Source organism: Nuphar pumila, chromosome 3 (assembly GCF_984573655.1).
Source record: "Nuphar pumila chromosome 3, dmNupPumi1.hap1.1, whole genome shotgun sequence".
In the NCBI taxonomy this organism is placed as follows: domain Eukaryota; kingdom Viridiplantae; phylum Streptophyta; class Magnoliopsida; order Nymphaeales; family Nymphaeaceae; genus Nuphar; species Nuphar pumila.
In genome coordinates, this window is record NC_143251.1 from 10987876 (window position 1) to 11104962 (window position 117087).

Consider the following 117087-nt stretch of genomic DNA (forward strand, 5'->3'; position numbering starts at 1 on the left):
TCCGACCCAAGACGGTTACTCCAGTTCAACAGTCTAGCCACCTTGTCCTTTCCAGATGACTATCTCAGTTTAGCCGTCTAGCCAATCCAACATTTGGTTTATCCTTTCCAGTGGACAACCAAACCTGTTTAGCCGTCCATCTCAAGATGGACAAACCAGTTTAGTCATCCAATCAATTCGAACAAATGAAGCACATTTGCTTAATCTCCAACCATTTTTACATAATTATAAGAGAATATTCTCTCTAGATTAAACCTAATCTCTTATCCGATATGAGCACAGATCCATTTGAACCAGATTCGAACCTCAAAAGTTCCATGATCCGGATATATTTTGAACACCTACAAAAAGAGACTCACCCCTAAGGTTGGAGGATGCAAACTTCAAACGTTCGAGCATTGACATGATAGAGAACGAACACGAGCTTTGCCATTCTCTCTACTCTCTAAATATCCTACTTGCACAAATATGCGGTCGGAACCATCGTGAGAAGCCATCACATCCTAGCGGAGGTACCATCAGACAAAAGAGAAAGAATTTAAAGCTAAACATGCTTTCGAGTTCAAAAAAGTTACTTCCTAGTTTGGTTCATTTACATCTTTTTATTTATTCAATAATTAGTAGCTTAGAATAGATACACATATTGTTTTATTTTATTTGCGTAACTCGATCATGTGATTCATGTTACAAGTTCAAAAAACCTGTATTGGCTTTACCTTTCCTCTAGAGAAGAAGGGTAGAGTCTTGAATAGTGTTCCCACATCTTTTAAAAAGGAATTTTTGTGATTTAAAAGGTAAGTCTCAATTTTTTTTATCAATAGTACCTTACTCGAAATTAGATATCACTTTGTATAAATTATAAAAAAATAGAAAATCAAATTTAAATTATTTTAAAGTTTGGGGTTGTATTACTTATGTTAGATTGAATTAACCTAAATGAAATTACAATCTAAAATGAGCACATGCATTTTTATTTGTTATTCTCAAAACATCAAAGCATATAGATTTATGAACTTAGAAACTAAAGTGATTTGCCAATCTATACAAACTGGATTTAGAGATGATCTAACTTTTAAAGATTTGCAAAATCTTTCTTCTCTTAATGTTTTTTGTGAATCTGTATTTAGAAAATGATTTTTGAAACATAAAAATCTAGAAATTAGAAAAAAAAAGAGAGTTAGAAAACCAAAAGATTTCAAAACAAATTTTTACCTTTGCACGATTGATAGAGATCTATTAACATCTTCTGAAGATATGTCTTCACATGATGTTGTATCTTGGAAAGATGCAATTCAAAGAAAATTTGATTCTATACTTGAAAATAAAATATGGGTTTTAGTTGAATTACCACCTGGTTTTAAACTATTTGGTTGTAAATGAATTTTCAAAAAAAAAAAAGAGTTGATAAACCAATTGATAAATTTAAAGTGAGATTAGTAACAAAAGATTTTAAACAAAATTCTAAGCTTGATTATTTTGACACGTATGCTCAAGTCTCTAGAATCACTTCAATTAGAGTTCTTATAGCCTTAACTTCAATTTTTAAGCATGAAATTCATCAAATGGATGTTAAAACTCATTTTTTAAATGACACTTTAGAAGAAGATATTTATATGAAACAACTTGAAGTTATTGAAGTTTCTTGTCAAGAAAACAAAGTTTGCAAATTACTTAAGTCCTTATACAAATTCAAATAAGCTCCAAAACAATGACATAAAAATTTTGACCAAGTGATTTTTAGTTATGATTTAATATTCTTGAATTTGAAAAATGCATTTATACTGAAGTTGATCATGAAAACATTTTCATAATTTGCTTATATGTAGATGACATGTTACTACTTAGCAATATCATAAAATATATAAATCACATTAAGAATTTTTTGTCATTTAATTTTGATATGAAATATATGGGGCTTGCTGATGTGATTCTTGGAATCAAACTTGTTAGAGATGAACATAGATATGGTTTAACTCAATTATATTATATTAAAAAATTGCTTAAAAAAAGAATTATTTTGATTACAACTCTGTTTAATCCCATTAATAAATTATCTAAATGTATTGGAAGAGATATTTCTCAATTTGAGTATACTAGTATTATTGGAAGTCTTATGTATGTTATGAATGAAACTAGACCAAATATAGCATTTTGCATGAGAAAACTAAGTAGGCATACTAGCAATTCAGGACCTAAACATTGTGATGCAATCTTAAGAGTTCTAAAGTACCTTAAAGGGACATTGAATTATGGGTTATTCTATATGAGAGAACGCACTAATCTTAAGGGATATAGCGATGCAAATTAGAATTTGGATAAATATGATTTCATATCCATAAGCGGATGAGTCTTTATCCTTGGATATACGATAATATCATGGGCATCTATGAATCCAAGCATCATAACCCAATCCACTATGGAGGCTAAGCTTATAACACTAACATCTACTACTATGAAAGTTGAATGTTTGAGAAATTTCTTGATTGAGATTTCATTGGGTAGCAAACCCTTGCCTCATGTAGCAATTCATTGTGATAGCTAATCTGCTATATATAAAGTAGGGAGCAATATATATAATGAGAAATCTAGACATGTCACTTTAAAGCACAATATTATAAATAATTTACTCAAGCAGGAAATAATTTTAATAGAATATCACCACAACAAAGCAGTAGATTAGTGACGACCACATTCCGTCACTATTCCGTCGCTAACAGGCGTAGCGACGGATTAGCGACGACGAGGCGACGGTATGCTTACGTCACAAATTTTTTGACGCTAACTGGCGACAGAATAAATTTGTCGCCAGATTCGTCGCTAATTGCAACGGACTAACGAGCGCTTTATTCCGTCGCCAATCCGTCGGTACTAAACGGCGACCTCGGCTTGGCGATGGATTTACGTTCGTCGCTAAGACGTCACTATATTTATATACATACCGACGGATGTTTCCATCGCTAATCCGTCGCAAAAACGAAAAAAAATAAAAATAAAATTATTTGGAAATTAAATACCGAGAATGGTACAATTTATATTTCCTGTACAATTTATATTTCCTGTAAATAAAAAATAAACTACACTAAAAAATTTCATATAAAAGGAATCTACAACAATTAATCGTTTCACCTTAAAATTAACAAGTTTAATTATTTACAATTCAACAATTACAATTAGGAAACATAAAAAAATAGAACTTCTTCAACACAGTTCTCTAATCATCGCCAAGATTTTGTGCGTCTTCTTGTTCATTGCCTTTATTTGTCCCTTCAGCTCCGCTACGCTGATTATCGCTAGCAGCCTACACAAGAAAAGAACAGTCAGTATTGATAAACAAAATATAATGAAATAATATACACACTATATGTGATTCTATCATGTGCTCATGTGTGTTCTAAGGCAATAAAAAAACTTTATATGTGATTCTATCATGCTCATATGTGCTCTAAGGCGGGCAAAAAGTTATATATGTGATTCTATCATGCTCATATGTGTGCTAAGGCAGTCAAAAAATTGAATATGTGATTATAGCATGTTCATATGTGTTCTAAGGCAGCTAGAAAAACTCTATATGTGATTCTACCATGCTCAAATGTGCTTTAAGGCAGGCAAAAAACTATGTATGTGATTCGATCATGCTCGTATGTGTGCTAAGGCAGTCAAAAAATTGAATATGTGATTATAGCATGTTCATATGTGCTTTAAGGCAGGCAAAGCAAAAAAATTTATATGTGATTCTATCATAAATGATATATGTTCTAAGGCAGTAAAAAAACTCTATATGTGATTTTGGCATGCTCATATGTGTTTTAAGGTAGTCAAAAAACTGAATATGTGATTATAACATGCTCATATGTGTTCTTAGGCAGTCAAAAAACTGAATATGTGATTATAGCATGCTCATATGTGTTCTAAGACAGTCAAAAAAACTTTATATGTGATTCTATCATGCTCATATGTGTTCTTAGGCAGTCAAAAAACAGAATATGTGATTATAGCATGCTCATATGTGCTCTGAGGCAGGAAAAAAACTTTATATGTGATTATAGCATGCTCATATGTGCTCTAAGGCAATAAAAAAACTCTATATGTGATTATAGCATGCTCATAATGGCTCTAAGGCAATAAAAAAACTCTATATGTGATTCTATCATGCTCATATATGCTCTAAGGCAGGCAAAAAGTTATATATGTGATTCTATCATGCTCATATGTGTGCTAAGACAATAAAAAAACTGAATATGTGATTATATCTGAGAGGGACCTGCAATCGAAGATCCTCTATTCAGCACAATACTGGTGATCTCATTTCGGAGAAAGGGGGCGACAATGTCATGGAAGTAGTCATTCATTGTGTCCTTAATGATCTGGCGTACATCATCACCGAAAAGAATAGGCTGCTGCTTGGAGCTTATGTCGGCGAAAGTAGCCTGTGAGCCGTAACTGGAAGAAGCAATAACTGGTGAAGTGTTCAGATTACTCCCAAACTCAAACACGCGACCTTTTTTCGGTTCACCTGCTGCAGTCACCCATGCTGCAGGATCAAATGATGGATGCTGAGTAGCGTCATCGTCATATCGCTCTACCATCTGTTGCTCATATGCCTCCTACAAAATAATGTTTAAAGTATGCATTAATAATTAATGATAACATTATGATAACTTGCATATTGCAATGATTATTAATAGAATAAATACATACCGTTGTCGTTCTCGCCTTCTCTGATATGAAGACTCCCGTGGTCTTCCGTTTATGTGTTTCAACAAACACATCCTTATATGGTATAATGCCTCCTTTTTCTGCTTCTTGCGAAGTTAAAGGACAAAAGATTTAGTACACAAGTTTGCAACAATACTTATAAAATTAATATTATATATTGATGAGTTACCATTTTCTTCAGGTGGCTCCCAAATGTCTTAGATCCACCTGTGTGTAGATGGGCTTCGGGCATTTTCGCTCGATTTTGTGCAGCCTTCGCAGAGCGATTTCTAAATGCATCTAACGCCCACTTATCGCACATTTCATTCCAGTAATCTCTCCTGATAGTAATAGGGCCATGGCTCTTCCACTGTAGTGGATCATCTACTACGCCAGATGTTTTTTTTGCTGCAGTCTTCATAGTGTGCAACATGTCTGCAAATCGATTGGGAGCCACCTTCTGTCACACCTTCCTTGCATCATTTTCTTCTACCGTAGTTGCGAAGTGATTTGAAGCCTATAAATATTTTCAGAAAGTTAGTAGACATTACTTAAAAAATTTAAATATGAAATACATTAACTATGAGGAACAACTGTATATCGTGAATGAGGACCACAATCTGTCTAACACCTCCTTTGAGTATTCTTTCCATTGAGCAACCGGTCTTGGTAGATGTTGAAGAAGTGAATTCCTAATCTCCCGTACTACTTCTTGTGGCTCAAATCTCGTGCTGCACATAAATTGTTACACAGTAAATATCAATATAAAATATTTATAAGATATGCAATAATTGAAAACGAAATACTTACGGTCGATTATCGATATACACTATTCGAATGAGTCTTCTTGTGCTAGACTAAGAAGACCCTGCTTCCTGTGTTGGCTCCTGACTTGTGTGATCAACTGGTGTAGGTGGGTTGTGTATAGGCGAAACATCATTTGTAAAAAAATACGTTAGAAGTTCTCAGAATGCGCATTTGAACTAATCAAGCATCTAATTAGTTAATAATATACCTATCACAGGAGCCCATGAAGATGAAGGTTGGGCATGGCTACTACTGGATGAGCGATCACTGTAACCTCCATGAACCATATTCTAACAAATAACATATGTCATACAATACATTAAAATAATTCACATCAAGTATTACAATACATTCAAGTCATTCACATCAAGTATTACAATAATTCAAATCATTCATATCAGGTACTGCAATGCATTCAAGTCATTCACATCAAGCATTGCAATGCATTCAAATCATCCGCATTAAGTATTACAATGCATTCAAATAATTCAAATCATTCACATCAAGTATTGCAATAATTCAAATCATTCGTTGCATAAATTACAATACATTCAAATAATTTAAATCATTCACATCAAGTATTGCAATGCATTCGAATCATTTGTATCAAGTATTACAATACATTCAAATAATTCAAATCATTCACATCAAGTATTGCAATGCATTCGAATCATTCGTATCAAGTATTACAATACATTCAAATAATTCAAATCATTCACATCAAGTATTACAATGCATTCAAATATAATTCAAATCATTCAAATCATTCACATCTAGTATTGCAATGCATTTGAATTATTCGTATCAAGTATTACAATACATTCAAATAAAATTTTTAATCATTCACACCAAGTATTGCAATACAACTCATTCATTCGCATCAAGTATTACAATACATTCAAATAATTCAAATCATTCACATCAAGTACTACAATGCATTTAAATAGAGGTTTGTAGTACAAGATTTTGTTCACTAGCTTGAGAATTCTTCCTCGTCACTAGTTTGACTTTCTTCTTCTTCTTCTTCATTGTTTGCCCATCCACTTGGTGCATCATTTGGATCATATTCCTGTATGAATGTTTCATCGGCCAATGGAGATATGACATGCATATCATGCGCAACATCGTGACCATAAGCGAAGTCATAGACATCATTTGATTGATACTAATCACTGTCTTCAGCTAACTCATCTTCCTGTAACTGATCATACTCGGGGTATAGTTTGGACTTCACCTTGCAAATTGCCCACCATTCATTTCTATCTGACTTTTTTTATACTCGGATATGAAGTATAATAAACTTGTTGAGCTTGCGAGGCTAATATGAATGGTTCATATGTTCCAAACCTGGATTTATGATTCACCTCCACAATGCTTGAAGCTTTGTCGAGTCTTGTTGCAGTTGGATCAAACCAATGACACTTGAATAAAGTTACCCTGTTATTTATGCCTAAGTAAGTCAACTCCATTATTTCCTCTATAACACCGTAGTAATCATGTTCATTTTCACCGTAGCTGCTACCCTTGACACACACGCCACTATTTATCGTTGATTTGTTTATACCGTAATCTTTTTTATGGAATCGATAACCATTTACGATGTACCCGTTGTAGCATTGCACAACTTTGGTCAGACCATTTTCTAAATCACATATTCCTTGATCTTTAACATCACCATGGCAGACCTACGCACAAACATAAACAATGATTGTGATCACGATCAATTAAGTAACTTAGTGTTGTTTATAAGTACAAAATTTATGTTAGCTTCTTTACCAACTGTTTCAACCACTCCACAAACTTAGTTTCACGTTCTTTTTGTACTTCTGCATCAGTGAGATGTGAAACTTCTCTTTGCAACTCTAGATCAAATCGTTTGCAAACCATAAATACTTATATTACCGAGCCATGTATCCACATATAGAACATAAACGGATTTATAATTGTGTTGCATCTACATATACTTACTCGATGTATTGGTCGATCGCTGAGCAATTAAAAAGAATATAGATGTGTGTTGCATCTTGCTCTCGATCTGTCAATAGCCTTGATCGATAACTACCAAATGCATGCCCAAGTGGTTGAAATACCGATAGCTTGTCAGCTACAGTTACTTGTTCTCCATCATCGTTATGGGGCGGACATGTGTAACGTGTTGGAATATGAGGTTCGAAGTACATAGATGAGAAATTTGAAATCTCTTTTAAAGTGTACGCCTCACAAATAAAGCCTTCTACTCTTGCTTTATTACGAACCTTTTTTTTAGGTCGAACATGCATCTGACAAGAATATACATTTCAAATTTTAAATATCTGTCATTAAAGAGACAAATATAAAAAAACATATACCTTTCAAATGGGTACATCCATCGATATTGCACAGGGCCACCAACTCTTAGTTCATATGGCAGATGTATGATCAAATGTTCCATAACATCGAAAAATGCTGGTGGAAATATCTTTTGTAGCAGACAAACAGTGGTGATGACAGAGTCCTCGAGATTCTTTACATCTGATACTACGACCTCCAATGCGCACAATGTTCTGAAAAATCCGCTCAACTCAGACAATACCCCCCATATAGGTTTGTCTAACATATCATGGAATGCTAGGGGTATCAATCGTTGCATAAAGATATGGCAATCATGGTTTTTCAACCTATATAACTGTTCATCGTCAATCTTCACAGCCAGAGCAATGTTAGAGACATATCCATCTGAAAATCTCAGTTGTCTCAACCATTGACATACATGTTTTATTTGATCAGGTCCGAGCACGTATTTTGCCTTTGGTTTCAGTACTTTGCCATTATACTCTTTGAGTTCCAATTCTAGTATTTTACATATTAATTTTAAATTCATACGGACCTTCGGATTATCCTTCATTTTTCCTTTAACATTCATTACTGTATTGAACACATTATCAAACACATTTTTCTCCACATGCATCACAACCAAATTATATCGTATCAATAGGGTCGGCCAATACGGTAGTTCCCAAAAAATAGATTTCTTCGTCCAATTGTGATCCTTCCCAAATCCACGGAAGGGTGTAGGACATCGGGCATCTGTTAATACATCTGGAAAATATCGCAATCTTCTTAGAATCTCTATGCCAGACAATATTGAGGATGGACCTTCCGTTTCAGTTGCACCCGCTTTAAAGGCATTCTTTTGTCGTCGGAATGGATGGTCGCTGGGTAGAAATCGACGATGGCACTCAAACCAGCAAGGCTTCCTTCCATGTCTTAATCTAAAAGCTTTGGAATCCTTCATGCAGTACGGACAAGCCAACCTCCCATGTGTGCTCCAACCAGATAACATAGCATATGCAGGGAAGTCACTGATTGTCCATAGAACAACGGCCTTCATGTTGAAATTTTATTTTTTGTGGGCATCATACGTGGTAACACTGTCATCCCACAATTCTTTTAGTTCATCAATCAATGGCCTTAGATATATATCAAGATTTTGGCCAGGTGAGGTCGGACCAGGGATCAATAGAGACAAGAAAAGATTTGGACGTTTCATAAACAAGCTTGGTGGAAGGTTGTATGAAGTTACAAATACTGGCCAGCATGAGTATGGAGTTGATCTACCCCCAAATGGATTAAATCCATCTGTACATAGACCGAGTCTAACATTTCACACTTCCATTGCGAAGTTCTGATGAGTACGATCAAAGTGCTTCCAAACTTCAGCGTCAACAGGATGCGTGATCTTGTTTTCATCGTGTCGAACTTTATTTGCATGTCATCTCATGTGTTTAGCTGCCCTTGAAGGCATATACAATCACTGCAATCTAGGAGTGATAGGAAAGTAGCGGAGTGACTTGTATGAAACTTCCTTTGATCTCGTGCTACCATTGCCTCTTGTCTTTGGCTTGAACCGAAAATGCCCACATGACCGGCATGATATGTTGTTTTTCTGCTCTTTGAAACACAACATGCAGTGATTTGGACACACATCAATCTTTTTGTAACCCATACCTAGAGCGTTGACCATAACTTTCGCACGATAGAAATTTTGTGGCAATTTCTCATCTTTGGGCAACATACTCTTCACAATCATGCACAAACGGTCAAAACATGATTGACTCAAACTATACTCGGACTTCAAATTCATTAGTTAAAGAACTGCAGACAAGATAGTGTGACTCTCACAACCGTCCCAAAGTGGCTCATCAGCATCTCTAAGTAAATCATAAAATCTACTAGCTGCATCGTTTGGTGATTCTTCATCTATGGTAGTTCTTACATCACTAAAACTCATAGCAGAACCCAGTTCTGTTCCTGCGGCATCAAATATCAAATCCATATATGAATTATTGTGCACCATATTCACCCGTGCATCAAAATTGTTTTTAAATTCTTCTTCATGAAACATCTAGTTCTGATAATCACTCACAAAACCCTTCCTGTATAGGTGATGTCTAACGCCATGAGGTTCTACAAATCGATTATTCTTACAAATCTTGCAGGGACACCTAATCCGACCTGTGGGATCCACTGTACTGACACTTGTCGTTGCAAATTCAATAAAACTTTCAACAACATCCATATATTCATGTGATAACTCATTGTCCACTATCCTACGGTACATTCATTCACGGTTTGCAGTCATTTTCTTATGATGTTACGAATAATAACCTAACGAATTAAAAGAGCACAATCAGAATGCTATGATGAAAAAAATATCAAATTTATCATGCAATATATGATGTCATACAATAACAAGAATGTTGATGCATGCATTGATAACTTAATATTTTCATATGCAAACTATTAATGACACAATACAATCAATTGAAGCATGCTTTCATTATACAATTTCACATGGAAGCCATAATCAAATTGAAAGTAACTACATGCAAGCATGGATACAATTACATCAAACATTGCAATACATCATAATCATTCATATCAAATAAATGGCAAACATGTACTTGCAGCAAACACACTTCAATATTTTACTAAATACTATCATGTCTAGCATGAACTCCATACTCCAAAAATAAGAACACTTCCATATTCATACATTAAAATCATGCTCAGCATGATCTCCGAACTCCAACAGAACAACCCTAAATATCAACAACTAAGTGAGTGTGTGAACAATAAAGTTTTACATCTAATAAATTAAATAACATGTGATACGCTTGCATCACTTACTCACCACAGGTATTTACCCGATTTGCATTGTTTTTGACACTTACTTACCACAGGTGGTTGAGCACGAGCTGGTTCTGTTGAAAAATCTGCACAAAAAAACATTGTTTTAAAATGAAGTCACCACGAAAAAAAACTGTTCTGGCAAGAAGTCGACTCCTCTGCTGTTCCGGCAGGGGGTCGACCCCTTTACGGAACATAGGGGGTTAACCCCCTTACGGAAAGTTAACTGACCCCCTATTCGGGCAAGGGGTCGACCCCCAGCCTTTCCGCCAGTGAGTCGACCCCCAGCCTTTCCGCCAGTGAGTCGACCCCCTGCCGGAACAGCAGGGGGTCGCCCCTCTGCCTGAGCAGGAAAGGCTTGATCCCCTGCCTGTTACGGCAGGTGGTTAAACCCCCTGCCGGAAATGGGAGGGGGTTAACCCCCTGTCGGGGTCGACCCCCTGCCCGAGTCGACCCCCTGCCCGGGTCAACCCCCTGCCGGGGTCGACCCCCTGCCCGGGTCAACCCCCTGCCGGGGTCGACCCCCTGCCGAAAACGGCAGGGGGTTAACCCCCGCGTTTTCACGCAGAGGGTTACCCCCCCCCCCCCTGCGTTTTTCGGTAGGGGGTTAACCCCTTGAGTGAAATCGTGCGACCGTACCGGCGGACGGTGGGAGTGAGACCGGCGAACAGCGAGAGCGGCGAACGACGGGAGCAACGAAAGAAGAAAAGGAAAAGCTGTCTGGATTAGGGTTATTCGAAATTTAGCGACGGCTTAGCGACGAATTTAATCCATCGTGAAGCCCACATAAATCAAATTTACGAAACCCGCGACGGACGATACGCCGTCGCTACTTAGCGACGGACTAACGTTTGTCGCAAGAGTCGTCGGTAAATCGTGCGACCGTAACTACAAAATAGTATGTCGCAAAATCCGTCGCTAAATAGCGACGGACTGGGCGATGGACTATATTTCGTCGCTAGTTTCGTATGTTTCATGGAGTATAGCGACAAATGTGTTTCGCTCGTTAATCCATCACTAACTAGCGACGGAAATATTCTGTCGCTACCGTCCGTCGCTAATGTGTTTTCTTGTAGTGTATGTGAAATCTTGCAAAAAATTGAATGATCCACTTATGAAAGGTCTTTTACAAAAAATCATTAAAAATACATATGAGGGAATGAGATTAAAACCTACTAAAGAAATTACTCGTGATGTAAACTCAACCAAGTGATTCTTGTCGGTTGAGTTCTTGGTTTAATGAAAAAAATAAGTTATTAGAGTAATTGGGTGAACACTAAATAATATATAAAGATAGAGAGTATCTTCAAGTCTCATTCGAAAATATATGATAAGAGGATGAGTCTCATGACTCTTAATGAGATCTATAGAGCTAATTGGTTAAATGGGTTTAAACATATTTTCACTTTTAACACTCACCTATATGAGTGTGAAGGTGTGGGTCACCTTCTATAAGAAAGATGTTGTCTTTTGAGGACTCATGAAGTATGATATTGCATAGAACCATAAATATATGCAGCATTTATATATTTATGACACTCATATGGTTATCTAAAAGGAATATTTGTGCACACACGTGTGTAGGGCATTTGGGTGCATGAGCGCTTGAGGCATAATGTGATGCTTTGATTTCATACTTTGCACTTCTCACACTCGTAGAGGTCCTTAGGTCCATTTTTTTATTGAGCCTACTTTGACCTTTGGACAGATCCAACTTTGACTTTTGTTTGTCGCATTGATTTGGCCTGTCTGAGAGCATTTAAAGAGCAAACAATCGTGTTCCAACATTTTCTTGTTCAATTATAGTTAGTTTTGTCAACAATCTCTACGGAGGGTTCAACCCCTTCTGGTTAGTGTGAGAACAACTTCGGCGGGCAAGAACCGGTGAACATGGAATTTGGTGAGAAGAACATCAACATTGGCGTTCACAACCTGCACTTAACCCCAACAAGGATGCAACGCGTGGTGTCATCAAAGAAGGCCAACACTCGCCTGCGGCTCTTCTATGATGATTTGGTGGGTCAAGGGCAAAAGGACTGGACAGGGAAATATTAAGGCAAACTTGGGAAAACAAGTTGTGACAAATAGTGCAAAGATCATAGGTGGCATGACCACTGCGACAGATTCTTTCTCACTAGTAGAAGGGGTTGAGGAGGATGATGCAAAAATCTTAGCTAGGATGACAGCTGAGACCAACCCCACCACCTCAAATCCTATTACAAACAATCATATTGATTTGGGTGAAACAGACATCCTTAGTGTAAGTTAAGAACTAAGAAGATCTAACATGTTAATCGGCAAACATTGATATAATGTTTGCATTTGTAGCTTGCACTATGTGTACATGAGCACCTATTGCGAATAAAATGATTTTGTAATTTGTTGATGCATTCTCAAAATCAAGCAAGCTAATGTGGTGCTGCAATGTGCAAATGCAAAAGAAATTATGCCAAAATTGTCTTTTTTTTTTAAATCATTGATCCAGAAAATACACCCTATATGCAACATCCCCAATGGTGGCTTAATTTTTAGGTCAAATTGGGCTGCCATTGTCATAGCTTAAAGTCATGTGAAGCCACCAAGCCAAATGAATTCCTGATGGGTTCCTAGGCCTATGTTAGAAATTTTTGGGCAGTGGGTAGGCTCAATTAGTTTAGGGTTTAGGTCGAAAAGAGAAACTCAGGTAAACATGGTCTAGTTTCTGACAAGATTCGGTAGAACAATCAGTGCTTCCAAACGACAACACAAAAAAATCTTGAAATTTAAGGGATGATTTTAGACACCTTAGACTAGTACAATTGAAATTTTAGGGGCAGCCAACAGAGAGACAGGGAGATCTAACTTCAACAAGTGGCGAGACATACACAATACGATAGGGACAGACCGGGTTTGGGGACATATAGGCCAACTTGTAAAATCAAGATCTTCGTACAAGGAGCTCAATAAATCTTGATTTTTAGAGGGTAGAAAATAGATAACCTAAGGTAGGTTGAGACAAAATGTCACACTAAAAAAATCTATAATATAATATAATTCTTGTTTGAATTTATTTGCTTGAATTTTCCTCATTTTTTAAAACACTGAAGAAGGCTTTTTACTTTGAAAAGTTTTTTTTTTCAAAGTGTCGGTCCCAGAAAATGACTATGAAACAAGACTTTTGTTCAATTTGGCAAAACCATAATTTCATTTAGAATTGATGATTTGTTTAGACAAAAATTTGATTCTATAACATCCTCTGTGTCCTTTCACCTACCATTGAGCTCCTAAAAAAATATTCAAATAAAGAAGTGAGACAACACAAGTCTCTGTATGGTTCCACCCCTCAACACGATCACTTAGCTAGTGTCGCATAGCAAAAATGATTGAAAAGACCATTTGGCAATATTCCAAGTTTTAAAACAAGAAGAGTCAATCCTTAGCTATAGGCATCAACCTTAAGGTGTACTCAACACACTAGCCTGAACATCGAGGAGTCAACCCTAGCTCAACGGTGCCTAGGTAAACCAAACACACAACTCATTGCAATGAATGTCTAAATGCATTAATATTTTAATTAATCTTTTCATTTAGTGAATTTTATATTACGCCTCATGCTCACACATATCATTAAGTTCTGATCCTGATTACCGTAATGGGGGCACCACTTTCTGGCAACTTGGGCACCCTCGACCCACTTAGGGGGTGTTCATTCAACCATTTTATTCTTCATTTTAACCCCTAAAGGATAGGGAGACACTTGCACTAGAGTTTAGGATCCTTCATCAATGCATCACTCTCCTTGGGACCTAGAGTCTTGGACCTTGTCCCTCTCCATGTGGTCACATAGTGCACTACTAAGGCATATGATCGAAGCGCCTCAAGTATAAGAGTCCATTGTCCCCTAAGCATTGAGGTGGGGGACGGGTCTACAATTGACCCTATGATGAGACTGCACAAGGCTTATCTCTGCCATAAACAAAACCTAACTACCTCCCACGAGATTGGTGCAACTAGTTCCCATTTGACGAGTAACATCATCTCATCTTTCAGAGCATGACAACATCGGTGTAACTGGTTATTAATTTATTTATGTCATTCATATGCATAATGTCACAATTCATATAAACCCAAAGTATGTAGGGTCAACACCCTCAAATCCCTCAACCAGTCACATTCTCACCATGCGAGCTCATTTCTTCTCGCAAGAAAAATTCAGTCTTTCATACCCTTATAACACATGTAATGCCATACATATTTTCTTGAATCCACCCACATGCTAGTCAAAAGTTTCAAGTTTTCATCACAAGAAAAACTGTGAACCACAACATCAAAATTGGCCAATTTATCCATTGTATATATTTATCTATATTTGTTTCAAAAGCCACATTAGTCATGCTTTAGAAGGCACTTAAACAACCAATATAAATACATAATTTTTTTTGTAAAAGGATCTAAATTCAATTATGCTTAATAAGACACTTAAACAACATTATGATTGCAGCGATTTCCTGCACACTTTGATTAAAACCAATCTGCTTGTAAGACACTTAAAACATAGCTAAATTACTTGCAAATTTTTTTTGCACAAGGACACTAACACAACATCCTTACAAGACACTTAGAAACAACAATATTAACTTGAAGAAATTTCTGCTAAAGATATTTAAAAACATCATGCTTAAATGTCACACAAAAACAACCACTGAAGTGCAACAAATCTCTGCACATAGGAGTTTAAAACAGGCAAGCGCATAGGCACCCTATAACAACCAATGAAGTACAACATTTTTCTATACATACAGGTTAAAAACAATGTCAGTAAATGCTTAAAGATCAACACTTGAATTGCAGAAAGTAAACTGGAACAATAGGCTTAATACACACTTAAAGTCAGCAAAAGGAGTTGCAAAAAATTTTCTGCTCACATGAGGTTAAAACAATATACTTATGAACATTCAAAAACAAAAATTGAGATGCAGACAATTTTTGCACATACTTAGCTATAACAACATGCTTAAAACACATGTAAAGACAGATTGAGATGCAAAAAATTTATGCACATACATAGATATAACAACATGCTTCAAATACATTCAAAGATAGAGATTAAGATGCAAAAAATTTATGCACATACATAGCTATAACAACATGCTTAAAACACATTTAAATATAGAAACCGAGATGAAGAAAATTTCTGTACATACATAGCTATAACAATATGCTTAAAATACATTTAAAGATAGAAATTGAGATGCAAAAAATTTCTGAACATACATAGCTATAACAACATGCTTAAAATACAGTCAAAGCCAAAAATTGAGATGCAGGAAATTTTAGTACATAGCTATAACAATATGCTTAAAACACATTCAAAGATAAAAAATTGAGATGCAATTTTTTTTTGCGCATACATAGCTATAACAACATGCTTAAAATACATTTAAAGACATAAATTGAGATGCAAATTTTTTTTACACATACATAGCTATAACAACATGTTTAAAAATATTCAAAAATAGAGATTGAAACATGATTATGTTGTCCACTATCTAAGCATTAATGGAGGGAGGAACCATACGTAAAAGCGCAAAACCCCAAAACAAAATGCTGAAAAATGTTGGAAAAATTGCCTATAAATTATTGAAAAACGTCAACCTTCGAGCTCCACCACTGACCTAAAAAAAATCGAGAGAGAGATAAAGGGAAATGCGGTTGCGAGAGAGAGATGAGGGTGAGACGTTAAGGGAGGGGAGTGGAGAGTGAGGAAGGGGAGTGAAGAGAGAAAGAAGGAATAAGTTATGCATGAAAGGGGGTGGAGAAATAAACCTAAAAACAAAAAATAAAACCATCATAAAAAGAAAAAGGGGGTGGGGTAGACGTGTATGCAAAGGGACAGAGGTGGGGGCTACTTGTTCCTCACCCAAGTCAAATGTCAATGCAAATGAACACTTTCGCCCTTCTAGCCCAATAAAATCTCCAAACTACCACTTTTATACCCAAATTACCTCTTACTGAACCCAAAACATCAACCATGCCATTCTAATAAAATTCAGATCTATTTTCACAATGCCACACACGTCCCTTGCCCAAAATGGGGAAACCTAAAAATGATGACTATTCCCTCGACTCGCAACGGGTCCAACCCAAACCCAAATTCGATCGGATTAAGACCTAAAACCCAAGATGAACCGATAAATCTTCAATCTCATGAAAAAATCTTATATTTATAAAATAAATGCAAAATTACAAGATTTGAAAATCAGGGGTGTTATACAAAATCTCATACCCAGAGGGGCTCTACGGTTTGGGCTGGGCAATTTTATGAAGTAAAGCTAATTTTAAGGGTTGATAGGTTTTATGTTAGACAGATTTGTGTCTAGTGAGTTCTAAGTTGAGTTTGGGTTAATGGAAAGGGGTTGGTTGGACTTACTTGACTTAGGTTGAGTCATCTAGTGTCTGCTTGGGAAGGTTCGGGCTTCACTAAATTGGGTTGGAAACACTTAGATAACTATGAGGTTGATGCAGTTTGCCGGATGCAAGTCATTTTAGACAGCCACCTGGGTCTCTTAGTATGATAGACCACAAGGGTCAACACACTTCGGTAAATTAGGTTAGGGATAAGCACGAGAGAGAGAGAGAGAGAGAGAGAGAGAGAGAGAGAGAGAGAGAGAGAGAGAGGAGGCCATGCCTTTTGGAAAGAATGTGGGAAGGAAACTGATTCAATTCATTTCATGATTCATTTCAAATACAATATTAAGCCTGTATAAAGGCCAAAGCTGGCTTCTTAAAGGCTACACACTTAACCAAGACAATATTAAATAAATAAACCTATTGTTAGATAAAACCTAAAGCTAATTTTAGATAACACCTAGGCCTACCCCTAGATAAAACCTAAAGCTAATTTTAGATAATACTTGGGCTCTCTTAATGGAGAGTCCTTATCATGAAATTAGGTTAGCACTTGGACTTCCCTTAGGCTACAATTAAGGAGGGTTGGACGAGTTTTATGGGGGTGCCTTTAAGAGGCCTACGCGTCTAAGGCTAGTGGGGCTCACTTGCATCAATGGCTAGGAGAAACGTATTCAAGTGCTGAGATGAGGTGGCATCCCAAGAGTGGGTCTCATTTGTCCTACTTAGTTGATCTGATGAGGTGGCGTGGACCTTAAAGCTTGGACCCGGATCAACATCAATTGGATCCTCTTCAAGTATTGGGTGCAATGAAATTGGATTTGGGTTTGCCACACTCAGATCCATATCCAGTTCTTGAGGTAATGGATCCGGTTCTAGGTCTTCAATAATTAGAACCACATAAATTCCAACACTTCCAAGGCAAAGTTCATGAAATTGGTAGATTTGTTTGGTCATAATTATTTAATAACTTTAGTAATTAACTGACCCTAGCTAACTCGATGGGGGCAGATCTTGGTCAGAGCCTGATCCAATTCCTGCTGTTGGGTAAGTCCAAAAACTCTATAGTTTAGGGTCAAGAACTCACTCATAATTTACTTTGTTAAGGAATTCAAAGACCAAGTCCTGGTCCAACTTTAAGATCCAACCAGCGCAATTCTTCTACTCGTATTAGCTTGGCCCTACAAATCATGATTTGGTGGATCCAGTATGATGCAGCAAGAAGGCCAATTGGATAACTTAGCAGTAGGGGTGTTAATGGGTCAGGTTTGACCTGGACCCGACCGTACCAGACCTGAATTTAAAAAATCGGCATATGGTTGGGACATGGTACCAGTTATAATATGTGCAATTGTTCTGTTCTGACTACGATGGACAACATTGAACCAAGCTGGACGAATTCTGATCGGGTGGAAAAAAGCAAGGCCCAAGACAAGCCTCTTCGGCAGCAACCCTATGGGTTGTTTGATACGCAGATGCAAGGGTCAGGGCACACTTGCGTTCCATTTTTGGCAAGACGAAAGATGTCATTCGCTTGATCCAGGACGTGGAGGTGGAGCTGTCATTACAGGGCAGCACAATTGTCTTGGCCGACCCTGTACCAGCTTAACAAACAGCCTCATATGGTTCAGACAAAGCCTTCAAGATAGTTTGACACCCATTTGATTGCTCAGACAAAAATGCGTAGAACAGTCCTGTCTGAACACTACTGGCCGAGCACAGAGGTGTTTTGGACAAGTCAAGTTTTTTGTCCTAGGTGTTCCATTTTTTTTTTTAAATTTTTATTATTTGTTATTTTTTGTCCCAAGTGTTCCAGATACCAAAGCTTCAGGGGAAGGGGTGAAACACCTAGACAATATTTTATTATTTTTTTTATAATATTTTGCTTTTAATAATATTTCAATAGCCAATGTACTTTTATATATTATACAAAGATTATAAAAAAAAATCAATCAATTAAATCATAAAAAATCATGCCCTCGTATCATATTTACCAAACAAAAATTTCAAATCATATCTCCAACTCGTATCAAGTCGCGTTTCGTGTCCGGTGTCTTTGTGACAAATGCGTGCAAGCTTGCACAAAAATTGGTCCCAGTTGACTTGGCCTTAGAAATTAGAAGACCCGACTCACAACATCGCGTTAACGGATATGCTGAGCCTGAGGACGGTGTGCTGCTCCTCCTCTCCCTTGAAGCGCCCCAACCGCCCCCTCCCGATGCGCCGCTCCGTCCGAATCGCCGTCGTCGGAGACGTTGTGAGTCGCTAATCCCCTCCCCTTCTCCACAAACTAAGCGCTCCTTTGTTATTTTCGTTGCTCTCTTTACGTGCTTTTGTTACTTCTCTGCTGGCCTCTGTCACAGTTGGAATCTTGCATAGCGTTTTTTTGTGTGCCTTTATCTTTTATTCTCAGAAATCAATTTTGTTTATTTCACCAAAGATTGGTCATCTTTGCCCTATGTCAAATATCAATGTATGGTTGGACTTGAGAGTTTTAGGGGGTATAGATAAGTTTAGTCGGTGGGTGGAAGGAGAAGAACTAGCCGGTGTTTTTGGACGCACCTACTAATTTTTCGGAAAATTAGGATGAGTCGGGAAATTGGGTTGTTGAGTGCCAAGTCCTGGTTTTTCTTACTTTTCTGGGATCGAAAAGTCGGATTCTTGAACTTGGGGATCAAGTGGATGTGTTGGGGTTGTTTCACAGATCATGGGATTTTGACCTGCCACGGTTTTGCGTCGGAGTTTGGTGCATGGAATCTGGCCATTTCTGGCAATTTGGTTTTCCGGCAAATTCCAGATAGTGACCATCAATCCTAACGCGGTTGGCTGGAAATTTGGTCGGGAATCTGAAGTTCAGAAAATCCAATAAGCTTCGCTGCCATCTTTTTCTTCCCTAGAACATATGATGTATCATGAAAATGATTGTTCATATTCCTTAAGGATCTAACAGAGGTGCCACCGTAAATTGGTGCAAATTCTCTCGAAATTATCTTAATTCACCCAACCTGCCAAGCTTGATCGGTAACGACCAAATCTCTTGCAAGCGACCTAAAGTGTGTTGCCTCCTTAACTGCACAGAATGCATTATGACAACTGTAGATTTTCATGAGGTGTTTGAGAGACAATGCAAAAGCTAATTCGTCGGTGATGATTGTTGATGCTTGCTCACAATATCCTAAAAACATCATTGAGAAAAGTGGGATAATGTTTGAAATGTCACGACATCTTTTCGTTGTCCATTATTTCCTATTTAAAAGATTTGCCTATTTTTTTAATCTGTTGTAATTTAAGAAACATGTAATATTAAAAGTACATCAATATAGTTATTTTTGCGTTTTCACAATGTATCTAATTTTTCACTTGCTCAAACTCCCCAGAAAAATGACTAATTAAAATTCTTCCAAGAGAATGTTTGCGTAAAAAACTCTCCAAACGCTGTTGGTGAGTATGATCAAATGTTAGAGTTCATTTTTGGAAGTGTTAGAGATAGATGTTTTGTTGAGGTTCTGTCTTTTGTAATATAAGACCATATTGTACTTCTTTTTACTTATCAGGGGTATTTTTGCAAAACAAAATTATTCACAGCATCATAGATCTTCTTCCTGGTTGGTTGATCTCGTTATTTGTTCTCCTTCTTTTCTTTAACCCTAATCCTATATTCTTTCTTTCCTTAAATGTTATTTTGATTTTATATCCCTGTTCTTTTTTTTCTTTGTTCTATTCCTTCTTCTTCTTCTAAAACTTTTCAGATCCGATATTTTTCATGTCAATCATGTTCCTGGTATATCATTCTTGTTTCTCGTCTACCTCTTTTTCTTGTTTTTTTTTCATATTATCAATATATTATCTTATTGCTTGTGTTGGGTCATCCCTTATTTTGTTTTATCATCTTTCTATAGTTTTGCTGATTTAAAAAAAAAGGAGAATCGTCTGCCCTATTTCAGAAAAAAAGGAAGAAAAGGAAAGGTCTAAAAAAAGGCCTCTTTTTATTAAAAAAAAGGAAAAGGAGGAAGGAAAGGTCCTCGATTTTGTGAGAACATATAAACATCCTCACTTTGAGAAAAAAATTAATGGAGATTTTGAGAAAAAATACAATGGAGGAGGAAGAAAGATCATTTGTCATTTTGTAATGAACTACCATGTAAAACCAGAATGCCCAAAACTCAAAAGAAAGGTGGCCACGGTGAGTGAAGAGTCACTCAAACGAGAAGAATCAAGCAAAAGAAGTGACCTCAAAGACTTGACGATCGCTCAACTAACGGAGGCCATTTCACAATACCTAAAAGCCACCCATCTACATCCGGTGCCACCATGTCTACCTCTTTCCCTCTAGGTAATGTTAAAAATGTAAATGTATACATATGTATATATTGTCATATGTAATATAATTAAGAATAGTAACTAGGACTAGTCTCTTTAAGTTTTTTCATTTTTTTGGTTGTATTTGAACTAGTCAACACATGTTGACTAGTCAACCTAAGGAAATGTTGGAGTCCCAACAACTCTCTATGGCTTCATTCACTTGTGTATATATATGGGGCAAAGCCCCACTACAATGTAATTTATCTTGCATATGTTAGATAAATAAAATCATTATTTTTTATCTCTTGTTTTTATTTCCCTTTAGTGGGAGTTTACGAGTGAACCCATTTGTGGTTCTTTGAGTATTCATTTTGATATTGGTGAAACTCTCTTTGAGTGTCCACTCTTGGTGATTGAGTGAACATCTATGAAGGAACTCATTTCCTTATGGTATCAGAGCTTGGTGATCAAGCTGAAATTATTTTTGGTACATTGGAAAGCATATCACTTCAAATTTGAATGTGTTGAAGCTATCTTGCAATTCTTATTCAAGTGCTAGTAAGATCGTGAATGTTTTTCAAGTAATAGATTGGTGGTGTTTACGTGAAAAAGGAGTGTTCGTGCTCTTGATCGGCTTGGTGGTGGAGTTCTCGTGATTTTCCACCCTTGCTCTTGTTCTCTCTATACTTTCCCTCATTCTTTCTAGTTTTTTTTCTTTACCTTTACCCTTGTAAAATAGATGACAATGAAAATGTCACCATAAAACCCATCAAGCTCACTGATTCAAACTATATAACATGGGCTTCAATTATTAAGCATCTCATATGGGGAAAAGGGTTATGGGGATTAGTGGATAGGACCGATCCGAAACCCAAACTAATTCTTACCAAAGTAGAAGGTGAAAATAGGCACCACTTACTAAGGTTGAGAAAAATAAGACAATGACCACTTATGAGAAGAAGTAGAAGGAATGGAGAATGGGACATGCCAAGATTATGTCTTGACTCATTAGTAGCATTGACATTAAGAAGTGTTCAAGTCTTGCTAAATTCGAACATGCAAACAATACATGAGATTATCTTAAGAGAATGTATTCTCTTAAAGATATTGCGCATGTGTGAAACATGTAAGATAAGATACAAAATACGGTTCATGGAGACAAAAGCATTAGAGAATACTATAATAGTTTGTCTGAACTATGAGAAAAATTTTCACTTCTTGAACCAAAGTAGCATTGTCCGGAAGACATAGAACTCTGTCAAAATCAAATAAACGCAAAACATTTTTACCAATTTATTAATGGGTTGAGATCAGAGTTTGAATCCATAAAATCCACTCTTCTTCGTCAAGGAAAAGTCCCTTCGATAGAAGACACTATAGAAGAATTAAGTATGGAGGAGAATAAGCTTAAAAGATGAATCTCTAAGAGTGATGATGACTCAATTCTAGCCGTATCTAGACCCAAAAACTACGTTCGCCACTACACTATAGAAGGCCAAATGATGAGAAGCAAGGCAATGAGAATGAAATAAAGAAAGTTATTTGCTACTATTGTCGTGAAACGGGACATATGAAAAGATATTGTCCTAAATTGAAGAAACCCTATGAGAAGAAGGTTACCTCTGTTGGACCTCCACAAGAGTCAAGTGATGTAAAAATCTCACAAGATTCATCTATTGGAAACATGCCCTTGACACAATTAGTGGAGGCTCTTGAACCTTTACTTAAAGGAGTATCTCATCCACTGGAGCCGTCTCTTCCTTTAGCTTCTCCGATCTCGGTAAATCTCTTTGGATTCTTAACTCATGTGTCTCTTTTCATATGATACGAAATGGTGATATGTTATCTGAATGTTATAACTCAAGTGAGTCAAATGTTTTCACTGTCGATGGAACATCTCTTGAGATAAAAGGAATATAAAATTTTGAAAACATTTTTCAAAATTCAAAAAGATTTTTTATTCAAAAAATTAGATATATTCCTAAATTAAACTTAAATATTTTATTTGTTTCTCAATTATCTGACCATGAATGTAATGTTTCCTTCTCTCGTGGTTCTCGAGTGCAAGATTGCTAGTTAGGGAAGTTGATTGGGGAAGGCCACGGAGGAGGCTTGTACTTAGATTTTTTGGAAATACCCAAGAATACATTTTGTTGCAATGTTCAGAAATTGGATTTGGATCTATGACATAAGAGATTTGGTTATCTTAGTATATCCAAGATTCAGTTTTTTCTAAAGATGATTTTTTTTTTTGTAATTTTGAAAATTTTATATGTGAAAATTGTATTCTTAGCAAAATGAAGAGATTACCATTTCAAGAAAGAACCTTTGTTTCTTTCCGACCACTTGAGTTAATACATTTGGATGTGTGGGACCTAACACCTGTTATATCAAAGAGTGATTTTATGTATTATGTAATTTTTGTAGATGATTTTACGAAACACAATTGAATTTATTTCTTTAAATACAAGTATGAAGTTTTCTTACATTTTCAAATATTTCACAATTTGGTCAAAAAACAATTCAAGAATGATATTTCCATCTTTCACACTGATTCAGGAGGAGAGTTTTTATCAAAAGAATTTAAAGATTACCTAGACCTATACAGTATCACAGATAAAAAATCTTGTCTTTGTACCCCTCAACAAAATGATTTAACTGAAAGGAAACATAGGCATATTATAGAAACAACAAGAACTTTACTCATTACAAACCAAGTACCTAAAGATTTTTAGGCTGAAGCCATATTAATTACAGTTTATCTTATTAATAGATGCCATCTTCTTTGAAAAACTCATCTCTTGTTGAAAAACTCATCTCCTGTTGAAAAACTTTTCAAACAAGTCCCAGATTTAGATTGAGAGTTTTTTGATGTAAGTGTTTTATTTTTATAGACAAAATTGACAAACTCTCTCTTCGTGTTATTCCTTGTATCTTTTTAGGATATGCAAATAATAAAAAAAGCTATAGATGTTTTGACTTTAAAATTAAAAGGTTATATGTTTTAAGAAATGTATCCTTTTTAGAAAAGAAAGTTTTTTTGAAATAGAGAAAACTAAAAAAATAAATGATTTTTCTTTTCTGTTGGATTTAATTCCAAAGATTGGTGATTGTGATATTGATGACGATCAGGAAGTTAAAAGTGATATGATAAGTGAAGAACAATCTTATAAGGATCAAGATTGCATCTAATATTTCAGGCGTGGTAATTCTGAACATCCATATGCTCTTGAAAAGTATAGCAATGATAAAAACTGGGTAGAAATACAAACCAGAACGTCATTTAGAGTATAAAAAATCCCTGAAAAATTTGTGTCCTATGAGTCATTTTCGCCTAAGTATTCTATGTAGAACCTTCCAACTATGATGAAGCAAATAAACATCCTGAGTGGGTAGAAGCTATGAGAGTGAAATTAGATTGCTTAAAAAAGGCGAATATTGTCCAAGACATTCCCCCAAGAAAGAAACTTATAGGTTGTCGATGGGTATATATGGTTAAAACCAAGAGTGATGAAACTCTTAAACAATATAAAGTCACATTAGCTGCCAAAGGATATTCCCAAGAGTATATAATAGATTATGAGGAAACCTTTGCTTAAGTTGCTAAAATGACCACAATTAAGACCTTAACAGCCCTTGCTTTTGTGAAGAGATGGCATATATATCAAATGGATGTTAAAAATGTTTTCCTTAATGAAAACTTGGTTTAAGAAGTTTATATGGAAAGACCGCCTGACATAGTTATCCCTAAAGGAAAAGCTTTTTGCTTTGACAAGGCCTTGCATGGTCTTAAACAAGTAACAAAGGCTTGGTATGACAGATTTAGTCAAGTTATGCTTGATGTTGGATTTCAATCTTGTTTGACTGACACAATTTTGTTTGTTAAGATTTCTGATGTAGGTATTATTATACTTCTCCTCTACGTAGACGATATGGTAGTGATAAACAAGGAGTTGAATACATTAAAAAGCCTCTCAAAACCATGGTTGCCAGTTGAGGAAGCAGGAGCGGGAAGCGATACGAGAAGCGGGAGCGGGAAGCGAGGCACTTTCAAAATTTTAGGAAGCGGGGAAGCGTGGGACCACTTAGGACCGATTCGGGAAGTGTCTCGGAAGCGACCTAGGAAGCGTCTCGGAAGCGAGGGGGAAGCGAAAAAAATAAAAATAAAAAATACAAAAAATTGAAAAAAACAAGGGAAGCGTGGGGGAAGTGAGGGGGAAGCGTGATGGGAAGCGCGCTTCCCATTAAAGGGAAGCGCGTCCCCCATTAAAGGGAAACACGTCCCCCATTAAAGGGAAGCGCGCTTCCCAAAAAAGGGGGACGCTTTCCCCCACGCTTCGGAAGCGCGCTTCCCCTTTTAGCTAGGCGCTTCCGGTAACCCTGCTCAAAACACATTTTGAAATGACTGGTTTGAGTTTTTAAAATTTTTTCTTGGAATAAAAGTTGTTTATTCTTCTAGAGATTATTTGCTAACTCAATCCAAGTTTGCTTTAGATATTGTTGTCAGGTTTGGTATCTCAGCTAAGAAGGTTGACACTCCCAAAATTGTCAGTGAAAATAAAGATTGATGATGGGGAACCACTTGAAAATCCAACACTATGTATACAACTTATCGGGGCACTATCATATCTCTCAATTACGAGACTTGATATTATGTACGCAATTCAGCATGCTCCTACCACAATTCATATGAGAACAATTTTGCGTATTATTTGATATATCAAAACTTTCATTTTTCAGGGACTTTTCTTGTCTGCTTCTCTATCCTTATATTTAATTGCTTATACTGATGCTGACTGGGGAGGTGATCCAAATAACCGACACTCAACCACTGTTTTTTGTGTATTTTTAGGTGAATAATTGATTTCTTGAAGGTGCAAGAAACAACAAAAAGTTTCTCTTTCTTCAACTGAAGCAGAATACCGAGCCATGACTACAACCACTATGGAGGTGGTCTGACTAAGGAGATTGTTGACTGACATAGGTGTTCAGAGTAAAGGAGCATCACAACTATGCAGTGACAGCAAAAGTTCCATCTACATTGTCAACAACTAGACCTTTCACGAACAAACCAAACATATTGAGATGAACTGTCGCTATGTACGAGAGGAATTCCTACACGACACTAGTGATCTTCCTTATGTTACTTTAGAATATCAATTGGTGGATTTCTTTACCAAAGCTCTGCTGCTCCTAGATTTTACTTCCTCTTAGACAAACTTTTGGTTATCCAACCGTAAGTTTGATAGAGAGTGTTAAAAATATAAATGTATATATATATATATATTGTCGTATATAATGTAACTAGGAATAGTCTCTTTAGGTTTCTTTATTTTTTTGGTTGTATTTGAACTAGTTAACACATGTTGACTAGTCAACATAGGGAACCATTGGGGTCCCAACCACTCTCTATGGCCTCCTTCACTTGTGTATAAATATGGGGCAAAGCCCCACTACAATGTAATACATCTTGCATATGTTGAGATAAATAAAATCATTATTTTTATCTCTTGTTTTTATTTGGTGGAACTCTCTTGAGTGTCCACTCTTGGTGATTGAGTAAACATCTTAGAAGGAATTCATTTCCTTACAGGTAAGTCATCTTGAATTTTTGATTCGAAGCAAGGTTGTTTGTATCATGCTGTATTGTACGATACAATACAATACTTTTAGGGTTTACAATATGATACACACTCGTATTGGGTGTATTGTACGATACACCCCTGTAGCGTGCAATATCATACGATACATGGTGTATCATATGATACGGGTGCCACACACTTAAAAAGGATCTGAAACTCAATTTTTTTTTTGTTTTGGGTTTAAAAGGCCTCTTGAGGGCTGAGTTCTCCATTTGTCTAGAGGATGTTAGAAGGGAACCTACACACCTTAGGTTCCGTGAGATCGATTTAGGGGCCGATTCGTACGCAAGGGAGAGGGCTTTTGCGATTTTCTTAAGTGCATTTCTACTATTTTTTCACTAAAGAAAGTGGGTTAAGGTAAAAAATCCCTATTCTTTGCTTCTTATTGAGTGTTTTTGGGGGAAGTGACATAAGAGGATCCATCATGGCATTAGGGCACTTAAGTAATGAGTGAAAATCGATTAAAAATCAAGTGCCACTATTGTCAAATTTCTTTTTCGGGTAGTATCTCTTGGTTGAAGTATCATAATGTACAAGCGTGCACGTCAAGGAAATTGTTGGATATCGTAAAATGACAATGCCAACAATTACTTGATGATCTGAGAGAAAAAACACAAGAAAGAGAGATGAATGTGGCAAAAATGAGGTATGCGGAGCCCTGAGAGGCTATGTCACATGGGTGCGGGCGCGGGTGCGGGGATTCGGCACTTCCAAAAAACCCGGGTGTGGGGGTGCGGTAGGGGCAAAAATGTAAAATATATATATATATATATATATATATATATATATATATATATATATATATATATATATATATATATATATATATATATATATAAAGGGGGTCGGGGGAACACACGGTTTTTTTCAAATTTCACTGCACGATAGCACAAGCAAGGCTACCACCATCATGGAGAGAGAAAATCCCTTACGAAAAAAAGGATTAGCTGTCAGCTGCTGACAGAACAGCTGCTATCAGCAGCTGACAGACAGCTGCTGCAGCTGACAGAGAACTGCTGTCAGCAGAAATTTTTTTAAAAAAAATTAAAAAAAATTTCGCAGCCCATTTCATAGGGCAAATTTTAAAAAAAAAATCCAAAAAAAAAATGGACCTAAATGATCCTGGGTGCGGTCAATGCACCCAGGATCGGGTTGACTGCACCCGGTGCCGCACCCGCACCCGCGTCGACGTTGGTGTGGCACCCTGCTAGCCGAATCCCTGTGACATAGCTGAGAGGATGTCTATTATGAAGATAAACTCTTTACTTCTGATCTTACAACCATATCATAGGATCAAAAGTATGAAGTTCTACAGTGAAGGAAAAGGTGTGGCTAGAGCCAGTAGTAGTGCTGCTTGCACAAAAAAAAAAGAAAGAAGAGGAGGACCAGGAGGTAGAGCTAGAGGCTCTATTAGGAGTTTTTTTCCGCCTAGGATTGCCCCTTGAATGCAGCCTAACATTCTTACTACGATGACTCCTTAACATTTAGTTGAGCAGACGGATGTCACGGTTGGGAGATGGTTCTATGATGCTTGCATTCATTTCAATGCGGCAAATTCCTTTCATTTTCAAGCTATGACAGATGCCATAAACAATATCGAGCTTGGATATAAAATACCTTCATATTATGCTTTTGAGAGAAAAAAAATTTAGATACTAATGTGAAAGAAGTGAAGGCATATCATGATGAGATGAGGCAGTCATGGAAAGAAATTGAGTGTAGCATCATGGCAAATGGGTGGATAGACAAAAAGTTAAGGACCCTGATAAATTTTCTTGTCTATTGCTCCAAAGAGACTGTTTTTGAAATCAATTGATTTGTCTGATATGCCCAAGACAGGAAATGTATTGTTGAGGCTTTTTGACCAGGTTGTGAAAGAGGTTCAAGCTCAAAACATTATAAAGTTCATTACTGATAATGCAATAAATTATATGACAAGTAAAGAATTGACAGAAAATTTTAGGTCATTCTTTTGGACCCTGTGTGCTGCCCATTGCATAGACCTCATGCTTGAGGACATTAACAACATGGATGAGGTACATCAGACAGTTGAATGCTGAAAAGAAATACTAAATTTATTTAAAATCATGCATAGGTTTTGAGCCTAATGAGAAAGTACACTGGTGGTGCTAAGTTGATTCATAGTGCAGTTACTAGATTTGCTATAAATGTTTTGACAATACAAAGTCTAGTAAGAATAGAGCTGCACTAAAAAAATTATTTTCATCAGATAAGTGAAATGCGTATCCCCATGCACAAAAAACAAAAGCCCAAAGAAATTATAAATATTGCATTCAGAAATGAATTCTGGGATTCATGCATAAAGTTGCTGGGAGTAATTATACCTTTAGTAAAGGTGTTTCGATTGGTTGACAGTTAAGACAAACCAACTATGGGTTATCTCTATGAGGCCATGGATAAGGCAAAAGAGGCCATTAGAGATAATTTGAATGAGAAGAAAAAATTGTATATACATATATAAAACATTATTGATCATAGGTGGACTGAACAACTTCATCAACCTCTTCATGCACATATTATTTAAATCTTGCATTTAGATACTCCCTTACGTTTAAAATAGATATGAAAGTCAACAAGAGATTTTTGGATTGCATCGAAATGTTGAACCCTAATTATAGCATTTAATATCAAATTCATAAGGAAATAGAAACTTATGATAATGCATTGTATGATATGGGGAGACCTGCAACAGTGCAAAACTGTGCCATGATGCATCCAAGTAATTTATTTTGTCTATTTCAATTTTAATTTCAAATTGTTATTTAGTTATGTTGTTTTGTATGATTGTATATCTGTTATTGTCTTATTGATTTCTCATTTTTTTTTTGTTTTTTTTTTTCGAATATGTGGTGGGCCAGGTTTGGAAGTGATGTTCCAAATTTGAGAGCTTTTGCTGTTCACATTCTTAGCCAAACATGTAGTCCAAGTGGATTCAAGAGAAACTGGAGGGTCTTTGAGCAAATCCATACCAAAAGAAGAAATAGATTGGATCACAAAAAACTCATTGACCTCGTCTACATTCGCTACAACTTCCGACTAAGGTAGAGATATATAAAATTATAAAGTTTATTTATCATTTTCATTCAAAACCCAATTAATTTTAACTTTTTCGTATTTTCTTTTTAGGCAAATCAAAAAGTTATTAGCAAGGAGGCCCAAAAAACAATTTGATCCCATCAGTTTGAAATATTTTGATTAATTAGATGCATGGGTTGAAGAAGAAACAAACACTCTTTTGAATGAAGAAGATATTCAGTGGATTAACATATAAGGAATATAAGAGGTAGATGATGAAGACCTCAAGTATCTTGGAGACAGTGTGGATGTTGAAGGAGGAGAAAAAAAAGATGATTATGATTATGATTATGATTATGATTATGATTATGATTATGATTATGATTATTGAGGTATCATGTAATATGTTTTAAAAAAACTTGGTTATTTAACACTTAATTATTCATAAACTTGATTATTTTATTTTTGTTTCTTTGTATTGTTCTTGTGAGATATGCATGCAATATTATGTATGATTCTATATTAGTTGATGTTTGATATGTCTTATGAGGCTCATAGAGACAACTGTTTCATATGTGATTTTATGGTTGTATTTTGTGCAATTCTTCATTGTTTTATGTGATATTTTTTTTTTTTCGAATTTTTGCTATTTTTTTAGATTTTTTTTATTAAAAATTTATGATACGATATGGTGTTACTATGGACCTGACCAGTATGGGTAACAATTAGATACTTGCAACCTTGATTCAGAGGCTTCATTTCATATGACACCTAATGTGTCTTTACTTTCCGATTGCACAAATTCATATTTTTCATGTGTGCCAACCATGGATGAAACATATCTAAATGTGAAAAATGTAGGAAATTTGAAAAACTTTTTAAAAGATTTAAAAAGTTTTTTTTTTCAAATGTTAGAGTCATTCCAAAACTTAATTTAAACCTTTTTTCGGTTTCTCAAATTTTCGATTCTGGGTGTGAGGTTTTCTTCTCATCTAAGGCTTGTTGGGTGTAGGATCTAGGCCTTTTGATGATTCATAATATGACTATTAATTCCAATGGGTCAAATCCAAGATAAAGAACTAGGTAAATATGGCCAGAAATTATACTTTAGTTTTGCAAAGAACCTGCTAGCCATGAGGTGTCCTCTTCTGGAAGCTTCTTTATTAAGAGCTACTTTGCAAGGAGGAATGTTCATATCCCACTTTGCCATCTTAATAAATAACTGAGCACCATCTTCCTGACAAGATTGGCCTCGGGATGCATGTCCTGCAGTTCACACAATAAAGGAAGAGAAAACGAGAAAGAGAGATAGAGAAAATAAGGGTCGTGTATTTCTTTTAGGTCATGCCCTTTCTTATATGATGCTGTGAATAATTTTGTTTTACAAAAATACCCCTGATAAGTAAAAAGAAATACAACATGGTCTTATGTTAGAAAAGATAGAAATACCCTCAACAAAATATCTATTTCTAGCATGCACCCTCAAACTGTACATGGGTGGTTTAAGATCATGGACAGTTGGATCTTGAGTTGCCAATGCCCAATGCTGGAAGAGGCTTAGTGAAAAGATCTGCAATCTGGTCTTCTCCTCTGACAAATAAGAGCTGAATTTCTTGACTTTCAACCTTCTCACATGTTGGTCCAACACTACATGTTTCATCTAGCAATGACAACTGCACTCCAATTGTCACAAAAAAACAACAATCTACTAATTGGCTGATGGAACAAAGTGACAAATCCATAAAACTTCTATTGAAACTGAAATGAAGTAATAACAAAAACAAACAAATGTAACCAAGGGCTACAAGAGAGCATAAATACACAAAGACCACTAATGGGTCAAATACAATCTCACAATAGAGAAAATCACCAAATAAAAATCACACGAGGCACAATATAAAAAATGCAAGTTGTATTGGATCACAAATATGCTTTGAAAAACATACATAACAACATGGAGAATGACCCTATTTTTAGAGCTAAGAAGGAGCTAAGGGAGGCAGCCTAACTATTCATTGGTCTGCCTCCAATAGTCATATTTATGACCGTTGGGAGCAGTTCGACGACTAGTTGTATTGCCCCAACAATCGTATTGACTGAAATAATAAAAAAATAAAAAAAATAAAAAATACAAAACAGCCCACTAGTCTGTCCCTATTACAACATGAAAAATACCAAAATACCCCTGATATATATATATATATATATATATATATATATATACCTGATATATATATTCATATATATAATCATATTTTAACACTCCTCAAATTTGCGGTGAGATCACCAAAAGTTTGTTAAGGAGAAAAAGGAATTGTGGCAAAGGAAGTGTTTTAGTGAAAAGATCTGGAATCTGAAATCCAGACGGTACATATGGTAAATCAATAGTTCCCTTCAGGTGTTTTTCTCAAACATAGTGACAATCCATTTCAATGTGCTTTGTTCGTTCATGAAATGTATAATTACTGGTAATATATATGGCACTTTTATTATTCATCATAGTTTTAAAGATTCCAAGACATAAACTCCAATATCTTTAAGCAAAGACCTTAGCCACACAACCTCAGTTGTTGTAGTCATCACCCTGTATTCAGCTTCTGTGGAGGACACCACCACCTTCTGTTGCTTTTTACATCTTCAGGATATAAGGGAATCACCTAAGAATACACAAAAACCTCCTCCCCAGTCAGAGTCAGCATATGCAATAAGATTTAATGCTGAGGAAGAAGATAAAAAAACCCTTTAATATTGTATTTTTAATGTATCAGACTATTCTTAACACAACACTTGTGAACCAAAGTTGGCGCATGCTAAAATTGACTTGTAGTATAAACTGCATGCGCAATATCCGGTCTAGTAATAAAAAAATACATTAGCGATCCAATAAGTTGTCTATAAGGTGTTGGGTCATCCAACAGGACTCATTCATCTCTCATTTTAGCATTGATAACTTTTGAAGAGTCAACATGCTTTTCATATGTGATTCCTGAACGGGCAACAATATCAGTTGCAAACTTTATCTGAGATAAGATTATCCTCTTGGTGAATAGGATACTTCAATACCTAAGAATTATCTCAAGAAACTAAGGTCAGTCATATCAAAAATTTCTTAAGCATACCTTTAATTTCTTCAACTCTTTTCTTATCACTCTCAGTGATGATCATATCATCAACATAAAAGAGTAGAATAACAAGTGTAAAACCTATAGATCTTACAAAAAGAGCAGTGTCAGTATAACATGATTTAAAACCAAGATTTAACATAGTTCTACTAAACCGATCATACCATGTTTAGGGGTTTATTTAAGCCCATATAAAGCTTTATGAAAGCAGAGAACCATACATTTCTCAATACTTAGAATAAGGGAAGGATCCATGTGGACTTTTTCATTTAAATTACCATTTAAAAAGACATTTTTAACAACTAACTAGTATATGGGTCAATTCATAATGGATGCTACAACAACTAGGGCCCTAACAATGGTCATACGAGCTACCGGGGCAAAGGTCTCCTCATAATATATACCATATTCCTTAGAGTGTTCTTTTGCAACTAACCTACCTTGTATCTATCTAGTGATCCATCACTCTTAGTTTTAATTTTAAAAACCCACCTACATCCTAGTCTTTTTTTCCTTAGGAAGAGGTTGAATTTTCCAAGTACTAGCTATATGTAATGCTTCTAGTTCTAAGTTCATTGCATCAACCCATTCTTTTATGTCTTTGGCTTCATTATAACTTGCTCATGATATGAATGTATGGTTAAAAGAAATGTCCTATAATGAGGAGAAAATGATTCATAAGAGACAAACTTATTTGGTGGTATAGATATCTGTTTAGATCTCCTAAGACTAAGTTCATCTATTTTGAGTGATTTACTATATTTATTGAGTGCACATGGATGCTCCCCATCACCACGTCTAGAGTAATGTATAAGTTCATGAGTAGGTTTTCTACCATCTCTTGGTTTATTACTCGGTTCCTCATCAATACTACAATTATCATCAACATTCTCAATAGAATCATCAACTAAAATATTTTATTTGGGCAATAAATCAAACAAGAAAGCATAATCGCATTCTCCCTTAGATTCTTGAAGATCAAATCATTTTTCTTTCTCAAGGAAAGTAACATTCCTTGAGACATAAAGTTTATCATTTTTCAAGTCATAACATTGATAGCCTTTTTGGTTATCGGCATATCCAAAAAATATACATTCAATGGCTTTGGGGAAGTGTTTATCATGTTTTTCAAGAAGAATAAAGCGCTTGCATAAAAAAACCCTTAATCTTTTCAAGTACAAACTAATTTTGAAAAGTTTTTCAATTGGAAACTTGTTTTTTAAAATTTGATAAGGCATTCTATTTATCAAATAAACCACAATGAGAGCAACTTCAGCCCAAAATCTTTTTGGAACTCTTTTTGAAATAAGTAATGTCCTAGTAGTCTAAACAATATGACAATGATTTCTTTCGACAACACTATTTTTGTTGAGGAGTTCTAGGACAAGATTTTTGGTGAACAATAGATGTGTTTTTAGATAAGTTTAAAATTCATTTGAGAGAAATTCTCTCCCTAAATCAGAGCAGAAGATCTCAGTATTTGTCTTAAATGGATTTTTCACAAGATTATGAAAATCCCTAAAACATGCAAACACATCAGATTTGAATCTAAGGAAGTAAATCCAAGCATGTCTACTAAAATCATCTATAAATGTAACTTAATATGAGAATTCACCTTTAGACATAACGGGAGCAGGACCCCATACATCCAAATACATAAATTCAAAAGGTTCATTAGACAAAAAGGTTCTAGATTCAAAAGGTAACATTTTCATTTTTCCAAGTATACAATCATTACAAACAAAGTCTTTTTTCTTACAATATTTTTCCAAAATTGGAAAAAGAGATAATTTAGATATACTTGAATGTCCTAATCTTTTATGCCAAAGAAATAAGTCCATTTCGTGGGCATAGTTACAAAAAGATTTTTTAAAAATGCCTAATAAACTCAGCTGGGGTGTAACGCCCCAAATTTCAAACTTGCAAACCTTTTCAGAAAAACAGGCAAGAGACTAGAAATATCTCTTTCCTTCAGAGTTTGTTTATGAAATCAGCGGAAGATTTTTCTTTGATAAATCAGAAGGCAAGCTGACAACTTTGGGCACGTTAGCTAAAAGAACAAAAAACTCACAAGATTCAGATATCCCAAGGAAAATTTGATACAAACCCATAGCGTCCAGGACGTGAGTTAAGAGCAGGAAGAAGAAGTCTTGAAGCCATCTTGCAATCGCGCCATCGCCCGTAGAGTACCTAATTATCACCTGTACCCATAGAATGTGTTAGTTTCGCGAAAAACTAGTAGGTGCACAAAAGAGACTACAAGAAACTGAATTAAGTACATTTAATTCAATAGGTTACGCAACTTAAAGCAGATATGCTGTTAAACAGGTAAGCAATGCAAGCAGGTAAATAGTGCAAACGCGTAAGTAGTACAAGTGAATAAATAGTGCGAGCGAGTAAGCAGTGCAAACACGTAAGCAGTGCAAATGCGTAAGCAGTGCAAACAGTAAGCAGTTCACAGCAAGTAAGCAGTTCAAAGCAAGTAAGCAGTGCAACTGACAAACGCAACATACAATTCAATTGATCGTAGGCTGTGAACCACCACACAACTAGCTTGTTCTTGTTCCTAGAACGAGATCTCTGCATCTAATCACCATCAAGACATCGTTTGTCATCCACTACTCCTAACAAACGCTTTGTCCTAAACAACCTTAATCTATTCTCATCTCTCAATGTCTTACGCGGCTAACTGTCACCGGTTATGACTCACTAAGGCGTCATACTCTCAGAAAAGCTCACCCTTCCGTAGAAGGTCCAAAACATGATCACTAACTCAAATCACTATCGATCTGATTCTCACACCTGAGGCATGCATGTAATCATGCTAAAACAGAAAGCCGAAACTATGAATTCATAGTTGACTATCACAAACAATCTCAGAAGATCGTCACAGTTCACCATAACTTTTTATGGTAAGCAAAAACACAAGATCCACGTCGGATCGTTCGGTCCGAGAGATATACGACCTGACAAGGAATTACTGCCTAGAGGGTATACCTGATCTTGGACCATACACTTCCTCACAGGAGTTCACCGACTTCGCGGTTACCCGTTCGTGGACAGTGTACATCCTCACAGAGATTCTACCGCTCTAGCCGGGTCACCTGATCTTGATCATACATGCCCCCACAGCGAAACCTTTGGGAAGCGGGTCCCCAACAAATGCCATATCCAATGAAAATCATTGCGATACATGCATCAACACAAATGACCGTTCTGAGGGTCGATAGCTACTAATACAAACAACAAGATCAACGCCGGATCACGTGGTTTGGGAAATGTATAACCTCACAAGGAATTCCACCCTAGATGGTATACCTGGTCTTGGACCATACACTTCCTCACAGGAGTTCACCGTCTTTGCGGCTACCCGTTCGTGGACAGTGTACTTCCTCACAGAGAATCTACCACTCTAGCCGGGTACCTGGTCTTGATCATACACGCCCTCGCAGATAATCCTTTGGAGATCAGGTGCTCGACAGACACCCCACTCAGTGATACATGCATCAATAATTGACTGCTCTGAACCATTGACCGCCTCGGGGTCGGTAGCCACAATATGGGCACAAACATGCATATTAGCAATATGCATCGTATCACTTCACATAGAAGCATATAATCCTACGCATCCTGTTATTGCCACAAGGAATATTGCAATCCTCAAATAGGCCCTCAAAGCATGTGTAAACGACATATGAGAATGCACAGATATGGCAATTCAGTTGATTCTATGGGCGAAGGATAACTAACTCTACCCGTCAGTCAAACAAACAACTGAATAAGACAAGCACTCATAACAATGCTCGTAAAACATATAATTACCATAAAATGGCTCAGTCCATCAACAAGTAATTAAATTAATCGTAAGGCATAAACCATTACATCACAAGCTATTCATAAACAATCATACGACAACAGTTATATCACAATATGTAAGCAACTTATAAGACAAGCGACCACATCAATCCTAGTTGCCACCAGTTCGTAGATTACGAGCTGTATGCAATCACATCAATCATAAGAGATGCAAGCCAACAAGTGCTACGCTACAATAAGCACCAAATAGTTCGACCAAGGGATAAAGCAAGTCACATGCTAATATGTAGCAACTGGCATAATGCTATTATTATAAGCATTTAACTAGTATGAGAAGCTCCTTATTACTCCGCAAAGAACTGCGTAAGCAGTTTAACCAACTAGAGTAACGTCTTGACCGACGTGCATAGCTCAACGAGTAGCATACTGAACTATCGAGCAAGCAAGCGAATTAGTAGTGCAAGCGAAGCAGTAGTGCAAGCGAATCAGTAGTGCAAGCGAATCAGTAGTGCAAACGAAGCAGTAGTGCAAGCGAATCTCACGACTTTACGACCAGTGTGAACAAACCTTATGTTTCGATAATTACGAACCTGCGGGTACGCGCAGGTAAAACGTAGAACCAATTGAGACTAGTTCGGGCGTCTGTTATTCTATGTATTTTCAATAACCCGAATAGCTAGTTGAGTTCGCTCCAAAGGGACGGCTTTAGCCGAGAGAGGATTCCCCAAAGGAGGCTGTGCCACGGACGCATCCAACTTCTGCAGAAGTGTTGAGCTAACTAATGTAGCCCCTTTCCCCTAACTCCAATGACTGGGGAGGTCGGATCGTTGCCCGTAGGGTGGTTGTTAACAACCTTTCCATTGGAGTTTGTACCGCTCTGTCCTCTCCTATGACAGACACATAGAAGCGAATAGGTACGTTAGGGGTTGCTTAACTAACGACCCATTCTATGCTGTGGTCTTTAAACCACTCGAGCATCTTGCCTGTGAAGGCGAATGTGAGGCCATTTATGTGATTACAACATTTTGCATTTAGCGCTGTTCGAGGTCGCACGACCGTCTCATCCGATCATCGCAGTATTAGACGTGTCGTGCACGACTACAAGCACTCTAGGATGAAGGACGTATAGCTCCTCAATAGAAGCCTCAACAGGAGTGTTTCACAAAGATGTAAAGTTTATCAACTTTACTTTATCTTTTGAAACAACAGTACCTTGTGTCAACATTATGCATGTGATTATCTCGAATCACATCCGCTATCGGGGTATCTACATGTCTCGCATGACTCGATACCGGCCTCGATAGATGGGATACAGGTTTCTCAACAGAACACCCGCTAAGAAGTTCGCTCGAACCCCCAATTCGGGATCACCCGAGATAAGCCAAGAAGACGAGCAAAACCAACCAGTCACATCCTTCCAAATGTTTCGATTTGGAGTAGTCTTTGATGCTTTTGCGCAGCTCCCTAAAATCTCAAGTCGACTCTGCAGGACTGCGCACACGAAGAGCCAGGATCCTTGCGAGGTATCCCTCTCCTTAGACGAGGATGTGTCGCTCGCTCCCGATTGAACTCTTGTCGCAAGAGGGAGAGTGGCAAATGCCCCTTGCATCCTCTACGAGGATGCCTTTAAGGCATACGCAAAGAGCAAGAACCTGCACGTCATCTGCAAAAGCAAGGCAATACCAACACATATGCAAAAGCAAGAGCCTAGGCGCAAAGCGCGACGACAAAGTAAAGGCGGTAAGCAGAAGTGCAACGCAAACCCTCGCATAACGCGCAACGGCAAGTAAAAACTGTAAGCAGGAGTGCAACACAAAACCTGTGCGCGATGTGCAACGACAAAGTAAAGGACAAGGATCGCGAAACGGGTCATTGAGTTAAATGTGTACTCGTATAAATATATATGATATATATATGCATATATATTTATTTAATTGTCCTTTTTAGTTAGTTGAACTCAATTCAATTGTCCAAGTCTTCTGTGCAATCTTCCCCTACCTTTGAGAGTTGCAAGCTTGCTGACGTCTGCAGACGTACACGATTGACGGCTCGGGTCGCGGAGCGCGAGTGAGATCCGTCGTAGCTGCAAATATGCGATATTAACATGCAACCCAGACAAAAGCAAAAGCAAGGAGAAGGCTCGACTTCTCCGATAGATAGGGCTGGGGCCAACCGTCCCAATTGCCTTGAAAAAAGAAAGGATGGGGCAAGGCCAAATGACCCTTGCTGCCAAAAGAGGGATGTAGTCAATGCAAGCAGATGACTCACGTTTACTAGGAATTCCTCGTTGGAGACCAACAATTGTAATGATCTGTCCCCATCATGATGTAGCTTCCAAAGATTTCCCGGGCCAAGGGTATAGGTTCGCGCACAAAGGGCAGGGGGCCATCGGCCCTTGCTGGCAAACAAAAAGGCAGGGGCCGATGGCCCTTGCTGGCACAACAAAAAGGCAGGGGCCGATGGCCCCTGCTGGCACAACAAAAAGGCAGGGGCCATCGGCCCCTGCTGGCAGACAAGAAGGCAGGGGCCATCAGCCCCTGCTGGCAGTCAAAAAGGCAGGGGCCGATGGCCCCTGCTGGCACATCAAAAAGTCAGGGGCCATCGGCCCCTGCTGGCAGACAAAAAGGCAGGGGTCATGGCCCCTGCTGGCACATAAAAAAGGTCGGCCCCTGCTGGCACATCAAAAAGGGGACAGGGAGGAGGGGCTCGACCCCTCCCCTACCGTAACAGAAGCAAGGAGGGGGCTCAGCCCCTCCCCTGCCGTAACGAGAGAAGGGAGGAGGCTCAGCCCCCCTCCCCTACCGTAACGGAGAGCAGGGAGGGGTGTCGTGCCCCTCCCCTGCTAAAAGGGGGCACAGGGAGGGGGTTTGACCCCTCCCGTGGCCACACAGAGAGGTGAGGGAGAGAAGAGACGGGAGAGGTAGAGAGGAGAGAGAGAGTGGCGAACGAAAGAGGGGGAGGTGCGTACCTGGTGGTCGCCGGCGGCGGCATCGTCAGCGTTGGAGGGAGGTCGCAGGTGGCGGCAGCGTCGACGTCGGGTTGACAGGGGTCTCCATCGGGTGTAGAGACGAGAGAGTCAGTCGGGGGAGATAGACCGAGAGACGAGAAGGGGAAGGAGGTTTCGAGAACCTCCTCCCTCAGTCGCTGCGTGCTTTTAAAAGCACGTAGCCGACTGATTTACCCGGGTCGGATCAGGGTCCGGATTCGGCCCGGATCCATTTTTTTTGAGTTCTTACATGGGGAACCATCACTTAGCTGATCTTGAGTTTTTTGATGATATCTCATTCTCTTCACTGGTTGATTTTAGCGGTGACTGCTTATTTCCTTATTTTATCTTGTTTACGAGCTTTCTAGTCAAAATTAAAAAGTTGTTGGGCTCACTTTTTGTGCATGCTTTTTTAATGTTCTTGACAATGTGGAGCTTTTTTGTTTCCTTCAACTGGTCAAACTCTATTGGTTCATGCGGACGTGAACCCATTCATCATAATTGAAAGTTGATTCCAATCCTCACACATCTATTTTTCTATCTTAATGCAATGTTCTTGTTTGGACATATTTTTATGTTGAGTTATATTCAGTATTTTTAAGGGCGTTCAGAGAGGCATTGAAGGTGTACGCCTTTAATGCCTCTACGATAAAAGAAGCCTCAAGGCATGGGCCTCTTTAATGGAAATGCGACCCACACCTCTTTACCAAAGAGGCCTATACTTCTATATGAGGCTTAGGCATCATATGAGAGGCGCAGGCTTTTCACTTGTTGCTTTTTTGGAGTACAGGTTGCCTTCACTCTTTTTTTAGTTATCTTTCTCTTCAGTTGACATTTAAACCCATAAGAATGAGAAATTTCTATTTATTGTAGTGTTAAAAAGTGAATGATAGAAACGATAAATGTAATGTAATTTTGGTACTTATATATTAAAGGCTACTTAAGAGATTTCACTCGCATCCTCATGGCAGAGTATTAAACCAACTGTTAGAAGAAACAATTGTGGTTTCTTCGTTGGACAAATACATGGATCTAATTATCACTTGATTAGGGTGCAATACTCATTTCCAACCAGTGGGGGTTCAAACTGCTAATTTGTCATGTGCTTGTGCACTGTTATATCAATATCCTACAGAAAACTTATCAATTTCTTTTCCTCTTATTATTGAAGCATGATGATTGGGACCTGCAAGAAGATGGGAAAGCACTTCAATTTTTACAGGTACTTCTTTCTTCGCGGGATTAACAAAGAAACTTCACTATATTGATTTCAAGATGGCAAAAAATTTACAAATAATTTTTCCTTGAAAGAAAACCTTAAATTGCATTTTTTAATGTATCTTTTCCTGTCTCCTCTTTTAAAGGGATTAACTTGGGCACTATTTGACTTACATGAGATCAGTCTTATGTTTGTTTTATGCTGCATACATAAGTAATTTAGCATTACTGATATTTGGTTTATGACTTTGCATTGTGTAACATGTTTTGATCCATTGGCAGCATTTTGATAAAGTGAAGAGTCTTTCATCATGCAACTGTGTTCATATTCTAGTTTTTATTACTGAACACATGTGCATGCACACACACACATGCACATACACATTCATTCGCTCACTCATGGCATGCACTCGCAAGAAAACACAATCACACACACAACTTATGCATATGCTAGGTTGGTTGGTGCTCAAATAGGTGTCAGTTGTTTTCTCATGCTAGGAGTGGTGCTATGGGTTTGATGCACTTATCAATACATTTTGTTTAAAGGGGCACATTGGGAGGTTTCAGTGTTTGGTAGGAATTTTTTATTCAAGTCTATGGTCACTGTAATGCCTCGAAATTTTAACCCAAATTTTGAGGATTTTTTTTATAACAGCGGAAACAAGTAATACTATAAGGTTAAACATTCCGGAACATTACAGTGGAGAGCCAACCAAAACATTTATTTCATTTCAACATCGATGAATAATAACATCAGAGTTTTAATAACATGTTCAACTAAATAAAAATGAATTTAAACTATCCCGGGAACAGTAAATCCAAAAATCTCGATCGAAGCCTCATCCTGCAGTCGTTCATAAACTCTATTCTTCACTTGAAAAATGATAAATTTATAGGAATTAAACTACAACTGTGTAAGTAGGAAATACTGTAATTCTTCTTGCAGGTATATCATGTATCAAGTATGTGATGCGGGTGCCGTGTGTGATTTTCAGCATATACATGATTAAATAAAGAAACTATACAACAACAATAACATGTATATCATTTAACTAACAACCACAACATTAGCATGGATGACATTTAGCTACACATCAACATGATTCAAATATCTCACATGTTACAATTTCTAAAGTATGCTTAAAGTACAAAACTATATTCTGAAAGAGTTATGAAGCTATAAATCTAGCAATTTACTCAGTGTGATACCTATAATGTTCTAATTAGTGTTTATCTTTTCTTATCCCGTGGGTACACACGGGCCGAATCACCCGTAACGGAAGAGAACATTCATGGGTTTATTATTCATGGATGTTTTATTAACCTGAACGTTTTAACCGAAATTGTAAATCCTAAGGGAGCGGCAAGTGATCGAGAAAACCTCTCAAAGGCCAAACCAAAACAGGATGCATCCCTAACTTCTGCTGAAGAGCATAGAGCTACCACCTAGGACACATTTGGTAGTCCGGGTCCCCCAACTCCGAGGACTGGGGACCAACGAGTCACTTTAGCTCGAAACAGGTAAACACATGTCTCGAGAGTTTTGTACCACTTACCCTCTCCAAGGTAAGCTTAAATCTGAGTGGGTTAATCTTTTCATTTATTTAAATTACACAAAGTACATGGGCATTTCCCCAAACTACCTCCTACTATTATAGTAGTAGGTCCCCAACCTTAGTCATTTTACCAAGGCATAACATTCCAATTTTTTTTTTCCATATTGCTTGCACAAACCCACTCAGAGTGCTCCGATGCCTTTAAACCAGTCAAGCACGAATACTCCGATGCCTTTAAACCAGTCGGGCCACAAAAATTAACATTTACTTTTTCTCACCAGTGTTATCGACATTACACACAAGTTTAACAACCCAAGTACCCGCATCAGGTATCCATTTAGATATGCAAACCCAATTGATTCATTTAGGGATCACGCCATGTAATCTCAAGAGTATTATAACCGAATCGAGGGTTTGTGATTTATTAACCTCGATTATCTAGGTGAAACAAAATCAGAAGGCATATACAGAACTCGAGCAGGGTCTGTACTTTGATTTAAAATGAATCGAATGAAAACACTGGATTTAAGCATGCATCTACATTTATCAATCAGATAACAAAATGTCACAAGGCATGTACAGCTGCCTGCAATATCGCACAATGATTCATCAATCGAAAACACAAGACTTACACATGCATTTAAAGTTAACTAATCAGAATATATTAATGTAAGTAGTTATTGTTAACTAATCAGGATATATCAATGTGTGCAATTAATGTTAACTAATCGGAGTACAATAAGACAAAACCCTGTTTATACGCGTAAGATCCAAATAAAACTTATTAACTAAGTACACAACCCTAATTAGACTAAGTGTAATCTGATTGAGTGCCTTCTCTGTACGTTATCAAACAAGCTAATGATCCTACTAATTAATCATTTGGTTTAGTAATAACATCATCTGATGTACAGATCCCTTTTTTGACAGAAATCATTGATGTTATTTTACCAGGTTAATCCGACCAAATTTCTAGAGACATAAAACAGATAATCTATTAACACCATTCATCTTTTGCTAACAAGTAATACTATGGTTATCCTGAACTTAATTAGTAATATGGGTAATCGATAACCAACAATTTGTTGTATGATAACCCTAAGACCTCCTGACATACAAGTCTCCAATTTCTCAATATTGTAACATTTTAATACATAGGCTAATAAAACTTTATTGAATATACAGAACTTGTAACATGACCAACCATTCAATATACACAGCCTAGAAACATTTACATACCCTAATTCACAGCATATACTCAGGGCTATGTATTCGTCAACCAGCTTATTTAAACCAGCACACTACTGACGGCAAGGGTCCCTTAAGGAAAAATTGTTTTCTTCTCCTTTTTTTTCTTATTTCTCTTCCACCAATCCACGATACTAGCCAATGAATGCAACCCAATGAATGCAGATAAAATTCCTTAACATCTGAATATGCACATACATCTACATGCTATATAGCACTTACGCAGAACCGAGACTCTGCTTCTTACACCTTTATGGCTACCAGACTCTTTATCAGCCATTGGTCATTCAACAGTTGACTTAACAGTTCTCCACTTTTAATATTCTTTAAGTGCACAAGGTTTAATGTCAAGCAGAAACAATGGCTCCTTGAAGAATCAGTCCTTCGCATGGATAGAAGCCTTAAACCTTTTTAATGAGTAAAGGATAAAATGATTTCGACTTTCATGACTCCCAGCTGAAATTAGAAAACTTCATGAACATTAATAGATTCATAATTTCAAGGCAGCCATTGAAGGGATACAATGGCTTTCTAATAAAGCATTTACAGCGATAGAGTAAGTTATTCCCATGTTAAGTCTATAATTAACTAAAATCCCTAATTTTGTGTTGAGGTTGAAAGGTAGTACAACCGTTCACGGGTGAACTGACTCTGTATGTGTACATCAGTGTATTTGGCGTTGGGTTGTCCCCAAAGGTCAATAGTTACTGCGATTCTCATATGGGGTTGTAAGCAGACGACCTACTTCATAACCGAATAATGTAGAAACAGGAATTTCAAACAAAAATATTCAATGAGAACTAGGAACTACTACTTAATTAAATGAGGAATAACACAATGTTAGGAGGCCATCTTATAACATAACAGGTTTGTTTAGTAAAATAAATATGAGAATCTTTATCGCCATTTATCAGATTAAGCCCAAATCTTCATTCATCATCCGTGCATATTTCGTGATTTATCTTATGCAAATGTTGTGCAGGCTTTCAGTATGTCATGTTGCATATAAAGCACAGTAGCAAAGGATTACCTAATTCGTCTCATATATAGATTGTGCATACGTGTATCATTACGTACAAATGCACCCAAGCAGAAAGGCATTTTGTGGTTCCCCAAATACAAAGGTTGGGCAAGACTGTAGTTCATGCTTGACTAGCATTCTATGAAAACTTAGTAACCCTACACATCCGAAACCCCCAAATCGTAGATTTGGGGTTTTCAGTTTAGGGTTAACAGAAACCCTACACCTCATGCTCAACCCACGACAACTCACGTAGAGAAAAAGGACAGTAAACCCTACCTGTTTTGGCGAGGAGGAAGAAGAGGCTGTCGCGGTTGGGAAGTTGTCGACACTGGTGGTCTTGCAGTCGCGTGCGAAAATGAGAGAGAGAGATGAGATGCGAGGCAGAGGGAAAAGGAGAGTGAAGGTGGTTGTCGCCAGGCAATGGTCGTCGGTTCTGGTGATGATGTCTGTCGACGCAAAGGATTGGAGAGGGAGATGAGAGGAGAAGACTGAGAGGGAGAGGAGAGGAGAGGGGTGTGGGAGGGGAGTAAATAGGGAGGGTGGCCCCGAAACAGAAGGAGGCGGTTACCTTTTTCCCTTCGCCCGGCAGCTGCACACCCAAAACCTTCCCCCTTTTTCCCTATTGGCTGCGTTAGGGTTCTCTGAGAACCCTAACGCCCATTTTATCGGGTAGGGCCTCTCCTTTTTTTTTCTTTACTTAACGCACGGTGAGGTGCGTGGCATGGATCGACCGGATCCACGACCCATGATCTAGCCACTGTTTGGATCTGCGGCCCATCAATGGTTTGGGTCCGATATTTGGACCCAAACGGATCCAACTGTGGATATATATATTTATTTAGTATTACTATCTTATTTTTATTTATATATATATATATATATATATATATATATATATATATATATATTTTACATCCCAATTGGGTATGGTTTCGGTTTGGCCACCACCGAGACCTGCGACCTAAATCTTTAATGAATCCACCCAGTTGGGCAAATTGGATCCGTCTGAGGATTCAAATTATTACAAGCTTTAAAATACTATATTCTTAATACATTTGGTTTATTTTTCGATACGATCTTGTGGGTCTTTCATAGGTTAATATGGATCCATTTACGTTATCCAAAAATTGACATAACTTATTATGGATCCAGGATCCATTGTACTTCGTAAATCCCTTTAAAAAAATCCAAATCTAGGAATATGAAGTTTTGATCATACTGTGATTTGGAACTATGGACCCAAATGAATTATTATGGATCCCACTAAATGTACATTGATCCTTACGGTTTCGATACAAGGATCCAGATTAATATTGAAGTTCCGATGTCGAAGATCCAAATGCAATATTGTGGATCCGAATATCGCCTTAAGCTATACCCATTCTTACTAAAGTGTTGTAGGTCCAATATAGAAATTTTCTCATTAAAAAAAAATCGATTTACTTCAAGGATCCAATCTAATGAATCTATTATTAAATATCAGATTTAGTGATCTGATATCTAAGATCCAAATGGATTATCAAAAATCCAAACATGATATTATGAATCCGATATTGAAGATCCAAACAAAATATCCGGTATCCGAATACAAATAACACATACAATAATAAAAATATCCTTGTACCAGTTCAAGGACATAAATTTCAAGTTTATTTATCCGATAAAAATCACGGGTATTACAGTCACATTGAGCGTGGACTTCAGGAATATTCTTATCTCAGCAGAGTTCTGATTTTGAAATGACTTCTGCAGGTATCATGGAACTCTGTTTCCTGAAGCTATAATTATGCAGTTGGTGCATACCGGTATATCGTCTCTGTCCTTCAGGGGGTTCTGGGAGAATAATTGATGACTAGATATTAGCCTTAGTTGTGGCAATCTACTAATAATACCAATGAAAACCACAGTTATGATAGATAGGCATTACACAGTGCACGTCTCGAGTTAAACGAAAATTGCAATACCAATTTACCTGATTTACATCACACAAGTATGCGTTGGTGCAAGATGGAAAATTTGGATTGACCATCATCATTATATGCAAGTTCACATGGATAGATCTCAACCCCAACCCTAAACTGGTAGAATCTGTATCCTTAACTGATTTGAGCCCTTTATTCAACATCAGAGAAAGAATTCATCCACTTTTAATCTCAAAGTTTCTCTCACTGATATACAGGAAACTTTAAATAGAGTTGGAAAAAATGTTGGAAAAAGACATACTGGCCTGCCTGATATAGATGTTTTTTCGCAATGGATACTTTTCAGGGCAAGAAGTCAGCTCTTAAAAAATCATTTAACTTTTGCTTTCAAAGTTTGAATGCAGTAACAGTGCCATCTTTAGCCCATTTTGTAATTACAACAATCTAAGCTTGTGTTCTTTAATCAGATTTAAAAAATTACATGTAGGGAACAAAAGCCAAAAGTCACATGCAAGGAGTTGTACAAGAAGGCCTTCACTTGAACTCTTGAAGCTATCACTGGATGAATATACAATAACTGATAGCGCCTCTTTCAAGAGGGGCACAGTACCAGATCTTCCTTGGATAGGTTAACTTGAAGCCAAGGAAACTAGAGAGTCAGATTTGGAAATAAGAATGTAATACGGATGCAAACTGGCAAAAAATTATGCATCCATTAGATATGGAAAATATGTCCAAAACCATGCCTTCATAGCACAGAAGCAGATAATCCTATAACAAAAAATGTGGAAAGAAGCATGGCTCTAGTCCTGTATTGTCTTTGAGGCACATATAAGTGAAACAAAACGCAATTAACCAGATAAATACACCAGCAAAAGTGAGAGAATGCCTGGGATACTGGGTATGAATTTGGACCATCTAGCATGAACATGTGCTACATATGTCTAAGAAATTATTCTACCCCAATATTGTACATAACTACCATATCTATTGGTGTCATGTGTGAGAGTACACTCTTTGAGTTTATAAGGCATGTTTACTTATTTGTCATTCTTTAGCCTTCTTAACATATTCTACATTTCAGACTAAATTCCTGGCTAAGTGACATTATGTGTGAAGCTCTACTTTAGATGATGCTTGTTGGATAGCAAACTTTTGTTCTTTGGCACATGAAATACTATCAATGATTTCTTCTATATTCTTGCTGTTATGTTTATAGGCGTTGTTTATTGGTTTGTCATTCATTAGTCTTTTTAGTAGATTTTAAATGTTGCACAAAATCCTTGCTAAGTGGCATCATATGTGAAGCTTTACTCTAGATAATGGTTGTTGGATAGCAAAGTTTTTTCTTTGGAGCATGTTGGTAAAGCATTATCCACGATTAGTTTTGTATCACGTAAAGATCTGTGATTAGAAGTGAGATGCTTCTTCAGAAAATTCGTGACATCTATTTCCTAGACATAAAATTGCTTGTAATTTCTGCTCAGTATGCTTGTTGGTGTACTCTTCAAGGCAGTGACCTTCCCGTTTTAACACTTCGATATGCTAACCTTAAAATGCTTGATGGTCATGGTAACATGTAAGAGGGGTAGTTGGTGTGTTGCCATGCTTATTTTCTTCTCACTGTTATAACTATTTTTTTTCTTTATATCAAGAGAAACATCTCTTAAGCTGTTCTTAACTAACATGATTTTGCTTGGGCATGCAGCCCGATTTGGTTCTTTTTACAGGCATGTTTTTTCTCTTTCTGGTCATTTCTACATTTGGAGTTGTTGAAAGGAATGACGTGGTTTAGTTCTAATCTTTTTTTTCCCCTCGATTGATTTTCCCTTTCTATTCTAATGGAATCTATGATGATTTGCTTAAGCTCTTTGATACTTTTTTTGTTCCACGCCAGGTGACTTTGGTAATGAAAATGTTGAGCTTGTTAGGAGCATTGCAAATCTTAAATTCCCGAAAGCAGCTATTTTGGGAAATCATGATAGCTGGTACACCCAGAGATTTTCAGTAAAGTAAGGGTTTATCATATCATTTATGTGGGATGCTTTCCATTTATTTTTTTCTTGGTCTGCTTTAGACAAATATAAGAGGATGGTAGGATATGTGATCAAAATCTTGCTTCAACCCATGTTTTTTTTCTTAAAGTATTTCTTGTATAACCGTTTCTAAAACAATTTCTTAATGGATAGTGTTTTTGTTATATAATGTGTTTGGCAGGGGAAGGGATGGTGTGCAAGCTCAGCTAGAATGGTGAGTTTGTGTTTGGGTATATGATCATTACTAGTACTTGTGGGCCTGCAATCTTTTCTGGTTGTAACTTTGTAATGAAACAAGGAGTCTTCACACACCTCACTCAAGAGGCACAAATCACACCCACAAATGGTCCAAAACACAAAAACCACTAAGGGCTTATGAAGAACGCAATTACAAAGTGCGCATGCACAAGTCTACTGTGGGACAATCCAAAAAGCACTAAGTCTTAAGCACAAGAGTGCATACAATATCAAAAGAGAGACAACACTTAAAAATAACGAATTTATTCATCAAGGAGCTATAAAGAAGCTTACAAATATAAGGGGCCTTAAGCCCCTTATTTATAGACAAGAAGAGGCCTAGAGAGAGCCTCCAAATAGACGTTGGGAGGCTCCCAACAACGGTCATATTTGTGACCGTTGGGAGTAAGTAGTCTCAATGACTATATGGAGGCATTTTACAAGAACACCCTTACACGAAAAGGTAAAATACAAAAAATTAAAAGAAGAATAAAGAAGAACCTATTTTCTAACATGTACAAAATGACCAAAATACCCTTGGTGGGCAACCTAGATTACATTATATATATATATATAAAATATATATATATATGGAATTATACATATAACTTAACAAACTTTTGATTTTTGGGCATTTTGATTGTAATATGATGGATCCATTCTTCTTTGGGCTTCTAATACGTGACTAAAACAACTGGACTGGGATGGTTTTAGGAAAGCATTGCCCTGACATGCAAAATGCGAACACAGTTATCTTTCACAAGGTTTGGGTCTTGCCACAGCCAATACTGGGGGACCTAGTGGTATTATGCATGTGGACATGGAAATGAAATACCACAGGGAGAGGACCACTCTCATTAGGTAACTGCCTTAGAACATAATTTACCAGCCCAAGTTTTTGACAAACAAAGACTGCTTTACCAGGTTACATAGGGAACAGTGTCCAGTGTTATATGATAGGGACATTATTTTACCATTTATTTGTGTACATATCCTGATTTGGACTGTGAAAAGTTGATGTATGCAGCTGGTAATATCACCAACTCAACCTTGAAGCAATTATTGTGGACAAATGAAGTCCAAATTGAAGCATGTAAACAGAAATTTATTCACAATTCTGCCATATGCGGACATCTAGCATATAAGGCTTAAGATTTCTGCCATCCTTTATTTTGCTAAGAAAAATGATACCAGATAGAACTAAGTGCTTGATGTGAGTGTGTAAAGAGTTTGGAAGTAAAACATAACTTGTTAGGCTTTGTATACACAAGAATGCATTAGATGCAAGCTTGCAACTTGACAATCCATTCGTTTTGGATTTGGCATCTTTTGGATGCTACATTACAGTACATCTATTAGTGGACTTTATTTTCCTTGGATGTACATATAATTATTCTTGCATCTGAAAATATCAGCTAGGCATTTTTTATGTAAAACGTAACAATATTTTTCATTGACCGCTTTCAAATTGAATTGATTATTGTTTTTCTTGAAGAAATTGTATTAAGAGAAAATAAAGTCAGGTAAGATTAAAACATAATAAGAAACATGTATAGTGTCTTCTCTTTCTTCTTCTCCTCCTCGAAGAAGAAAACAAATGATATGTCTTCAAAAAATAAAAAATAAAAAATAAAAATAAAAAAAAGAAAAGAAGCCTCGGCTTTAAAAAAAAGCCTAGGCGGGGAGTGTTAAAATGTAATATAGATATATATAATAATATATTATTATTATATATATTTATTATTTTTATTTATTATTTCCTTTTAATTTATTGTACAATAAATATTATCTAGTTCGTATCGAACTAGATAATATCTAGTTTGGTTAAGTTCCACTTGGAACTTAACCAAATACTAGCTGTTGGAACTAGTCCAACAACTAGATTTCTAGCCGTTGGACTAGTCCAACAGCTAGAAGGGAGAGCTCTTTATGAGCTCTCCCATTAGCTCTTGTATAAATAGGGGTGCAGCCCCCTTGTAAACTTCACTTCTTGTAATGCTTTTCAAGCATCCTTTTTGCATAAATAAAATTAGTTATTTATGTGTGTTGTTTCTATTTTACCCTTTTTAAGGGCTTTGCTTAAAGTGTCTTTTAGACACTTCGTTCGATCATTCCAAGGGCGTTCGTGGAAGACCACCATTTCATTACATGGTATCAGAGCTACAGGAATATTAGATCTTGGAGAAAAGCTGCCTCGGTTTCTGTGCCATCTGCAAAAGTGTTTCGGTGCTTGAAGGGAAGTGTTTTATCACTTCATCTGAAGAGCTCCCACATCTTGTATCCCTTTCATTTTTCATTCTTTTATTGTTCTCTTCTATCCCTATTCTTTCTCTCCCCTTGTAATCGATGGATGACAATGATAAAGTCACCATCATTCCCATGAAGTTAAGTGATACGAATTATGTAACATGGGCTTCTATCATGAAGCACCATATATGGGGAAAAGGTTTATGGGGGATTGTGGATGGTTCCGATTTGGAACCTAAACTATCTCTTACCAAAAAAGAGGGAGATAAAGATGTTCCTCTATCGGAAGAAGAGAAAATCAAAGCCCTAGCCTCTTATGAGAAAAAATAGAAAGGGTGTAGAATGGTTTATGCAAAAATAATGTCATGGCTTATCAATGGCATGGACATTAAAAAATGTTCAAGCCTTGCCAAATTTGATCATGCCGATAAGGCATGGGAACACCTTAAAAATATGTATTCCCTTAAAGATATTGCACATGTGTGCAACCTCCAAGAAAAGGTTCGAATAATGATTCAAGGTGCTAAAACGATTCGTGAATATTACAATGGGTTGTCGGAACTTTGGGAGGAACTTTGTCTCTTAGAACCAAAGTGGCATTGTGCCGGAGACATTGAGTTTCGCAAAAAGCAACTTGATGCTGAACACTTTTACCAATTTATAACTGGGTTAAGGCCAGAATTTGAAGCCACCAAATCGGCCCTCTTTCACCGGGGAAAGATTCCCTCCATTGTTGAAACTATTGAAGAACTAACAATGGAGGAAAATCGTCTCCGAAAAGGTTCCTCTAAAACTGATGATGATTCCGTCCTAGCTGTATCTAGGCCTGGGAATCACACTCGCACTTACAGGCTACCTCATTTTGGGAGGAAAAATGGCGAGTTTGATAAAAGAAAGGTGATTTGTCATCACTGTCATGAACCGGGGCATTATAGGCCTCAATGTCCAAAATTAAAGAAAAGAGATGAAAAGAAGGTTGCATCAGTTGAAGAATCAAAAGATCAAGATGCACTTGTTTCTATGGCTCAACTTATAGAGATCCTTCAGCCTCTTCTTCAAGGGGTCTCTTCTTCCGCTGAAGCCTCAACTGGAGCGGCAGTTGCATCTGTTTCCGGTCCAGGTAACTTTCCTTGGCTTTTAGATTCTGGCGCCTCATTTCATATGACCCCACATTATAAATGCTTATACGAATGTCCTAAAAATAACTAAGTATTTCAAAAGTCTTTACAGCAGATGAAACATCTCTTGAAATAAAGGGAATTGGGTTTTTTAAAAAACATAAAACTTTTTGTGTTCCAGAAGTTAGATATATCCCCAAACTTAATTTGAATCTCTTATCTGTTTCTCAAATTTCTGATTATGGATGTAATATATTCTTCTCTTCTGATGGTTACTGGATAAAGGATCGCCAGTCAGGAAAGCTGATTGAGAAAGGCCATAGAGAAGGAGGACTATATTACATGGATTTTTTGCAGCTACCCAAGAATGTTTTTTGCTTAAATGTTCAGAAATTGGAACAGACTTATGGCACAAAAGACTTGGCCATCCTCATATGTCTAAAATCCAAATTTTTTTCAAATTTGGGAAAGTTTTGTAAATCTGAAAATTTTGCTTGTAAAAACTGCATTCTTGGAAAAATGAAAAGATTACCTTTCTCTAGTAGAACTTTTGTCTCTTCAAAACCACTTGAGTTAATACATTCGAATGTTTGGGGACCCGCACCAGTAATTTCTAAAGGTGGTTTTGCATATTGTCATATTTATAGATGATTTTACTAGACATACTTGGATTTATTTTCTTAAACATAAATCCGAAGTTTTTACTCACTTTCAAATATTTCATAAAATGGTCACAAATAAATTTTAAAGTAATGTCTCAATTTTTCACACTAATTCAGGGGGAGAATTTATGTCTAGAGAGTTTAAAAACTATCTTATTTCATATGGCATTATTCATCAACGATCTTGCCCAAACACCCCGCAACAGAATGGTCTTGCAGAATGCAAACATCGTCACATTATGGAGACCACTCGAACTTTGATAATAGCAAGCCAAGTGCCAAAAGGGTTTTGGGCAGAAGTAGCTTTAACTGCTACTTATCTCATAAACCGAATGCCATTTTCTTTAGAAAACATATCTCCGGTTGAAAAACTTTATACCTTAGCTGCAGACTACTCCAGATTAAGAGTATTTGGTTGCAAATGTTTTGTATTTACAAACAAAAATGATAAATTCTCCCCTCGTGCAATCCCATGTGCCTTTTTAGGACATGCCGAAAACCAAAAAGGGTACAAATGTTACGATGTTCAAAATAATAAATTATATGTGTCAAGGAATGTGACCTTTCTTGAAAAGGAGATTTTTTTTGAAAGTGAAAAACACAAGGATATTACTGAATATTCCTTTTCAATTGACTTAACTTCCAAATCCGATAAAGAGGATTTTGAATGTAGTTTTGACAATGACCAAAGCCCTACTAGCTTTGATCTTGATACTGAAGATCAAACTAGTAGGGATGTTAGTCTTCAGTATTCAAGACGAAGAATTGGAGAGCAACGCCCTCCATGCGCGTTAGAAAGATTTTCTGAAGTTCCTCATCGTAGGACTTCTAGAATCTCTAGACTGTGAGAAATCAGATGTGGGAGTCACCTTACTATCGTAGCAAGAGATAGAGAGAGAGGTAAGAGGGAAGAGAGAAAAAAAATGTTGGGCGGCAATAGGATCTTCTCCCCTTTCCATTGATATTTATATGCTGTACAAGTGGTACAATACAGTACAGTGGTACAATACAGTACAGTATGCTGTACAAGTGGTACAATACAGTACAGTGGTACAATACAGTACATGAAATATATCCATTTACATATACATATTTAACAACCTCCCTCAAGTTGAGGATGATCTTCAATCATGCTCAACTTGCCCTTAAGTAACCAAAATTGATGACTAACCAATCCTTTGGTGAAGATGTCTGCCACTTGGTCTTCTGATCTGACATACGAAGCCTCAATTTCTTCTGTTTCAATCTTTTGTCTAACAAAATGCTGATCAATCTCAATGTGCTTCGTGCGACAATGATGAATAGGGTTAAAAGAAATATTAATGACACTTTGATTATCACATAAAAGCAGAGAGGAAGAGATGGGTTCATTCAACTCTTGAAGAAGATGCCGTACCCAAGTGACATCAGCTGTCCCTGCTGCCATTGCCCTGTACTCTGCCTCAGTGCTGGATTTAGCAATGGCCTTTTGTTTCTTACTACTCCAAGTGACAATATTTGGGCCAATGAAAACACAATATCCTGAAACCGACCTACGCTCATCAGGGTCCCCACCCCAATCTGCATCACAATATGTAAGTAAACGGTGTCCTGTAGTGAAGCTTTCATCTTTGTGATAGAGCAATCCATCTCCAATAGTCCCTTTCAGATATCTGAGAATACGCTTAATACATTTCATATGACAATCAGTGGGAGCATGCATAAACTGAGATGCTTGATTTACAGCATAAGCAATGTCAGGTCTTGTAAATGTAAGATATTGCAACATACCAACAATGCGGCGATATAAAGTGGAATCATGATATAATTGGCCTTCTTTTGCACTAAACTTATGATTTAAGACAGATGGGGTGCTGAGAGGTTTACAATTAATCATACCAGTAGTGTGAAGAATGTCAAGAGTATACTTGTGTTGACTTAGAGTGAGTCGATCATCTTGCCTATCGACTTCAACTCCCAAGAAGTATCGCAATGGGCCTAAGTCCTTCATCTTAAATTTGGCCATGAGTAAAGACTTGACCAAGGCAATATGTGCATCATCACTCCCAGTGATAATGATGTCATCAACATATATAAGAACCCAAGTAGTAACATGATCATTCTTATACATAAATAAAGAATGATCAAGTATACTCTTAGAAAAGCCATGCTGCTGAATTTCCATGGAGAAACTCTCAAACCAAGACCGAGATGCCTGTTTTAAACCATAAAGAGACCTTCTCAATTTACAAACCCATGTAGCCGCATCATGTTCACTATATCCAGGAGGTTGCTCCATATACACCTCTTCCTTCAAGTCCCCATGTAGGAACGCATTCTTGACATCCAACTGGCTAAGAGACCAACCATGCTGAAGTGCCAAAGTGAGGATCACACGAATGGTGCCAATTTTGACAACAGGGCTAAAAGTTTCCTCATAATCTTGCCCATATTGTTGTGTGAATCCGCGTGCAACAAGGCGAGCTTTATATCTTTCAATGCTACCATCTGGTTTACGCTTGATCTTGTAAACCCATTTGGAACCAACAACATTTCTATCAACAGGTCGAGGAACAATATCCCATGTATGACATTCATGAAGTGCTGCCATTTCTTCGTTCATAACTTCAACCCAAGCTCGAGAATGGGCTGCCTGATGGAAAGTAGACGGCTCTTTCTCTTTGGCCACATTGGTTAGAAACAACTGAAAGTCAAGAGAAAAATTGTTGTAACTAACCCAACGATGGATAGGATGCCTTTCACGTGTGGATCGTCGAAGAGGGGGAGCCTCGTGAGATGGAGTTGGAGGGGCTCCTCGACGGGCATAAACCAAACCAAACCTGAAAACCGTGAAGGTGCATCCTGGATGATGGAGTTGTCTGCTTCAAACTGAATTGGTTCATCAACAACAGGATCTCTGATAGAGTCATATAGCAAAGTATCACAAAGCCATGGATCATAAGTAGTTTGCTCATATACCTGAGAAGTATCACAAGTGCTGAAATGGTCATCATCAAAAACAACATTTCTAGACACCTTAATCTTACCCAAAATAGGATCATAACATCTATATCCTTTATACCCATCGGCATATCCCAGAAATCTGCACTGAACTGCTCTGTCCTGAAACTTGTTACGTAAAGAATGATCCACATGGGCATAACAAATGCATCCGAAAGCATGCAAATCATCATAAGAAGGGTGAGAACCGTGAAGCAAATAATAAGGAGACTGATCTCCTAATAATTCCATAGGCAACCTGTTAATGATATGCACTGTAGTGTGAAAGGCCTCAGTCCAAAGAGAGAAAGAAATATCAATATTGTGCATCATACTTAACGCGGTTTCAACAATATGCCGATGCTTACGTTCTGATACTCCATTCTGTTGTGGAGTGTAAGGACAAGAGGAGTTACGCGTGATGCCATGGTCCTTTAAATATTCACTAAAATCATGAGATATGTATTCTCCACCACCATCACACTGGAAATAAGTGATATATGAATTGAAAAGGTTCTGAACAAAAGCATGGAATTGTTTGAAAAGTTTGAACACTTCAGATTTAGATTTCATAAAGTAAATCCAAGTGTAACGAGTGAAAGAGTCAAGAAATAACACATAATAACGAGAGCCAGATAGAGATGAAACAGGAGCTGGGCCCCAAACATCAGAGTGAATAATTTCAAATGGCTTGGAAGCTCTTTTATTGATACTTTGAAAGGGAAGTACATGACTCTTGCAGACATTACAACTAGGACACTTATGATCTAATTTGACTTTGGGAATAAAACCCTGAGAAGACAATTTGTCAAGGAACCCTTGACTACAATGACCTAACCGACGATGCCAAGAAACTGGCTTATTACATTGCATAACAGAAGAAGACTGACTCAAATAAGCAGGAAAAGATGGAGTCACGGTAGATGACGTCTTCAAAGTCCTGGGGGCTGCTTCGAAGACGTACATGTTTCCGCGTCGTTCACCCTTAGCGAGCATCTTCTTGGTTCGAAGGTCCTTAAGACAAACAGAAGACGGAGTAAATTCCATGGATGAATTTGTTTCATCAACCAATTTAGAAACAGATAAAATGTTTTTCTCAATGGCAGGAGTGAGTAAGACATTTTTCAATGGTAGTGTAGATTGTGACAAAGAGAGAGATGCATTTCCAGTATGAGAAATAGGGTGGTGGGAACCATCTCCCGTGACAATAGTGCCAGTGCCAATATAAGGAACCATGTTGGAAAGTTTACCTGCATCAGAAGTAACATGTGCGGCTGCTCCAGAATCAATATACCAAACTCCATCATCATTCTGACGCAAATTCATGTTGTTAAATGCAGTCATCAGAATTTGTTGCACATCATGTGGCAATCCTGCACTCTGTCCCTGATCAGTACCCTGATGTGCTCGAAAATTTCCCTGCGGCTGCCCCTGAAACTGTCTAACATTCATCTGTCCAGCTCTTGGTCCTGGCCTCCCTGCCTTGTTGCGATTATGTGGGTTGTGCCAACAATCTGCTTTCACATGGCCACGCTTGTTGCAATGGAAGCAAGTAGGGACACGGGTACCTCTAGTGGCAGGTGGAGCAGTAGGAGTAGGAAGGAGTCCTCCACGGCCCATATGAGCAGCAGGTGGACGAAATGAGGTAGACCCAGATGTAAACATGACAGGATGAGGATCATCAATAAGATGATCTTGAGTCAAACTAACTTCATACTGTAGGAGTTTGGCCTGTAAATCCTCAAAGCATGGAAGTGTAGAGGCAACCTGTAATGCAGTGCAAAACATACGATATTGGGGCCCAAGGCTTCCCAATACCTGCTGAACAACATCTCTGTCAGAAACAGGATATCCAATAGTGGCCAACTGATCAATGATAATTTTGATATCCCCTAGAAATTCAGTAATGGTCTTAGTTCCCTTTCGCAGAGATTGGAACTGCCATTTCAGTTGAAGTGCACGTGATTCAGAAACCTGTGAATAAGAGTGAGCAAGATGTCTCCATAGTTCTGCAACAGTAAAATGGTCAGAGATAGTTTGTAATATACGATCAGATAACGTGGCAGTCAAATAGGCAACCACAGATTGGTCCTTCTGAAACCAAACATCATACGCAGGATTTGGAATAGCAATGCAACTCACCTTCCCATCATTACCAGTTACCTCTTGCGTAATAGTCATAGGTGAGGCGGGTGATCCCCCATCCAGATGCCCGGAAAGACCATGACTTCGGATAAACGGCAGAATTTGGTGTTTCCAAAGTAAGTAGTTATCATGAGTTAATTTGTGAGAAACAAGTTGAGAAAGAAATCCGGGGCTGATTTTAGAATCCATAAGGAAGAAGATCAAGGATGAATCAAACAGCACGACAGAAATTCGTAGGTTGTACGGACAGAACCGTACGGACAGAAATTTTTGAGTTTTGGAAATCACGATTTTTCAGTTAATCGTGCAGAATGTACGATTTATCAACTACATTGCAAGAAATAGATAAGAAATCACAAGAAGTTTGAGAAAAGAGGCACTTTTGAGAAATGAGGGTTCCCAAATTTGGGGAAAACAGAAATTAGGGTTGATAAAATTGTGGATAACAGAATATGTAAGAAGGAAAAGATGCACGATATGAGAAAATGAAGAAACGACGTCGAAATATAGTGATTCAACGGAGAAACAACAGAGAAAAGATGGAAAAAACACTTTCCTTGAGAACGCCCAAAAACGCACGTCAAGGTCCTTAGGGGCCTTCCAGATGATCGTGATTACCACGCCCTTGGCTCTGATACCATGTGAGAAATCAGATGTGGGAGTCACCTTACTATCGTAGCAAGAGATAGAGAGAGAGGTAAGAGGGAAGAGAGAAAAAAAATGTTGGGCGGCAATAGGATCTTCTCCCCTTTCCATTGATATTTATATGTTGTACAAGTGGTACAATACAGTACAGTGGTACAATACAGTACATGAAATATATCCATTTACATATACATATTTAACATAGACCCCCTTGGAAGTTTGTGTCCTATGAATCTTTTTCACCCTCATATAGGGAAACTCTTGCTTTAATTCAATCCTATGTTGAACCTTCCTCATATTTTGAAGCAAAAAATCATGCAGAATGGATTGAAGCTATGAAATTAGAGCTAGATTCTTTAGAAAAAGCCAATACTTGGTCCATCCAAGACCTACCTCTTGGAAAGAAACCTATAGGTTGTCGATGGGTCTATAAAGTCAAAACCAAAAGTGATGGGACCCTAGAAAGATACAAGACACGTCTTGTAGCCAAAGGCTACGCTCAAGAGTATGGCATTGATTACGAGGAAACCTTTGCTCCCGTGGCTCAAATGACCACAGTGCGAACTTTAATTGCTTTAACCTCTATTAAGAAATTGCCTATATTTCAAATGGACGTTAAAAATGCATTCTTAAATGAGAGCCTTGTTGAAGAAGTATACATGGAAGCTCCTCCTGGTATTAGTCTTCCTAAGGGTGAAATTCTTCGTCTTGAGAAAGCGTTTTATGGTCTTAAACATGCACCAAAAGCTTGGTATGACATGTTTAGTCATGTTATGACTAATATTGGTTTTCGTTCTTATTTGACTGACACTGCCTTGTTTATTAAGCAATCTGATGCAGATATCATTATCCTTCTTTATGTGGATGATATGATCATCACTGGATATGACAAACAGGGAGTTGTTAATATCAAAACTCTTCTTAAAACTCATTTTGAGATGTCTGACCTAAGACTATTACGATATTTCCTCGGCATAGAAGTTGCTTATTCTCCTAGAGAGTATTTGATTTCTCAAACTAAATTTGCTTTTGACATTGTTTGCAGGTCTGACATCTCGGATGAAAAGAAAGTAGATACTCTATAAGTAGTTAATGTTAAGATGAAAATTGATGATGGAGAACGACTTGAAGATCCTACTCCATTTAGACAATTTGTTGGAGCTCTTTCCTACCTTTCTATCATTCGACCAGACATTGCACATGCTATCCACACAGCTAGTCAATTTCAACATTCTCCCACCTCTGTTCACATGGGAGCAGTCTTACGCATTATTATATATTTAAAGAGTTCTCTTGCACGAGGACTTTTTTTGTCTGCATCATCTTCTTTAGATTTAATTGCTTATACTGATGCTGATTGGGAGGTGATCCTAATGATGGGCACTCAACCACTGATTTTTGTGTATTCTTAGGTGAATCTCTCATATCATGGAGGTGCAAGAAGCAGCAAAAGGTCTTTTTTTCCTCCACTGAAGCCGAATATAGAGCCATGACAACCACCACAATGAAAGTTGTTTGGCTCCGAAGACTGTTAGCTGACATGGGAGCTGAAGCAACACAGGCCTCGCGCATGTGCTGTGACAATAAGAGTGCAATTTACATCGCAAGTAACCAGACCTTTCATGAACGCACCAAACACATAGAGATTGATTGTCACTATGTTCGAGAGGAGTACCTACACGACACCATTGATCTGCCATATGTTACATTTGAGTACCAACTAGCAGATTTCTTCACCAAACCTCTTGCGGCTCCCAGATTTACTTCCTCTTAGATAAACTTTCGCTCATTGTACCGTAAGTTTGAGGGGGAGTGTTAAAATGTAATATAGATATATATATAATAATAATATATTATTATTATTATATATATTTATTATTTTTTATTTTCTTTTAATTTATTGTACAATAAATATTATCTAGTTCGTATCGAACTAGATAATATCTAGTTTGGTTAAGTTCCACTTGGAACTTAACCAAATACTAGCTGTTGGAACTAGCCGTTGGACTAGTCCAACAGCTAGAAGGGAGAGCTCTTTATGAGCTCTCCCATTAGCTCTTGTATAAATAGGGGTGCAGCCCCCTTGTAAACTTCACTTCTTGTAATGCTTTTCAAGCATCCTTTTTATATAAATAAAATTATTTATTTATGTGTGTTGTTCCTATTTTACCCTTTTTAAGGGCTTTGCTTAAAGTGTCTTTTAGACACTTCGTTCGTTCGTGGAAGACCACCATTTCATTACAGTGACAGCCTAGGCGGCAATATAAGGCCCCACCGCCCAGACTTGGTCGCCCAGGCGCGGTGGGGTTGCGCCTAGGCCTTTGACAACTAAGGAGTAGGCCCTGAAAATTACATGGTTTACCCATATTTGAGAATTCTTTTTGGAAACTGCTTTTACCTTTTGTATTTCTAGCAAAAAATCGTTGGATCACAAGCTTGTGAGCATCCTTTCAGAATAATTTTGCAATCAAATTCTGGAACTTGCATGATTGCATTAGTTTTATTTTCTTGAAGATTTTGTACTGCTCTCAAATGTTTGTGCACTTGCTGCAAAAAAAATGACAGTGTTCTGCTCTTGAATCAGTCTTGGTGAGGAACATGTCGGTTATCATCGTATTGATTTTCCTGCCTTAAAGCTTAGTGTTGTTGGAGGTCGCCCATTTTCCTGCGGTGGTGATGTCATCTTTCGGCATGGACTTATTTCTGCAAGGTTGGTGGATACACATAAATGACCATCAGTTTTAATTAAAGGAACTGTGGAAGCTACATCTCCTATTATTATACTTCCTCCAATTCATAGTCTGTGTGCATTTAACATTTCTTTCACGAATTACTTTATTGGTTTTCTTCTAGTTCTCTATCAATTATTGAAGTTGAGTTTTGTATTACATTTATAACCTCAGCACAAGTGTGAAACAGTTCTGGAGATTCACAAATGGTGAAGCAGGTAATCAAATTGTTAAAAGAGATATTGTGAAGTGTACTCTTGCATTTGTACAACCACTATCTTTTCCAGCTCCATGTTTGTGGGTGAGGAATCCCTTTGGTTAGATGTCAAGATTTCTTTTTCTACAAGGTTGGGAAGGACTATGGAGTAACTAGTTGAATATTCTGAGAAGGATCTGTCATCAAATAGAGCGGATCCCAATGCACTCCAAAAAGAACTCCAAGTGTTGAAACATAATGCATTTGAACAAGACCATAACAACAAAGGTGAAGCACATTGAATATGAATGGATATCTTCATTAATAAAGTACACAAATAAAATACAAACATAAATTCCTCACTACATAACTCTCAAAAGACACATGAAATACCTAATACTACCCATCACTCTCTCAAAGTATAAAATGACTCACCCACCCATATATATATATATATATATATATATATATATATATATATATATATATATATATATATATATATATATATATATATATATATATATATATATAGGCAAAAGAGTAGAAAAGGGAGATATTAAAGGAGGAGAGAGAGGCTTTCTAGCCGTTGAAAGCTAGTCCAACAACTAGAATTCTAGCCGTTGGACTGGCCTCCAACAACTAGACATAGTCAACCAAGGTTGACTAAGGCCCAATCCTAGTCAACTTAGGTTGACCAAATATATAATATATATATTCATTATATATTATATATATATATTAACATATGTACATACACACACACACACATATATATATATATATATATAAATACATTCATCTTAACACCCCCCTCAAACTTGCACTGACTCACTGTAAGTTTGTAATTACCAGGGTTACCGGAAGCGCCTAGCTAAAAGGGGAAGCACGCTTCGGAAGCGCGAAACGTCGCGCTTCCGAAGCGTGGGGGGGAAGCGTCCCCCTTTTTTGGGAAGCGCGCTTCCCTTTAATGGGGGACGCGTTTTCCTTTAATGGGGGACGCGCTTCCCTTTAATGGGAAGCGCACTTCCCATCACGCTTCCCCTGTTTTTTTTCAATTTTTTTGTATTTTGTATTTTTTATTTTTATTTTTTTCGCTTCCCCCTCGCTTCTGAGACGCTTCCTGGGTCGCTTCCGAGACGCTTCCCGAATCGGTCCTAAGTGGTCCCACCCTTCCCCGCTTCCTAAAATTTTGAAAGTGCCTCGCTTCCCGCTTCCTCAACTGGCAACCATGGTAATTACTATAAGAAAAAATCCATTACATAACAAATTCTTCATCAAGTTTTTCCATTTGGTGCTTCTTTAAAGGAGGCTTTGGCTCTTCAATAATATGCTCCAATATACCAAGAATCTTTAGGATCTTCAATATCATCATTTCTTAAGAAAAACCTGACAAGAGCATTCTAACAAGAAATAGTTATATATATATATATATATATATATATATATATATATATTATGGAGAGAGGATGACCAACCACACAAAAATACAATATATAGGAAATCTTAATAAGACAATTTGCCATTTTTCAAAAAAAGATCATTAATTTTGAGAGAACATAATTTTTTTTCAAAGATAGATTTATAAATCATTAATGACTTTAAACATTTCTAAAAAAAGATCTTCATTCTAGTAAACACATATATTTATCATATTTATGCATAGTAGACCTGAAATATGAGTTTTTTCAACATTCATTAATACCATAAAGAAATAACTCACAAAAGAGTTCAAATTCCAAAACATTTTAGACAACGAAAGATACAAGAAATGATTTCCATCATTTGATTAAGAGAAGTCAAACACACAGAAGCAATATCAGTTATGCAACTAAAAAGGTTACGTAAGGACCAATTTTAGGAGAACAATAAAAATCTTTTAAGAGCATATGCTTAGAAACATGTAAAAATACAAAAAAAGGGATCCCAACGAGGATCTACACAAATACAATAGGAGTGCACAAGCACCAATTTTACCAAAAAGTAATACAAAGTGAGAACAATATCAAGAGCAATCAGATGCACACAATAGCCACTATGGGCATACACATAAGAGAATTCACTAATGAAATCCTTAGAAAAGCATGTAATAAAGTATGCAAAATAAAAAAAAAGTGCAAAAGCACATACAAGTCCAAGCGTGGACAATACAAAGGCACAATACAAGTACAAAAGTGCATAAGCACAAGTCCACTATAGGACAATACAAAGAGCCAACAAAGGGCAACACTTGCAAATAAAAAAATATATTGAATATATGCTTAAAAAAGCATAAACTTATGCAAATTATCTAGGACAATCAATCATGAAATAACTCATGCAACTAATGCATTATGCAAAATGCATGAAAATATTTCAACAACCATTTCTCATAAAAGAACAAATGAGTTCAGAAATATTACGAAGAAATTAAAAAATATCATGTCATAATGAATGAATTTTGTAAATTAAAACACTAGTTTGACCTTTACAAGCAATCACCTCACTAGACCTCAAATCCTCAAAAATCAAGTGTATCAACGACTAGAACAAGAGCATAAACATAATGCCACCAAATAGCCAAAGACACTCACGAAGTTGTGTAGAAATATCTCTTGTTTATATATAATGACACTCAAAACAAGTGTATCAGCGACTAAAACAAGGGCACAATCATAATGCCAACAATGAGCTAAAAATACACACGAATGTGTGTGTAAAGAATTCTTGTTTACATATAATGATACTCAAAACAAGTTTATCAACGACTAAAACAAGAGTATAATCATAATGCTAACAATGGGCTAAAAACATACACGAAGGTATAAATAAACATCTCTTGTCTACGTATAATGACACTAAAAAAACAATTATATCAACAACTAGATCAAGAGTATAATCACAATGCCAATGATGATCTAAAAACACACATAAATATGTGAACAGACTTCTCTTATCTATATATAATGACACTTAGATAAGAGGCATAACAAGAAAAAGACCCTCAAGGTAAGAAAACTTGTAATGAAAAAATACTAATATTATCAATAAGAATATCAATTTTAACAATCTTTCGAAACACCATGGTTTCAAAAAAGATAATCATCACAGATAAACAAAATTATAAGCATCCATAATAATAACAATTGGAGATCAAACAACTGTCAATTAGAGTCAAATCATAAGTTGACAATCTAAACTGACATAAAATAAGGTACACACAACTCACCCCAACAAACATCTCTGATTCAAGAATAACAAGTACAAGATAAATGATGCATCATATAAAAATCTGTGATGGACAAAGTCAATTCCATAAGAAGGCAATAAATACTCATGGAAATCAATTTCTAAATAGGTGAGTTCATATCAAATAACTGATTTGAAAAAACAAGTTTCAAATCAAATTCAATAAAGGTAAATGAAAACCTTAGCATGAATATAGTGCAATCATGATGCAATTATATGCGATACATGATGTCTCATGATCATTTTTCACAAATTTGAACAAACAAACAATCAACAAGGATCATGCACAATTTAAGCAATCAACATAGAGAAGATGAAAATTTTGGATTACCTTTCATAAATTCGCCAATCAAAGGACACATGCATCAAGGTACAAAGATCCAATAAAAAAAAGACAAGAATAATAGTCTTAAGAAGCTTAATCTAAATCATAAGTCTACTATGAGACAATGAAGGCACATATGTAGCGATTCATGAAATCTTTCATATACATGTTTAATACATAATTTTCTCTAATCACGAACTCACATATATCATACAAGAAATTTTGCAATAAGTATAAAAACTCTAAGAATCTTGATATAAAATATCAAAGAAATAAACCACTAAGAGTTGCAAGAGGGCACAAGTACCCAAGTCAATAAATCATTAATGAGCATAAACACATAGTCATTAAAGCCTCAATAACAAAGATTTTTCAAAATTAAGTTTTAACATGAAAGGAAACAAGGTTTCTCGAAGATGTTCACCAAATCAACAAAGTGAACACTCAAAGAGCTCCACCAAAGCACCAAAAGAACGTACACAAGCCATAAGATGGGCTCAAACACTAAATCCACCCAAGGTGATTAATACAACAATAAAAATTAATATTTTATTGATGATAGAATAATCCAAGAAGCATATGATACGTGATATAAGTATTTTTCAAGAGATCATAAAGGCCTCTAGGGATATACATGAAAACCACTAAAAGTATATACCAAAGAGGGCATAATAAATTAATTTATAATTAACAAGTATGCAACAAATCAAAAGCCTTCAATCAAGAACAAAAGTATCCACCAAAGCTCTAAATGGACAAACACGACAAGTGTCTAAGGACACACTAACAAAGCCCACGAAAAGGTATACACAAGTAGGCTAAATTACAAAAATATTTTATTCATTCATCAAAGTGCAAGAAACATGAAGAACACGTAATCATGATTTTAAAATCCTTAAGAAATCATAATTTTTAACATGCTTTGATAAAACAAAAGTACTAGTACACTCAAAATGTACTTTGAATCAACATGCTCACTCAAGAGCCAATAAAATAATAATATATTTAAAAAGAAATTTAAAAGAAGGCTTTAATTTCAATTAATTTGAAAAACACGCCTAATTTTTCAGCATAAAATACCAAAAAATCAATTTTTGAAATTTGATCATAGACACTTCACCAAATATAAAACACATACCGGAATGTGAGATCATCAAGTCCAAGCCATACATCAATTAAGAGTTTTCTTTAGAAGAATAAATACAAACAACATACCAAGGCGAAGATGCCAAGCTCCGATACCATGTCATCAAATAGCACGGATCTTGATGCACTTCAAAAAGAGATCCAAGTGTTGAAACATAATGCATTTGAACAAGACCATAACAACAAAGGTGAAACACATTGAATATGAATGGATATCTTCATTAATAAAGAACGTGAATAAAATACAAAAAAAAATACATTATTTTCTCACTACATAACTCTCAAAATATACATGAAATACCTAATACTATCCATCACTCTTTCAAGCTACAAAAGGACTCACACACCCATATATATAGGCAAAAAAGTAGAAGAGGGAGAGATTAAAGGAGGAGAGAAAGGCTTTCTAGCCGTTGGACTAGCCTCCAACGGCTAGACATAGTCAACCAAGGTTTACTAAGGCCCAATCCTATTCAACCTAGGTTGACCAAATATATAATATATATTCATTATATATATTATATATAATATATATGAGGATATATATTATATATATTCACATATGTACATACATATATACGGATATACATATAAAAGTACATTCATCTTAACAGGAGCAAGGCTACTTTTAAAGTGTTCCCTATGTGGGCTACATTTGGCCTCAGTTGTGTGCATTTTACATTTCTTTCATGAATTACTTTATCGGTGTTCTTCTAGTTCTCTATAAATTGAATTGAAGCCGAGTTTTGTAGCACAAGTGTGAAACAGTTGTTCTGAATATTCATGAGTGATTGGGGTAGGTAATCAAAATGTTACAAGTAAATCTATATTGTAAAGTGTTAATCCTCTTGCACTTGTACAAACACTGTCTTTTCCAGCTCCATGTTTATATATGAGGTATCCCTTTTGTTAGATGTCAAGATTTCTTTTCTACAATGTTGGGAAGGACTATGGAGCAACTAGTTGGATATTCTGGTCTGTCACAATGACATGGGTAAAAAGACACGAGGCAATGGGACACGACACAAGGGCAAGTTGAAGAATCCCTGTGATATAGATTCTGGGAAGGGTCAAGGCTACTTTGAAAATGTTCATATGTGGGCTACATTTGGCCTGTCTTCTTGGGTTGTCAACTTCTATTAATAGTCTTTTTACATTACTTTTTTTGTGAGTGCTGTGAATCATCATCATTCTTTTGAATCTACATGGCAATGTGATGACGGTTGCTTTTACCAATCTAGATGGCGTCATCTTCTTGGGGTCATTAAAATTAAGAAATAGGCTGCAAAACTTTACGCCAAAACCCCAGAACTCCGATGATATCACATAGCAAACTTGGCCAACAATCTGGAAGCTCAATGCTTTCTTTTTCTGAAGTTCCTGGACCAAGCACGTCTAGTAGCATTTTCTCCTTTGAAGCATATTGACTTATTTTTCCTTTATTGTTGCCTCACAAATTGCTGTTGGATGATAGGATTCTTTTGTGTATACTGTTTTTTGCCTTCACTTTATTTTCTATGCAGCACAGAGCCATTGAAAGTTTTTAATTTCACACGCTTTTCAGATACAGGGTGCATGATATGAATGAAAGTGCGAAAAAGATCTGTCAAGCAGCAGCAGGAGCTCCTGAGGGACACTCCATCATATTTCTTGCACATAATGGACCTACAGATAAGTCGGTTTTGTGTTGATATGATGGCACATTCCCAGTTTTTGTTACTGGATGTTATCGATGTTGGAGATATTCTGACAAAAATTATTCATTATTATGCAGGTCTGGGCTCTAAAATAAATGATATCTGTGGAAGAGATTGGGTAATTGAGGGAGGGGACCATGGAGATCCAGGTTAGTGTTCTTTGTTCTGCAGCATCGGTTTGTGTGTTTCATTAGAATACCCATCTGCAACTTTTTCCTGTTGCGCAGATCTAGCACAGGCTATATCCAACTTGAAAAAAGGCCACAAGTTATCTATTCCATTGGTTGTATTTGGTCATATGCATAAACAGTTGGCATATAGAAGAGGTCTTAGGAAAATGGTTGTTCATGGGACTGATGACATTATTTATCTTAATGGAGCTGTCGTTCCAAGAGTGAAAAAGTTGATTGATACGCAAGGGCCCAGCACCTCTAATTCTGCAAAAGGCAGTAGCGCTCTTACTGTACCTAAATGTAGGGGAAGTGTGCGCGAATTTCTGGTTGTTGAAATGTTGGATGGGAAGTTGGTAAGAGCAGCAGAATCATGGGTTTCAGTTGCTGGAGAGGCCACTAAACTAGAAGAGGAACATGTTCTATATGATCGAGTTGGTAAGATCTGCAGAATCATGGGTTTCAGTTGCTGGAGAGGCCACTAAACTAGAAGAGGAACATGTTCTATATGATCGAGTGCAAGATCTTACTCCATGAAACACATCCAATTCTTAGATGTATATGCCTCGATGTTTCCAAGACCTGACCTTGGTATTTCCAAATCAAACTACCGCCATGGATGAGGTATCCAAATTGGTCATGTAAAAATGAAAGACATTGCAAAACATGTACTGGTATAATAGTAAAGTGCTTCAATAGCTTCCTCCCTTTCCCATCGATACGTGACTTTTTCTGCCCATACACAGTACTACAGATGACAAGAGTACTGTCACCAAGGAACGATACACTAGCAAGGTTACTAGGTTCTTATGACTACAAAAATAAAAAATAAAAAGCTTATAATAAAAATAACATAACAACAAAGACCTCTCTTAAGTAGGAAACAAATAGAATAGAACCCATCAACACAAAAATATTATAACATATTGAGAGGATTAAATATTTTTTTATATTTAAGGAATAATCAAATATTTTGCTTATTTAAGAAAAAAGAAGAATATCTATAAGTCTTATGAAATACTAAAATATTTAAATATTTGGCTTTATATATAATATATATGTGTATTAAATTATAAAGGTTTCAATAATATATATATATATATATATATATATATATATATATATATATATATATATATATATATAATACATGTTCATCATTAATTTTTGATAAATTAAATAAAAAACCTTGACTCACCCTAGTCACCGAGTTAGGTTTGGCCAATCCGATACCAAGTTCGGAGAATGCCAACAATGCTTCCTTAGATACTGTCTGATTTGGAATCTCTCTCTCTCTCTCTCTACACACACAATTGTTCATTCAAGTGATGATCTAATTGTGGTTAAACTAATTACATAAAGAGATTATCAAAAGCAAAAGTTTCGTTCTTATCCAGGTAAAGGGCAGGACCAACCCGCAGCGTCCCCAACACCGTTTTTTTATTTCAATAAAGAAAAAGCAACCAAAGCTACTAACACGGTTTTTTTTTTTCTCTTGAAAGAAAAAAAAGCAAGCTACTAACACTAACCTATAGAGCATCGGTGGCTCTAGCACCCTTATCTTTCAAGAAGCCAACGGCAAGGTCATGCCCTTGCATGTGCATAGCTCTAGGCCTCAACCAAGAGGCTCTACGTTCAGTTCCACACAGAGAATGGCCCATGGCCTATCACCGCCATCATCCAGAAACAAAATAAACAACTGAACCAGACAGATGAGGTTAAGATGCTTCCTAGCAACTCGTGAAAAGGAGAGAGAGAGAGAGAGAGAGTCTACCTCACAGTAATGATGTTGATGTAGTTTATGATGTTTTTCCAGTTCATGATTGCCATCCTGCCATTTACCAGATGAAAATTGCTGCCCCATTTGTCCCATTTTCTTTCTATGGCTCTTTTGGGTATTGCCTTGGGGAAGAATCATGGATAGGCTGATAAGAGTCCAACAGGGCAATACCAGACTGGCACCTGCATAATGGGTCTGAGTGCTACCGGGTCTGCCCACTTGGACCTGGCCCACTGTTGGTGCATCAATCCCATTTTAGACTATTAGATTGGATGGACTCAGATCCAGTTGGCTTGTCAGATGATGGGTATCCAGGTAATGTTTTTTGAAGGTTGATCTGGACTTGAGCTGTTTAAGCATAGATTGGTACAAATTTGCTAAAGCCAGCTTAATGGGAGTCCCGTTTTAGGCAAAGTGTGTGCCCAACAAAAACTTGTTCTCTACAAAACCAATGACGACCTAGTAATGCTCAAGTTGCTTTCCCCATCTATCATAAGGAGTCAGGGACTCGACAGGAGTTCGAGACACAAATAATCAGCATATTAGTAAATAAAAATCTATTTATTATTGAAATATCATTTAAAACATTAAATATTACTAAAATGTTGTTGAACGTGTCCCCTAAACACGGGACCCTAAATGACGTGTCCCTGTGAAAATAGTTCCCCATCCCTGCACAGATTTTAATTTTGTGGAATTCATTTTCAGTTTTCTCAAATAGGTCCATCATTATAAAAGACAAAAAGGACTCCACAAACTCATGTCAATTGAATGGGGCTCTGTCAAATCCTAGTTGTTGGGTTTGGTATGGCCTGTAGAGTCTGTAGACTCTGATAGACTTTGCACTTAACCTACTTACAGTCATGGTCCCGAATCTACTGCCAGCATTTGTATTCAAACTTTGTAAAAGAAAAAGTTGGGAGGGAAAAGAAAAGAAAGCGACATCTCCAATGTGAAGATGCAAGTAAAACCAGTGACCACCTCATTATATTTTATCTTATGTTCAGTGAGACATCAGGACCAGTCTATTGGGCTATGCGTTTATGATGATAAATTTCTGGACTCATTATGTCAACCTAGTATCATTTCTGGTACCCCTTGGTGCAGAGAGATGAGCACAGCAATCCTCTTTGTATTTTGGAACAGTAAGAAATGCCCCTATCAAGCAAGCCTTTTACTGTGCACACTATCATTGTGGGCTGAAACTGAGTTAAAACTTTGTTTTTTGTGTCATATTCACGAGTTGATTCAATGATGAGTTCCCTTAGGACCACACGACATGATTTCCATCCTCCACTTTTAGTTTTAGGCCCAAATGACCAATCCCAAGGATCAAGACTTACCTAACTGTCATTGGGCACTAGGCTTAGGTCTAGGGGTAGGCATCGGGCCGGGCCTGCCTGGCCCGACCCAGTTATAATCAGGCTCGGGCTGTCCCCTTTAGGTCGGGTCTGTCGAGCTTTCTGCATTTTGCACATGGGTCGGCCCATTTCGGGCCTGATTAAGCAATCGGGCAGGGCCCAGCCTGACCCAAAATGGGCTGGGTACTTGACAGCCAGTCGGGCACCTGGCCTAGTGGTCAACCCTGCATAGGTCCATTAGCAGTTTGGCTATTTCTAAGCTCTTCTAGTGACACGCTGACTTGCATTTGATGCTAGATTGAATTTATCACCCATTTGTAAGCTTGAATCATAATGGACTTTGATTCAGCTTAGACTTGGTTGATTCATAAGCAAATCAACCTTGACTCTGATCAAGTTTTAGTGCAATGGGGTCTCACTAGGATAGCTTAAGGAAGAGACCTGACTGATAATATAGATGTAGATAAGCTGGTTCGGATTGAATTTGGATATAAGCAATTACGGTGTAATCGAATCTGAACCTGGAACTTAACATCCACTTACTGGACCCGGATTTTAACACATTCTTACCCGGAACAGTCCAAACGTATTGGCATACTTGGATCTTTACTAGATTTGGTTTTATAAATTCTTAACAATGTAATGTTTCGTCACTTTACATTGAAAGATCATGGCTTGAAACTCACGAGTGGCATCCCTTACTACAAAGGTCGAAGCAAGGTGTACTCGGTGGGCAAGGAGGATCTCAAGGGTTTTTACCAATACCAACTGAAGGCCTGTCATTGTATGGTCGATAATTAGCTTTTTTTTTTCCTGGTCTGGCTCCAAAAACCCAAAGAAAAAGAACTCTTACTGGATAACAGAATGAGATGTTCCATATTCATATCCTCTCTCAAGTGAAAAACAACAACAAATTGACATGATGCCATTAGATTCATTGGAAGCAATTGGATCCAACCAAAATCGAGCATCACCTGAAACCCTAAAAAACACTTTCAGTGAAGTTTTCACTGCCCCCGAGTCTTTAAGGCGTACCCTCTTAGTAGATATCTTCCACCTGGTTAGGATCCGAGGATGCGTACTGATTGCGATTCCTCTTTTTTTCAAGCTTTATTGGTTGAGTCATCCTCAACCTAAGACCTATTTACTATTAATATATTTTTTCTTAAAAAAACCTAAAAAAATAAATTGTGTTAAATCCCATGTATTATAAGGGGCACAGTCATTACAAGTTTACAACCAGTCCAGTTGGTACCTTCAAAAAAGCTCAACAACAACAAAAGGTAATTCACAGGACATGATTTCGATGCAAACCCCATGCTTAAAGACACCAAAGTATGGATAAAGTAGACATGGAATTCCAAAAGGCTCAAACTAACCAAATAGAGTTTGACCATGTCTCTAGTTTTATAGATAAAGAGGTCATCCAAAATATTTAAAGGGTGTTTGTTAGAAAGGTGTGTTGGCACCTCCCGTCATTTACTTCCATTCCAACCGTACCCCGAGGGGAAGAAATATTGCAATCTCAGGTGATAGATTGAAATGTCTGAATATGCAACAGCCTCTGACTAAATCTAGACCGTTAGTTCCTTCCTCCCTGGGATCTGGGTACCTTAAACCATTTAATACCACTTCCATTTTCTTATTACCTGGTATCTTTTGTCTTTAAATTAGAGATAATCTCTGCCACCATGTTAGTTCTGGGTCTAATTCCCACCACCCTTTTGTTCCGTTGGTGAGAAGTTGCCACTTGGATCTAATTCATGTGGTTCATAATGATGGGTTTTTCTCTTCTTCTTTGTTAAGGAAAGAAATAGGGAGAGAGAGAGAGAGAGTTGGAATGAGTGTGGATTTTTTATGGGAAATGTAACATCTAATGTGGCTGCAAGATTTGCATTCTTCCCACCAGACCCACCAAGCTATGATGTTTATAGCAATGAAGGGAAGCTGTTTCTCAGTGGGGTGCCTCCTGATAAGAACATGAATGTGCATTTGCTGGACACAAAGGGTGGCAATAAGATTGCTGCCGTGTTTTGGAGGCACCCGTTTGCCAGGTTCACCATTTTGTACTCACATGGAAATGCAGCTGATCTTGGTCAGATGATGGAGCTCTTTGTGGAGCTCAGATCTCACCTGCGTGTTAACATTATGAGGTATGGATAATGTAACAGTTCTGTTTGTTAGCTTACCGGATAACAATCACAGGAAATTAACAAAACCCCAATTCCACTATATTCACCATAAACACATCAGGCTACAACATGGAATAAAAGTACTTAAAAAATGAAATAAGAATCAATCAAATCTCACCAAAAAGTCGAAACCAATCAAAAGATATCCAAAATTTTATCCAAGGGTCCAAAGGTACAATTTACAGAACCAACAGAATGGTGGTATAGAAGAATTCTAAACAGAATGAAGGGCATGGCAAGGAGAAGATTAACAAATGAGGTTAGATCAAATCACTAGAGATAAAAATTAATCAATTCAAAGGAGACAAGATTTAAAAGAGAGAGAGAGAGAGGAGGGGCGGGGAGGGGGCAATAAACAAGGATTCCATATGGGTATCCACCATGACTAATAGAAATAATAAAAGGACAAAAAATAACCAAACCAAAATACACAAAGTGCAAAACATCTGTTTCCTTTTTTTTATTGACTATGCATATTCCTCTTCTTTTTCTTCTGCAGTTATGATTATTCAGGGTATGGAGCTTCTTCTGGTAAGGTAATAACAAATTTGCATTCACAAGTTCTGTTATTTTGTATATTATTTATTTGTCAATTTTCTTTCAGCGCAGGAGAATCGTTGTAAAAGTTGACAATATAAATGCACGAGAAAAAATGAAGGGTCCTGTCTAGCTAAATCCTATCAGATGACCTCATTCCCCCAAAACATAAAAAGAAAAAAAAAAGAAATAAACCCGTAGCTAATTTAAAGATCGTTTATTAGATGTTTATTTGAGGGATTTGCCATAGAAAAATGCAAATACCTGCTGTTTTTGTTATCAAAAAGCTGTAATGTGTTAAGATTTGTATTGTTGCCCATTCTGAAGTTATTTCCATCTTCCCTGCTTCTGATTAATAGGCAACTGAGTGCAATACTTACTATGATATAGAAGCTGTTTACCAGTGTTTGAAAAGGGAGTATGAAATAAAGCAGGAGGATATTATCCTCTATGGGCAGTCCGTTGGGAGTGGACCAACATTACACTTAGCTTCGCGTTTACTAAAACTAAGAGCTGTAGTTCTACATAGTGCAATACTATCAGGCATTCGCGTGCTTTATCCTGTCAAGATGACCTTCTGGTTTGATATTTTCAAGGTAACTACAGGTTGTGTTACATGCAGATCTATTTTATGTTCTAAATTTACAATGCAGTCCTTAGGGTGAACTTTTTGTTTTGTTCTGCAGAACATCGACAAAATTAGGCATGTCAACTGTCCGGTTCTTGTAATACATGTAAGCCTCCTGGATACTTGAGAAATCTTCATCCCTTTAGAGCATTTTATTAGCTATTTCACTCTAAGTATTTAAAGCTCACAATTTTTTCAGAGAGCATTTCTAATTGTGAATATTGACATACCTAGAATGTAAGGATGATGCACAGTTTCCATATTCGTTTGTTATAGTATCTATAGTTCCATTCCATATTCATTTGTTGCACTCGCACCATGGGTATCTATAGTTCCATTATTTTCTATCACTACTTCTTCATAACCAATAGTAGAAGCAAGTTGGCCCTTGTAGCCAAGGCCCAAAACTTATCGTTGCATAGAATCAGCTGGTAACTTTTGGCCTCTGCCTGGCTGATTCCATACAAGATTTTGGCACTCGCAGTTTGGAGAACAGTATTTTCTTAGACTTGAGCACCTTAAACAGGCTAGTTCTTTTCTACTATTGCGTGTGCTCAGTGTAACCTAACCCATTGGATTTCTCATGAAATCATGCGAGATTAGGTCTTCATGTCATGTTAGATGTCTTGAACAGATTACTAAATGGGACCAACTTGCCACATCATCATGGGAGTCCTTGAAGGATAGAGTCTCTAAATCCATATGCGATGGGTTATATTTTTATTTAAGAATGCTGTCTCTAGTATAGCTGGATTTATTTGGGAAAATGATGGTTTGTTGTAGCAAAGGGTGGTATTTTCAACAGTTAAGGTGAATAATTTATAATTCAAGGTGAATACATTACAAGCCTTCAACGCAGAGATTGGAAAGATCAAGGTGCAGATATCTATTTATGGTGTAAATCAAAGAAAGCATGCTTCAAGTTTTTGATGTTAACTCTTGATCTGGAATGCCTTTGAGTTAGTCGTATTTGTTAGATTTAGTCTCTCTGTCTTATTCTATGTAGTCTTCGTTGTTGTAAGGGATCCATTTGATTCTGTTATATAATTTCTCTGAAAAAGTCCCATGCTCAACTATTCTACAGAAATCCTCTGGGCACTTGTTTAGTTGGCTAATACTCATCTTCTGTTACAGTCAAAGGTGGATCTTTGCTTCCCAAGTAAAATAATTTTTGCTATAAAAGTTATGTGCCTTTTCCATGTTGATCATATTGTTCCGAAGCTCTTGGTCTTCCCTTTTCCATATTTCTCACATGCATGTGCTACATGTGGTACTATGCTTCTAGCTAACTGAAACTATTCTGACCTCACCCTTAGATAAAATTCAACCGGTTCTGTTTGAAGTTCTTATTATACTTCAGCTGGTCTTCTTTGAAGTTCTTTCTTTTAATTATGTTTGTCATTGTCCTTTTAGCTGTAATAGATTGTTATATAACTATATACTGGCACTAGGCCTTGTGGGAAGGATGCACAATACAAGTGTTACTGTTTGATCTTTGAAGCCTTAATTGTCTTGAACTATTTGAGAAGGATGCACAGCGAAGTCTCTTCTTGGATGTGCATATCAATTCAGTGTTTTTTATTGTAAATGTGTTTTGCTAGCACAAGGTACTTCAGTCTCAAAATGATAAACAGTTGATTGACATGAGTGCTGGACCATAGCATGTCTAATAGAAAACCAAAAAATACACCCTCACATATGAAGTTGTTGAGGGTTTGATAAGAGGTGGTTGAGATTTATTTGTCAACTGGTCAAGGTCATGTATGTGGTAGCAAAAGTGAGGGTGGTGTTCATAGTAGTGGTACTACCGATGGCAGAGGTAGCACAGGTGGGAAGTTGCATGGTTGTTTGTGGTGGTAGTGCAGCACTTCTAGTAATGATGCCAGTGGTGAAACTGGTGCAACAGTGGTGGTCATAGTGATGGTAAGGTGGATACACCAAGGATGCTAGTGGCTGTGTGGTGATAATAGGGCAGCAAACATTCTATCTGCAGGGGTGCTGGTCAGCTGGTTAACATGTGGGTTTTTATGAAATCTTATAAATAATGTGCTGGCTCAGTATGACTTAAAGCTTAAACGTGCTTGGTCCAAGATCTAAAACTTAAAACACACACACACACACACACATGGATACAATGGGCATTTTGAGGTGCTCACTGCTCATGTTACATAGCATGCATTATGTTAAATTTGGAGGCTAATAAAAGAGGTTACTTTGAGATCAATATGTTCGAGCTCTTCTGATACTGTGGTATACATCTAGATGAAATTTGGCTTTTCAAATATCTATTATGTTCTCTCCCTTCTCGTAATATAGTGAAGCAATGGGACCTAGCTATCTAGCCTGTTGGTGCAAAAGGAATGGATACTATTTTGGATGGTGATTTTCATTTCGTATTAACTTTTGCTATTAGAAGCATATGCTAATAGAGAAAAGTTCTAATAGTTTCTGTCAATCATGCCTTCATTCATGGTGTGGCGTCAGTTTAGGTCCTGGTACTGAAATAACAAATGCGATCAGTTAGAAATCCTTTATGCCTGCAATTGCTCATTGGGAATAACAAGTTCTTGTTACCAACTTCAATTTTGTCATCTGCCTTATGGAACTGTGGAAGTTCCTTACAGTTTGTATGATATGGAAACCAAATGCACATTATGGCCAGAATAACATGCAAGAATACTTCTTCAAGCATGTAATATCTTCTTGAAATTGCCACAGGGAACTCAAGATGAAATAGTTGACTTTTCTCATGGAAAGCGTCTCTGGGAGCTTTCCAAGGAAAAGTATGAACCTTTGTGGATAGAGGGCGGTGGGCACTGCAATCTGGAGACCTATGCTGAGTATATCAGGCACTTGCGGAAGTTCATACATGCAATGGAGAAACTTTCACTTGTGAAGCAGTCTAATAAGCTAACTCCACATATCCAGAGCTTCACTGAAGCAAAACATAACAGATGTTTGAGTTTTGGCAGGAGATGATGGGGTTAACAATTCTGGAAGCCATAAAGAAGCTGATCTATATCCAGGCTGGGATGATCCAATGTACCATATCTGCATGGTAGGTTCCCTTCAAAATGATTGATATCCCCTCTGAACAGAAGATGGGGATGCAGCTTCCTAGTCTTTGTCTGTAAGCCTAGCAATCAACTGTTAGCCATATTGTAGTACACTTAACATCTGTAGATGCTTTTGTTTACACCTTTCAATGCCCATGAGACTGTCAAAGCGCCTGTATGTTACTTCTCAATCTGTTTAACAGTGTTAATGTTATGGGCATTGCAAATTGTTATTGCCTGTTCATGTGGGCCGTGAGATGGGATGCAGACTTGATCCCGTTGACCACTATTTGAAAGCTATGAAAGTCTAATGCATACATAATGGTGTCAATCTCAGCCTTTCTCTATTGGCTGATTTTCTATTTTGATCCTTTTTGTACTCGAAATCTATTTTTCCTTGGTGACTGCATAGAAACTAGCTTGCAGTTTTCCGTTTGTAACAATTGAAGGCTTGCAGGAATAGCAGTGTCAGTTTGTTTCAGTCAAACCTAAATCCAAAAAGTAAGGGGAGATGGGTGATCACTTCTTTTACTTGAGGGTTCTAATAATTTATGACGAAACTTATATTCTGATTCAGTTAAGGATAGGCTGGAGTCTCTAATACAAGAATAGGATAAAAAGAAAAGTTTGCCACTTTTCCTCTGTAGTGCCTTAGACATTTGGGAATGGTGATCTTTGCGAAGTCTGGTTTTCTTGTTTATTTATTACTCCAACGGACGTTTCCTCTTGGACATGTTCCATTATTTATAGACCTTTTATGTTACAATTGTTGCAGAAGGGGTGGCTTGGCATCCATATAAATCATAGTCACAAATATAGGTGATATTTTGAAAATATGGCTATAATATCACTATAAATTCATAAAACGGTATTAAAGGCAAAATATCATGATATTTGAAAATGTCAGAAATTTATATATATTGTGATATTATTGCGATAATATCACTATAACATCACATTATTATCAATTACTTCTTACTTTTTTACTTGTTTTCTATATCTTAAGTACATTTTCTTCTTTCTTTTATATTTTTTACTTATTTCTTTGATTACATGTGTATTTTATTATTTAAACATGTTATTTTCTTACTTATTTATGCTATTTTTTATATTTTTTAAACTTTTTAAGCCAAGTTTTTCCAAGATTTATCAACTAAACCTATTTTTAAAACTTTTTAAGCCCAAAGTTTTTTCCGAAATTTATCAACTAAACCTATATTATCACAAGAAATTGCCTTGCCGAGATAATTTGTGACTGATATAAATATAAAATGGTGATAGTTTAGGCCCTATATTGAAGTAGCGAATCATGGTATTTTTGTTAGTTGAAGTTAAGATACTACAAAATGTAAAAAGGTGACCGATTAATAACGTTGCATTTTCTGTCGAAATTGTCAAGACACCCAGGCTTGTGGCCAAGATGCAGGCTCTCTCTCTACCCACGTGTCAACCCTACTCCATACTTCATAGTAGGATGCATCATTCAGGTCGTAGTTTTTTTTCTTTGGTATTTTCTGTTGTGTTCCATCATTAGATGTGGGTGTGGACCCCTTCGAGGCACTCTTCTTAATCGCCATATTATAAAAAAAAAAAACAGAATTTTTTACAATAACAAAATGAAAAATATAGGTAAATGGTGGACTACATAGACAATACATAAGCTATTGAAAAAGCATTGCAAGAAATAAACAAAATAGCCTATTGACAATGAAAAATTTCAAATCATTATAAAAAAACAAACAAACAAATTGTGTTTCCTAATCATGTTTATAATACAAGATACACAACATATAAACAATCAAACCAGAGAGAAGAAGCATACAAATCATTAAGGAACTAGTTAGACAAATGAACACTCACACAAATGATTTCATCAATAAAAAATATATAATAAGCTATTGAATATGAAAAGGTAACTTGAAAACCATGCAATTCGTTTATAAAATAACTAACTCAGGCTAATGTTTCAAACAAATAATTGATTGAAGCCTTTATTTCAAACAAATAATTGCTTCAACTTTTAAACATGTGCTGATAAAAGAACTCATCGTCGATGATTATGAAAAGCTCAACGATGAACTGCCATTGATGACTTACCGAAATTAGTCACGGGTAATAGTGACCAAAAATTGTTGTCCGGAGGGAAACACATTGGGAACCACTAGTTGGGGATCACAAAAAAACCCTAGTTTATGCAAAAATAGTTTGGGTTGCAGGCAATCATTTTTTAAGCAAATGAAGGGTCACATTTAATGATCGTACAATACTCCACAAAAAGGAAAAAAAATTTATTTTATTCATCCCCAATATTTATGATATTTCTAAAAATCCATAAATTTATCAAAAAATCTTCATATAAAAAACATATTCACAATAACCTTGTTTGCGAAGTTAGTACTTTATTTGCGATAACCGTTTTGAAATGTGAACTTCATGAAATTTACAATGTATTATATGCACATATTGTCATATATATTTGTGAATCTCTTTGATGATCAATTACTTAAAGGAGATTCACACAGATATATGCAAACTTCATATTATATATGCAAATTTAGTATAATATTTGCAAAGTTTCTATAAGTCTCAGTTACAGAAAGTTCATGAATTTGGTTATGCGAACTTCGTTCTAGATATGCAAATTTAGTGAAATATTTATAAAGTTACTACAAGTTTCAGTTATAAGAAGTTCACAAATTCAATTATGCAAACTTCATGTTATATATGCAAATTTAATAGAATATTTGCAAACTTACGACATGTTTCAGTTACGAAAAGTTCACAGATTCAGTTATGCGAACTTCGTGCTATATATGTGAATTTAATGAAATATTTATAAAGTTTCGACAGGTTTTCGTTACAAGAAATTTGCAAATTAGGTGATGCAAACATTGTGAGGTGTGTAGAAAAAAACATGTGAATATATCTTTTAATGAGAGTTTGCAGTCCTCGGAGTGCGTATCAATATATCATGCAAACTTTAAGAAGTCATTAACCTATGGAACAAATATCAACAATATTAGGAAAATATTGTGATTTTATTGCAATAATAACACATTCTAATGTATTTTAATATTATATATGCTAATAATTTCTTGAATATGAACCCCAACACACACACACATAGTTTCTATTGGTATTAATGGATATACCGTATTGTGTTGGAAACTGGCCCATGTTGCTCAAAGCCATGAGACATTAGATTATTGGATCCTATCTCAACCAAATACTGATTTGTCTTGAAATACTATATTTGGAGTTTCAACAATTCATTAATGATCTTAACTATCTTTACAAAAGTGATTTTAAGTGCATATCTTAAGAGTATTTCACAAGGTTTCTTAAGAAAATGTTTTCGAGTGGTTGGTCTGTTAACATTCTTGTCGCCTCAATTGGTTACTTCGTTATCAAGGACTAAAAAGTTGGAGGACAATGAAACCAACTTTGTAACACAAAGTTTCACACTTTAGTTGCTTTTCCTTTTTTCTCTTTAAGAGTGTCATTGTCTGGTTTTTTTCTCTTATTCATTCATCCAGCATGGAAGTTGTGATCATGTAGACCTTGAACATAGATCACTTTTTTTCATGGACGGGAAACCACCATCGGAATCAGAGACCTAGTTGTGCTGGCTAAGCCAGGTGTACTTATGATCACTGTTTCGATGGAGTAAACCCGTGGCACACCCCTTGCCCCCAGGGAGTCGCCAAGCTTCGGTTAAGCAGCTGAGCAAGGGCTTATCTCTTGCCCTCTCATTAATGCAAGGAGCTGACGCTCATGGGAATGGAACCCGGATCACCCTAGTGGCCAAGGCCCCCCTCCACTGCGGCGAATCCCTTGAGGCAACATAGAACACTTAGAAAAGAGAAAATAAAAGTGGACCCACAACAGCTCATTGGAAGTGTAAGAGTGGCATATCAAGAGTCTTAAACAAAGTAGCCTACAAGGATTCCATTAATTTGGTTAGGGCGACCTGTGGCGGGACTTTGAAACTGATGAGGGCATCCGTTGCCACAAGCTCAAAGCTGGGCTAACTCTATGGTGGCCAGGGGTGATCTCAATGGTTTTACCAATTGGAGCACTGCCAATGCACTGTTGATGATGGAGGGTCTTCCCTTGGTCTAGCAGAAAAAAGACCCTTATTTTTGTCAAAAAATATTGGAAAATATTGACATGTATAAAAACATAAATAATATAGAAAATACTGCAAAAACATGCTTTTTACTGTGTTAATATTGTAATATCTCTTAAAAAGCTGGATTTGTTTAAATTAATAAATGCTATTTTTACTTAAAATAATTATATTTTCACTGTTTTGGGTAAATATATATATATATAGGGGCTGATGCAAGCTTTGAATCTCAATATGGATCGTGGACTCATTGACTGAGATCCATGGTCCATCTATTTTAAGATAAATAAGTAAGAATAATAATAGAAATAATAACTATATATATATATATATATATATATATATATATATATATATATATATATATATATATATATATATATATATATATATATATTGGAAGATAAGATAGGAAGGGACGTCTATAAGGAAACAGGGGAGCAGCGAGCTCGCCTCTTCACCATCATCGTCTTCTTCTTTCTTCTCCTTTGCAGTTCAAATCACAACACAAGGTATAAGTCTCTCTCCCTTAACTCAGTAGGAAGAGAGGTTAGCATGGGTCGATTAGGCATGGAGTTTAAGAGAGGAAGATAAAACCTGTTTTGATCAAGGGACAATACATAGGAATTTTCTGTTCTAGCATGGCACTCAGTTTCAACGTTAATTGCTACAGAAATTCTGGATTTTTGTTGGGTATTAATTCTGTCTTAGCATCCGTGTGTTGTTGGGTTATGAGAGATGATTCACATGTGGTGTTGGTTCCATGTGAATCGATGTTCTCTGACAGGTTTTTGAGAATCATATATATAAACCCCCTTTAGTATTTTTTATACACATTTTGTTTTATGCATCGATTCGTTGTTGATTCAATTACCCATTTGGTTTATTAGATTTGATGGCCTTTAAACCAGAATCTCTGGTAGTAATAAATAGAACTAAAGTCTGAAGTTCTTTTTAGATTAGATTTATCAGGCTTAAGTTCAATCTCACATGTTTCAATTGCCCTGTTTGTTTGAGATTCTGTTTAATTAAATTATGCTCTTCTTAGTTGAATTTTAAAGCCTTACATAGGGTTATTTTTCCTTTGTGTTTATTGTGTTTCCTTGTGATCTACTCTGGACAGTCGTGTCTAGAGTCTGTTTTACTTTAGTTGAGTCATGATGTATGTATTGAGCCACTTATAACTTTCTCTGGGCTATCATTTACCTTGGTTCAGGTTGATCAATACCTTGAAGGGTTAGCTCGTAGATTTGAACTGTGGGCAAAATCATGAATGAATGCAAATGCATTAAGCTTTTTTTGTTCATCCTTGTTGTGATTACCTTCAAGTGATTGCAATTTCTCTTTTTCTTTTATCTTTCTCTCTCTTGCACTCTCTATACTCAAAACTTCTACGGTGGCAAGCGAGCAATCAGATAGGCTTGCAGCGGTAAGAAAGGAATGTCACGCTGCACTGGCCTGTTGAAGAAATAAGCCTGTGACAAGTGGTATCAGAGCTCATTTTTTAGTTGGAGAAGCGACTCCGGAGTCGGTGTCGAGAGATGCGCTGACCAACTGCGATTTGTGAGCAAGACAACGTGGTGTCCCAATACAACTTGCGCAGTACTAAAGGTAAGACAATTACTGAGATCGAGAAGATGAGTTCACCTCGGGGCCATGAGCAGATGACCGATATTGTTAATAGACTGGTGGCTGATGTGACTTCGCATGATGAAGCAATTTTACGCGTATTGAAGTCGTTTGGAGGATTGGATGACGAGGTAACAAGCTTGTGAGAGTAGGTGAACTTGCTGATGGGGCAGGTTACGTCATTGACTACAATAATAACCGCCCTATAGACTGAAGTAGGAGAGCTTCAGTTGAAGAACCACACGTTGCAGTGGACAATGATCTTAAATGGTGAAAGTGATGATAGGTCATCAAAGATAGATGTGCCGAAGCCAGTAAAATTCAATGGTTTCAGAGACAACAAGGACATTGATAATTTTCTGTTCCAGATAGAAGACTATCTAGATATTCAGAATATACTGGCCGAATACCTTAGGGTGAAGGTTGCAACAGCTCTGCTTGACAGAGATGCTATAGCCTGGTGGAGATGGAAACGTAGTGATACGGAGAGATGGCATTGCATCATTGATACTTTTGAGGCCTTCAAAACTGAGCTACGAAACTACTTTATGTCATAAAATATACAACGACAAGCATATCAAATGGTGTCAGAATTGAAGCACACTGAAGCCTTGATAAATTACATCAGGACGTTCTAGAAGCGCATGTTGGATGTACTCAATATGCTAGATGAAGACAAAATTAACTAGTTTATTATGAGACTACAGTCGTGGGAACAGTTCGAAGTGGAAAGGAGCAATCCCGAGACTTTGGAAGATGTATATGTGATGGTCGGGCGCTTAGTGGATACTTAGCGCAAGACATTTATTCTATCGACCAAGGCTGGGAAGAAGTTGGACCACGGAGGCAAGAAAGATGATCAGTGCGACAACAAGGGTGAGGCGTGGACCCAACACCACTTCGACAAGAAGTAGAATTTTAAGAAGTACGACAACGACAACAAAGGGCGGGTTGTGACTTGTTGGTTCTATGATAATAGGCATATTGTAAGGCAATGTCTAAAGCGACTCGTGAAGGACGATAGACATGCCAATACGTTGCAAGCAGAGAGTAGTGATACTGAGGTCATGCAACCCAGGATGGGGGCCATGCAGACTATAAACGTGGTTAGAAGTTATGCAGTGGAAAGCATATCGGTCGAAAAAGAACTCATGTACTTAGAATTCATTGCGAATAGAAAGTCTACTATGTTAATGGTAGACTCTGGGGCCACACACAACTTCATCTCGCAGGAAGAGGCGGAGCAGTTAGGCTTAAAGTTTGGGCCAAAGCAGAGGACCATCAAAACGATGAACTATGTGGCCAAGCCCATCCTTGGTGAAGCAAGGAATGTCGCTATCCAAATTGGAGTTTGGCCGGAAAAGCCAACTTCTCAATGGTGTGCCTGAACGATTTTTGGATGATTTTGGGCATGGAGTTTCTTTGCAGTCAGAATGTAATGATGCTGTCGAAGGTGAACTCATTGACAATTATGGGGTCAAACTCTTCGCACACGATGTAATGCCTCACTTTTGGAGGCAAGACTTTAATGCTATCTGTGATGCAACTGAAGAAGAGTGTCAAGCAGAGAAAGCAGGCATTCTTAGTTGTTGTATGCACTGAAGAAGGGAAGGTTGAAGCAATAGTGTCACCGACCCTTGCCCCATTGTTGACGGAGTTTCAAGAAGTTATGCCCTTGGAACTGTCGAAGCGTCTGCTGCCAAGACGCGAGATTGACCACATGATTGAGTTGACCCCAGGAGAAAAGCCTTCTGTTATGGTCCCTCATCGCATGAGACCAACTGAATTGAAGGAGTTATGCAGACAGTTGAACGAAATGTTAGAAGCAAGCATCGTTCGTCCCACAAAAGCACCCTTTGGCGCCCCTGTGTTCTTTCAGGTGAAACATGATGGTTCCAAAGGGTTATATGTGGATTACCATGCATTGAACAAAGTCATGGTGAAAAACAAGTATCCATTGCCACTGATAGCAAACTTGTTTGATCAGTGAGACAGTGCTTGTATCTTTTCAAAGTTGGATTTACGATCGGGTTACTGGCAGGTGAGGATTGTAGATGGTGATGAACCAAAGTCAACTTGTGTCACTCGCTATGGTGCCTATGAATTTCTGGTGATGCCATTCGAGTTGACTAATGCTCTGATCACGTTTACGGCATTGATAAATAAGATTTTTTATCCTTAGACAAATTCGTAGTAGTCTATCTTGATGACATTGTGATCTACAGCAGCAACATGGAGGATCATGTTGAGAACTTGCGAATAATGTTTCAGGTGTTGAAGGAGAATGACCTCTGTGTCAAGCGAGAGAAGTGTCTCTTCAAACAAGAGGAGATCAACTTTCTTGGCCACGTTGTGGGGGCGTGGTTTGCTGTGAATGGATAGACAGAAGATAAGAGCCATCCAAGAATGGTGTCCGCCAACCAAAGTATCAGAGTTGCGGTCATTATTTGGCTTGACAAACTATTATTGGCGGTTCATCGAAGGCTACTCTCTCATTGCTACGCTCCTCACAGATTTGCTGAAGAAGAATCGGGTATGGCTCTGGACATGAGCCTACCAAGATGCCTTTGATGCCTTGAAGAAAGCCTTGGTGAGGGAACCTATGCTGCGATTGCCAGACCACACAAGACCCTTTGAAGTCCATATAGATGCTTTAGACTTCATCATTGGCAGAGTTATCATGCAGGAAGGACATTCAATTGCTTACGAGAGTCGAAAGTTAAAGGATGCTGAGAGGCGCTACACAGTGCACGAACGTGAGATAACGACCATCGTGCACTGCTTCAGGACATGGCGACACTAACTTCTGGGTCTCCAGTTCATCGTCAAGATGGACGATGTCACCATGAGCTATTTTCAGATGCAGAAGAAGCTGACACCCAAGCAAGCTCGATGGCAAATGTTCAGAGTATAAGGTGGGAAAGACTAATGTTGTTGCTGACGCTCAGAGTCGTAAGGCGAAATTGGCAGCTGCGCGTGCAGAACCTTTCAAAGTTCACTTGGAAGGTGCGTTGTTGGACCGCATCCGCGAAGGTATGCAGCATGATACAACAATACAACACCTTGTCTCTCTGGTGCAAGCAACAAAGACTCAACGATTTTGGTTACGAGATGATCTCCTCGTGACAAAAGGGGGACGCGTCTTCGTGTCGTGGTGGGAAAGCCTCCGTCGTGAACTGCTTAAGGAGTGCCATGATACACTATGGGCCGATCATTCAGGTCAGAAGCGGACCTTAGCTCTTCTTGAGCGCGGCTACTATTGGCCAGAGATGAGGGATGATGTGTAGGGGTATGTGCGAACATGCCTTATCTGCCAACAAGACAAAACATGCCTTATCTGCCAACAAGACAAGGGGACCAACCAGAAGATTGTCGGCCTCTTTGAGCCTCTGTCTATTCTAGAACGTCCTTGAAAAAGTATTTTCATGAACTTCATTATTAGTTTGCCAAAGGTAGATGGCTTCAGCTCCATTCTGATGGTGGTGGATCGTTTCTCTAAATATGCCACCTCCATCCCAGGTTCGAAGGAGTGCCCTGCAGAGAAGACTGCAAAGTTGTTCATCAAGCATGTTGTGAAGCACTAGGGTGTATCAAATGTAAAAAAAATGAGAGAGTGGAGGAGGAGGGTCGTGATGAGATGGATGGTGGTGGTGATGGTGAAATGGTGGGTGGTGGTGGTGAGATGACTGATGAGTGTAAAAATAAATTTTCCCTTTGGTAGGAAACATTCTTCCATCACCCCCCATGGAGGCATGGAGAAATGTTTCTTATTAAAAAGTATAATTTTTAAAAAAACTCTTGGTGAAAAAGTCTCTCATTTGCAAGGGTCAGAAAATCCATCAGGATTATCCATTTTGTATCATTTTTCCTACATCTTTCTCTCTTCCAAACGTGCCCATAGAGCGGACCTAGTGGCAGTTATTTAGAAAAAATAAAAACTCCTTTCAATGTCTTTGATTTTATTCCATGAGTGTCCCTCAAATTCTACACGTGGTATTGCAACAGTACTCATTTGACCTTTAGACATGGTGTTGCAACAGTATTCATTTGACCTTTAGACATATATCTCTGCTTTTATTACATGGGTCTTAATTTAAAATCAACCCAAATTCAATGAATGCATGGCTTAATTGCCTTGGTTGAATCATGAAATCTAATTAGAATATAGCGTGTGTTTTTTCTGAGAACACTAACATGTTCCAATAATCCTGCTCCTAAGGATGAATATCATGTTTCCCAGGCAGTACCAAATAAACTTTATGGCCTGCTTGTTTCATTCCCATGAAGGGGAAATGCCTTCCCTTTCAAGGAAAAGGGCATCCATTTGTAAAAGATTCAGCTCAACCTTTCCATGAGTGTGATTTCATATGGTCGGTAGTATGGAAGGATTCTAAACAAAAGGGGGGGGGGGGGGGGGCTCTGCTTGTCTGGTAGGAGCAATTAGTGCAGGTCACCTTGTATTGGGATGTTGCAAGTTCAAAATCCAATGGTATAGTTGTATAACTGGTAGGGGTCTGCCTAACCCCAGCTTGCCAAAAAAAAAGGTACGGAAGGATTCTCACATGAAAACTGTTTGGTGGTAAGAAAAACTAAGCTCACTTATGCTGGCATTTTTTCAGTATGATGATTTGATGTTTGTTTTACTCATGGTGAAAAAGGAAGAGAAAGGGATGTCATCTCAGCAATTTCTCATGAAAATTGCATGAAACAAACATACCTTAGAGATTTAGATTCTATGTAACTTACACTGCCCGTAAGGATTTCACTTTTCTGACTAGGCAACCATGGTTTGTCACCTCACAAGGGATGACTATGATTTGAAATCTAAGAATGTCCCTTGCAGCAAGGTTGAAGTTGGGTGTACCTCCCCAATGGATAGGAAGACCTCAAGATTTTTTACCCATAGTTACCAGAAGTCTGCATAGGAAAGCTCACTTTGAAAGAGGGAAACTCTTCGCTTTCGTGTACGTAGACACTCAATTTGAAGATGCAACCTTGCAATCAAAGCCAATAAGAAGTCGTGATGTTGGTTGTTATGCAACAATTAGATCCTTATTAGTTATATCCAAACCTAATAAGATTATAACCAAGATCCACCTAAAAACCTATAAATAGGTAAACCTAGCTAGTACCAAATCTAAGAGTCTCGTACCCAAGTGCTAGCTCTATAAAGAACAGTCAAGCCATATCCTTACTTTGCCTCACTCTTGCTTCTATTCAGAAGCCACTACATGGAGGTTTTGTCAGATCTACATCTCAAATCATCATACCTATGCAGACATTTTGTCGAACCATAGAGGAGCAAACTCTTAGATCACCTACACACTCCAAGAGGCCCCAGGAAGGGGCTCTACTAGAATCAACTCAGAATTTGGAGTTTAAAGGACTAAACAGACTCCAATTTTGAAAAAGGTACAATCAAGACCCACTTGCCACTGGATTCAATTTGGTTTCTCTTCGATTTTCATCATTATCGTTTATTACTTATACACATTTTTTGCTTAATTTGCATGAAATATCGCATTCTCAAAATTGGAGCTCGTGAATTCTGATATCTCATGTCATGCTTTTCAAACTATGAAGGTTGAACCTGCTTTGGCTTCATTTTCTCATGAAGAAGGATGTCTAAAGCTTGAAAGCAGAGGCACAGCTTTGGAAAACCCGTTTTTAAAATATAGAAAACTTGATTCCCTTTAGTGGAAAGCCCACTTCCTTTAGTTGCTTCTCACTCATTTTCCCCTCACTTATGTTTTTCATATTAGAAAATTGAAATTTTGATATAACAAGCTTGTGTTGGATTTGGGTTCCCTCCATGTGGAGGACCTGGTCCAAGGAAGGTGAAGAGGCACTTCACCATACGTTTTTTAAAAGGCTTGAAAAAGGAGGAAAATAGTAAGAAAAGAGGGACTAAAATTGAAAAAGTGAAAAAAGAAAGAAAAAGGTAAAAGAGGGCACGATGGCTTTTTGGCTTTGAGAGTCTCTTTGAGTTTTTTTTGGCTCTTTGAAGAAAAGAGAGAAAGAGAGAGAAGAAAAAGGGTTTCTTCTTTTTTGTTTTGTGTGGGGCTTCCACAAGATTGTGAGAAAGAGAGTGGGAGAGAAGGAGAAAGTAAGAAGAAAAGCTTTGGTTGGTGTTCTTCATCTTCTTTTATTCCCTTCTTGTTTTGTAAAGATTAGGGCAAGAGAAAGAGGGCTTTTTGTGGGAAGGTCATCACTATTGATTAGGTGATATTCTTCCACTTTTACCTCTTTATTTGCTTTGATGCTTCTCTATTGTGGTGATTTGTGGGCTTATTGTGGGTAGACATTGTGTATGCCCTTTTGTAGCCATTCTTTATATCATATAGTAGAGTTGTTGTTGGGTTGCTCTCAACCCCATGGTTTTTACCTCTCATTTTGAGAGGGTTTTCCACGTTAAAATTGGTGTGTGCCTCTCTCTTATTGTGTTCTTTATTTTCTTTATTATCTCTTGCTCTTGTGAATCAAAGTATATATATATATATATATTTCTGTAGTATCCCTTGGATGATAAGGGTTTTATTTTGGAGTTGGGTGGAAGGAGTTATTCTGTGTTATGTGCAAGACATAGAAGTGTTCTTCTTCTAGGTACTTTGTTGTCATTGCCTCCGTTTGGAAAGTGGTTGCATTCGGTTTGCACTTCCTTTTTCAACATCAGTGGTATCAGAGCCTCAGGTTCAAGAATGGATATAAGCACAAAGTCGGATGATTAGTTTGAATGGCACAAATTACAATTTGTGGAAGAACAAGATGAAAGATCTTTTGTTTGTTAAGGCTATGCATCTTCCTGTGTTTGCTACTCTAAAACCCGAATCTAAAAGTGATGAAGAATGGGAATTTGAGCATATCAAGTGTGTGGTTTTATTCGGAAATTCGTTGATGAGAATGTCTACAATCATATTCAACATGAGAATCATGCAAGGGCATTGTGGACTAAGCTTGAAAATTTGTATGCTTCGAAGACCGGCAACAACAAATTGTATTTACTTAGACGGATGATGCAACTCAAGCATAAAGAAGGGAGCTCTATAGCCGACCACTTGAATGAGTTTCAAGGACTTATTAATCAGTTGTCTGGCATGGGTATTAAATTTGAAGATGAAGTTGTAGGGCTTTGGATGCTTGCTACTCTACCGGATTCTTGGGAGACATTTAGGGTCTCACTCACCAACTCCGCTCTTAATGGTGTTGTTTCTATGGAGCTTGTTAAAGCTGGTGTCCTCAATGAAGAGATGAGAAGGAAATCTAAGGATATTCACCACAGTCAGAGGCATTTGTCACTGAGAATAGGGGGAGAAGTAAATTTAAGAGTGAGAAGGGTAGAGATAAAAGCCGAAGCAAATCAAGATCAAGATACAAGAATATAACTTCCTTCTTGGCAAACTTTCGGTCGTGACGCCCTAAGTTTGAGGGGGAGTGTTAAAATATTATGTCTCTTTTAACTGTAAACTGAAATACCCATCAGGGGTATTTCAGTCTTTTTACTCAATAGGTGTCAGCCACCCTAATGAGCTAACATTTTTACTTTTTCTTTTTTTATTTACTTTTGCTTTTTACATTTTTTTTTCTTTTTGACTGTTGTGAAAGGGACAACTCCATATAGCTGTTGGAGCTGCCCCAACAGTCACAAATGTGACCGTTGGGTGCAGCTCCAACAGTCATATTGAGCTGCACCTGTGGCTTCTTTTTGCATTATAAATAGGCCTTAGTGGCCCTTGTAAACATATTCTTTTTTGTGAGTGCATATGCAATATTGTAAAGCCCCTCTTGGGAACTTATGAATTGAAGTTCATTTTGTTTCATGCTGTTGTGCATGTGTATCCGTGCCTTCGTGCACTTGTGAGTGTTCTCCTTTGTGCCTTTGTGCACTCTTTGTATTTCTTGTATTGTGGTGTTACACACAATCTCTTTTTTGTAGAGATTTTCACAATTATCGTTGGCTATGTCAACATATATGATTTTCAAAAATTAATACAATGATAATTATCGTTGATTTGAATCTATCATTGATGATATTTATTGTCAATTTTATTTAATATTACTGCTGATATTTATTATCATATTTCATTAATATTTCTGATGATATTTACCATCACTTTAAGGATGATATTACTGACAACCTCCCATAGCCGACTGTTTTATAGCAATGATAAGTATCGTCATGATTAAAGACAATGATATATAATTGTCATAAAAAATAGTACTATAAATGACCGTAAAAAGTTGATGCATGGGTCGATGATATTTATCATTGTTGATATCATTGTCAACTATAAATTATCTATTGCCAACTATAATTATCATCGACAATGACCTATTTTCTTCTACGTTCGAGGTTGTAAGCAACCTACCTACATAAGGTGCTCTCTCTCTCTCTCTCTCTCTCTCTCTCTCTCTCTTCATGGGGTATATGCGAGAGCGACAGAGCCTGCTAAAGGCAAGGGGAAGGTCAGAGATCTCTGCGAGCTCCACCCTTCGGTCCTCCTTGCCATCGCATAGCTGCCCTCATCATCGAAGAGCTCTCCTCAACCCCTACATCACTGGAGAGCCCTCCCTCATCACAGGTTTTCCTCCCCCACCCTCTTCCCAATAGGCCTTCCCCCACCTTCTTCCTCACAACCCTCTCTTCCCGATAGACTCTCTCTCTCTCTCTCTCTCTCTCCCACGACCCCACAGCTCCACCCTTCGGTCCTCCCCACCATCGCATAACCGCCCTCATCATCGAAGAGCCTTCCTCAACCCCTACATCACCAGAGAGCCCTACCTCATCACAGGGTTTCGTCCCCACCCTCTTCCCCTATCCGCCTTCCCCCACCTTCTTCCTCACAGCCCTCCCTTACCTCATCTTTCTCCGTTCTGCCACACCCATCCCTTCCTACCTTAAATCCAAGTTTTCCCACCATTTTCTTCCTCAATGGTGGGTGGCAACGGGTTAGGCTACGAGAAAAATAGGGTTTCCTTCGGTGATCCGACTAGCGAGAAAACAAGGTTTCCTTCAGCGATCAGACGTATGTCCTACATCCGTTGCATCTCTCTCTCTCTCTCTGATTTTTGCCCTAGCAATGACTCTTTCTACCTATTTCTGTCTCTCCACCCACCTTTTTGCCCTAGCTTTGCTCTGAACCCCCACCATCTTTCTCTGTCTCGCCATTTTGGCAGTCCGACACCTCTGCTCTACCTCTCTGACAAGTGATATCCCTTGCGTGACAATGGCACCTTTACTTCACCTCTCTGGCGGGCGAAAGCACTCAGGCAGTAGCACCGGCTACATCTGTGTGTGTTAAAGAAGCAGATTGCGCGAGTCGGCGACAGACTTCCAGCATCCGGCCGGCGACGTTCGGGCGACAGCAAAGGCCGACGGTGCTAAGGTACCTCTTCCTCTCTCTCTATGGTGTGTGGTCGTGGAATGCAGCACCTGTGGCTGGAATTTTGGGGGAGATTACAGCAAAAAAAGGGCTACCACGTGGCACCGTGGACCATCACTGCTCCTGGAGTCACCCTTTCGGGTTTCTTTCTATCTTCATTCTTGCAGGAGGTGCCTATTAGGGTTCTCTCTTGGAGTCGCCATCTAGTATCTCTCAGTCTTCATCTTTGCTTTTGTCTTCGTCGTTGCTACTGAGAGGAGTAGCAACATCAGTCAACTTATCTACATGTCTTCATCGCCATGTTTCTTCTGGGGTATCGGTTCCAACCACCTTTTGCATGTCAACCAGTGGGCCCTTCTCTTCATTCAGGACGCTCTAAATGACTGGGGTACTGCTTTTGCCCTCCAACGATGGGGTTTTCATGTTGCCCTTTCGTTTCGACTATCGTTCAAGTTGTTCTCCTCTCGTTGGATCATTTTTTCTTCCTATGTGGCTTCAGGTTCGCTCCTTCCTAAGGATATCCGGCATTTCATCTGTGCTATTAGGAGGGAGCCTCTTCAGAGTTGCTCGGTAGAAGCATTGCTTTGCGCACCATTTTTCTTTCGGGTTTCTCCTAGCTGGAGCGATGACCGGGATTGGCAGGAGGTTAACCCCTCCTAGCAACTTTCTTTCTTCAGATTTTGTTTTCGCGCTCAACTGCACTGCGCGAAGCCAAATGACTGGTGGTGCACTGAGTGCTTCTCCCTTAACTTTCGAAAGTGCGTTGCATGTCATCGCTATGCCACCTTTTTTCTCTCTCGACAACATCCAATCTGGAAGAGTAAGCGTGCCACAGTCCCCCCCCCCCCCCCCCCAAATCGCTATTTGCGGCAGAAGTTAATTTTTTGCCAAGATAGTCGAAGATCATAGATGCCCTAGTGCCACGCCTCATTCTCTCCTTGGGTGCAAGTTGGCAAATTGCATGAGCCCAAATCATCTTTTCAGGCTTTCAAAATCGGATCTGTCTAGGTTTTGATCAGTCAGTCGCCTGCATTGCCCATGTTGTTCACCGAAAAAGCCTTTGTGCAGTCAGCGATGACACCATCTTTGTCATCTCTTATTCTTGGTGGCCGCTCAAGCTTGCCCGGTGCTTCAATCATTTCCTGCTCCTCTCTGTCGCCATCATCGTCTTTGGTAGGTGCTCTTGAAGATGGTGGAAATCCTACATCTGATGACTGCTCTTCTGTCGCTCCTTCTAGAGGTGCTTTGACGATGCATGGTGATGTTGGTGCTCCTCTCAGGAACCCGTTCATTTGGAATCCACCATCCTTCATGTTCCCACGCATGTGGTTTCTTGGTTATCGATCCTTTTAGCCACCAAAAGCCTCTTTGTTTGGCGCTATCAAGGCTTTTGGGGATCTGACCTATGATGATGACACTCATGACCAGCAGTCTGCCAACATCACATTTTCACATGCTCACGCTTCTAATATCTCTACTGTCAAGGCCGTTGTGCCATTATCAGCCGGCACCTCCGCCCGTGCTCCCATTTTGCATGATTTTGCGGTGGCTACTAGAGACATGTGTGGCTTTAGTAAGCATCATTTTTTTGGGAAATCGCACTTCATCCTTTTCTCATGCAGGCGTTTCGATGGCCTGGTGTTTCATATTATGGGTTTCAATGCCCTATCCTATTGAGCTATCAACTGCATGGTGATCCGCTTGTAGGCTCCTTTCCTCCTACTGCCCATGGACTTCATGTTTCCTCACCCTTCGCATCTGGCAGTCGACCAAGGTTCGTCTGGGGAGCTGATTACTTTTACCTCTGGAGACTCATCTCCCGTGGGTGCTAATCCTACAGTAGGGCAAAACCATCTCTTTTATACGCTAGGTATTGAAGTTGATTAAGTTTCCCAACTTCTTGATGTTTCTCTTTCCTCGCAACAGTTGCTTCATATCTCACGCATCATGCTCGCATATGTTGTTGTGGTCTCCGACCTTCCCCCTTCCTCTGCGGCAACCCAATCTGGGGTCGTTCTTCATATGCTGACTCTCAACTCGTTTCATCAATCAGGTGTTGGGGTCTGTTATGCCTGTCGAGGGCATCGTTGCAACTTGCATCCCTCGGCCTCCCATGCTGGTGGTTCTCCTCGGCGTTTAGCCAAAGCTTGCACCTCTCAGAGTTTTGCTGACTTTCAGCTATGGAGGCTCTATGTTGGAATATCAGAGGGCTAAATTTTCCCGACAAGCGTCTGTTCCTAGCAAACTGAATTCGCTAGGAAAAGCCAGATCTCATTGCCCTATGCAAAACAAAAATGAAAGACGTCTCTCGCTCTGTCGTTTCTGAAATTTGGAGAGAGGCAAATGATCATGCATAATATTTGCATTTTATTAATCATTATTTATGCATGATCCGTGTTAAAATCGCTCTAAAAAACCCATTTTTATTGTTAGTTCTGAGAAATCGCATTGAATCAAATTTTAGCAGAAAATCGAGTTTTCAACGTTTTCTCTACGGTTTTAGTATTTTTATTAGATTTAGATTTTCTTAAGGGTAGTTTAGTTAGCTTAGGTTTGTATTAGCTAATTTGTAATTTTTAATTAGTTTAGGAAGTTTTCGTTTTAGACAATAAAATAGGTTTTACTAAAGTGGGTCTTTTTGAAAACTATTGAAAAGTGTGGGACTGGTTTTGAAAAATTTGCTTTACCCTAATTTAATATTATAAGTAGTCTTCTACAGCAGAAAAAAAGGGGGTCTCTCTCTCACTTTGGAATTGACGCAGCCCACTTGGAAGCTCTCTCTCTCTCTCTCTCATCTCTCTCTCTCTTCAGCCGGTTCTTCTTCCTCCATCTATTCTTCTTCTTCTCCGTCTCCCTTCCTTCTCACCGGTGGATGCTTCTCCTTCTTCCAGCACAACAAGGCAGCAGGTCGATTTCACCATGGAGAGACCACTCTTCTCTCAACCAGTCCGTAGACAGCACTAGTGGGTGTTCTTCCTTTTCTCCCCTTTTTCTTTTTACTTATTTCAGACATTCATCGTTTGATTTAGTTCTGCTTATTATTTTATTCAGTGGGTCGTCATTTAGTTGTATACATTGTTTCATTTTTTTCAGATTAGTGTTTTTGTTAGCAATACATAGCACGGTTTATAGGCAAGTGAGATTAACGTGTTTCTTTTCTCTGTGTAGTTTTTTTTTTAGTCGTTCCCTACAGTGTGTTCTAGATAATGTGTTTTACAACCTAGTGATTACATGATTGTTTTATGCTATTAGTCGGTCTGTGCATTACTGTCACCGTTGGTGCTTTCCAGTATATATTCTCAGCATCTAAGTTCAGCTCACTAGTTTGTTCAATCTGTGCATTTTAAGTTTTTTTTTATATACATGTGTTTTGTTCTTTTTAGTTTGTAGTTCTTCATACGTTGGTTTTCAATCAACGTTTGTGTTTAGTTCTGTTAAAGCACCAGCAAGAGTACATTAGTGCTTTTGTAGCCATTGATTTTAGTAGTCACAGTGTTTTTTTTGGTTAATTGCTTTCATTATTTAGCCTTAGTTCAGAGTCAATTAATCAGCCATGCTAAGATTGCATTAGATGTTCACGTATTTCACTGGTTAATTGCTTGTTTTGGGTACTTAATTTAGTAGGTATAGTGTTTAACATTTTAGTTCACTTGTTGCTGTTAAGTGGTTGGATGATAGATTGACATTATTAGATATCAACAATGGTAATTAATGGGTTTAGTCAATCTTAGTTAACCACTTTTATTCAGCAATAAGCACTAACTTAGCCATTATTTGTTTGGATACTTCATTAACCATGTTTGACTTCAGTAGCTATAGTTCTTTGTAATTTATTTCCATAACAGTGATTCAGTACTAGTCGTGGTCTAAATAGGGGTGTTAAATTGTTTTCGTGTTACACTTTTCGTGATTGAGTTGTGTTAAATTAGTTAAATTCTCAACAGTTGCCATCCTTTAGTTCTTGAATTTGTTTAACGTGTGTTAATAGTTACATTATTCCGTCCTTTAGTGCATAATAGCATGTTGGTGTAGTGTTTGGATTTCTGCTTTTACTAAGTTTTTAAGTGTAGATCGTGGTTAGTTTCGCCGTTCTGCTGTGTTCTTGGTTTTTGTTTTGTGTAGGCAAGCGCTTGGACGTGCCAAGGGAGCCCTCGAAGAAAGAATATACATGAGATTCACACAAGGGACAGAGGAACTACAAAAGCCTCAAGCACTAAAGACTTGTTTTTCTTCTTAGATTGGAATTTTAATTCTTTTATTTAATTCATTGGGTTTGTAATAAGGCACTTTAATTATTTGTTCAAGCCCTCTGCGTAGGACCGTACTCTCGTAGTTAATTATTTAATTAATTCTTTTTATTTTGGCAATAAAGAGTAGTTAGATTGTGTGTTTGAATACGAAGTATTTTCCGTTCCCTGAGATCGACCCGGACTCCACCACTTGTGCGAGCCGGTTTTTATATTTTTGGTGTCTGACTTTCACTGAATTTTCATTAAAAATATTGTTTTAAAAAGGGTTTTCATAAAACTCACACCAGCAAACTTCTTCTATAAGCCTACAGTCCACTACACTGGTGATATTCTTATTCTCGGAAAGCCTTCTCTGGGTATCTCTAAAGTTGATGATGGCATGTTCTCTCTTTCGATTGCCCTCTCCTTGAAAACGAGAACTCATACAGCGGTGGTCACTATTGTCTATAGCCCCAACCGTCCTCCCCTTCGACTAGTGTTATGGTCTGATTTGAGTAAGATTATTGGTTCTTTTGGGGAGTTGCACCTTCTTATGGGGGACTTTAACTGCTTGTTGTCTATTCATGACTCTAATCCTCCCATTTCTCCAACGACCTTTATATAATTTTTTTAGGATTTTTTCCAACAGCAGCAGCTTTACCCTGTTTTTCCTACCGACGAACCTTTCTCGTGGTCGAATAGAAGGTTTTGCCCGTGCTACAGACTGCTCGATCGAGTGCTCGTCTTCTCTAATCTGCTGGAGATCCTCCCCGACATCACCTGCTTCCTCCTTCTGTCTCGGACCATAGTCAGGCTGTCACTCGTTGAGGGGAAAGTTTTACCTCTTCAAGGACTTTCGTCTTTGAAAAGTGGTGGCTGAAGGAGTCGAACTTCAAATTTGTGGTCTATCGTTCATGGAGAAAGCCTTCTACTGCGGTCAGGGCCGCCGTTTGGTGCCATGAAAAGCTTTTTTGTCTCAACCGCGACATCAAAGCTTGGCTTCTGAATCATAATATCAATAAATTCCAACAAATGGACACCTGGGAGCAAGAGTTGTCAATCATTCATCATTCTATGTCTTTCCCGGACTCTCTTTCTGATTCGACTATTCAAAGCTTAAAGGCCATATCCATTGAGCTTTCTTTGCTTCTGCAAACATGGCGAATCAAGAACGAAATTTGATGAAAACAACGGGCGATGGTACATTGGCTTGAGGTTGGTGATGTTATACTAGCTTCTTCCACTCCTACGCTTTGCACCGCCACAAAAGAAACATTATTCCCTTTATCTTCATTGGGGGAGTCAGCTACTCCGCCGACAATGTCCTTACAGCAGTTTCTCACTATTTCAAGACCCTTTATGTTGCTCAGATCTCTGTCGACGACACTATTGGCCCTTTTCTCGTACGAGCAATTGATCAATCTCAAGCCAAAGTTATGCAATCTAAGTTTGTTGATGCTGAAATCATTTTGGCTATCAATGATCTTTCAGGATAGAAAGCTTCTGGCTACGACGACTTTCCCGTGGATTTCTTCTGTATCTTTTGGTCTTGCATTCAACATGACGATATTATTGTCTTTGCTGAGTTCCATTGCAACTGTCGGTTGTCGGTTCACACACACTTAGCCATTGTCTCTCTCATCCTGAAGGACATGGCAGCCTCTGATATCTTGAGGTTCCATCCGATTTCGGTTATGAGTGCGCTCTACCGCATTATTGCTAAGGTTTTGGTTAATAGGCTCAGAGCCATCGCTACTCAAATCTTCTCGGACTCCTAGTTCGCTTTTATCCTTCACAAGCGAATTCAACACTCATTCATCTTGGCATCAAAAGTTCTTCACTCTTTGCATATCAGGGGCCAACCTTTCTTCTCTCTCAAGATTGACTTCCACAAAGCCTTCAACTCAGTCTATTGGCCTTTCTCATTCCACATGCTTATCAACTTCGATATCGGTAGTCGTTTCTCTTGATAGGTGCACGAGCTGGTAACAAATGCTCACTCTTTGATTAAGCTTAACGGAGCAAGAGGTAGGCAGTTCAAGATTGGGCGCGGTATTCGGCAAGGTTGCCCTCTCTCTCTTTTGTTATTTAATGCCATCGTCGAGGGTCTCGTGTTGTTGTTTAAAATGGCAGCGGATAAAGGCATAATTGATCACATTGACATCCTGGAATTCTCTCATCATATTCTCACCTATGTTGATGACATGATCATTTTCGGCCACGTTCCGTGCAACAAATGCTAAGATTCAAGCTCATCCTTCAGTTTTTTTCTCTCTTTCGGGTTTATCCCTTAATGACAGTAAATATTGTCTATCCATTCAATGCTCCATCTTCCTTGCTGGCCGTCAGACAACAGATTTTTAGCTGCGCAACTTTGGATTTACTTATTTCCTATCCGGGTCTCCCTTTACAAATAAAGCGCATCCCCTTAACTGCTTGGACTGCCACTATCCAAAAAGTTCAGACCAAAATTTCTTCCTGGCAGGCTTCCTACCTTTTCATCGTCGGTCGACTTACCCTTATTAAGCACATCTTGTCCTCTATCCCAAAAATTTTTATGCCCATGTTTCTGATGCCCAAGGTTGTGGAGAAGAAGTTCTCCAGTTTGATGGCAGATTTTCTTTGGTCTGGTTGCCACCTTCGGACTAAGCGACACCTAGTTGGATGGAACTCGTTGGTATTACCAAGGCGTATGGCTGATTTGGGGATCTTTGCTCTCAAACTAAGGAGTATTGCTCTCATCGTGAAGTAATGCTAGATGACGCGTCGTTCAGGCAATCCGTGTGCTCCTCTGCTCCATGCTAAGTACAGTTCTCTTGAGTCGATCCATTATATCCATCGTCCCCACAGGCTTCATATCTCAGACTTGTGTCGCATGTGGCTTAAGGTCATGTCTTTTGTCCTCATGCAAGATGGTGATCCCGGTCCTGATGCACAGTTTTTGCAATGGGCAATTACGCCTAACAACGTTTTATGCACCAAAACTCGGTATCAGTCTCTTCTTCCTCCTGAGGCTGACTGGCTTCCTGAGCATTTTTTATGGGCGAATGGGTCAACTCCTTGCTCTCGGTTCTTAGCCTGGTTAATTTTACATGATAGGGTACAAACGGATAGCTTCCTTAAGAAGGTGGGTTTTTAGTATCCGAGTAGGTGCGTCCTTTGCCAAGCGGCAGAAGAATCCACCTACCATATATTTGGGGCTTGCCCAATCTTTGTGGATCTCTTTAAAAGTATGTGGAATCAGCCTGAAGTAATCGTGAGACAAGAATCCTTCACGCTCGACCTTTTGTGGGGTCTGCCACGGGTTCACAGTTGCAAGCAATGACGACTGATCTAGAGAACTTGGCTTCTTACTTCTTGGTGGGCTATGTGGATGACTCACAACAATGCGATCTTTCGTCAAATTCCGATTGCTTTCAATAAGCTCGTTCATTGCATCTTGGCTGATGTTTATACAATTCTGCGCCTCTCCTCCCATGTTATCCACCCCCTTCAGCAGCCTTCTCTTCCTCAAGACCCTGGCTGATCTTTGTGTTCTCCTATTTTTATGTTTTGCATTCGTGCTTTCGGCCCTTTGTTTTGGGTCTGTTGTTGTTTTTTGTTTTCGTGGGCTCAACTTTTTGTCGATCCCCTGCCTTAGTAATGTTATGTTTCTTTCGGCTCTCTCTCCACACCCACACACATTAATGCAGGCACCATGGTCAGAAATATCTCCGATGTTTCAAAAATATCATGATTTTTTCAAAGGCTGCTATCATATTGAAAAAATGTGATTTTTACATAAGATTGCCTATTTTGAAAATGTAGCATTTGTGTAGTGATATTAATGTGATATTTGTGGAGCTTTTTATATTATTCTTATTTTTAATTGTTACATGCATTATGTATATTCCTATATGTAGCGATATTACCTGAGATTTTCTTGAGAAAAAACTAGTTTTTTCCCCGCAGACATTTTCCCGAGAATGAGATTTGTAACTATGACAGGCAATATGCTCATGTACGTTTGGATGAAACACAATGTGGTAGTTGTGAACGTATGGTGTTGTCATCTACTATGTTGCCTTTGGTGGTTTATGCTTTTCTGTTTGCATATTTTTATGCCTGTATCTGCTATATCTGGGTGTAAAAATTATCATTTTGTCTCTATAAGGAAGCAAAAATGGGCATGCTGATCTGAAGGATTCTCATGCCTTTTGACTTTAAGAGCGGTGAAATGGCATTTTCTTTCTCACCAATAAACCTTTACAGTGGGAGATGGCTTCATCTCTTGGTCCAGGAAAATGTACAGCCCTCTATCTGGTATGGTGTGGACAACAGCCTTGTCTTTTCTTGTGTTCATACAGTACAATATGCAAACGGTTTGGCCTACACCCTTTGCTTCTACCATAGTACTATCAGGTGGAGCCCAAGCTGGAGTGATTGCTTGCTAGCCCAGATAAGCAAAGGGGGCTGCATCATGCCATCAACACTACAATGCATCCCAAAAATAGCAGGGTTGCTTCAAGATCCAGGCTGGAGGTTAGTCCGGACCTTCCTGGATCCACCTGAATTGCTGCCCTGGTTATGAATGCTAATGGTACAAACTTATTAAGGCATTTTTGGCCTATCATGAAGTACAGAAGACATATGTGCAAGCGCACACACGTGTGTGTGTAAAATATGTGTGTTTGCATGCACATGCGCGTCAGCTGCCAACATGCTATTGGTGTTGCAAACTGCATAAGAGCGTGTTATGCATGTGCCCATATGCTTACGTACACATTCACTGTTAGATTTGATAACCATTTTCTGTAAAATGTTAACATTCATTGCCAAAGTTCTTGCTCTGTACCACCGTGGTGGTTACCCATGTGGTCAGTGGGGTCCTGTGTCGAGCTGAAGGCCCAGGATCAAATCCTGCGCACATGGGGGCTTCCATTGCTTTATCATGATTGGGACACATGTGGTCGCCGTCGTATCCTCAACCTGGAGTTTTACCTTGTAGGGAGGTAGGCCCATTAAGTGACCCAATTGTGGGAGTTCTTGCTCTGTTGTGCAATATTTGATGCACAATATATGTTCATATATGTTGAGTATAAAGTGCATATGTTCATTCTTTTATAACTAGATGCATTCTTCGGTAGCAACCTTCCCTAATACGTACACTGACCTCTGCAAAATATAAATATTGATAATTCAGCATCCACATGCTACCCTCATTGATTTTCACATCGAACATAAATTTGCATATGCATACGTCTATGTGCAGATAAGCATATAAATTCTTATATCTTTGCCTACCACATCAAGTTTATTAACGTGTGCTTTAGACATTCAAATTTATGTCAATGATATAAAATTTGCAGAATGGCTTTTCTTTTTACTCATTATATATTTATGCATTTTGTTTCCAGCCGGGCAGCTTATGTTAATAGACTAACTCATAATGACATACACAGGCAAGAAACAAGGCATTGAATCTTCATAAATAGAAGAAGGTATGTTTGCAATTTACTGTCAACATTAGGAACAAGGTGATGCCACCTCTTTCAAAAGCCTTCAGTGGGAATGCCTTTGTTCTGGCTTCTGTGACAAGAACAGTGGGGGCCTTAGAACAGGAAAGCATGAAAGAGACTGTTTGCAACATAAAAGCAGCCAAAGATTCAGTTACTGATGGCTATGTGAAAATGTATCTGCAAGCACTTGAAGCCCCCCAAGTGGCCCTTCAAGCATTGGTGGATCTCACCATGGTCTCAGATCTGACCAGATGCTCATTTCACAAACTAGACTTTGGACAAGGACTTCCAACGTACACTTATCAGCTAGCTTCTCTTCCACATGTTTCATATCTTGTTCAGAACCCCAATGAGGAAGCATCAATGTGACAATAGGCCTATTCCCTCAACATGTAGATGTGTTGTCTTCACTTACTACTTTCAGACTCAACTGCACTGAATTAAGGCCAGCACCGTTCGTGTCATTTTCTTGCAAAAAGCGATCAGTTGTCTTCTTTGGTTCTACTCACAGAGTGCTCTATGGACATGGACTTGACCTATGTATTAAACTATGACATAAATCCGAGCATATATGCATGTCATTTGCAAGAAGCATATATTGGTATGGTAGAGGTTATGGGGTCAACCTGAGATCCCAAAAAGATTTGACCAAGACAAAGATATCCACCAAAACCAAGAAACCAATGGCGGAACAAATATGCTTGTTCACTGGTTATCATGATGTCTTCTTTTCGACATCTATTTTGGTTACAAGTAGAGGCAGAGCCAGAAATCCAAATTAGGGTGGGCACAGATGTGTGTGCATGCGGGCGCACACGTGCACATGCATGTGTGAGTATATATAATATATACATACATATAGTTACTAGAATATGTTAACTGGAGTGTGAACTAGGCATTTCTGATACTTTTGCAATTCCAACCCTGCATATGCATTCACAGTACTTCATTTGCTAGGAATCAACTGTTGGATCATATATTTTCAATGAAAATGCAATTTTTGGATGCTTGAATATTTATAAAAAAATTGAGCCATTGATTTGCAAACCTAAAAAAATCTTTATGCATCATAATAATCAGATGATCCAAGAGTCTGAATCTATAAAACAAAGCATCTAAATCACATCAGTATGGTAAAATAAAAAAAACCAATAAAATTCTCAATTTATACTCAGGTTCACATATTTCTAGTGTCCCTATATATATATATATATATATAAGAAAATGAAAACCTACAAAATGGTCAAGGTGCTAAATGAAACATATTGGATTTTCAATGTTTTTTCGAAATTCTAACGGTACAGATGTGATCTATATGCTTGTTTTTATAGGAATCAGTTCTTAGAACATTTGATTCCGATGCATGGATATGTTTTTATAAGTCTTAAGAAATCAACGGCCTAAAATTTTCATAAAATTTCAAAGCTACAAATACCATTTTTTCATCCAAAATGCATGTTTCAAGTGCCAATTTCTAGTAAATCATGCTGAACACATCCATGGGATCGGAATTTAAAAAAAAATGGAAATCCAATATCATGTTTCATTTAGAACGGTGCCCATTTTGTAGGTTTTCATTTTCATATATATCTATATATCTATATCTATATATATATAGAGAGAGAGACAATAATGTGCTGGTTCCGGCCACTTTTCTCGTTCTGGCCCTTCAAAATTGTAGATTTTTGGTATTTTTCTCACATCTAACACCGTAGATGTGATCTATAGGTTTTGTTTAGTGGGAACCGACTTTTGGATCACCGGAATCTGACCTGTATACAGTTTTCCGGTGATCCAAAATCAATGGCTATGAAGGCATCAATTTTTTCTTACATTTTTTCATCGAAAAAATATGACCCAAGAGTCTATTCTCACTAAATCGAGCATGCTAAACACATCTAAATGGTTCAGATCCATCATAAAACACTTCAAACTAAGGGGCAGCTAATATGTTCAGTTCTTATATATATATATGTGCTATTCAAAGTATAACAACCATAGTGATACACGATGACAGTTTTCACTCTGAGTCGAACTATCAAAATCAAACTGAGAAACAATGACCTCATCTAGCAAAAGAAGTAACCAAGAAAAAAAAGTGGGGAGAGAGAGAGGCCTCATCACGAAACCTATCTCACTAGAACAATCCCAAACCACTTAAACTGTTGAAATTCAACACCTCTGACAAGTATGGTTACTTCAACTGATCAAGTTCGTTATATAACCATCTTCGACGAAGATCTTCATTCAGAGTAGCAAATGCAACTCGATTAAGAGGATCCTTAAGAATGGAGACCGCCTTCACACAATCCTCTGGGTCCAATCCTTCCATGCTTTGAAGCTCTAGCACACATTGTCGAAAAGAAACATCATCCTCTGAGACCATCTTTTGCACTGATCGACTATCTGCAAATTCAAATGATATATTCTCTAATGCTGCAGCAATTCTATGTCTAGGGCTTGCCCAGGCTCTTTTCTCCTGGCTGCTTGATGAAGTGGTATCTCCCTGTTTTTGCTGCTGTTCTGGAACTTCATAAGGCATTCCATCCCCAGAACTAGCTTCATCAGTAGAATACAGCGTGTCTGTGTTGATTGCTGCATTTGCATCTTCTTGCATTAGCCCATTATGCACTGTATACACTGTTCCACGTTCTTCAACTCTTTTTCCTGTGTATAATGAATTGATGATTTTAAACATTTGTATATTTTCACTAAATGCATAAGAATTTTTTAAATAAAATATTTACCATCAAATAGAATGGCACATTGATCATAGAATGGAAAGTATTTACTCTTGTAATTTCTTGCATCCGGGTGTTCCTGTGAATCAGACACCATAATACAAGATTTATGGGATGTGTTTAGGAAATCAAACAAATCAGTTGCACGTAAAAGGAAGTATATCATAGAATAGCTTACAGAGATATACTGCTCCCACACATCTTCAGATGCAGTAACCACCCTCAATTCATCATCCCATCCAAATTCATTAAGACCTCGAAGTGTTTTAATCATCTTATATTGGGATTTTAATCTTCTATAGCGACTTTTTAGTTGTGAAGTGGTATAGTTCAAGTTGAACTTTCTGTTAAAAGTGAGGAAAATCGACTTCCAAGCATCCTTTGTGAACCCTGTATCAGTTCTTCTTCCTCTACTGGCTTGCTCAAGCATCAAGTTAATAAAGAACTGATCACGACTAGTCGTCCAACCAGCTCTATCTGCATCTTGGGAAACAGGGGGAACTGTGGACATCTTTTATAGTGACGATGCAATAGATAAATAATGTCAATCAAGCAATTATACAGCAGCATAAAAACATCTATGAAGGATGACAAGACAATGCACATTTTTACATATCTAAATTTGAGATTCTCAAGTGCCTTAACAAATAACAATAATTACCAATTCCTACAGTGAACAATAAAAAAAGAAAAAAAGTGCCTGTTAAGTATCACTGGTCATTTCATAGCAAATCAAGATATTGACCATAGCAAACAAAGTTTAGGCTAACCTATGCAGTTAAAGAAAAGACATTGTAGAGGAATAAATCATATAAGCAATGTATGAATTAAGAAATATAGATATGAATGCTGAAAATGTTAAAGTTTCTAGAAATAAACATACTTGCATCATGGAACAAAAAGAAACACATTACCTACTGTGCTTATGTATAATGGCAATAAGAAATATCGCTGCACATGTTCCTGTGTTAGAAGACAACCATTTGCTCAAGTGGTTCTTCTTCAAGGTGTTCTAGTTTTACTTTTTTTCAAAACATGTGTCACTGATTTTTTTATAAAACTTCATCAAATATTTGGTTTCAATAAACATCAATCATAAATAGTGGTCAAATTAATAAGAAACAACATTTCTAGCTAGAATATATCCAACAAAGATACCCTCATCTAAATTGAATGGCTTGATAAATCCTAATTTCTAATTCTGTTGGACATTTTAATGATAAATCCTAAGCACTAATCTGTTGGACATTTTAATAAATGTTTTCATCATCATAAATTCCTCCAGATGTAACAAGTAAGCATAGACCAGAGCTTTGGTCAGAAAAGATGCTGCTCTATGTTGATGTTAATATGGACTCTTGTTCCCTCAAAATTGACTAACCACAAATATACATTAGAGGTCCTTCCCCCAAACATGATTTTTTAATCCTTTGATGACTTTGTCAGGCTTCCCCAGATCATTTTTAGCTGGCCCTTCCCCCAACAAATATACATTTAATCATGCCATTTTACTTTTAGAATGCACTACTAGGTTGTCTTTTTCAATTGCAACTAGGAGTGTTTCCCAATAAATAGATCCTGGAACTAAAACCCTATCTAACAGCAATACAACATCCATAATGATTAAGGGTACCATCAATATTAGCAACTCCGATTATGTAGGGAACTGGGATGCTCGTCTATTTCAAAAAACTAGCATAATTGTGTCCACTGTCAAGCCAACTATTGGAAAATTTTCAAACTTTTCTGTCTTTGCATTTATTTGGTTGTTTCTTGAAATGCGACAATGATCAGTAATGCATCTAATGAAAAAAATATATATTACAGCTCAAACTATCTTAAATGTTGGAGACTATCAACTTAGTATGGCGATGAATGGCAATGAGACATCGAGAATCATACATTTTCATGAAGAAGGGGCTCCATTACTGAGATAAGTCTTTGAACAAAATTGGACGTTAAACCCCCTCCATTCATACTGCAGGCAAAAATGAAAAAGGCAAGATAAAGTTAAAAATACAAACATACTGCAGGTAAAAAGAAAAGAAAAGGCAAGGGAAAGATAAAAATCAAGGAAGCAAAATGAACTCCACATGAACATATGCATGTCCTAGCATCTAGTGATCAAGCAAATTAAATGCCATAACAAATGAGAGATATTGCTGCATCATATTAAGGGTGAAGAATCAATCCTTAAAGTAAACAGACTGAGTTTGGCCATAAAACTATGGCATGTACAATCGTTTACATCACCTGCCACCCATGCCTTTAAGAATTTTCAACACCTTCCAAGCCCTTTGACTTTTCACCGAAGTTGCCTGTTTTTTCCTAGATTTTTTTTATTTGGGGGTAATATCCATGCAATGTGTATCTTAATGGAGAATAGGCAAGTAAATCTTTCCAGCATTTTTGTATGCAGATATTTATCAAGACAGCCATGTTAAAAGATGCAACAGTAAAAAGAGATTGTTGATTTTAAAAAGTGCCACTGGTTTTTAAGAAACAAGGACAGCACCAATTTATATGTTAGTTTAGAGAAAAAAATTTGGGTCAAATCTGTTTGCACTTCTGTTCATTACAACAATGTGATGCCATTATCAATTTAATCTAGTTGTACCCCTTAAGAAATTTCGCTCCACGATTGCCAAGTACAACATTGGTACATGTTCTCCAGGTTGTTATATTACTGTAATACATTTTACTTGAAAAGGATGTCAGCATTGTTTCTGGAAAAAAATGATGAAATTTACTACATGAGGTTTAACTTGTTTCTTGCAGATTTTTTGAAGATATAAACATATATTTATTTTTGGAATGTTTATTTAGAGTAGGTCTCCTATATTTCTTCAGATAATTATAGCCTGATGAGTATAGATTACCCAATCATGTCTTTGATGGATAATGAGTCACTATCATTATGTGTATGGTGGAGCCCTAGCTTAGAGGAGAGCCAGCATATTTTTTACTGTATGGAGTACATCCAGATTATTCACATCTCCGTGCATATGGCTGTCGATGTTTTGTTCACATAAATAGTACTTTAAAAGACAAGTTGTCTCCAAAGGCTACTATGTGTCAATTCATTGGCTATGATGACGAGTATATGGGATATTGGTGCTATGATCATGCTGCAAACAAAAATTTAATTTCTTATTATGTTTTTTAGGAGGAAATATGTGGAAAATTGTCTTTGTCATCTGATGATAGTGTGTTTCGAGCATTATGGCCTTCCACAGGGACCTCTCAATATCATCGAATCGAAGTACTCAAAACAGGTGCTGGCCATAAAGTGGCAGCAAAGGAACATCTTGCAGCCAACTCATTTCAGCCATCACAATCAGGTTTTCAGTTCTTTAAGCATGTATACAGCAGGAAGAAAAGTTCAGCTGATGAAATTTCTCAAGAGAAGTCTACTGTAGCTGGTGGTAGCAATGGCCAGAAGGGAGATATAGATGCAACTGTTGCTGGCCAGCCACCAAGTGATAAAGATGATGCAGACAGACCAAGCATAGCTGATGCCGACCAGCCTATAGTACAGTCCAACAGTAGTGCAGCAGAGCAGCCAAGCAGATGAACAACATTTCACACTCTCCAGCCTCAATCTCGTACCTCAAGTAGAGCCAAACATCCACTAGAAAGATGGGCCAGTTGTGAGACATTCTCCTCTGACTTCAAATTTATGCAGCCACTATTGAAGACATTCAAGAACCAAAATCCTTTAATGACGCCTGCAAAAAACAGCAATGGGTTGACTCCATGAATGATGAGATTGTTGCTCTGCGTGAATGTGATACATGGGACGTTGTATCGAGGCCAGCAGATAAAAATGTAGTTGGGTATCGCTGGGTATACAAGGTAAAGTGTAAGTCAGATGGGAGTATAGATCACTATAAAGCAAAATTAATAGCCAAAGGTTATACCTAGGAACACAGACTTGATTTCGATGAAACCTTCAGTCTGGTAGTGATAATCATAACAATGAGTAGTGTTTTCTCTTGCGGTCACTCATGGATGGAATCTATTTCAGCTTGATGTGAATAACACTTTTCCTCACAGTGATTTATATGAAGAAGTTATAGCCATGAACATAGACTTGATTTCGATAAAACCATCAGTTCAGTAGTGAGAATGGGAATGATTTGAGTAGTGCTTTCTCTTGCATGGAATCTATTTCAGCTTGATGTGAAAAGTGTTTTTTTCACGGTGATTTATATGATTAAGTTTACATGGGGCATCCTCCTGGTTATCCAAAAGGAGATTGACGTGCAACTGTTCTCAGATTGAAGAAAGTGATTTATGGGTTGACGCAAGCATCAAGAGCTTGGTTCGATACATTCAACATTGTTATTTGAGCTCTTGATTTCGAGAGAAGTCACTGTGATTATTCTTTTTTTATTCACATCATGATAAGTTGGATATCACCATTGTTTCTATGTGGACGACATCATCATCAAAGGGAATAGTGTTGAAAGAATACAACAATTAAAATCGATTTTGCACAAGAGGTTTCACATGAAAAATTTGGAGCTCCTCCGATTTTTTCCTTGGAGTGAAAGTGGACTAGCAGCCTAAATGTTTAATTCTCTCACAATAGAAATATGCCCAAGACATTATGAAGCGAAGTTGAATGCTTCAATGCAAGCCCGTTAATACCCTTATGACGATGAACACCCAATTGGGAGATGTTTCAGTTGATGATGCTAACTTTGATGAACCATAAAGGTATAGAAGCATTGTTGGAGTGTTATAGTATCTTAGCTTCACATGTCTAGATTTGGTGCCCTCCGTCAATCAGTCATCACAGTTCATGCATAAGTCCCAAAAGAAACATATGGAAGCTATGAAAAGAATCTTGCAATACATCAAAGGTACTAATTCAAGCGGGCTGGTTTATGTTAGACCTTCACACATGGACTCAAAAATTTTAATTAAAATTATTGCTTATACGAATGTTGATTGGGGAAGAGATCCTTATACCAAGAGATCGTTTAGGGGTTATGGTATCTTTTTAAGCTCACTTCTAATATCCTAGTCTAGCAGAAAACAGAAAACAGTGGCACGCTCTAGTATGGAAGCTGGGTATGGTGCCATTGCAGGAGTTACCGCAGAAGTTTCATGGATCCGGCATGTTATGTCCAGTCTACATCAAAGAATATCAAGGTCCTTGTTGTATAGTGATAATAGAAGTGTAATTGCCATATCTATGAATCTTGTTTAGCATGTGGAGTTAGATCAACACTTTGTGAGAGAAAAAGTGAAACCCAAGGAAATCCAACCATTATCCATTAGAGGAGAGGATCAAGTGGCCGATTTATTTACCAAAGCTCTCACTACAAATCACCATTGGTAACTGAAGGCCAAACTGCCCATGGTCTTAACCCCTGTACAGTTTGAGGGATATGGTTCCTGGGCCCAAAATCCATACCCAAGTTCAGTCAACTTTGTTTGTAAAAGATGTCATGTCTTTTTTTGTTAAAGGGCAGTTTTGTAATTTGTTTGTTATGTTAATATATATACTAGACGCCGGACCCTAAGGAAAGCTGTTGGGACATTTCTTTGCTCCAAGTCTTCCTCTCTTTCTTCCTCTCTAATCCTTTCTCTTTCTCACCTGCACTAGTGCCATCAGGGCACTTGTTTCGAGGTAGTTCTTCATGCTAGCACCATGCCATAGAATAGTTATGTGCACACACACACACACATGCATATCAGCAGTCACAGAAGAATACCCTATAGGATCTGGAATTTTCTGCTCCTTCACTGCTCGATGCCGATCTTCTCTCTTTACCATAGCTCCAGTGAATTTTCGGATTTTTCCACTCCTATGCTGATCGATCTCCATTTTCCTTTTACAGTAAATGATTAAAATGAGAAATAATTTATTTGGACCTGAAGAAAATTCTCAAAGATACTGAAACAAACTTACAAAATGAAAGTTACACATTATATTCAATAAGACAAAGCAAACCAGGTTTTCAGATATTCTAGCACAGATATTGTGCACTTTGAAGACAAGAATATGACACAGAAACAGAAAATGTGAAATAAACTGAGAAATAGAAGGAAAACATGGCAGACATAGAGATGGAATTGAGTCAGCAAACTCTTGAATAGGGACATCAGCTAATCAGATTTGGGTCAGATATCCAACTGAATGCAAATCTGTTTAGCCAGATTCAGTAGAGCATATGATGTCCTATTAACAAATGGATTCAGGATTCAGTATTAAGTCACATCGGAATCCGAGTCCAAATACATATAAAATGTATCTGAGTAGCTGGTCAGATCGAGATATGGTATTACATTTTCCCCATCTGAATATAATTAGGCAATACCCGGTCAGGTTGGATTCAGTAATTGCCTACATCTGAACCAAATTTGGCTGTTTAAATCCCTAGTCTTGAGATACACAGACGTGAGTAAAGAAGCTGAGCTGCAATCACTTCACTGCAAGGAAGCTAAGAAGGATAACAAAATAGAGAACTATCACATAAATGAGTAAACAGAGGCAGATGGTAGTTCTGAGACATTCATTGTGTCACTCCCTTCCAATTTCCATTTCCAAATACCATAGTTATCAGAGTAATCAGCGAGGGTAAGAAGCTATGCACAAAGCATGAATCAAGAAGCGAGAGTTTTAGAAATACCTTAATGTGTGAAGTGTGAAGCATTTAGGAAGTCAATTAAAAATGTATATTAAACCAGTGTTTAGTTCTTTTAAGATGAAAAAGTGTTTTCCATTTTCCAAAAGCAAGCTTCTCATAGTGTTTGGAAGCATGAAAGAAGAGTGTGGATTGACTCCCAAAGCCAACTTCTAGGGAAGTGAGCTTCCAAAGCTTCTAAAATTCAGGTAACCATCCAAATACAGATGATCCATTATGAGGCTGTTTAAGGGCAACTCGGCCAGCTATGGCACAATCAAGTTAGAATTAAAGGAGACAGAATTGAAAAGCAGGTAGCACTCCTGCATTTAGTACTGAACAACAACCAATGTGTAGCCTGGAAACAAAATGGATTGCAGTTTCCAACATGAAATGTTCCTTCAAAGTAACTAATATGATTTTATCTACGTGATCGACAATACCAATAAATTCGCGTTTGATACACGTGATGCGCCTGGGTGGGGACCGACTGGTCCCTGCCCAGGCTGTATCTTGTGTTTGATACGTGCGGACAACATGCGCCGCGCAGTTGAATTTGGCGGGACACTCCAGTCAGACTCACACCCCCATCTCTATCAGTGTGGGATTCATTTAGGATATCTTAGCACCCATACCCACCATTCACAGCTTGACCCCCATTGCTCACAAGCCCGAGCTAACTTCAGTGTCATAAACTCATCCAATATATCATATCTTGGGCACTAAAAAGAAGATATGAAAATGCAAACTCATATTAGCAATTTTTCAACTGCCACTCATGGAGATGCCAATAAAGCAGCAATCTATGTCCAACCGACGTTTGCAATAAAAGAAACAGAGGAGCAATCCTCAATAAACAACAGCAGCCAGACACACAAGAGCTAAAGACGGCGGATTCGGCTAAACAGATCAAAATGCATCAGCGACCTTCAGATCACGGAGACATACACCAAACTTTGAAGATCGCAAGAGTCCATCGAATTTTGGACAGAAAAAAGAAAAGAAAACTCAAGGGGTTGAGTTGAATACCGTTTGGATCTAAGCCCAAAGCCGACAAAACACACGCACACATCCAAAACCCTTAAAATTCCCAAGGACACCAAAATCGGGAAAAGAAGAGCAGAACCCAAATCTTCACTCCCAAATTCCATAATCCCTACAGAGCCAAGCGATTCAGAAAGAACAAAACTTTGAAGGAAGAACAGAGTGAAAATTACAAAGAAGAAGAAAAAGATGCTGAAGAAGAAGAAGAATACCTCCCAGAACCAGGCTTCTTCGTCTCTCGAGACCCATCGTCGTCGTCGTCCATCAGACGCTTGTCGCCACCCATTCTTGCAGATCCAACGGCCCACAGAGAGAGAGAGAGAGAGAGAGAGAGAGAGAGAGTCCGGCGGCGTCTTCCGGCGACCGTACCAGTTGTAGTCGTCCTGTACCGTGATCAGTACGCGTAAGGTCCCCCGCCCAAAAACGTGACCAAGTTCACGCTTTGCGTGAATTCTGCGGCCCCCACACGTGAAACATAAATTTGGTCACGTTCTGGCGAACATCCAAATGCGGCCCTGTCATGAATACGCATATGTCCAAGGGCGTTTTGGTCGTTGAACCCCAGAGTTGGGGGTGGAATCTCGCCCAAGATCGCGAACTTGGTCGCGGGATTTTGAACTTCCCGGTTTATCAGAAACTTGTTTTGGGAGAGCCAGAAAATACCTCTGATTTTTTATGCAGCGGCACCCCTGCTGATGACCATCCATCTCAACATTTCTCTAGGGTAAATACTGCACTCATCTCGAAAAATACCAAGATGAGCGGCTGTCAAGCACAAGCGACGCTGCATATAACTTTTTTTTGGATTTATAACTTGAAGAAACCGCACTTGGCACGAAGACCTGGTCGTGCTGGCTCAGCCTGGCATACCTATGGTCGGTCTGCAGCTCATGAAACTCCGAAGCTGGGACCCCTACCCAGGAACCTACGCTACGCCTTGGCTTGCGCAGAGAGGTGACTGACACCCATGAAATTTAAACCTTGACTGCCTGTCTATCAGCCAAGGCCCCACCCCACTATGCTAACCCCCGTTGAAGCAGTCTTATATAGTACACCCAACTTGACCTTGCAGCAAGGAAAATCATTTTTGTATTGATTTTCTGCCGATACAATACGGGTCGGCCGATTCAGGACCATAGTGACAACACTGGTTTGGATTTGAATTTGGGCAACCACTTGAAAATGACATGATTTTGTTGTGCTGAAAATCTTGATATTTTCAAGATACTGCATAATTTAAAAAAAAATATCAATTTTGTGGTGGTAACCAAATATTAATATTTTTTATATTCTATATTTTTAGTGTATACGCCAAAGTTATCACCCGGCTTGAAAAAGACTGATCAAGATAATAGTTTAATTAGGAGACCTAAGAAAGAAAAAGCCTCATAATTATGTTAGTGTAATTAGATCATCCATAATAAGTTAGGGCCGTGAATGGATCGGGTATCCAACCCATCAGCCAAACGACAAGCAGTCTGGTTCAAGCTATGTCCGATCAAGAAAATGGAATCCCAAACCCAAGACTCAAGCCAACCCACGTATTACCGGATCAGATCCAGGTCTACTTGGGTCCCTGCTGAGATCCTAGGATCTTAGATCGCAAATCACCTCCACAATCAAATGCCCCATAAGTTGTGGTTCGGACCCAGGTGGAACCAGACTTTGACCAGATTTTTGGGTATGGTATCAGGTCCAGACCCATATCTAATAGGGTCTATAATAAGAAAAATCATACCCAGATCCGATAAAAACTACAAGAACCAGACCTGGACCATACCCTGTAAATTAATGTTTTTTTATCATTTTTTACATTGAAAATTTGTGGGTCTTAATCGGAACTCGGGTCAGGTCAGGTCTGGTATAAAATTTCACAAACTATACTCGGGTCCATGTATTAATCGAACCTTTGGGTCCAGACCCAGGTCTTAATCGGGTCTTCTTATTTGTTACAATACCCGGACCCTATAGGGTTTGGTCCGGGTAAGCCATACCTGTTGACACTCTTACCCATAAGTGTGGCACCCTAAAATCTAGTTATTCTTGTTCATAATTTTAGTAATATCCAAACATCACACGTTTTCTTAGACCTTGAAAACCTTCCTATAAACCTGAAAACACAAAAACCGAAAAATTAAATTTCTCCAATTATGACCAAACAGGGATTTAAGACTAAGATCTTGATTCAGAACTAGGGGTGGCAAAATCTGACACGACCCGCCAACCCGCTTCTTAGCCGGGTTCGGGTTTGGCTTAAACGGGTTCATGTCATAAACGGGTCGACCCGCCTAACCTGTTTATTAAACAGGTCGGGTTCATGTTAGGGGTATGCCAACCCGCCAACCCGGCTGCCCAATCTGCTACGCAGCTCTACTTGATGGAATCTCTTTGTGCATGCAAGAATAAAAAGGAGGAAAGAATGATCTTGCATTTTCTGTTATCTTTTTTTTTCCTCCATCTTATTCCTTTACTTTTTTCTTATCTCCATTCCCACACTTCAGCTATTTAACTTATGATCTTATGTTTTGTGAAGTGCCTTATGAGCAGTAAACAAGATAATCTATGTTAGCCCAAGTGAAAATTTTATTATTATTAAAGCATACTTGGTTCAAAAATATTAACTTGAACTTAGTACGTGAAAATGGTGCAAAGGACGCCATACTATGCCTTGAGTTCACGTGCAAGATTTAGTCTTTTCTAAGTGTGGAGCACTACATGACTGCTCAGTTATTCTGGCGCACTCTGCTGATAACATTAATTACTATATTTTATTTATCATGGCAATGGTTATGCTTAGATTTCATATTGTTTACTTGTATATCTGGAGTTTCTATGAAGGGAAGAAAAAGCTTAAATTTTAAATCAAGAATCAAGATTTTTTTGGGCAGCATTTGTAACTGCAATTATTACTGAAAGTTAGTCCAATTGTGAATCACTTTTGTCTTGCATGTTTTCACGAAAAATCTTAATTGTATTATAGATCTTGGTTGTGATTACATAAATTGGTTAACGCATTTTCTGGAGCAAGTCCTTGCGAAGGAGGGCATGAGGTGTGTGCATGGGATTGGGTACCTGTGTATGCATGAGAGAGAGAGAGAGAGAGAGAGAGAGAGAGAGAGAGAGAGAGAGAGAGAGAGAGAGAGAGAGAGAGAGAGAGAGATTCATCTGGCCTGCAATGTGTGTAGCTTAATTTTATTGAGGGAAACTTATGTGCAATTTGGGAATCTTTGTGGAATTACGAAACCATGAGAAAGTTTGTGAAAGATTATCCTTGTGGCATGGGCATTCATGAAGAAATATTTATTGGAGTTTAATCTGCAAGGTCACTGCTTGAGAATTATGATGTGTTGACATATGAGTGCAGAGTGCAGAACTTTGTAGACACTCGACATGCTCAAGGAAAGAAATGCAAATCCATTTAGTAGAAGTAACACAGTCAGGATGCTTGAGTACTCCACATCCAATGGCATCATCAACTATCTAGGATAACCCAAGACGGGAACCGTTTGATTAGCATTCTTTGTTGACTTCTAAATCTAGTTTGTGTTACTACATCCCATTTTAATCCCATTTTAAGAAACAGTGAATTTAGTCACTATAGCCTAGCTCATTCAGTTGCTTTATGTTTTGTGCTTCATGGTCTACATTAAACAATCATGAAATTTTTGCTCAAATGGATTTCTATAATTTGAGGCTATGCCGGCTTTTCACCACCAACTTTAATTTCCAGCTTTCAGCAGTTTATGATTTCTTTT

At 37.8% G+C, this 117087-nt stretch overlaps 3 protein-coding genes and 1 long non-coding RNA gene across 6 annotated transcripts; 3 read left to right on the forward strand and 1 right to left on the reverse strand.

Moving 5' to 3' along the window:
- The first annotated feature begins 19204 nt into the window (after positions 1 to 19204).
- On the forward strand, positions 19205 to 69186 carry LOC149841944 (uncharacterized). Of its 2 annotated transcripts, XM_089998793.1 has the most exons (9): positions 19205 to 19315; positions 41134 to 41184; positions 48639 to 48660; positions 48828 to 48942; positions 49148 to 49180; positions 61584 to 61709; positions 68188 to 68291; positions 68395 to 68469; positions 68548 to 69186. In XM_089998793.1, exons 1-9 carry the CDS (start codon positions 19211 to 19213, stop codon positions 68973 to 68975), a joined length of 1059 nt encoding a protein of 352 aa, XP_089854919.1. In that variant the 5' UTR covers positions 19205 to 19210; the 3' UTR covers positions 68976 to 69186. The 2 variants fall into 2 exon arrangements, with proteins under 2 accessions (XP_089854919.1, XP_089854920.1); XM_089998794.1 differs by lacking the exon at positions 49148 to 49180.
- Positions 69187 to 73474: 4288 nt separating this feature from the next.
- Positions 73475 to 78353, forward strand: LOC149841945 (uncharacterized). The gene is made up of 5 exons (XM_090001223.1): positions 73475 to 73784; positions 74323 to 74359; positions 74720 to 74956; positions 75047 to 75094; positions 77707 to 78353. Exons 1-5 carry the CDS (start codon positions 73489 to 73491, stop codon positions 77965 to 77967), a joined length of 879 nt encoding a protein of 292 aa, XP_089857349.1. The 5' UTR covers positions 73475 to 73488; the 3' UTR covers positions 77968 to 78353.
- A 4229-nt stretch (positions 78354 to 82582) lies between these two features.
- LOC149841946 (uncharacterized) lies at positions 82583 to 103373 on the forward strand. Its single transcript, XR_016431021.1, has 2 exons — positions 82583 to 82685; positions 102853 to 103373. It is a non-coding gene; the product is annotated as an uncharacterized LOC149841946 (long non-coding RNA).
- Positions 103374 to 104854: 1481 nt separating this feature from the next.
- LOC149841947 (uncharacterized) lies at positions 104855 to 113821 on the reverse strand. Of its 2 annotated transcripts, XM_090001224.1 has the most exons (6): positions 113545 to 113821; positions 111377 to 111493; positions 107553 to 107628; positions 105829 to 106161; positions 105657 to 105729; positions 104855 to 105576 (listed from the first exon to the last, which is right to left on the reverse strand). In XM_090001224.1, exons 1-6 carry the CDS (start codon positions 113616 to 113618, stop codon positions 105104 to 105106), a joined length of 1146 nt encoding a protein of 381 aa, XP_089857350.1. In that variant the 5' UTR covers positions 113619 to 113821; the 3' UTR covers positions 104855 to 105103. The 2 variants fall into 2 exon arrangements, with proteins under 2 accessions (XP_089857350.1, XP_089857351.1); XM_090001225.1 differs by lacking the exon at positions 111377 to 111493 and having other exon boundaries at positions 113545 to 113818.
- Between the last annotated feature and the right edge of the window lie 3266 nt (positions 113822 to 117087).

Coding starts and splice junctions, on each gene's coding strand:
- LOC149841944 (XM_089998793.1), top strand. CDS start 19,211: ATGCTGAGCCTGAGGACGGTGTGCTGCTCCTCCTCTCCCTTGAAGCGC. Junction 48,661..48,827: donor CGATTTGGTTCTTTTTACAG/GCATGTTTTTTC, acceptor GTTCCACGCCAG/GTGACTTTGGTAATGAAAAT. Junction 68,292..68,394: donor TCTTGCACATAATGGACCTA/CAGATAAGTCGG, acceptor TTCATTATTATG/CAGGTCTGGGCTCTAAAATA.
- LOC149841947 (XM_090001224.1), bottom strand. CDS start 113,618: ATGGGTGGCGACAAGCGTCTGATGGACGACGACGACGATGGGTCTCGA. Junction 106,162..107,552: donor AGCCCCTTCTTCATGAAAAT/GTATGATTCTCG, acceptor TCACTATAAAAG/ATGTCCACAGTTCCCCCTGT. Junction 105,577..105,656: donor ATGTGCCATTCTATTTGATG/GTAAATATTTTA, acceptor CATTATACACAG/GAAAAAGAGTTGAAGAACGT.
- LOC149841945 (XM_090001223.1), top strand. CDS start 73,489: ATGGGAAATGTAACATCTAATGTGGCTGCAAGATTTGCATTCTTCCCA. Junction 73,785..74,322: donor CTGCGTGTTAACATTATGAG/GTATGGATAATG, acceptor TTTCTTCTGCAG/TTATGATTATTCAGGGTATG. Junction 74,957..75,046: donor TCTGGTTTGATATTTTCAAG/GTAACTACAGGT, acceptor TTTGTTCTGCAG/AACATCGACAAAATTAGGCA.